This window comes from Colletotrichum acutatum (genome assembly GCF_030867785.1).
Source record: "Colletotrichum acutatum strain CBS 112980 chromosome Unknown BDZ83scaffold_13, whole genome shotgun sequence".
NCBI classification, from domain to species: domain Eukaryota; kingdom Fungi; phylum Ascomycota; class Sordariomycetes; order Glomerellales; family Glomerellaceae; genus Colletotrichum; species Colletotrichum acutatum.
In genome coordinates this window covers 485582-615600 of record NW_026849007.1, presented here as the reverse complement: position 1 = coordinate 615600, position 130019 = coordinate 485582, and the positions used below count along the sequence as shown (strand labels likewise).

The window sequence follows — 130019 nt, the reverse complement described above, 5'->3', positions numbered from 1 at the left end:
CAACAGAAGCTGAATCGTCGACACTCAGCCGGCGAAGCTTCTCGTCGAGCTGGGCGGCGCTGACGGCGTCGAATGAGTCACGGCGCCCTCCATCTGGAACAGATCTTGGAGATGCACTGCCTGTCTCTTCGCGGCGAAGGACGGCGACGCCGTTGGGCTGCTGGCGCGAACAAAAGCCATGCTGGACTGAGGTAGTGATGTCCGGGGGGTTATCTTGTTGATGTTGCGTTTCTGAAGACTCTGTCGGCCAATGTTGCATAAAGCTGTGGAACGGGAGGTCGTGGGCAGGTGGCGGGCGACTGTGCAAGGACAATGTGCACAGTCTTGGGAGATGAAGTTGCTATGTTCGAGAGAACAGATTTGCGCGAAATGTGGAAGGATTGCGAATCGGTTACGGCTTGAGGGTGTGATAACGTGTCTAATTCGTGTATGGTGCTTAAGTGAAGCTTTTCGTGGCCGCGTTTCGTGACGAAATGACCTACCGTCCCGGGAGATTGCGGGCGATGGAACATCCCCGGGCCGGTGCTTATCAGTGGCGGGGTGTAGCGGTTTTTCTTATCAGAATCACTTCAATGCCGTCATCAACACCATCACCAAAACGTTTTGTCAGTCAGGTCCACTTGAACATATTACACGAGCAGTAAACCATTCAATTGGTTGATATTCCTGGCTAATCGATTACACATGTGCCATCATGTCACAAAAGTATTCGCTATTACTGCTACAACTTCAATTCGGTGCAGCAACCGCTGTGTGCCTGGAAAGGCTTTCTGCGCTAAATGGCCTCATTGGCTCAACGAAACAGGAACAATTGCCGTACAGGACGGAACTTACTGTCGAAAGTTGGCAATTCGATACGCCGTAGGGGCGCTTACTCTTACAGCACCGGGCTTAATGCAGCCTAGGCATGGACCAAAAGCTAGATATCACCAATGCGACGATGATTGCGAACGGCAAAAGATGAAGATGCGGCCAGTGTGGATTGAACACACGACCTTCAGATTAAGTGATTGAAGTTGACTTCAGTCTGACGCTCTCCCAACTGAGCTATGTCCGCCACGATCTTCGAGTTGCGATGCCAAGTTCGTCTGCAGAAACGGACTAAGGCCCTGTTCCAAGTGGAGAGTAATCTCGGAGTCTGAGTTGATCTACTGGAGTGGAGCCTCGAGAATTTGCCCTTCCGAAGTTTGGACAGAACAATGAGATGGTGGTGGTCGACTGTACCTAAGGGGAACAGATGGAAATCCAGAAAACACTCAGCAGGTGGCATCTATCAAGAGGGCGAATGGCAGGAAAGAAGGGGGCGGTTGAATGTTGTCTCGTCAGTCAGCTGCTCCTCCAGCTGTCTTGGTTTCTTTCCCTTTTAACTCCCGACCCCTTCAGCACCCCCAAAGTTTCCAAGAAGAATTGATGCGCGAGTGCGGCAGGTTTGACAGGTTTGACAGTTTGCTTGACATGCCGAGACAAGGGACAACAACGGCTGACAACAATCTGACAGATTATTGACGACAAGTTCGCTACCAACGAGCCCACGCTAGCGGCGTCAGTCAGGACCCGCCGCGTTGGTAAGGATGGCAGTTAGTATCGGCCTCATCCTGCTGACTTGCTCTCGTTTATCCTGGTCCACCTCAGCAATCCGGCCCTCTTCTTCTTGAAACAACTTCAACTTTACGATGTTGCTCGACCGAGTTTCTTCTCGAGGTCCTTGTCCGTATGAGAAGGTACTATTACACTAGACAACGGCGTCCGACCTCTGTGCCCCGGAGTGCAAACCGACCATGGCACCACCAAGTGGCCGACGGTCAGCCTGAACCGTGACAGCCACCGACCACAGCCGCCCGAAATGATATCATGAACTTCCGGGACGCCCCCAAAGACGGACCTGTCCCGATCCCAGTACCTCGGTTCGGCCTCGTGTTTTCTCAAAGACTCCAGAGCGGCCTCCCGAGACCCCTTTTTGCGTTTCCGCCAGTCGCGGCACCATAGAGTCAACTTCCAGTGACTCGATTCCCAAGATCAAAGGAGACGTATTTGCACCGCCATCACGGCATCGCCTACCATCACCATCTTAACGAGAAGAAGCACAGACGCCTTGCGACCCCCCCCCCCGGCACACCAAATCTTGGACACCGACTCATCATGCTGCCGCAATTCCGCACAACATGAGTCGCGCGGCCAAGGCAGAGCAATCTGGCAATCTCAGCCCGGCTACCAACACACAGGGTCCCTGGGGCTAGGCCGCGTAACGGTGCCATGAGACCATGGCAGTCCCCTCCCATTTCCCCTTCTCTCTTTCGCACCCCCCTTGGTCCCTGGGCCCTGGCACCTCCATCGTCGGTGAAGCCCTATGAAGAACGAGTGGAACACTGGAAACCCTCCCCTGGAACTTGTGCGTTCGGATGTCAAGGGTCCTCTTCCCACACTCTCCCACGCTGTCGATTCTCGCTGGTCACTTGTTACTCCGTCCATGAGGGCGAACACCAGCAAATTCCATCGGTGCGGTCCAGTTCCGTTTCTTTCGCGCTTCAGCCGTCGCTATAATGACCCATGTGCGGCACAGTAGAGACTTACTCAAACCTACCGGGCTGTTCGATACGACAGACAGCTATTATGCCTCGGCGACTTCATCCCGGGCGTCAAGCGGCTCAAGCCCTCTCTTGATCATCGGATCATGGCACCTGAGGCAGTTTCTTCCACCGCCGAGTCAGGACTCGTCACTGTTTCCCTCGATTCCCAGATTTTCTTGATGATCTCTCATCTATCACAAAGACCGTGCACTGTAGCGCACTGACGGTCAACTGAGCACACACCAAAGATTAAGAATTCCCGACTTCCGGGGGCCAGCCCCGAACCACAAGAGTCGAACATCCCCCATCGCATGGGTGCCCAGAACAACATCCAGGATCCTAGGGTAACCATACTCCGTACAGGTATCCACCTCTCAAGTCAACTTCATTCAAAAACGGCCGAGTCAAATCTGTAAGAGAAAGGAGCCACCTGTGACGTAGGTCTCCGCACAGTCGCCCATTCCCTTGGGCCGCGCTTGGACGGAGAACAGAGCACAGAAAGGCAATTCTTTCGGGGCCAAGAGAACGTCTCCATTATATCTGCGAGTGCGGATATGGATCCCACTGTGAAGTTGTGAACAACACAGGGCCCCATATCACATGCCGCGATATTGACAGCTACCTGAATACGCTCCGCGCTCCTCGCATAACAAGCCCTGGCATCGACTCGCTCGAGAAGGATGAACAGTCACCACGAGCAGAAAAACTTCAGCACAATAAAAATGGGTAATGAGAGCATTCCTCGGCGTTGTCGGCACACATTTTTACACACATACGGATACACACATTTTGCCAAAGACTACGGATATTAGACGTCCCATATATGGTACAGGCCAGAACGGACGGGGGGCCCAGTCTTGCCCGCGGATGTTTCCTTTTCCCATCCGGGTCTAGCGTTGCAGAGCCAGCGTTGAACGGGGGCCCTGTCAAAACGGCTGTCAAAAAGTCAAAATAAAAGTCATCTAAGAAACTTCCCGATACGCCCAGAAGACTGCAGTCTGCGACTCCTTGACCCAGGATTCAGGGTTCTCTCTCCTGGGTTGTCCCTGATGAGAAAGTCTCATGAAGAAGGGATCACGAACCAGGGCCAACTGAACTTACCGTCCCTTCTAGGAAACATTCTGGCATTTCGCGGGCAAAGTAATGTGCCAAGCCCTTCTAACAAGCCAAAAAGACATACACCATGATCGCAAACTATCACCACCAATTAATTCCTTGCAAAGCTGCCTAGATTCGTTCAAGGACAGGCATGCGAGATGAGTTGTCTCCCGCCGATGCCGTCGTCCATCCTCTTTGCTCACGTCTTGGACATCTGCCACAGCCACCGCAACATTCCGTCTTCCCGCGGTCCAAGTCTCTGGAGAGAGCATCCAAGTCCTGAACCTAAGCCCCCAGCTTAATAGGAAGTTAGGAACTCATCCGAAGTTTCCTGACTAGACTTCTCACTCAGCCTTCAGGGGCTTCGTCCGAAGTGGACCCCCGGTCAACACTCAGTAGACTACGAATTACTGCAAGTCTGCAAGTGCACAGAGAGTTACAACGGGGGCAAAAAACATGCAAGGAGACAAAACTCGCAATGCTGATCAGCAGTTGACATCCCCCCATTCAGTCTTCAAAACAGAGGATACATCGACCTCACGCCAGTGTCCCTTGCGAAAGAACGATTCTCCATTTCTCAAAACCCGACCCCCCCCCCCGTCCGCCGCCGCGGGCCCTCCCGCTCGCCTCTCAACGCCCATCCAAACTTCCCTGGGAGGAACCCCGTTGCGAGTTTCAACACCCTCAATGTCCGCCGTCCGGCCGGTCCAATCGACAATGGTGCCCAACATACGAGCTCCATCGAACCCGAAAAAATTAGAGACAACACTGGGGAATCATGTTCTTCATCACACCGGCACGCAGGGAAGAGAAACAAGAATCTGACCCCAACACAGCCCAACTTCGCCCTTGATCGCCAATTTAGACCCCAGGTCGCATATGGTCGTACGCAACGGGTGACGGCGCGGGACATCACAGTCCTCTAGGCAGGGAGACAACATGAGCATGGTTTCTGCAATCAGAGGCTCGGAGCAGAGTCTCCCATCTGCATCCTAGTCACCTAGTGACATTGCTATGCACGGATACAGCGCGTCAATAACCCTCCCTCTGCTCGGTTCTATTTCCATAACCCATGGCCGTAATTCAACGCGTCTACCGGGGAAGCCACGCGGTGCCAGTCGGTCGTCGCCGTCTTCGTCCTCGTCTGCATATGTACGAATACACTACGGTTACGTATAGATGTCGTCGTCGTCGTCGTCGTCGTCGATTGTCGACACACCACAGTAGGTGGAAAGGGTTCCTTTTCCCGTCCAAACAAACGGAGACAGGACGATGCGTTCGCAACCACCCCACCAAAGACGTTGGAAATGAGCCACCTATGCCGCGGCTCGACGGCGCATCTCCCGGCGTGACAGTGCCAAACCCCATTCAACACCCCCGAACTCATGTCCCATTCGGGGCCTCGCAGGACTCCTCAACCGCCGCTGACCTGCCCTCTTGGGCAGAAGCCGTGGAACGACCCCCCGAACCACAGCACTCTTGGCACAGAAATACAAAAAATACACACTGCAGAAAGGGCCAGCTATCATGAAACGGGACATCTTTACTAAAGCGGTGGAACATGCCCCCAAAGCAACGGGGGGATGGTTGAACCCAAGCCCCGACAGCACGCAACTCTCATTGGCCCTCGACCACCCTGAACGGTGAACCTGACTACGGAACACAAGCCGTCGTTGCCTCGTTGGTGGGTGATGACTACCCAGTTCGGCGTTGCCAGCCCGTGTCGAATTCCGCGTTCCTCCCATTGGCGCGCTCTCTCCCTCTCTTTTGCGTCCACGGAGTTCGTTTGAAACTCGTACAATCTCATTACAGTGTATACCAACGAGACGACTTTCGGATATTCTTCGCAAGATTCGCACATGCACACGTCTTCGTGTATGCCTTGCAAAGCGTTCCGCCTCTGAGTCTGCCGCCCATTGCCGCCTGGGCAGAAAAGTCTACCTCACAATCTGCGGACGGAGTACGGAGTACCAAGGCGCCAAGTCAACGAATCTTCGGACACAATGCCGATGGGGGGCGGATGAGGGGGGAAACAAACCCCAAGCTATCGGTGTTTAGAAATGCTGTTGCAAAGTAAATCGGCCCTTTGCAGGGACAAGCGCACGTCGAATTATGAACAACACTATCTGTATGCCTGTACTCCCCCGGCACTTTGACGCAGGTAAGTGATCGATCAGGCACGTTCGGATGATCTTCGCGGCAGTTGTACGCAGTATGGTAGCTGCTGAAATCTGCGAATGCCTTCATTACAAACTCGTGATAAGGGTCTCAAGTGTTCTTCGTGCTTCAGGGGAAACCACTGCGGGTATCGTGTTTGGAGCTTATGTTCAGTACACAGAGCACTATTATTATGGCTACTGCCTTTGATCTGCTGACACGATAATCCTATCAATAAACCATGACCTCCAAATATTTATCATCTCGTTATAGCTATGGAGTTGACGCTGAGGTCTAACTGTTGAAAATCGCCGTGTCCACCCCAAGAACGACCAAGTTCCTGTCAATTTTTTCTCATACATGCTTGTATCAAAGCTATGCGGCATCCAGATACGGTGAGAAGGGCACATGTCCTAGATAGCTGATTCGCGCGTATAAACCTCGATAAGAAAGGGGTCCACGATCGTCAAACCCCAGTCACGATGGTGAGCATGCCTGGCAAAATGTCACCATCGTGGTCCAGGTTCTTGCGCACCGATCGTAATCTTCGCGAGAGCGAGCATTCCCGACTTGTGAACAAAATTCAACATGCAACTCTGCAAATTGTGTCGTCGTCAGCGCCGATAAGTGACAGCAGCAGCTTGTGATGGTGCACGAGCAGCAATCACTACATCACGAGATGGAAGGTGGCGTGCTTTGTTTTCCCCCAGTATGAACCGCACTGACAACTTTGTCAACGGCAATTTCGCTGGCCAAGAGGAAGCCGATTGCGAACTCTGCGCCCCCGGTCTTCTCGTCGAAGCGGTCAACTTGAACGATTTCCGGGGCCGAAGAAAGTCCAATATTGCGCTTTCTCCCCAAACGCCCGTTTGACTGTCAATAGTAATCCACAATCTTCCGACTAGTCCGCCATTGACTACAAAGTTTCCCAACGTGGCCGAGATCCGAACATTTCAGAGCATATTGCATCGCATCCGCCGGATATTCGCCGTGTACAGAGTAGAGTTATCTGGTATCGTGAGCCGGCGAGGGAGAAAGGGACTCAGGAGACAAAGCCCCCTTGCCAAGACCATGGGAGTTTATCAAGTCTTCGATACCAATTAGCCCCCTAAAACATAACAACAGTCACGATAGCTAGCTTGACTTACACCTTGCGACGGTTGCTATCAGAGACAACCACAACTCTAATAGAGTTGCGACATGGAAACTCTAAGCACAACCGCCAAGACCCTTGTTGTGCCACGCAGTCGATATCATGCGTCTGGTGGGCTGCCACGCCGTCTCCAAGTTCAAGCCTTGTGCCCCAGAGCAGCAAGGGTACCAAAAACTTTCCTCAACGTCAAGCCGGACCAGAATTCGGGTCCGGATTCGCGGGGGTGGCGGGCGCCAACGTCTGCAAGCCGATTTACCTCTGTCCCAGCGACGATGACAATCTAACACGGCCCCCAAAAAACAGCAGATTAGAAATACAAAGCTTCTTAACTGGCTTTCCACTGGCAGCGGCCACGGTAATGATTGCCAACAAGGAAACAAGGGGGTGGATATTAGTACCTTACTGTGTAGTTTTTGCCATTTGGGGGCAGCCCTTCTGTGACCGAACGGCGTTGACCTACAAGTCGGGAAAGTCACGCGAAACGGGCCGGCACAAGGACAAGGGCCCCGGGGACGACCTACATTCAAAAACCGGCAAGCGGAATACCCGCCGTGCCGCTCATCTTTTCTGTTTTTCTTTTTCTGCCCACACCCCGACCTTGGTAATTGGCAAACAATAAGAAAATCGACAGGAAACCAACTGGTGGCGAAATTCCAATGCAACCATACCGTAGCAGAGTCAGAAGTCAAATTCCATAGCGGTTAATCGTGTCGGACCCCGCAGAGGAAGGGAGAGGGGCCCGAGGGGAGAATGAGTAGAGATGACGCTTCGTCTCGGCCCGTTCGACAGGGACCGGGGAGGCTGAGAATTCCAGAAGACATGGCGATCAGACGAGACCCGTGCAACAAGTTTGACGACACGGCTGATGAAAGCACAGGTGGTCTTCACGAGAAGAGACGACCTGACAACCTTGTGTATGCTGCTGTGAAGATGAAGTATTCCCGTACTGTATACGCCACAGACGGGGTTCGCGGAAATTATCACTTGCTTGTAACCTTCTGTGTCTGTTAGCAATAAATTCATGGCAGAGGCGTAGGAGACAAGGGAAGAGTACTTTCCAGGACAAACCTGACACGCAGCCGGCAGGTCACAGGAGACGCTCAAAGAAGCATTCATTGACTTATGATTTGGAAGCTCTGATGGAGCCAAATCGACGCGCTCAAGCCCATCGCAGCCACGCAGAGGACGTCATCAATGCAACGAAGCGATGTCCTAAAGTGGAGGGATGAAGAGGTCTCATGACGGACGCCCCCGATGCCAATCACTACCGAACTCGAGCCGCCGCACCGAAACCGTTGAGAGCGGCGCACCGTCTGCTTGGGAATTTGGATTGACATGTGGCGCAAATTGAGGTGGTAAGGTGTTCCGGAAATAACAGCGGGCGGGCGCGAAGGCGCCGCAGATTTGCAAGATCTGTTCATGCCAGGCACTCGTAGCGGCTAACGAGACTGGCGGCTGGGGGAGCTGTCGATACGCCGGCGGCCTGGTTCGGCGTATCCGTAGTTTGCGGCCCTGAAACGCAGGAGGCGACGACGTTTTTGCCCCGCCAAGGTTGCAAGGCTGTAAGTGTTGTTATTGATACGTTCCGTCTATCCCGTGGCATTTGGAATGAAGGGGCTAGCTGCCTGTGAGACTATAGGGTTCGGCCTTGGTCTCCAGAATTACTGGTAGTCGGGTTGGACGGTTGGCAAGACTTTCTTAAACCCCAGGTCTAGATCAGCATTCTTTGTTGATATTGTCGTTCCGTACACCTATTGGTCCCCTTGAAATGAGCTGAGCTGAGCTGAGCTTCCTGATAGTAACAAGTTTGCAGCTGGCTGAGGGATCATCTCCAAATCGAGGTGTTGGCTGTGGCAATAAAACCATAAAAGCCAAAGCCTCTCACGTAAAGGAGCCAATTGGGCAATCCAGAGGTTGAGGTGGATCTTTCCTGCAAATCTGGGCACGCGTATTGAAACCTATCGAGGATGAAGCTGCCTCTTTGGGGTCAACTCCCTCTAATGCCCTGGCTGTAAGAATCCTTCGTCCAAGGTAGTTGAACTCCCAAGACAATGGTTCAGCTGCTGATTGGCTTCGTACAGGCGGTGAGAGAGGAAACAGATCTTCTCTCCTTCGTGGTAGAGAGTTTGTGAAGCTACCGGAAGCCCCAATTGGCAGATCTGAGAGATGAGATTGGAAGAGACGCCGAGAGCAAACAAAGCTTTTGCCGCCCGCACCATCAACCACTTGGCTGGGGTCTCCCGACCCTCTGACTTAGCTGCCCTGGGTTGAACCCGGCACGATGACAACTAGAGTGTAAGACGTCAATTCCGTTGGCAGAATGCAATTCTATATCAATCATCCGAGTTCAAGTACATTCGATGAGTGTTTTTAGGATGCCCAAGACGTGCTCCGCAAATAGAGAAAAGGGTCCGACGGGTAATCAACATATGGAAGCGTCGATCCGAACCAATCTTTCCGTAGCGCCACTCAAACCCGTAGACTTCATTAGTCGGCGGGTATGATCTGCCACCAAAGAGGCCCCATTTGGTGCGACCGAGGTGCCGGTCTATTACTTGGCCCTCAAGGCCCTTCCCGTTAGAGCAAAAACGAAGGAGACGGAGTCCATGAAGTCCGAACCGATTCGAACAGCCTGTAACAGCAATCAACAAAGAGGGGAAGCGGCCGCTTTGCAGAATAATAGAAAAATCTTCCTGGTCAATACATGGGCGAGCATGCACACGAAAGGGTCGAGGAGATGTAGCCGCTGCAAGTCATTCGAGTCGTGCGTGACATGACGACACAGAGTCGAGCTGTTTGAGTCCTCTGTCTGGTTCCTCTGGTAGAGTTGTCGAAGGCTGTCCTTCCGCGGGCCCCGCACCATGCAGAGAAAACCGTTTCCAGTAAAGCTCGGAGCCGGAATTGAGGCCAGTTGCATCGATGCTGTCCACGGGTGGTATTCGAGCGGGGCTCAGGGAACTTCTTGAGAGCTTGGGACCGCTAACTCTAAGAGGGTCGTCCCTCGGCTGGCAAAACTTCGATAGCATTGCTGAAGATTTCATCGACCCGACTGGCCAGATGGGCTTATTTTCTTTGGAGGGTATCATCGCCGTGATCGCCAACCCCGGCGGGTGGGGGGTCATATGCGGCTGCTATGCGGTTGGTTCTAACAGTCACTGCTCGTTGGCCAGAACGATCCCACGTTGCTCCTATTTACCCTGAGTCGGGGGCTGGTTGATGCACATGACGAAAACACCTGTCTGTACCTAATCCAAGGAAGGTCTTTACAGAGTCCTGGTCGTCTGCAACGATGTTTGCACCAATAGTCGCCCGCCTGCAGCGCCGGCGATACGCTTGATTGGGTACAGACAGGTTGGCGGCAACTCGTCCACCAGAACGTATCATCTCTCACCTGCCACTGAAAGACGTTGTTGCAGCCGGTCTGCATCTTGACTTTTGACTTTTGACTTTTGCCTCGCAGTCCGCAATGGGAACAGGGGCAATAGCTAGTATTCCCGTGTCATGTAGCCTTTGCCCCTTTGTCTGGCAAAGGCGCAACTTGAAAGATATAGCTCGTAATCTGTCAGTTGCCGTCGGCCGAGTGGGCATGCTTGAATCGTCCGCCGAGGCGATGGCCGGGTCTGGACTAGGTAAGCTCGTAGACAAGATCCATTGCAAACGCCCCAAGCCCAAGTGTGCCTTTTGATGAGGCAGCCATTTCGAAGTTGGACCCGGCCGCGTGGGTAGAAGAGAGAGGCCGTCTTCGGTTCGTGTGTCGAAGCAAAGTAAATCGGGTGGCGTGGCGTCAGGGTTCCGTCAAATCGTTTACGGCCGATTCAGCCATATCTCCAAGCGAGAATCCCGCCCCCGCAGCGCGGACCCAGAGCAGCTATAGGGTGAATTGCCCGCCTCCCCGAGGCCGGCCCAGGAGAAGTGACCACTGACAACAGTGGGTGTCACCGGTATGCAGCTTGTGGTGTTCCGGACCTGCGATGCGGTGCACCGCTGTGCAGCTGCGGGGTGGCATGATTCTTCTATAGTTATGTAGTGTCAGGCAAGTGGGCGAGTGCCTGACTGGCCCAGAAGTACTTCTGTCTGCCTTTGGCCGGGTCGCTTCATTGTAGACACCGGCTGTCCCTGGGTTACCATCTATGTGTTGTAGGTTCGAGGCAAGGTGTATGATGATCGATCCAAGTACCTAGCTGTAGCTGCACCCGTGTCTGATGTGTCAGTACTCGTGTTTGCGTGGCGCCGAGACCCTAGTTTGACGTCGACGGCGACTATGACATTCGACGTTGACACTGATGGTTAGTGACACAAAGATGAGTCGACATATGGGTACGTCGTTCAACGTGCGCATGTCAATAAGCCAAGGATGGCGTAGAAGCACGCATGGAACATTGTCGTTTCGGTGCAAGAGACCAATGAGGGGTGGGGAGAAACCCATTGCCCCTTCGGCCGAGATGGTACGTGTGAAAGCAAAGAAGTGTCCTGTGTAGCCGTCTGCAGTGGACGTGTGTCTATACTCGTAGTTTTGCACGAATGGGTATCCGCAGTTGGGGGCTGGAATAGAATACAGCAAAGGTATCCGTACTCCGTATTCAAGTATGTATCCATAGGTAGGCATCGGTCAGAGCAGCCCAAATAGGACTTGTTGCGGTTGGCAAAGACAGTCTGGTAGGACTGGCGTTTTTTGGTTGCTAAGACTTTGCGGGCGGTGATGTCTGGCCGCCTCGTGCATTGGCATAGATTGATCGAGCTGTGCCGTTCGCTGCTTTCGTCTCCCGCGGGTGATTATCCCAACGAGCTGGTTCGGCTTTGGCGGTTCCCTGTTTGCCTTGGACCAGATCCTTGGGGACATATTGAAGGGGGCGGGCGACCTTGGTGAGAGACAGATCAGAAAAGGCATTTCTTGGATTCCTCTCTGCGCGTTAGACAACTAAGCGCCCGTGCCAATGCTTCTCGAACAAAAAAGCATTGTCGTGACCGCTGGGCTGGGATTGAAGAGGGCACTGTGTAATGTGCATCCTTGAGACAAACCATGACCAGCTGTGATTGCGGCCGTAAGATGAAAGTGGGGGAGAAGAGCAGGCCTTGTTATTGATCGCGTGGACACCGCCCAAAAGAGAAGGCCTTTCGAGGAGTTGAAGGCTGGAAGCTTGGGAGTCGAAAGGAGTTTGGGATTTTGACGGGAGCATCAGGCTAGATGACCGGGCTGGAAGCGTACGATACTCAAGCCCTGAGAGGCAATGCGGCAGGGGCCCGGCTGTGATTTATCAATTCAACCGTCCGGGGCTCCTTCTGCCTTGCTTATTGCTGGTGGTGGTTCCTACCAATGCTGGCAGTTGCTGCTCTTGCTCTTGCTCTTCCTCTTGCGCCTGTTCTCGAACTCTGACTCCTGCCCCATACATCGTGAGGTGGGCAGGTCCAGCAGGCCGGAGCATCTGGCGAGGAAGCGACAGAGGGTTTCGGGAAGTCGGTCCTCCCAGCGCTGTTTCCACACCCAGGCCTTAGGTACACAGCACAGAGAACATACCTCAAGTAGCCAGGTACACCGTATACGGATACCTCTTGCCTAAGGACTAAGGTAGATGGACGGGTCGGTCCAGATCGCTCCTTACATAATCCCGCGACCGCTCATGTTTGGTTTGTGCTGGAGAAGACGGGATGAAGTGTGCAATGCACATGCCTCGCTCCGGTGCTTGGGCTCTCTGAATCTCTGATGGGGCCCATGGGAAATCTCGAGTTCGTCTCTCGTTCTGTCTCCGCAAAGCGCCTGGACCCCAATGCGCCCAGAGAGCCGTGTCCCGTTTCCCCCGACGAATCTCATGAGAGTTGAGATACAGTATGAGCAGTGTTTCTCCATAGTAAGTGACACTGGAATATCCGTAAAACAGCCCAAAAACACGCGCACACACTGGGAGCTTGAGAAAGAAGTGGCCCATCCGTACCGAATCCCTGGCCCACGTTCAAATCCCTGTCCTATCCGCCCAAACGTGAAATCCACACCAGCCCGTCCATGGGATCCAACAGTGCAAATCCCCTGTTCCGGCGTCGAGAAAACCCAGCCTAAAAGACCAACGCATAAGAAAGTGGCTAGTGCAGGGCACCCAGATACGTGGGACAGTCTATCGGGTAACCATACAGTGGGCAAACGGGTTATTACGGATACCTATCTCAGTGGCTCAGAGATAAGTCTGACAGTAAAACCAACTGTGACGAGAGTGAGACAGACAAGACAGCATGTCAAGGAAAAGAACAAGCAAACAATCCCAACCGCTAGAAGAAGAATAGAGACGTAACCTGAAATGGGCTTTGCCATGAGCAAGGGGAGAACCAGGCTCCGTCTGCGGGCTCATGAGACCGCCCGCTCGTTGGGACACCACACACACACATACGGATACACACCCCAGATCGACTCATATCTGACACGTGCTGGCAATGAGGAAGTAAAGGAGCGGTAAAGGGGAGACACATCTGATCTGATGAACAAACACGAGGGCCGAACAGCAGGCAGGTTTGCGGCTTGCTAGGCTTTTCGCCAACATGGATTCGCGAATCCTTCCTGTTGGTAACGGAAGTTCAATCCCTCTCTCTTTCTTTTCTCACCTAACCCTTACCTTGCTGCTTCGCCTCAGCATTGCTGCCAACCTATCCTTCCCCTCGGGATTTTGGGACGTGAAATTTTCCCCTTTGACGGGGTTTTTTGCGATCCTGGGGTGGTCTCGGGGATGAAGTACTGGGATCGTCGTCGGTCTATGGACGGGAATACCATCCGACCGGGGGTCAGTTGGGATTGGAAGGGGGCGAGGGGGCGAGGGGGCGAGAGGGAGACCTAACGGTTTGGAAGTCACATCGCGGCGCGAGTGAACCTCACTAATAACCTAAAAGACATTTCGTTTGGGTAGAAGATGGGGCCATGTCGTAAAGTCTGGACTCTGAATTTCTGGAGAGAACTTGCCCTGATCAGCAAGGGACGGAGGACAGACGGAGAAAATGCCTAGGTACCTAGTCCAGAAGGAAACAATGGTATTACACTGCAAAGTACGTATCTTTTGCAATTCAACTCTCCGGAATCTCCCAGATATTCAATTGCAGCCTTTGGCGCGCGTATTAAGGGACAGCGGGAAGACGGAGGTGATGATAAGCTACGATATATGCACATTGAAATGAACAAGGTGCAACCACCCGCATTTAGCCACTCTTCGAAAAAAGAGGCGTGTCTACCTCTCCGTACCTGACCGTTTGATCGCTGGACCACGCGCTTGTCCTCCCTGCCCCCTTCCTCACGATACCTAAATGCATGTACAAACAGGTACGGAGGACGGTGTGTTCCTCTTTGGGGGCGCTAGGTCCGACATCTCGTTCCATTGGCCTGGCTCCTAAAGGGAAAGAAGAGGGGGGGCAACGGTACGTAGCTTAGAGGTTGGATTTTCAACGAGGCGAGATGCCGTGATGCCTTACTTTACTTTAATCCTTCCCCCCCCTCCTTTCCCTTGGTCTCCGATGAAGTGTCCAATCCCATTGCTTGATTGATTTTTGCGGATTACTCTTTCCAGCTCGGGCGAGGAGTCGGGACCCAAGCCACGCGAGGCCTGTCGGGCTGTGGCTCACTTCAGGTTTCTTACGCAGGTGTCTCGCCAGATGGTAGCCAAAGGGTTTTGCATTTACTACATGGGTGTCGTTACTAGTTAGGAGCGTGGACGGATACTATCAGCCCAGGCCAGACTCAACCAGGGGGACCAGATGTTGCGAAAAGCTCGGATGGACAACAACAGAAGCGGAGGTTCCTCGGTTCATTCAATTGAACAACCAACGCATACGCTTTTTCTTCCCCTTTCGTTTGGTTATGGGGTGGGGTTTCCCGTATCTCCCTGCGGCCTGCATCTTATATCGCATCGGTCAAACACACCCCATCACGGAGTGGAGGACGCTGCCGTTCCCGGAACCGTACCTCTCTACGTACGGATAACCCTTTCTGAGATTCGAGAACCACAGGAACCACAGAATGGAGATGGGCCGAGGAACGGGGCGCCGGGGAAAGCGCCCTCTTGCATCTACTGCGTATCTGGGCTAGCTCGCTGCGAAAGATTACACTTATATCCGCGACCCGGTGCGGGAAGGTAAAAAAGAAGGGAAAGGGAGGCCCGTCCGACTAAACCATTTCGGGTCCGGCTTGCTATCAACAGATGGCGGGCCCCCCGTCCGTCCCGTTCGAATGATATGTATCCGTACCACGGAGTAAGTGGTGCACAACATACCGCAGGTTGAAGGGACTAGGACTAATAAGGTGGTCGGTGATATTCCGTACGGAGTGCACTTCGTAGCTGGCTGGTTTCTTTTTTGTTTTCTTTTATTTCCTGCTCCCCTTTTTCTGATTGCACAGAGTCGATCTAGATTTCGCAGCCCGCAAATGATATCTCAAATGGTAGTATGTACTATACAAAGTCCCAACATCGCTTGCGGAAAGGAAAAAAAAGGTGTGCAGCCAATTGGCGAATCCGTTTCGACGTTTTTTTCTTTCGATCCGAGGTTCTGGTTGCCGGCTTTTTCTTCAACACCAGCTTTTCGGTCCTCAACCCAACAAACACACAACCCCGTTCTTCCCATTCCTGTCTCCTGGATCCCGTACGCCCGTTCTTTCCTTACATTCCTTGGCCCTTTACCGCCCTTTCCTGTCATCAGTGAGACAGGGAAAACCGACCCAGGACCAGCAGCGGCTGGAATGCTAAGACCCTAAGAAGGGATGTGGACGGGAAGGCTGAAAACTAATAACCTAGCCACAAAGTTGAAGGGGGGTTCTCTCAGAGCTTTAATTACAAACGAATAATCCCATATCCCTATTCGCAGGTCTGGGCTATAGTATTTCAGGGCTTGGTTGGCTTGGTACGGTACTTTTGCATCAGCCACAAAAGCTGTCTCCTCTAGTCTTGCACCGTACCTTTCGTAGGCACTTTCCTCGAAGGTGGGAGGCAGCACGCTACGGAACGCCTGAATATGAGCAATGGCGCGCGCCATCTTTCTAGGCAAGCTAGGCTAGCTGATCGCTTACCGCCCTTCTCAGGATTTCCTTCGAACCTGGGCAACTGGGCGGCCAACAACCATGACCTGGGGGCGTGGGCTGGCTTTAGTTGGAGAGAGCATGTCATTATAGCCTATGCCTGTGCCGAGCCTCTCTCTCTCTCCCTCCCTCTAAAGTTAGCGTTAGCGCACCCGACGATACGGGACTTGTGATGGTGGGTGTTTTTGTTTGTATGAGGCGTCCAAGGCGTGCATAGTAAAGGTGTTTGTTGTTTCTTCTCCGCGGATGCAACAAGCGGTCTTCGAGAGTCGTTATCCTTCAGGCTTCAAAAGTCTCACCTCCTGTGTGTGCCTATGTTGTCTCTGAGCCTCACATGCAATGCAATAAGCCAGGTTCCAGACTCTGCACATCTTGCTTCCTGCTGCTGCAAGTTCACAGAGCGCACAATGTATGTACGATGAGAAAGGGGGGGGGGGGTTCTTAGCTAAGACGTGTATCACGGATGTCAGACTCAGGAACGAACACCACCTTCAAGAGTTTTGGGCTCCTCGGCTTCCCATGGGAGGGAGAGAAACAGAAAGAGAAAGACAAGAGACTTTGGATGGGATTGGACAAGGGAGACAGACATACACCCCTCTCGTCCCCGATGGGCTAAGCTCCGGACATATTCCAGAGCCAGCTCCGTGCGAATCCCCGGGTCTGGGACCCACTTTTAGCAATTCCCACAGTCCCGTCGTGCCTCTTTCCTGGGACAGGGATATCTGCGACCTGGTGGCTCTGGACAGGGTTGCCAGGGTTTTCAGAAAGACTCCACTTTGGGGACACGGTTCCAGTCTTTCAGTCCCCAGTCAGAGGGCCCCCAGAGTTCCCAGTGCCAGAGATTCGCACATCTCAGAAACCAGAAAAGCTCGGACATTCTTCCCAATTGGAAGGTACTAGGGCCCCCCGCTTCTCTGGGCCTCGCCTTCTCCACCTTTTTGTGCCAACCGACCTGATGCCCATGGTTCATTCACCAGTGACCACCTCACAATCATAGATGGTGAGAGGAGAGGTGAGCGCAGACACAGACCGGGACGGGATAGAGTGTTCGTCGTTGTCTTCCAACACGCCCACTCGCCGCCGCCCCTCCCTCGTCTCCCGTCCTCCGGGCAGACTCCTCGTCCAACCCAACTTCCGTGCTTTTCCAATGGAAGAGAACCTGAGCCTCTGAGGTGGAGTGTGGATTGTGGATTGCTGGGATGGGTTTCTGTCGATACGTATCGTCGTCTCCCCACCCGCCACGACCACCCCCATCCACACAGTCCACGATTCCACGCACAGCACACCCCTGTCCCAGTCACAGTCCCAGTCCCAATCCCCGGTCCCAAGTGTCCCAGCGCCTGTGCTGACGCTTGGTATGCTTGGTGCTAGCTGGCTGGAATGTGTCTCTGGGCTGTCGGGTGTCTGTCGCAATTCTGGTGTGTCCTTTCCTCCGGTACGGCCAGGCTAGGTACGTACCTCTCAAACACTTTAGCAGCAGCAGGAGGGGGACCCGCCTCATTTGTGGATCTCGTCTCCGGCATGGGGCCATTCCACTCGTCGAGGAGCCATGGGAGCCACCGTGCTGTGACCAGTCACCACTTTCCCAGCGAGGTGGGTTTTTAGTGTTACCACTGCATTGGAGTCCATGTTTGGTTTGGCCGCCGTCTGGTCTTTTTGTGGTGGGTTTTCTGTCTCTTGCGCCTTGCCCCGTCTCCTGCCCGGTCTCTTTCGTACTGCCCACGCCTCTCTGTTGTGTCTGCACTGCACTACATACATACTTCCCGGATACGCTGCGCTGTGCTGTGCTGTGCTGTGCTGTGCTGCCATATCTGCTTGGTACGGATACAGATACAGATACGTCGCTGCAAATTGCATCAAGTTGCCAAATTGACCGACCGACCGACCGACCGGGCATAGAGCAGCACCTGTATGGAGCATGGGACGTGAACATGAACATGTGGTGCGCACCGGGGGGGTGGATGAGGACAACTGCAAAGTCTGGGACCGAACTGGCATTGGCGTTCGTAGGTGAATGGATTGGATTGGTCGTGTCGTGGAGCTGCAACCCGACGCAAGACGCAACCTGCAAGAGTAGAAAGAGGCAGAGCCACCGGTAATGAGAGAGAGAGAATAGTCTAGGGACACAGTAGAGTAAGGTTGCATGAGGAGTTGAAGAGAGAGAGGAGGTATGTGTATCCGTACCTTAGGCAGTACTGTACACCAAAGGTAGTGTGTCAAGGTACATTTACGAATAGAGAATGGAAGACCAGACTCAGAGTCCAGAAGCCACCACCCCCAATGGAAGTCACCAAGGAAAACCAAACCCAAGCCTGGCACCTGCCTTTCCACCCAGCACTAGCCCTTCTCGACTCTAGCCTCCCTCAACCTTGCCTCTTAGCACGCTGCACCTTGTTTTCCCACTTTTTTCCACACTTCCTTTCAACCACGTCCTCCCCGTCAACTTACTTTGCTTTCCCGTCCTTCTTCTTCCTCGTCTTCCCCCTTCTTACACCACACCCTCTCTCCCAGGCCGACTCATCCCGAACAACTTGAGCAGTTCGTTCGCGATCCGACTCCTGCTCTCTCTCTCTCTCTCCCTCTCTCGTCCGTCCCCCCTCAAAAAAAGGCCACGGCAAGAAGAGGACAAACTACCGTCTTGCGAAGGATCTTGCTTTCGCCAGCACTCACATCTCAACTTTCCCGCTTCGCTGTAACCGCCGACGATCGACGCCCAGTTCATCGCCTCCGGCCTTGGTCCCATCTGTCTAAGACTGCACGAACCAACATCGCCCAACCACACAGCACCATTTCTCCCGCCCATCTTCCCATTACACCTCACCCACGCCACCCGTACACTCGATTCGATACAAAACGACAAACAGACTTCTCGTTTCTCTCAAAAAACAATTGTCCCTCTCGCAAACTTATCTAAACAGCAGCAACCTAGTCCTGTTCGATTGGATTTTAGTGCACTGCAGATCCTACCATCTATCCTCAGAACAGCCCACAATTGACCCAGGGATCCCACGTTTTCGAAATCGATCCGACTAAAACACCAACCTGCAACAACATCGCCAAACATGAGTTCGCCAGCACAGGCCGGGCCTTCGGTCCCGAAGGAGAAGAAGGGTTTGGGCAAGATTCTGTCTCGCGCCAAGACTGTCTTCAAGAGGGGCGATAGCTCCAAGCGCATGTCGACCCTGTCCACCACTGGACAGCAGTCTTCTGCGCAAGCCGCTACTCCTGGGTAAGCAAGACATTTCGCATGCCTTGTCGTCTTTAACTGTTTTTGGTGTCACGGCACCCTGCCTGCGTTACCTGTCTAACGTGCATACAGTCCGTCCACCGCCGCTCCCGCGACCGAGCAACCTGCCGCTGCCGCCACCACCACCAAGGAGACCGCCAAGGATACCACCAAGAAGGAGGCGCCTAAGAGCAAGTACGAGGACCTCGAGGGCGTCACCAGAGTTCCTCGATCCGAGCTCTTTGAGGAGCGCGCCAGGAAGTTGGGCGAGAGGTTCGGTCTCGAGATCAAGCAGAGCGAGTGGATCTCTACCGAGGGTACTGCTCTCCGCGTCGAGAAGCCCATTCGCATGCGCGTCCACCGAACCTGCCACAAGTGCAATGCCACCTTTGCTGCCGCCAAAGAGTGCCCGGGCTGCCAGCACGTTCGTTGCACCAAGTGCGTCCGCCACCCGCCCAAGCGGACCGAGGCCGAGCGCATCGCCAGCCGGGAGAAGCGGGCCGCCATTCTCAAGGCTCAGAAGGAGAACGCACCCATCGTTCCCGACTACTCCTACGACGCCAAGAACGCAAAGGATATTGTCCTCAAGCGCCCCAGCAAGACCGGAGGACAGGATCTCATTTACAAGAAGCCGCGCCAGAGGGTCAGGAGAACTTGCCACGAGTGCCAGACGCTCTTCACTGCTGGCAGCAAGACATGCTCCAAGTGCAGCCACAACCGCTGCACCGACTGTCCCAGAGACCCGTATGTTGCACCATTCTGTGTGTCAAGGAGACTGACAGCTAACATTATATCAGGCCCAAGAAGGACAAGTATCCGTTTGGCTACCCTGGCGATGAATTTGGTCCCAATGCTGTGCCGCATCACGAATGCCACAAGTGCAAGACGATATACCCTGGCGGTGTGGAAGATGGAACCGCATGCAAGAAATGTCAGCATGAGAAGTGTGTCGACTGTTCTCGTCTGAAGCCACGCAAGGTCGAACCCGAGCCAGACCCAGAGATACTCAAGAGCATACAGGCCAAGATCGAGAGTCTAAAACTCAAGTAATGACACAGCCAGCCATGAACTTTTACACCGTCCAACTTGATTGAGTTGGATTGGAGGCTCTTGGACATGGCGGAGTGGTGGACCTCTACTAGCGAGCCTTCGGCATTTACTGGTCAACCTCCATTACAACGCAGCACCACAGGACCTTCATCCGATTTGTTCATGTTGCACATGCATTCAACATCTCTTTTCATTTCTTGCACTACAACGACACTACACGACCATCCATCACCATCATCATCTGCATCACATCATACCTTTTATTCCGCCGCTGCCATGCATACCCCTCTGTCTTGGCCACCAGTCAGAGGGATGACGATGAACAAGAAGCACTGACGCACCACGCGATCACGACCCAGCATTGTCTCGACCACACAAAAGTACCTTTTACTGCCGAGCGAAGCGACCTATACCTACTGCATACAACTAGCCTGTTTCGAAGAGAAAAAGAAAGGAAGAATTGAGGGAGAGAAGACGTACCCTGACGCACCTGGATTGGGAGGAGGGGGTGGATCAGGCCATAATCGCGGAAGACGGGACGAATCGGAGTCTGGCGGCTTGGAATGAAGCAGAGGAGTTGCATTGCAGCGACAAAGAACAGAGCAGTAATGTTAGGCGTACGGACCAGAACCGACAATACGGGTCCAATCAGGGTGGGCGGATTAGCCTACAAGCGGAAAGCGAATTATTCTCCTTTCATCTCATCGTCACCTTCTTCCCATCTCTCACGAACCATCATTTACTCATACTACTACCATTTGGTACTTTTTATCAAAGTATACCCAAAGAACGGGCATTTTTGACCCCAAAACTTGGCTTTTGGATAGGCTATTGTCCCTTTCCGCCCATTGTGTCATTTGAGACCGTGATCGACCTATTACCGTGAAATATCCGAGAACGTATCATCGGCCCGAATGTTCGGGGTGTTTCTTCACTGGGATCATAATCTCATCTGACCTTTCTCTAGTGCTAGGTGACGAAGACTGAGTCGTTCGTTGTGTGTTTTTTCCTCCGACGATGTCACGTAGTGTAACGTAACCTGCGTATGTCTTAATTCCAAAACTGTTAAGACGTGCCGAGGTGCCAAAAAAGCAAGTTTGGACAGAAAACGGGATTTTGGTCATGATTGAGTTGTCGCCTACCATGGTACGAAGCCTACCGGTACAGATAATTTGCCAAGCACAGACCGACGACCCATTAGATACCCGCTTCAAAACCTGGGAAGCCGGTCGGCAACGGTTTTTTCTGGATGGTCAGTCGTGTCGTTGCGTATTTTGGGGGCTTTGCTGGCACTACCTACACGAGCCCGTGAGCCCGGGAGGTGGTGGTGGTGGTGGTTGAAAGGGGGTGGCGGAAGCGGGAATCGGGATCATTGGATGCGGTGTGATGGAGGGGTGTGTGTGTGTGTGGTCTACCGTCTTCCTAAGGTAATGTGTGTGTGGGTGAGCTGGGTGTTGGTGTTCCATTGGGGGCTGGGTTGGCGGGCGGTGTTGTAGTTGGGAGGGCGGATTGGATACGGATTCTCGGGGCTTTCATTTGGTGAAAAGAAATAATAGAAGGTGTTTGAAAGGCTACGGATACAATGACTTATTTCCTTGATGGTCTTGGAGAGGGTTTCCACTGACTTGGTTGGGCTTTCGCCACGGTGGTGGTAGAAGATGTTGGTTGGTTGTCAGTTGCGTCTATCCGTACACTACACACTTAGTTCCCTTGTGTGTGTGGGTAGATGGACCTCAGCCGACCCGCCCCCCCCCCCCTTCCAAAATCCGTAAATCCGTATAACACCTCTTCTAGAAGGCAAGCTAGAAAAGGGGCCGAGAAGAAGGAAGGAGCCTAGACAACGTTGACTTTTCGAAAATTCTAGTTGTTGGATTGGGAAAGGGCGGTTCTCTTGGGACGAATAAGGGTCCCAGGAACAGAGTGTACATACAATCTTGGGCTAGGTTACGGGCCTCTCTGCTGACGTGCGTGCGGTTTGGGGGCCAAAGTTCGTGTCTGCACGTGTACGGGTATAGCGTTGCAGAATTATAGGAAGAGTGAGGTGTGTGTAGGTAACTGTACCAGTAGCAGTGGTAGAGACTAGAGAGTGGTAAAGTTTGGTGTGTGTAGTGAAGTCAAGGTAATCCGGTGGCGTTTTGCTTAGTTTCCCTTCTGACGGGCAGGTTGTTCGGTCGGTCCTATCCGCCGGCCGGGTGTGTGGGTGTGGTGGTGAACCCGTCAGCCCGTGTGTGTTGCGCGTCTGGCCCCGTCCGGCAGTTTGGGTTCTGGTGGATGGTTGGCTGGACACGGAGCTGGGAGACCACGGAACGTTTCTTTTCTCTCTCTCTCTCTCTCTCTCTCTCTCTCTCTCCCTTCCCTCCTCTCATGGATGGTTCCACTGGTTTGGTGGTCTATGTTATGGGACCTAATTTATGAATAGGTAGATTAGCTGACAGCATGTTGATTGGATGAGGTTCATTTAAGATGGTCTTGGGGGAAGGGAGTGGCGGGGCTGAGGAGATGGGGTGTGGCTGGTTTTTCTTGGCTGATTGGATGGTACTGTTGTTTCTTGTTAAGATGATGGCGTTTATGTGTGTGTCTGTGATATACTCGTTGAAGGCTGATGTCTTGCGTCTGAGGTTGTGGATGTTGCAGATCCCAGTTTGGACCTGTGTCACCTACCTATCCCGTCGACTTACTTTTTCGACGTCTATTGTCTCTTGAAGAGGAGTGAAGATGCTACCAACTTGGTCATGTCTTGCCGCTCGGCGTATCCGTCTTGGCTTGTTGTCCAAGTAGTATTGGCCAAAGACTCACATGAAGATGTGCTCTAGTCAGCTACAGCCTACCAGGCTAGATGGCTCACATGGAAAATACTAAGAAATGCAAAGGCACGTTCACGTCCGACTAGTCACTCCAGAGAACCGATTGGTAACATCAAATCCTAACGGCGTCTTCTATGTAGTATTCCTATTCTATACAGGGCTCCAATGCCTGTCTATCCTAACAAGTACGATCTCATATTCTTTCGTCACTAATGAGACACTTCTCTCCTTAACGGCGTCGTAGGCGTCCCGCCTAGGCACCATCCTCACGTACAGATTGCTCAAACTGGATCACGCTGCCAGGAGGCAGAGCAGGCCCGATAGTCTCGACGCGGGTCCGCTTCTGGCCAATGTACGCCGTCTTGAACGTGTCGATGCGCTGGTTGAGTCGCTGCTGCACGTCACGCACAATACCTTTCTGCACTTCAGCAAGAACCTTGGCTTGGCCATCGAGCAGGGGCAGGAGCTTATGCGTGGGGTAGAATCGGCCCTTGAGATCCGGCTCGCGGAGGACGGCGTTCTGCTTGAGCAGCACGCAGCGCCAGCGGTCGTTCGCAGCAAACTTGTTGCGGAACGCAATCTCGTCCCGCAATGGGCGCGGGAGCTTGTCGTCCGGTACTGGAATGCCGCCCACAGGTTGGTTGTCGCCGGTGATGGGCTGGTAAATATCCCCCTTAAAGAATGCGTTACCAGGTGAATCGATGGGCGCGGTGCAGATCTCACGGAGGCCGAGGAGTGCGTCCGGAAGGTTCGCTGCCGCGGGAGGTACACCTTGTTCAGCAGAAAGACGCACGCGCAGGACATCTCCAAGTTCAATCCGCTCGGCGCCCAGGAAAATACCGTGGTAGTCAATCTTCTTGCCTCCATTTGTCTCGGAAAGGCGGCTGAAGACAGAGAACGACACACCCACCTTCTGGGCAGCCATTTTGGAAGAGTCGAGCAGTGCAACCTCACGGCGGTGCGTGTCTTCCGGAGTAATTGTCTGGAAGAAGGCATCCCAGTCGACCTCGTCGTAGGCCTTGTTTTGCAGGTCCGAAATGCTGACGTTAGGCACCGAAAATGCCAGGAACGGACGCGTTGTCGCTTCCAGCGTCTGAATCGGCGACTGATTAAAATTGACGTGTGACATTGGAAGAATCTGAAGCTCGGCTTTGTTGGTATTAGGGTTGATAATGCCTGTAGCAGCCACGATGCCCAAACGCCAACCTGACGATATCTGGAACCAAACCAGTTCTCCAACGCGGAACAGAGCCGGAGCTACAATTCCGCCGTAAGGCTGAGGGTAAGGCAGGAACTGCGGTTGCTGATAGACTGGCGGTGCCGGCGCATGTACCTGAGTTTGAACCTGCTGCTGAGCCTGGGCCGGAGCTGGTGCAGGCTGATGCTGAACTTGCTGTTGCTGTTGGATCGGCTGCTGGATTGGTTGCTGTACCGGTTGCTGGACTTGAGGTTGAACGGGAACCTGTGATGGGGCCTGAGCTTGTGGATGAACAGGAGCTGCCTGGGCCGACTGAGGAGGCTGCTGCTGCTGCTGCTGCTGTACTGGAGGCTTAGACTGAACTGGGGCTTGCGCAGGGGCGGAGGCGGGCACCGCGCGTGAAGGTATCGTTGGTATCGGAACTGGAGTTTCCTTCTTCGCCATTGGGGTGGGCACTGGCACAGGTGTCTCCTTCTTCGCAATTGGAGGCGTTGACGCCGCCGCGGGAACGGGTATCGGAGACGCCGCAACGCCTGGAGGTATTTGAGGTGTAATCTTGCGCATTTTGGACGGTGGCTGAGTGATGTTCGCTGCTGGCAGAGGCCGGGGAACATCCGAGACAGTCAAATCCTCCATATTTGGCATTTCGCGAACGTTGCAGTGAATACAACGGCAGTCAGTTCGGTCCAACGAGCCGGACAGGAGCCATAGGACATGAAGACCAAATTCCTGTGGGCTCTTGTAAAGCTTCGACTTTACTGGATGCCCCGAGACCCAAAGATGCTTGGACTTTTCGTACAGCCAGTAGCCCCGTGGAAAATGTAAGAGCCAGGGGAGACCCTCTATGGAGGGTGTCAGTGAGCGTACTACTTCTCATTTGCGTACGGCGAGCTTACCTGTCGGAGAGAGTTCTTGCTTCAACAAGATTCCCAGCTTTATGCGCCACTCTTGAAATCTTGCGTCGTCTTTGTCTAACCGCACCATTTGAGGCTTCGCTCTCGGTACCTTCTCCAGTGCTGTCTTCTTCGCGTTCTTCGCAGCCGTATCGGCAGGGGTTGGCCAGTACCCCGCTCCATTGTCCTGGCCGTCGCTTCGACACACGTTTACAACCGAGTACTCTACTAAGTCCGACATCCTGGGCTGATGTAGGGCTGCTCAGAAGTCGACGGCAGTGAGGTTCGCGCCAGGGCCGACTGAGAGCTCCGATGAGATGAACGGCCGCCTCAGACAGTCCCTAGGTCTCCAGAGGCAGCTTGCCAGTGATTCCGTGAGTCAAATTGATGAGGACTCAACAGCTAAGATGACCGCGGGATAAGCTGGATGTGCTAGCACATACTGCGCTTTCGTTGATGAAGTCCGTCGCAAGCTATGAAGTGGATCTGGTCTCGTGGTAGGTTCACTTCGTTCGATATTGCTGAGGACAGTAGGCACCTGCCCGAATTAGCCTGTCGATCCAATTCGAATCCTGTATGGTAACAGGAAATATTCGGAGATAGCAAAGTACAAGCAAAGTGCAATTATCCGCTGTCTGTCGCAAGTATTTGTTTGTCGTGAAGTTGAGCTCTTCGAAGTTGAAAGAGGTTGAATGTTCAGGGAGCTCAGATGTGGACGTGCACGCTAATTATCTTAGTCAGCAGACCCTCACCATGCAGAAGGTACCGCGACGGGTCCCTCGCCTAATCTAACCTCCCTTCTTCGGAAAAGGACACGGTCATGGGGGACTCCATTCACCATAGACCGCTCAACTCCTATTGAGCATGTATCCGTACTCCACTCATGGAAGCACGTTTTGAGGGCCTTCATCTTTTTGAAGCAAGGTTGTTATCTTCACGTAGCTCGACGATACTTTGGTTTACACCGTTTGCCGTCTTCCCCCTGACGCCTATACGGCGAACTGCGCGTCACAGGCTAGCCACTGAAGCCATGTGTGCCATCAAGTCACTGCCTTACCTTAAGGCAGCACGGAATCAAAATAACTACAATTGGACCATCAATAGGTGTTTCTTAGAAAGGGAAACATTCCGGATCGGCTCTTCGGCTCTCGGCACCAGGATTGGATCCAATATCAAATTACAGCTATGAAAGTTCCCTCTGATGTTCAGCGCCATAGCATATAGACCAGAGAGTCATAGTCTTCCTCTTGGGGATGAATCTGTGGTACTTCGTACTCTGCGTGGTCTTCCTCCGAAACACCTTTGGGCTTTTCGACACGCTTCCAGTAGAGCTCCTCGGCTTCTTTGAGCAGTCTGTCCGCTTCCAGTTCACGACCAGATATCTGATAGAGAGCCTCCGAAAGCTTGTACAGACAGCGAGCATGCTCCCCTACCTGGATATCCTTTCGCAATGATGTAATTGCCATCGCGTCTTGGAGATATTTCCTGGGTCGTATTAACAAAGGCAACTGTATGTTTCCAGATCTAGACTTACATAGCTCGTTCCACTTCTCCTTCGAGTAGCGCGCAACATCCCATCCGGTAAATTGTAGCCGCGTAGAAGTCCGACGTTCTGGAACTGTTGCCCGTGAGCCATATGCTTTGCGCCCTTTGGAACAAGAGCTCAGCAAGCTTGAAGTCTCCTTCAAACATGGCTAGTCTAGCACGAGCGAACTGACACCTGGGCAAAACAACGAGACATTAGCCGGAGCTGTCCAAAATACTTGAGATAGAGTTCATTTCGGGGGTTCAGAACTTACGGTCCCGCCGTCCCCCAAATGACCGGCTTGGTTGTCATCATGTCCTCTAGGGATTCGTCGATGTCGGTTCTAGCTTCGTCGTACCTCTTCATGTAAGCCAAAGTTCTTCCCTGACCGTATCTTTGGTTCGGGTGCCAATGGAAGTCAACATTCTCAGACTTGGCCCATCGCTCCCAAGAAACCCTGCTGGTTTCCTGCCATTCCAGAGCGGTCTTATACTCGCCTAGGCAGGAGTAAAATGCAGATATGTTGTTCGCCATCCAGCTCAAGTTTTGGTGATCTTCTTGAGGAGCCTTCAGCTTCATGTTGCGTGCGCTCACCATCACTTCTATGGCCAGACGGTAGTGACCTCGGCGCGCCCACATCTGTGCAATATACGTGTCCGGCGAGGTTAGGTTGTACAGCTCAGGGTCCTGTTCAGGAAGAGTTGCCAAGGCCAGTTTGCCTACTTCGACAAGGTCTTCGAGCTCAGGCCAGGTTTGCTGCTCTAGTAGAAACCTAGAGGAGAAGTTAGCTAGCATGAACGGTATCTTGGATAAATGTATGCCGACCGTCCGCATTGAGCCCACATCGCGCAGGTCTTCGTGCAAGCGTAGAAACCGGGATCACGTCTCCTTTCCAACCTGAAACAATTCTTGAGTTGCAATACGTGCTGAACCCACAGCTGGCATTGCTCCCACATATTGTACATCGTTGCCGTTTTGCCGTCGGGCCTCTTGGGGAACACGTTTTCCATCAGATGCGATGCCTCTATGAACGACCTTTGCCGGTCTTTTGACGTCATATAACGTAGGAAATGAGTCTGGATGAGCCGATGGATGGAGTAAGTTCGGGTCTGCCTATCTCTTTTTACGAGTGCTAGAGTCAATAGCTCTTCCATTGCCTCCTCAAATCTGCCAGGCACCTGATTAGCGACCACAATGCTTGCATTCCATAAGGGCGTTGTCACCTGTCCACATCAAGGAACCAGAGTAAGCTATCAGGAAGGTCCTCGGCTTCCTTCAACTCAAAGAGTGAATGAGGAATGCTGTCAGGGGCGCAGTAGCTGAATGCAGCTAGCAAAGCAGCGCTGTCAGGCTTCAGATTCTCGAATGAAACCTTCCACACCGCCTCTAAGCCGTCCTTGAAGTTTAAATTGCTTCCGTAATTGTCGAGGAGTTGTGAAATGGACCATGACCGACGTTGAATGAGTCCGCTCATGTTTGAGATTGCCAGCGCATGACCACTGAGTCTTTCGGACAGACTATATGCAGACTTCGCTTCGTTCGCTAGAAGATCTGCACTAATATGCCCGGATAGGAGGTGCAAGAGAAACTTGGTGCCATTCTCTGTATTCCATGAGGGGACTTCGAGGCCTCCACTGGCTGGGTCGAAAGCTAGCGAGTGATTTCGTGTTGTGATCAAAGCTAAGCCGTGGCTACCTGGCAAGGGCCAGTTGGCCCGCAGAAGATCAAAACTCTCCACGTTGTCGTACACTATGAGCCATTTGCATTCTATTCACGTCAGTCAACCCCCATGACCTTAAGTTGCTTTGATGACCGACCCGTCTGCGAAAGCCAGTCCCTCACAATTAGTCGATTTTCATCATGCAACGTTCGTTGGGCTCCAGGGAGATCTAGTTTCAGGGCAATATCGGTAAAGCTCTGCTGAAACGAGATTATGTTCTCAGCGTGGACCCAGAATATCGCAGTGAGCCCTTTCTCTGCCTTCTTTTTTTCGATGTACTTCAAAGCGACATGACTCTTGCCGACGCCGCCCATGCCATAGAGCGCAATTGATCGCAGGCCATCGATTCTCTGCCCCCCGAGTTGGCGGTCCATCTCCTCAATGACTTCGTCACGGTTGAAGAACCGATTCGTACTGGCAGTGGGTAGGACATAGCAAGGCAATTTGGCCTTATCAGTGAAGGAGCGAGGGGAAAGAGCTAGAAACGACAACATCGTGGCCTGCCTCTGGGCAATTTCTGCCATCTTTTCAATCTCTTTCAACCACTCATCGATATCGGCCTGGACACTGTCGTACATGATCGTCAACTTAGTCCACGATGCATGCGCGTGACCTGGAAGGTATTATTCAGCGGAACACTCAGATGTGCGTACTCTTAGATCCTACCGTGTGGAGATGAGAGGCTGGCAATGTCTCCAGAATCCCGCAGAAACCTGATGGCATCTGATAGAAACCTTGTCATCGAAACGAATATCTCGAAGCACGCCTCCTTCTCAACCTTCGATGGAGTAGAACTCTGATCCGCATGGAATTGGAAGGTCTGACAGGCTCGACTCAGCTTCTTGAGCATCTGAGTGATGCGCCGCATGGCTTCTTCGTCGGGTAGAGCAATCTACGTTGTCATTAGTCCGCTAGTGGCTTCGACGGCCTGAGGATATGTTGGCTTGCCGTCAGGATTAGCCCAACTAGGCCCCAGAAAATCTTTGGGTCAAGCTCAGGACCGATTTTGGTGGAAAAGTAATCACTGAAGCTTCTCAGGTATACAAGTCGTGGCTCGAGCATGCCAAGATCTGGATGAGTGTCATCCAGCCCCTCAAGAAAGTCCTCTTTGATATCGTCATAATTCCTGAAAATCTTGATTGTCCGACGATCGTTTGGTTCCATGCGCTCGGTTCCTGATTTCGAGGTAGATGACCATTGCCGGGCAAAGTGTGCTTCCCTAGAATGTAGTCAGAGTCTAAAACATCGACAGATACCGTATAGAAACTAACATACATCTCTGATTGCTCCATGTTGAATGATGGCTCCGTAGCTTCTCAATGAGTTTTAGGTTACTTCCCCAGGAATGGGGCTAACAAATGGAAACAAGGGACAAAAAGCTCTCGCTCATGTGTGGGTTACAGTTCTACATATGCTCCTTTACAATTTCTCGAATGCGGCGCATCCACGTCGACATGCAAAGGCCCGGCAAGAATTTGATTTGTGATACACTACAGACCTCTATTTATCTCATGTAACCATGTATCCTCAGTCAACGGCTGCAAAACCTAGCTAGCCACTTGCACCAGTATGTTGGAACCCATAGTCAAGCTCCTTACACCCTACAGCTCTGTGCCCAACGAGTCTCCAAATGCTCTCGGTGCGTCAGTGTGTTCTCCATATAACCAAGAAAAAAACGAAAAAGCCTCTGAGCCCAGAATTCTATTGTCAATACGCCTGAGATGAAGCCTTGATGTTGTAGGTACGAACGGACAGGTGCGACTTTGGTCGCTGCCGAAGAAAGAGTGCGGGGCTTACGTCCTGCGGATGCAGGCTGTCGTGCATTGCCAAGGTTGGCGCCAAATGACATTCCTCTTTCAGCCAAGGGAGATTTTGATAGGATAGCTTGATCTCGTCTACAACAGCTCATGCTACTTCAGTTGTAGGGTGGTGTAGAGCTCGTTGCCCGGTGTGAGCGCTCTCGCACAGCCTGCTTCTGATGTGCTGTATCGGAGCAACCTTGCGAGGATAAAGTCTGACGCATATTGAGCATTGGTATACAGTCGATCAAACATATCATAGTTTTCATTGTCTCATGACCACATTATGTACGCTCATTTGTAGGATTGAGCGCCACAGTTGTTGCCTCGATGACTGAATGATGAGCGAGTGCCCAAGATGCCTTGGGAATTCTTGGCACTGAGGTCGATGAAAATTGATTGGAATACTTAAGATTCTGTGACACCCTGAGTTCATACTTCATAAGCCTCAGAGGCAAGGAAGTTTCATATGCTCGTTGCTGTCTGCTGCTCTCTATCCAGCTGCGGCTGCCTGTGTCGCGTGGACGGCTGAGATCGCCCGGCTACCCGAGTAAAGTAAGCGCCCACTTCTTGGCACATGTAATCCAGTTCTCGGGGCAGAATCAACGCTTAGATTATGTTGGAATTGGTCGAATAACTGGCTTGTTTCCCTCGTCTCCAGACTTCTCGGTCTTAGCCGGTCAGAAGGAAGTGGTATATAATCATAGGTATGGAGTGACGTCTTAAATCACGTCTTCGGGCCATGGTACCTGAATTATACATCACTTTAAACCAAAGATGCAATAATCGACAAGGCTAGAAGTCCTCTGCAGCGCGTGACGCAATTTTCCAGTTGTATCACAGGTGGACACCGCGGCAAGGAACAAGATGTATGCATTAGCCTTGGACTTTGTTTGGTGCGCGAGTAACTGATAACAAATAGGAAGAAGCTGGGGAAGAAATCTTTTCTCCGGAGGATACTACCAAACACTGGACCGAAAACAGAAGTCGACTTGGAGACACAGGTCCAAGATCCCAACGGACCGGAAGCATCGCCCTCGTCAACATTTCGTTCCCAAACCTTACAGGCCATCTTTGGCCTTTCAGGGGAAGAAATTAAGAGGTTTCCCAGTATTCAGGCTTACTGCGATCACATCGAGTCCCAAGTCATACCCCTTACGAACTCCGGATTCTCGCCCATATGGCCGTCTTTATCCAATTCAACTGCAGGCACAATAACAGACTGTTGGAAGTTTCTGCATGCAGTAGCTTATAACTTCAAGTCAGCAGAGAAGGACGCCAGCATTGAGGATCTAAAAAACCATGTGTTATCTTCAGGAGAGAATGTGAGAGAGTCTTCGGACCCTCTCCTTCTGGCGGCCGTCTTCGCTGCCGTATGCTTGTTGACCATGACTCTTCAGCCGTCGTTGGATTTCGAACTTTTTGGGGGCCAGATCTGCCTCGCTTGTAGATTTCCAAGCCTTACTGACGAGTCGAGTCCGCATGGTCAAATCGCCAGGCAGAACTTGAGGGAGGCAAAGCGGCCGATCAAACGAGTTTTTGAGTTATTCGAACACAGCGCGTGGGATGATCAACCGACAAACATAGATCATTCGACAGGGGAACATGATAGTCTATACGAAGGGAGTCTGAATCTTGAGGTTCTGTTATTCGGACGTATTAGAATCCAGTGGGTGGACACGCTGAGTGAACATCTCAAGTTCGACCTGGTCAGCCGGCGTCTTTCAATTTTCCGCCTCCCGACATTCTGCGTCTTGTCTGCACTGCGAAAGGAGGGGAAAGAGACAACTCCCCTACTCGACAGGTAAGTAATCCTTGATGGATTCAAGTATCTAATTGCCTTTCTGATAAGGTGATGTACAGCATCAATGAAGGCTTCATGCCGACTGCTCCAGAAAATCGATACCAAAACTACGTCACCTTGGAACAAGAAATCCTGGTCTCCTACCGCATCCTCTTCGGACAGAGCGCTCGCTCGAGGAAGCTCATCAGGTCGGATCTCCAAAAGCTCGAGAAGAGCGGCCAACCGTTCGACAACCTGCTCTATACCCTCTGCGGTCCCAAGAAGGAGGTCGACAAACTGCCGCGCAGGATCTGGCCGGTGGGATGTAGGGACTTTGAGCAGGAGAAGCTCCTGGAGAGCGACGTCTACAGCGCCCAGAGCGACTTCCCGCGGCTGGGCTATCGCCTGATCAACCTCCAGAGATTCAGCTTGCGCCAAAAGCCTCGCCGGTTGACGGACCTGTGGAGGGACCGCAGGAATCCGCTGCAGTGGTATACGTTTTGGGCGGTCCTGTGGGTTGGGGGAGCTGGGATTATATTGGCCATCATACAAACGGTCCTTGCGGGGGTTCAAGTTGCCAGGTCATGAAGGGCTGCATGTCACGATCCTTGGGCTAGGAAAGTGATTGCGCCCTTGATATTACTCGATGGAAGTTTTTCAGGCAACGATGGGGAGGATGAATTAAACGAGAAGAATTTCCTGATCTGGACTATGTTGCTCAGCCTGGGAAACAAATCTTCGCAAGGAGCTTGGAAATCAGGATGACTTATGGGCAAAGTTTTGAAAAGCCTCGTGTGGCTTTATCGACCATTGGGTGTTCACTGGTCAGATGACTTCGAAACTCGGACCATCAAAATCAGAATTGGAGTCAGACATCCCTCCATTCCTCGGCACTTCTCAGACTTCAAACCACCGCGATAATGTGAATGTCTCTCGTAGTAGGTAGGCACTGCCGACTCAAGGGAGTCTAATGAAGCTTATTCTGACTCGCGCTGGCCACCCCCTTTGCCTAACAGCCACTTGGGTACAGCACCCAGAGATCTGGGTCAAGGACCGTGACGCCCACCACCACGTTTATTCCTACAAGATTTGCGGGCAATTTCTGAAAGCTACGTATGTAACCAACACGCGTGCACACACACACACACACACACACACACACACACACACACACACATGCCTATATTGACAGAATGTGGAAGGCGGCGGCGGGAGGATGAAATGATGAGACTCTTGACTCGTGAGTAAATCGACTGTTCTGGCCCATGAGCTGGCTGGCTCTGAACAATATCACCAAAGTCGCCTCAACATACACGGTACGGAAGGGGGTTCTATTGACTGATTTGTTTCCTATGGCACGGCTTGGCTGCTAGATTGTAGTGAATGAATCCCCTAAAAAGTACGTGTCGTGATGGCCCTTTGAATCTCCGTGTCATGTAAGACACTGGGAAATTCGTCATATCCCTGTGTAACCGTGGCAAGGGGGGCTGTATCGAATCCGGCGTCTTGCTTGAGCAAGAACAGCTGAAGATGTGACCCTGATCGTCAATGATGTCTCTGGCGCTCTCTCACCCCAGATCTAGATAGACACCCCCAGATCTTGATGATTCAGAACGCGGAGGTTCAAGCCCCGCACCACTGGTCAGTCATCCGGGTTACTATGTCGGCTCGTGAGGAGGGGTTGGCGTGGAGGACACCCCTCCTCCCAACTTGACCCAGTCATCAGCACGCATGGTCTACAGGCAGATCTTTCGCAGTAAGTCGAATCATTACGGGCCTTCGACCCTAAGTGGTATCATTTCGATCATAACTCGTAAAACTATTGCTTCGGGTACAAATACACATTTACAGGTTTCGCAGGCCCCTCGGACGTATCCGACGCATCAGAACCAACGAGCGGCCACTCGTCGTCCTCGGCGACCTTTCTCGACCCGTCCATATTCAACTCTCTCAGCTGAATGCCGTTCCCGTCGGCCGTGGGCGTGTACAAGCCGGCGTCGTCCGCGACGTACGGCGTCAAGGAGATCCGCGGCGGATACGTCAGGCTCCTGCCCCTTCCCCCCATCCTCGAAGAAGAAAACGCTTGCGACATTCGGGTGCGGGTGTTGCGTCGCTGTTGATTGCTGCTCATCCTCCTGCTATTCCTCTCGCGGAGCCGCCTCGGAACGAGCCGTGCCACCAGGTAATCTCGAAACGTCTTGGTCGTGCCAAAAACGACAAACGTCAGCAGGCTAGCGGACACGCCGGGCAGAAAAAGTATGAGGTCCAGATGCAGTCGTTCCGTGCTGAGGTCCGGGCTCTCGCTCAACGAGTCGCGAGAATTTTGTTTCGCGGATGAAACTTGAAACATAATGGTCACCACCTGAAAGATGCTTTTCGAAGAAGAACGAAAAACCACCCGGTTAGCTTCGTTGGCCCATACTACAGACTTTGAGGCTTGGGGGAAAGTCCCCATTTGAGGCTGTACTCACGCTAACGCAACGAAGGCTATGCTGAATCGCACAACAAGCCATCGATCATAGATACTTCGGCGGCGTGTTTCGCTTCCGCTGTCGAAGACGAGCGTGTCGCTGCTTTTCGTGCTGTTGGAGCGTTGACCATATCGAACGTTCCAAGAAAGAAGGTTTCGGCGGGTGTGGATGTATTTGACCAATATGACAATGAGGAGAACTCCGCTGCCACTCAGACAGAAACCCACTAGGAAAGGGGTTAGATGAAGTGAATGTACAACGGGGCATGGGAACTTACTGATACCATCAGCCAACACTAGAAAGGGCACTGTCTGCTTCTGAACAGCCTCGAGTCGTAGGATCCCCATCAAAATTGCGGGTAGCAAGATAGCAATAGCTTTTGCGACGTAATTGACTCGTTTGCGTGTGGATCTTACAGGTTCCAATTGGAAGATCGATTGCGTGAGAGCGACAGCCCAAAAGAAAGTCAGGGCTGCCTCAACATTGTAGCTGTAAAATTCTGCGCGAGATTGTCAGAGAAAGACTTGGAATGCGTTGACGGGTTGGGTCTTACGGATATAGAAAAGCACTAGGTCCAAGCCAGTTGACTGGCCGGCGATGGCAAGCTCAGGATTGCCGACGTTGGCGTTTGAATGCTTGAATTGTGCAAGCTTGATGTCTCTCCATCGTACAATTGTGTGAATCTGCTGGGCTACAGAAGCAGCCGTCGACAAACCAGTGAAGTATGATACTAGGGCGACATCTGTTCACAAGAACGCACGTAAGTATTCTGAATCACCTCCTGAATCCAAAAACCATAGCTACTCACAGCTAAGACCTTCACGATGGGCATACACCAGCCATGCCATGAGAACACTGCATGCTAGGCAGAACAAGGAGTAAGAGAGTACTCCTATAGCTGTGCCCAGCTCTTCTTGAGGCAGCTGAATGGCCATATCACCCCTTTGGATGTTGACCCAGCAGGCCAGACATGAATACGGAGCTGTTGACCGCAGGCAGGGAACAAGGTGACGGGGGACGAGGAGAAAGAAGAAATTAAGAACTGGGGAGCAAGCAACGGCATGGCCATGTTTATCATGCGGCCCTGAGATCGATCCGCCCCCTGCGATCGACGCAAGGTTGTCTCCCCGGACCCGACTGAAGAGTAATGGAAAGGGAACCCAAGATCGGTCGGTTTGGACAGAGGCGCCGACGAACCTTGTTCGGTGCTCGCAACAATATGAGGTGTGCTACGCAGGCGCAGGCGGTAAAATGACGAGATGGGACTTCCCAGCATTCCAGAGACAGGGCAAGGGAGTTTGGGCCGACTTGAGAACCGCAAGCCCCCCCCTACAGCGTATAGCCGGCAGACTAGAGATGTCTTGGCTGGGGATCCTACGAGGGGGTGGTGGCGGGGCCGCTCGGGATGGCAATGAAGAGTTTTACCTTGTTGTAGGGTGGATAATAAAGGTTGAAACACGATAGTGTACGAAGACGATCTCCAGAACAATATTACACCCAGGCATTGCCAGGTCGAAATGGCTTCGGAGGCTGTCCATCTGGATATGTCATGGCGAGACAGATTGACATTGTGACGGCATTCTAGCTGGCTTCTGGGTGCGATTCTGGCGGCATCTGCCGACCACAGACTCGGTGGCTGCTTGACCCGAGATGAAAACGTTGGACGCCACGCTCCGTCTAATAGAAGACATCACTAGTTTGCGTGGGTTAGGCCGAAGCAGCAGTGCGCAAGCGTCGTCGCAACTGCTGCGGAATACAAGTCCATAGGCCGACCAAGTGTCAAACTAAAGGCTGCTAGAGGGTAAGTGGCATGGCAACGTACGAGTTCGACCGAACTCTCCGCCTCCCACGTTGAGACCAACCACGATTGTCGCTGGGGTTTGAGGCAACGATGGCTCGAAACATGTCTGGTAAGTGGAGGCGCGTCCTCGAGGCAAGATTCGTTGCCAACTGAGGGTGTGTGGACGGACGGACGTTGCGGAGGGGTCTCCCGGACCAGCCTCAACCCGGCAGAGGCGACCGGGCCGATGGGAGGCAACACACTGCATATGGCAACCTCGAATAATGCGATGTCATTGGGATTGATTGAAGGCTGCGCTGTTGGCGACAACACATTCGAGTCAGTCGGTGGCTGAGAATACATTTTCCATCTTCTGGAAGACGATTCCCCCTTAACGAAAGGTCCGAACATGTCAGAGTTTCGACCAGTTCGATACGATGCTCATCATATCATCTCATTGTTGAGCTGAGTTCGATGGCAGGGGAGCATGCCGCCTACCGAGTGCTCGGTGCTTGGGCTCAAAAAGGGACAGGGTGAATCCATGAAGTTGATTGGGGCTAGTGGTTTTGTATTAACCTTGGTCCTCCTGAGTCAGAAATGGACACGAAATAGGCCTTACACCACTGCCCAATCTAGCCCGAGCGACGGACGTGGCTTCGGGTGTTGGACCCAAGAAGGCAAGCAGCGAAATCCTAGTGCTAGACCAAAAAGCAGGTTTAGTCGCGGAGGCGCAGATTGTTGAGATGAAAGGCCGACGGCGTGTGGTGTCAATCCTGCCATTCCTGCTAGATGGAAGGTTGCTGAACGTCTGCCGCGCGATGCAATCTTGGATCTAAGGCATATCGAGTCTGCGTAACGGTCGGACCACTCCCACGTGCTGATGAGTGAGCCGGCTCCAATAAAGAGCGAGTACGAGGTCGTCGAGATTGTATTAAAGCTGAACCTTGGAGGGAGCCCGGCGGGTGTGAGTATGATCGGCAGTCACAGCAAAGTGCCGTGTCGTCGGCATGTGGCGTCTTCGTCTTGTAAGCTTGTGAGAGAGAACAAGGTTCGTTCGCTGGAATGAACTTCAGCTGCTGCCCAAGTGAGCCATGCACACCATGCACTCTCCTGCCTGCTGCCCAGCAAGAAGGTTGGTGTTCAGGGGTTGAAGGATCTGGAACTCCACTCGGAGCGAGGATCCCGTTCAGAATGGATCCAGAGCCACGGAGAGGCCCTGCCCGCTGGCCGATGCGCAGTGCAGTTTGGGAAAGGAAGATCTCATTCCAAGAAGATGGAAATTCTCCGGCGAAGTAGGTACCGCTGCCTTTTCCCAGCCACTTTGTGGCTCACCAACAGTCTCCACTTTCTTTCACCCAAGCACTGTCTCCACTTCCATCCGTGGTGGAAGGCATGGTGGGGATCCCAGAAGCTCTGGCTTTCAATTAATTCTTCGCCAGCGAAGCGCGTCCAAATCGCGTCTAGAGGCATCCCCCGCGAAAACCTTAGCGACTCGCAAAAGCCTCTAGGACAACCCAACTACGGCCGTTATGCTACTGTGTCAACCCCCCAGATACACGATTCAGTCTTAAGCCTTACCTCGCCGAAATGAACATCGTCCGAGAACACTACAATGATGGCAATCGTGCCTTTCTCCAAGCCTTCCTGGCTCGGGGCACACTCACATACGAAGACGCACAGCCTATCCTAGCAGGAATCTTCACCATCGAAGCCCAAGATGGCGAGCCAGTCGCCCCCGAACAGGTCACGATGGAGGACTTCGACTCTTACCTGCGAGCCGCAGCCGAAGGCGTCTCTTTCTTCGACTACGAAATACGAAGCACGATCCATCAAGTTACCAAAAAGCGCATCTACGCTCTCGTGAATACCGCCTCTGACCCTATGACACAACTGGCGACCACGTTCAACGCAGAGCAGATTTCGTTTACAAAGAGGTTACTAGACGCCATGTTCGAGACGTACAACTCCCCGCGCATGGAGCTCATGTGCATCACGGAGATGCAGGCTATTAAGCTGGCCCGCCCTCCTCGACAGAATAACAATAATAACGACGAGAACGGAGAACCCACACAGACGCAGTCGTCCTCAGACAAGGGACTTAAGCACAGCGAAGTGGAAGACATGCTGGCGAATCTAGTGAACCAGGGCTGGTTAGAGAAGTCCAAGGATGGGTTCTACAGCCTCAGCCCGCGAGCACTGCTTGAGCTCAGAGCATGGCTGATCGACTCATTCAACGACCCCGACGCGGCCGCGCAGGATTGGCAGCGCATCAAGTTCTGCGAGGCGTGTAGGGAAATCGTCACAGTCGGACAACGGTGTGCGGAACGAGACTGCAACGCGCGCCTGCACAATACATGTCAAGAAGGGTATTGGCGCACTCAGCGGAGCCACAAGTGCCCCAAGTGCTCAAAGGACTGGGATGGGGAACATTATGTGGGAGAGCAGGCCATGACTAGCACAGAGGCATATCAAAGGGGCCGTCGGAGGAGTGGAGGTGGCAGGAAGAGTAATGCGGCAGACGAGGCCATGCACGAGAATGGGGAGCATGAGGAAGAAGAAGACGAGGATGAGACATGATGAAGCATAGAAAGATGTGGAAGCTCTGCCCGCGGGATGCGATGGGCAGTTTCCACGAAAGATACCCCACGATGGTGGCTAACTCAGCCGTATCACTCAATATTTGCCAATGACATGCATACCTTACATAACGCCCAGACAGCTGTCAAAGGAGACTGGATGAGCCGCAATGTTCTCAAAGGTTCTTCATTTCTCCATACCAGCCCCAACAAAAGAGGCGAATTTTGAACGGGTGATCATTCATGCTGTTCCATTGGATGCCTCCGGCGCAACCTCAAACAAATGGACCGCTCCTAAGCGAACCGGCAGCTAGATCCGGGTCCCCACATTTTCCGCACCGCCACACAGGAGGCCGCTCCAAGGGTGACATCACATGTGGATGTGTAAGCTACCCCAGCTTGCCTGCTCAACCAATCTAACACATGAACTTGGACGACGTGACGCCGCATGATAGAGTGCAGGGCCCTGGCCCAGACCCAGACCACATGTGATTCAGAACAAGCGCTTGGCCGTTGCAATAAAATAAGCCTGTTCCGACCGCCTTATTACGGCGCTCTTGCATCTTCTTCTAGGAAACTACAACTTCTTCGTCGTGAATCTTTATTGAAAACACATCGGATCACAACGCTCATCAACCAGTACGCCAACCTTCGACTCTCCTGGTTTCTTCCCAGAGAAACCTAAACTTCGTCGCCCAAGATGTTGGAATACCTGAGCTACAAGAAGTTCAAAAAGTACAAGACGGAGAAGGAGGCAAAGGAGGCGGCAGCGGCAGAAGGCGAGGTGGAACACAACAGCGTATCGCCAGCACCATCAACAGGCAAGCTTCACCCAGACTCGCGACCATCAGCCACAAGACGCCAAACGAGCTCGCAGTCCGTCTCGACAACAGCAAGCGCAGCAACAGGAGGCGGAGGCCCCGCGCCCCTCCTCAACCGCAAAGATGAGGCCTTCTTCAGACGCATCCTCGCCGACGCCAACGACGTCGACTCGGACGACGAGAGCGTCCGGCCCGCCCTGCCCCCGCGCAGCAAGACGCCAGAGTACATCTGGGAGGACTCTGACGGTTCCCGGCGCACCGCCGCCGCCGCCGAAAAGCAGACGCCCAAGAAGGCCGCGACGGTAGCGGTAGACCCCAAAGACGCAAATGCCTCGGGCAGCAGTTCCAAAATCCCTAGCAAGATCGCCTTCCTCTTCAACAAGGCCAAAGGAACCCTCAACGACAAGGACAAGCAGCTTGCCCCGACAAAGTCAAACGTCCCACCCAAAGAAGCCGCCCGCGAAGAAGACGACCTCTCCCGCGTCCTCGACGACCTCAACCTCTCGGCGCGCAACAACAAGGCCGTGCCCTTATCCGCCGAATCCTCCGAGCTCGTCTCCAAATTCACCCTCGTCCTAAAGGACCTCGTCAACGGCGTGCCCACCGCCGCAGATGACCTTAAAGCTCTCGTCGAGGACCGCGACGGCACCCTCGCAAAGACGTTTGACAAGCTTCCCAATAGCATGAAGAAGCTCGTCACCCAGCTCCCGGACAAGTTCACCGCCAGCCTGGGCCCGGAGGTCCTTGCGGCCGCGGCGAAGGCGCAGGGCGTCAACCACGCGGAGTTCACCGCCGAGGAAGGGATCAAGGGCGCCGCGAAGAAGATGTTCACGCCCACGAGCCTCGCGGACCTCGTTACCAAACCGGGCGCCGTCGTGGGCATGCTCAAGGCCATCGTCAATGCTCTCAAGCTGCGCTGGCCAGCCTTTATTGGCGCCAATGTCATCTGGAGCGTTTCCATATTCCGTAAGTCTTTTTTCTTAAGCTTTGATCTTTCAGTACCGGGAGTAGTATGCTGACATGACAAAAAGTCCTCCTCTTTGTCCTGTGGTACTGCCACAAGCGCGGCCGCGAAGAACGCATCAAGCGCGAAAACGCGCCCGAAATCATTGACGGCTCCGGCCGCATCGAGGAACTCCCCGATGACCCGGCCCTCATGGCGGGGCCCTCGCGCTCCCGCACCGAGCCAGTGGTGCGGTCATCAGATCGCCCGCGCAGCCAGCGCAGCGAACGGAGCCGGCGGAGCGGGCGACACAGCTCCGGACGGACGACCCCTCAGCGACGAGCGTCGCCGGGCCCCGATTCCCCGAGACGGAGGTCGACAAGGAAGTAAACAGGTGGTTGTGGCGTGCTCTGGAAAGTTGACCGACCTCTGTTTCTTTACGATTCCTCTTTTTAATGACCCTTACGGCTTGCGTCTCCTTTACTAGGTATGCGACGAATGATTGGAACGACATATGAAAGAAATGGACAGGCAAGGATGAGAATTACATGATGAGAGGGGTGAAATACATTCATTCTCGTACTTCGATGATCCTTTATCCTCTGGAAAATTAGAATTCTGTACGTAGAGAGGGCATTTTCCCACTCATGTTCCTCACCCAGTGATAGTTTTAATGAACAGCTATGAATTGGAATGCAAAAGACCTGCATAATCGCAAAGTTCTGTCTGGGTATCTTCCGGCAGCGAAACAAAAAAAAAGAAATGCCACTATGTCTCACAACATTGCCTCCTCCATCGTGAGGGGCATCCCCTCTAGTCGTCCTGAACCAGCTCCTTAATCTCCTCGCGTCCACCAGCCGCAAGACTGCCCGTCTGACCGGCCTTCTCGCCCCCCTGACCGAAACGATCAATGACTTTGCAGCCATCCTGGACCCAAAAGTCAACCTCGTCAATGATGTCGTAGACGATATCTTCAACAATCTGCTCCGTGTACCGCTCCGAGACGGGCCGCACCTGATCCAGGCCAGGGTACGCGGGCAGCGACGACGGCGGCGCTGCCTTCTTGGATTCTTCCTGTCCGGCGTCGATCATGGACACCTCATTGTCGTCGGGGCCCTCTTCGAGCCCGGGAGGCGGGAACCAAAAGTCGGGGCCAAAGTTGACCTCGGCAGCACCGCCTCTAAAGACGCTCACGGCGGGATAGTAGCCGAGCATGCCGTTGTCGAGGCCCTCGCGAGCGCCGATTTGTCCCTGCGGCTTGGAGGCCGGGGGCAGGAAGGCGAGGAGGTCGGTGAACGGGGTGCCCATGAGCACGCCGTTCTTGTACACCTTGATGAAGGATCCGGGAAGCGTGCGGAGGGCGGGGACGACGTGGTTAGGGTTGGGCGCTTCAACTGAGTTGGCGGGGCCGGACGAGACGGGTGAGGGGTTCATGAGGTCCTCGAGCTCCTTGGTTGTGTGGTAGTCAATCTTCTCAAAGTAGATGTGCGACTTGAAGCGGATGGGAATGCGGTCGCGGACAATGTTAGGCGCATCAAAGTTTGTGCTGTCATCGTCCAAGCCGGTATCAACGGCTGGATTGTACTGGCCAGCCAGGACCTTGCGCTGTAGACGTTCCGAAGGCAACTGGATCTCCAGGCCAATGACATCGCCCTCTCGGATGCCCTCTCCTTCGGGGAAGAAGGACTTGGGTCGTGACATGTACACCTTCTCACCACCAACGTCGCGCAAGCCGTAACTGTATGCGTCGAAGCCAACCGGCGCATCCAAAGTCGCCTCTCTTCTCGCGAAACCCATGCGCACGTGGCCATGCGACTCGGACTTCTCGTCTCCGCTTGTCTTGTCGACAATTCCTCTTGTAATCTTGGTCTCCCAGTAGAACCGTCCCTCCCGGATAGCGACATTCGCGCGCGTCATGCGGAAACCCTTGTTGGTCGTAATATGAAGGCCCGTCTGGTCAAAGAACAGATGAGTTGCGCTGTCTTCGAAGCTGAGATGAGGCCCTGTGGGCTCTGCTTCGGTGCCGCGGTAGTATAGCGCTGAGGGAAATCCGGGGTCCGCTATACAGTGAGTGTAGTGGTAGCTTTTCTTATTGTGAACACTTTGGTCTCGTTAGCATCTTCAGTCAGGCGCATAGAGCTATCGGTAAACTCACTGCTCCGACGTCTCGTAGAACTGGATCTCGCTTCCATCCAAAGCAGGGACGTTGTGGTGATGAGTGAAGCTGGCTCCGCGAGCGGGCTCAAAGTCGGAAGGCTTGGGAGGCGCCAGCTTGTAGCGCATCGGACTGTAGTCGGACTGCTTAGGTTCGCGATGCTTGGGGTCCGGTGTGCCACGGTTGCTGTCGCCGCCAAAGGCGCCCTTGGACTCGCGCTTCTTCAGCGACTCCTTCTTATTGCGCTTTGCTGGCATTTCATCGGCACCTGAAGGTTTTGGTGTAGACCTGACGTCGGGATTGAGTGGCGAAGGTACAGAAGGAGTAAAGTCTTCTTCGAGAGCAGGTCTCTTCAAGGGGATGGCAGTCGAAGATGGAAGGGAGCCGCCCGGGGTCGGCTCCCGTGGAGGAGGGGGTGTGCCTGAGTCAGAGGCCATTGGAACGTCTATTGAATTCGAACGTGAAGCTCCTTGTATGTTCAATCCGTGAAAGCGGTTGCGTGGTTGGATCGGTGATGTGGTGGGTGGAAGAGTGGTGAACAATGGAAGCGTTCCAAGGTCTTGGGTCCTGTCGCGAGGCGCGTGTTTCAAAGGTCGAAATTTTGGGAGCTGCACCAGGGAAGCTTCAGCACACCCCGCGTCAGCCATGGAAGCTCGGTCTGTCGTCACGCAAGGGGGGTCTTAGCGGGTAGCCAGGGGTCTAGTCCCTCCCCAGGCCATTGATTAGGAACTCGGGCTAGAACCTGGCGGGGCAGGCAGGTACTGCAGGTTGCTGCATTTGACAGCTGGAGTACGGTCATCCCAGGGAGTCAACCTGGAAAGCTTACCTTATTGCAGCATCTCTCACATGTCTTTCACACGAGATTTGTTTGGTGCTTTATGAGGTATAATCCTATAGCTATTATACCTTATTATGACATTTGCCTCAAGTGAGCCTTGTGATGATTCACTCTCTTTGAAAACAACTATTTTAGGCCACCATATCGCACACAGTGACTTTGGCTCTTTGTAAATCAGACCAGCACTTGAAGTGAGACTTGTCTTTCGCTCTATCAGCTCTCTATCGGACACCATGTCCCTTCTACTAAGGTATGCCGTCAAACGCCAGTCCCATGTTTATCCTTACAAAGTGTACAGAGGGGGTTGTTTGTACAATGTTTTGTTTTTTCTCCATCCAACCCTGGTATCACCCATTTCCAGCCCAACCTCCAAAACCTCCTTAGATGGCGCGCTCCTGCTCTTCCACTGGTGGATCCCAAGTCTCTAATGACTTGAGAATGCGTTGGTACAAGAACAGCATGGTGCCACTCTGAATAAAAGTCCATACGCCACGGGGACCCACGCCCCTGAACCATCCACTGACCCCTTCCGTCTGGTAAATGACCTTGAGACCTTCAATGACGGACGAAGTCTGCAAGTTGACCGCGCCTGGTCGCGGGGTATGCGTCGAGGGCGAAGACGTTGAAATGTTGCGCGTCTGAGACTTTGATGTTGAAGCGTGCGCAGCGCCCTTGGCCACCGGCTTCATCTCTTTGGGCAACAGATCAGGGTGTACCTGCGTCTGCAAGCGCGTCTTGACGACATCCAGAGGACATGTCATAATGCCAGCCAAGCTGCCGGCGAGACCGCCGGTAAGGAGCTCCAGCGGCACACCAACATCTCTGCTCTGCTTGTAGGTGCGTGCCCAGGCGTGGAATTGCTCCCAAAACATGAACTGAAGTGCTGAAAATGGGAGATCACGGGCCAGTGTTGCCTGGTAACCGTGGAAGAGCGCAGCCGGTCCTTCGTGACGGACAATCGTCCGCGCCGCATCAACGGTTCCTCTGTAGTTATAACCCGATTTGAAATATGGATTGTTATACCGTCCTTGCAACTGCAAGCGGGTCTTCAATACCTCGGATGGAACGTAGACGATGGAGCCGGCCAAGTCTCCGAGAAAGCCTAGGCAATAGTCAGTCAATTAGTGCCTCTCAACAGCAAAGCGCAAGAATCGACGAACCAGCTGAGAGGTAGGCCAGGTGCTGTTGCACACCATGGTCAATGAGAAACCGTTTGCTCCATTCGTACGTCCCAAAAAACAGCATCGTGCCTGGAAGGGAACCACCCAGAGCCGGTATCCATCCGCCATAAAGACCTCGCCGGACGCCCTCTTGCCGCAATATTTTGTAGTATGACGAGCCCAAGGACGTATATTTTGGCGGTATATGCGGGTCGCCCTGTTGCCGCGTCTTGACCGTGTCCAGGGAGTGCATGAGCATGTCGCCCGTCGAACCTCCGACACCTCCAGCAATCATGGCGTGGAGGTAAGGCGGACGGCCTTCCTCTTCGAAAGAGTCATCTTGGAGACTCATATCCTCCTGTCTAAAAGATTGTCCGACTGTTCTGATATCCGGCAATAGTCCTCCCGTCTGTACCGCATGTCTATCCTCCTCGAACGAGGCCGCCGCCGCCGGGGTCGAAGCCGAGATGCCCCCCTGAATCGTTTGCGCGTGGTTATCGGCAGGAGCTAGGGAGCTGACGATGCGGTCAGCGACGGACATTTGCGAGTGGTGCCTGTCGTTGATTGACCAGGCACTCTCCGGTCTGCGTCAAGGGTCGGTCCCTCTCGGTCCTGAAATGCTGACGTCGGTCGGTTTTCGATGTCGAAGGGGGGAAAGAGATTCGCGGTTGGGCACTGGTGAGTTCCCGCTGCGGGACGACAGAAGAAATAACGCGGCAAATTGGTTTCGAGGGGAAATTGAAGGAGAGGCCTCCTCGTCGTTGATTGTTGCGTGGGTTAATTGGCGCAGTCAAAAACTTGGCGGCGGCGAGGAGGAGCAGCAGCTGCAGATAATGATATCGAAATTTCAATGCAGGGTTCCCGACTCTGGGAATTTTTGTTGGTGGTGCACAGACCACATTCAATACTGCACTCCCGCTGCGTCACCGTCGGGTGAGCTCCCGTCTCTTTCTTTCATCAGCTGCCAGCGTCGACTAAATCAGCCGGACCTAAGGCCCTGAGCTGAAAGCCCGGTCCCGAGAGCTCCGAGCTGCAACGCGGGACAGCCCGCGCCGCTTCGAATATGGGCGGGATTTTGAATTGCCCGCACCTAAGAAACCAGATATTCCAATCGTCATTGAAAACAATCTGGAGTACTCAAATGGGAGTTGAAGTTGAAAGTACCCAGTCATTGACTAGTACCTCATGGTATACATAAACTTTCAAAGACCCTGTATCCCGAATCCGGGACTTTCTACATATCCCGCCCACATGCTTATTCATACACGAAGCCATTCGCGCTTCAGTATCTATCCTTGAATTTGTGTTCTTCCCATTTCACGCGCCCAAACTTGCGCCAAGGCCAGATATTCCATATGCATTTCCCTGTCACCAGCGCCATGGATATCGGGCCGTACGTATTACTGTCCAGCGTCTGATCCTGTGGCCCATCCCCCTCCACCCAAATATGGCCCTGCGGCACCCTGACCACTCTCTCCGGATACGGTGCTCTCGTCGTGACATATTCGCCTTCCAGCGCGACGACTCTCTTGATCGCTACGGTCTCGGGATGAAAAGGGCTCCTGCGAAAAGCAAGCACAACGGTTAGCTCGCCGCCCGGCTTTCCAACCTTCATGAGAGGTGGGGGGTACGGAGGGCCAGTGAAAACGTACCTAAATGTGACAATCATGCCTCTCTGGAGCCCGTAGGAGGGTTTCCACCTCCAATTGAGCACCATATCATTTGCAGTCGTCATATTGCGATCCTCGTTGTAGTAGGGGTACATGGAGCCGCCGCTGATGCTCGTGATGGTTGCAACATGGTCGTTGAAGGTAATCACGACCGGAATCCAGGTCGCAAGCCCAAGCAGACGGAGTGTGGTGTCACCGAGGAAACTGCCTCGTGCGCGCGCCCATAGCGAACGGGAAGCCATGGGCGCAAGATATTGTCAGGTTGTCGCGGAGATTTGCCGCGCTGTGCCTTGGGAACAGCGCCTTCTCTCCTGTTGCCGGTAGAATTGTCGCGAGGAAGGTTTCGAGCTCTCCATCATCTCATGTTGTTATCTTATCTCTTATCTTATCAACTTTATCACAGGAAGCAACCTAAGGTACCTGACGGAGCTTTGGGGACAACAACCGCGCCTCACAACTTCACACTAACTACGGGACTTTCGAGATTCCATCATACAATCCGACATCTCTTTCTTTCACAATTGTGTAGAAAGCATCATTTTTCTGTATTCCACTTAGTGAGAAGGGAACACTTAAAGATGAGTAATGAACCGCAAAATTGAGTTGAAGTGTACCGATCATACAACACTCTATTGCCTCTGCTCGATTCGTCTCCTTTGGTTCCACTACTTGGGCCCAATCTTCGAGTTGTAGATGCCTTCAATTAATCAACATTGTATCTATCTTATTCTAAATCCTCGAGGGTGAGACCGAAATCGTGAAATTTCTAGTACATATAATACATAGGTACTTTGAACGAAGAGCAACACAATCTAAACCAAAAAAGAGTTCACCCCCTCGGTGCTGAATTGGGGGTTACATCTCTTGGTGCTCATGCTGGGAATCGAACTCGAACTCGTAGCCTGTCGTCGAGTAGGCTATGGGCGTAATTGAATTTTTTGATTATTGACCTTAAACCACTCCACCACCCAGCCAGTTTGACCTGACCCGTCGACCTAGACGGGCGCCTCCTGGCTGGTGACTGGAATGGAATTGGAGGGACCTATATGGGCTTCCTGTGCATATTCAGGTGTAGTCAGGTGATGGGAAACTTATCGGATGAAGGTTCGGTGAGGCAGGACCTAGGATAGGTAGGACTAGCTGCCAGTCGTTCTCGCCCTACAGCATCTCGTCTCGGGAACTGCGCACTTGGGAACCTCCAGTCATACCGTTGGGAGCATCCTTCTTCATGCGGGAGATTAGACAGCTCCATCATCGCAACATTACTGACGCCTGCGCCGACGAGATGGCAAACCCACGATCGTCCGTCCTATAAGTGGACTATGCGAATGTGGCCATCGGAGGACGACTTTACTTAGGGGGAAATCACTGACATTTGTGCTTTGATGAGCCGTCATGTTGCGTGCGGGGAAAGCTGTTGTCGTCAATTGGGTTGATTATGGTGGACATATTCGTCTTCTCGCTAAGTGCCCCAGCTTGTGGTAAGACCGGCCATACATCGTATTAATAGGTACGGGTCATTCCTTTCATAGCATCATCAGTCCGTCGCTCACTCACAATCAGCCAGGGAACAATTTTGAAATGTTTAGACTCTTTTTTGGTCGTCTCATTAGAATCACTCTGGATTCCCAGCCTGCCAGTACGCTCATTCTACCAGCCGCCCCTTTTTTGTTGTGATGACGTTGACTCCAAAGGAAAAATCTAAACCTCCGGGTTGTCGTCGCTCTCAGAGACACTCTCGTCACCGCTGACCTCGGCGTTCTCGCGCTCCCTCTTCTCCATGAGAGCCTGTAGCTCGGCGTCATCGCTCTCCGTAACGGCCTTGGGCTCCATCTTCACCACCAACGAACCGCCGGCAGCCTCGATGCTGTTGCGGATCTCGACAATGGCCTCCTCGAGGCGAGTAATACCGAGGTTCTTGTCCAGGCACGTGCTGGTCAGGACGTACAGAGGGGGGGACACGAGTCTGACCTTGACCTGGGTCTGGTCGTCGTTGCGCGCCTCGGCAGTGCGCAGGGCGTTCTTGACGGCGTCGATACCCTCGTATCCGAAGCAGGTGACCTCAACGTCGGCACGGACCTTTGTGGGTTGAGGGGTGAGACGCTTCGCGATATATGACTTCAACTCCTCGGAGACGGCCTCGCTGGGGAAGGTGGCGTCGTTCCAGACCTCGGCGTTCCTATCCTTACGCATCAGTATCCTCGATCTCTCTTGCTATAGCGGCATATAGTCCTCAACTCACGTGATAGACAGCTTGAAGGCGTCAATCGCGTGACCGTACTTCTTGTTGAGGGGCCATGCGATGGTCTCGTAGAGCTGCTCGATCGGGGTAAGGGTCTTCTCGGCGACGTGGCGCATGATGGAGTGGACCATCTTGCCCTTGTTGTACCGCTCCTCGCACTTGATAATATCCTCTGGCGACACACGACGCTTGGAAAGATCGATATAACCCTTCTCCTTGTCGACACGTAGGACGACGACAACCTCGTTGCGGCCCACACGGATGAGCTTCTGGATACTTCTGATACGACGTCTCGAAAGTTCGGAAAGCAGAATCATGCCGTCAATGTTGTCGTACTCGAGAAGCTTGACGTAGGCACCCATCTCGGCAATCTATATCACCAGTCAGACCTGGATGTTCCCTCTGTCTCTCCTCTGTACCCTTCATATCCACGGCGACCGGGTGGGTTTGGGCGGTTCGGCTCGCCGTGTGCGTTGGGCCGGCGGGGCACAAACCTGCTTGACGTTGACCATGACGAACTCATCGATCTCGGGGTACTTGTTTTCGAAGTATCGAAAGTGACTGTAGTTCGGTTCCGCCATCTTGGCTACTGGTGCTCGAAGTCGTCGAGTACGAAGGGTGGTGGTGGCGGTTGTGTGGTGTTGTTGAAGGTGGTCGGCCAACAGGTGTGGAGGGGCGGGGTGCGAAAGAAGGCGCGCGGGCTTTTTACACGTCCTTCCGGTCTTTGGATAGCTTGTTTCCTCTGTGCTCGGTGGAGAATCGGCCTACTCGTCGGTCCTGATATCGCTTGCGGAGGGATCGGTTGCTCGGGGGCGACGTCGAAAAGCGAAAGAAGCAGCCTTTTGGGTGTGAGCGGCGTTACGTTGGTGATTGGGCGATCGAGTCACAATTTTGCTACTGCGGTTCACAAATCGCAGAAATCCGAACAGTGGTGGGGGTTGCTTTTGGGGCGGTAGTCCATGGCAGAATCGGTGCTGATTCGGCCGATAAGCTCTGCTTCGCTTATCGCCACGTGAGCGCCCCTCCAACCAAATTGTTCAGGTAAACAGACCCCAGAAGCTAACATCCAGGTACACCCAGAGCTGCTTGTTGTTAGAGGCGCATAGAGCTACTTCACCGTAAGAGCTTCGACAACATCAGAACAATAACCCCAAAAATGGCACCTGGTGAGTTCTTGGAAGGCTTCGACCTCCAATATCGTTCGAACAACTTTGGCCAACTACTGACACCTCAACAGCTTCCCAATTCGAGCTGGCGCAACCGCCTAGCGACGCCATCTCCTCGCTTTCGTATGCGCCCGAATCGCCTACTAGACTCCTGGTATCCTGCTGGGACAAGAAGATCTACCTCTACGACACACACAGCGGAGGTGAAGATTCGCCAGGCGTTCTCATCAAAGCCATTGAGTTCCGAGCGCCTGTCCTAGACGTGACTTTTGGCGCGACAGACAACGAGGCCTACGCGGCGTGTTTAGACCACTGCGTCTACAAGTATGGCGAACTATGAAGCCACCACTGGCCATTGGACGAAGCTGATGCCTTGAATCTAGGATCGACCTTGAGACAGAAGAGAAGCAAGCCGTTGCGCAACACGGCGCGCCTGCACGATGTGTAGTCTACAGCCCGGAGCACTGTTAGTGATGTTACAGCTATGCCACTCCTTAGCCACGCCGTCTAATTAGCCTCACAGCTCTCCTCATCTCCGCCTCTTGGGACCTCACCCTCCAGATCCACAACGCAAAGTCGCCCTCTGACACGAACATCACCGTACAGCTGCCCGGAAAGCCACATGCCCTGGCAGCCAGCCCCTCAAAGGTCGTCGTCGCCATGACCGCGCGCCTCGTCAACATCTACGACCTGACCAACATCCCCGCCCTCTTCGCCGAGCCCGGCCCCCACGACATCAAGCCCTGGCAACAGCGCGAGTCATCCCTCAAGTTCCTCACCCGTGCCATCTCTTGCATGCCCAATGACGCCGGCTACGCCACTAGCAGTATCGAGGGTCGCGTCGCCGTCGAGTGGTTCGAGGACTCGGCCGAGTCCCAGGCTCGCAAGTACGCCTTCAAGTGCCATCGCGCGGCTGCGCCTGACGGTGAGGGCGATATCGTGTACCCGGTCAACGCCATGACGTTCCACCCCGTCTACGGCACCTTTGCCTCGGGTGGTGGTGATGGGACGGTCGCCTTGTGGGACGCCGAGGCCAAGCGCAGGATGAAGCAGTACCAGAAGTTCCCCGATAGCGTCGCGGCCCTGGCATTCTCCAAGGATGGCAAGTACCTTGCCGTTGGTGTATGCCCGGGTTTTGAAACAGGCATGGAGGACTATAGCGCTGAGGGCAAGGCAAGCGTGTTCATCCGTGAGCTTGGCGAAACGGAAGCCAAGGGCAAGGGTGCGAAGTGATCGACTACGGCCTTTAGGAACCTGTGATGGAATCTTACAAGACTTGTGGGCGCACGGCGTTTGAGGTGGTTTACATATGCAAGCATTTCATTTTAATGGACTGGGAGGGTTACGGAAAAGCCTGATATCTATTATATCAGATGACACCCATTGTATTGGGTGAGAGGCGTGGCTGTTGATAAATCTTGGTAGTCTCCATCAAGCTGATTCTCCCAATAGTCTCCCAGCAAGGAAGCCTTGTACACAATTACGATATCAAGCATGCTGCTATATCCTCCGCACTCCTGAAATTCGCCTGCATACCCATATCCCCATTGTGTTGCTATTTCGCACCCAGTTGCGCCTTGTTCTTGCTTTCCACATTTCTGCTCTCGCTGGAAAAGGTTCCGTAGGGACGTGGTCTAAGGTCTGCGAACGCGCCAGCCCAAGTGGCCGATCCTCCCTGCAACCCAGCCAGTGGCAAAGCCTTTTGGGTTCCCCCGCTTAGATCTGTTTCCCTAGTGCTCATGAGACCAAAGGAGGTCTTGCGTCCAGCATCTGGCTTCATCTTAGTCATGGTGTCGGCCGGTGTTGTACTGTCTGTTGCCGCCAGTTCATTCAAATCCAACTGATCGTCAAAAACGTCGCCAACCAGCGCTGTGGCTGAGGCCTCCCGCGAGGTGCTTGATATGCCTACGTGAGAAGCGTCACGAGAGCCTGCGTTCGCTCGGTCCGACTGTAGAACGGCGTGTCTTGTGAAATCGGTCTCTTCAGCATGATCAGATAAAATGAACAAGTTATCAGAACGGTGTCTCGATCTTCTATACATGGGCAATACTTCGATGGTGCGGAGGGATGGTAAGACTCCGGGACTTCCCGAATTCTCGTTGACATTGCTCCTCTCGGTGTGCTGGAATTTATTCGAAGTGGCCTCTCCTGGAGACTCTGGCGTCGCCAGCAGATCGACGGCTTCAGATGAAGCCTTGACTCTAGTATTTCTTTGAAGATCAGGATCGATGACAAATCTTTCGCGCATCCTGGTACTCTTCGTATTGCTTCGAAATGATGCAGGTTTAATGCCGCAAGATACAGAAAGGGAGCTTATTCCAGGCAGGGCGGGAGATCTCTTTCGCCGCTTCGCACTTCGTAGTTTGCTGGATCCGATGATTTCCCTTGTGTCAAAACCATCCCTGAGACTCTGATACCCCGGCACCTGGGATCTTTCCGGTACCGGTAACATCTTGTAATTATCAATGGTCATCTTCGTGTGGTATCTCAAAGATGGCCTTCCGCGCTGTCTCTTGAGGGGGCTTGATATCTTTGGCGCAGATAAATGATATCGTCTTTGAACCGGCACATCTTCTGTGGGATTCCACGCTGGTAAAGCTGTTAGAAAACTTCGGCTTTTATGACATGAGACTTGCCTTCGTTTCGATCAAATCGACTACTCGATTTTGGAAAAGGCGAAAAACTATAATCAGAGCCGAGGAGCGTGGTGGGCATGGTGCTCCCCATTCTCTGGGACGGTGACTCGCTAATCGAAAAGCTTTCCTCGATGCTTGGGAGCGGAGAGCTTTGGTCGTGAGTGATGAACTCCCACTTGTCGAAGTTCTGGTCTGACTCCTCGACCTTCACGGATAACCCGACAAGAATGTTTGGATTGGTGTCTTGTGGAAAGCCCGGCAGGCTTCGTCTGTGGTCGTTGACTGCATCCAATGTTCCAGGGGGCTCGGATGTTTGCCTTCCGATGAATGTGAAAATATCGTTCGAAGCCAAGACAGCCTCCTGAAGCCTGTCACTTGAATTAGCTAGCTCTGAGAGGTAGGCTTCTAGACTCACTGCGACATAGTTGAACAAGAATCAAACAATTTACGGCCTGGAATCAAGACAAGTGGAAGGAAGTCTGCTGAAAGTTAGCAGTGTAGCATTGAAAGGGGGGTGTAAATATGGCAGGAAATTCCCAGGAGTTCTTCACAGTGGAGGTAGGTGCCGGCTTGAGTTATTCGCCGGAGGAAAGAACGAGCGATGGAGCTACTACTTCTGCTTCCAAGTGAAGCGAAGTAGGTAGGGAAGTTACCACCTGCAGTACTCCACGTCACGCCTTCCTTGTGCCAGGGATAAGAACAGACACCAAAGTCACCCCTTTCTCACATGGCGAAATCCTCCCGGTGAGTACGAATCAATCGTAATGATTGTATGGGAAGCAGATTCATGAAAGCATTATAGTTTTATCTGATCAAACTGAATGGATGAGAACTCACTTTGTCTTTTCTTCACATAGCCTCAATATACAACTGTTTACCTGATTCCAGAGAATTTACCATGTGTTGTTTGGAGTCTGTTGTCCTGTGCTGCCTCTGGCGGGTTCTAGGGGATGTTGCAAACAACCCAAGCATCATAAGAATGGGCACAACATTTCGAGTTTTCAGACACCAGTCTTGACCAATTTCATTTGTTACTAAAATGCCGAAGGCCAACAGCTCCAGTCAAGGATATCCTTCCTGCCTGCGTAAGCGATGCGGAAAGAATGGATGGTGATTGGCTTCCAGGCCAAGTAAGCTGCATGATACATTGCAGAGCCTCGAACAGACTAATGACAGTCTCAGGAGCAATGGGTCTGCGAATTTTGACTACGTTCAGCATCGCAGACTGGATCGGTGCCTGGCCAGAGATGTGTATGAAATTGTACTTGAAAGGCAGCTAAGCAGCGGCTACGGGACACCATGTCGCTTTTCAACAGCCTCTCAGTAATCCATCGGCCGCCACCTTTTGTACTGGTTCCGCACTCGATAGTACTACTTTCCGCCTTCCTTGGGTGCAATAGCCTTGGGCTCTGGAACATAGTCGAAAGTTCCTCCCATGTTCAACAACCAGACTTCGCCAGGGTTCGCCGGGACCTTCTCTCCCCATAAAAAGTTATGGGGGAAGCCCATATCGAACGGGACAGCTCCTTCGATCTCCTGGATTTCTTCATCAGAGAGATCGAGGGCTAAAGCCTCGATGTTTTGCTTCAGATGATCGACAGTGCGGCCGCCGACGATGGGGAAGACGTAAGGCGTCTTTTGCATGACATAAGCTAAAGCAACACTCGTGATGATTGTGCCTTTGCTGCTGGCGATCTTTTCCAGCACCTGACTGATCTTGATCTGCGCTTCGCTAGCCTGAACTTTGCGGCCCTCCTGGGACTTGCGTTGCTCTTCCGTCTTGAAAGCCTGTTCTTTCAAAGTTAGTCATTCTTCTCTAATCAGCTAAGACTGAGTTGGGAGCACTCACGCCACCGCCGAGCGCGCCCCAGGGTGCCAAGCTCATTCCTAGTATGGTGTGAGAGAGTGTTTTTCAGTCTCGCTTTGAAGGCGCTGCAAACCTTCAGCCTTGGTCATTGGAATGATCTCTCGCTCAAAGTCTCGCGAGGCAGCAGACCATCGCCCTTGATAGACTGAGAATTGGCGTAGTCCGTGATTTCTGGCGTATTCATTGGCCTTGCTAATGGGGAAGTTAGCCCAGCTCCGTTGATGGGGATGATTTCTGACGGAATTTACCTGACGATCCATGCGGGGGTGTCACTGATGCCGAGAAAGAGGACCTTGCCGGTGATGACGAGGTTGTTGAGGGACTGCATCAGCTCCGGAATAGAAGTAGAATAGTCCCACCAGTGAACATAGAGCTACTCTGTGTAAGTGACGTCGCTTGAAAGATGAGAGACTAAGCTGCTTACCAGGTCAATGTAGTCGGTCTTCAGCTTGCGCAAGCTTGCCTCTACAGAAGTGTGCAAGCTCTTGGATCCGTTGCCGGTGAAGTTGGCCATGATGCCCGGTGCGTCGGGACCCGCTTGGAAGTTCGTGGTGTACTTAGTTGCAATGACTGTCTCCATTTCAGATACAGCTCCTACTGGGATAGATGCACAAACTTACCCATTTGGTCACGAACACCTCTTTTCTTCATCCATTCGCCAATCCACTCTTCGGACTCTTCGAATTGGTAGTTGTTGGCGGTGTCAATGAAGTTGCCCCCTTGTTCATGGAAGAAGTCGAGGATCTCTTCGACGGTCTTTTGATCGCAAGTTCCCATGTATCCCTTCCTGTGAAACTCATTAGAACAGGATGTCTGAGACAGGTCTCATCAAAGTGATCTTACCAGGCGTCGCCAAAGTTCATGGCGCCCAAACACAGAGGACTCACTCGAACGGAAGCCGTCGGGGAGAGAATGCGGTAACGAGCCAAGGGGCTCTTGGGCGGAGCTGCCATAGGTAGGGCCGACATGATGATAGGTATTGTGAGATGTATGAGGAAGTAAGTCGAATGCAGCCCAGAATGAGAGGAACTTAGGATAAAGTCAGGTCGTTCGGTTGACCAGTGTATGAATTTGCGAGCTGACTGAGGTGGAATTTATGTTTTTCCAAGAGAGAGACTTAGAGCAGGAAGGCGGGGGATCAACTAATACCGACCGCTCTTTCCCCTCTGGACGAAACTGGACGTACGACAGGCAACATGACAGGACGGCAGGCAGGCCCCCCTCAGTTGGCAGGGCAAGCTGTAAGGTAGATCAAGGTACAGATGATCTCATGGTAAGGTAGCTCGTCCAGTCTGGTAGACACTGTCAGTCCAATTGGATATGTGGACATTTAGAGTTAGCTCCTGCGCCAGTCTCCAAGTCCGTGATGCTCCAGCCGAAGTGCCATGCATTAGGACCCTGCGCGAGTCCTGCATCCCACCTTAGCTCACCCTGGAGATGCTTTGTGCCTAATCACCGGTCTTAACCCCGACGATTCGCACTACCGGTTGCGGGCTGCAGGCGCCAGGCGAGCTGATGTTAAGCAATCGGATCAAATGAACTCTCCGGTGACGTGCAGGTCTGCACTGCGGGCTTACAGGATGACTGAGAGCTGATGATACATTTTCTTCGCCGAGGGGAGACGGTGATTGAAAACCGAACCCTTCCTTCCTGTCTTCACTCTACCTCACCTCAAGGCTGTCCGCAAGTTCAAAGCATCGCACAAGGCAGCCTGTCTATGAGCCTAGTTCTTATTCATTGGGTCATGATTTGCTCCAGGCTTGCTGCATGAGGTAGAACAACTTATCAGTGGCAGACAAAAAGACAACACAGCTTCTGAGATCACTCGCATTGGAAAAATTCTAGAAACAGGAGTGGATGTGTTTCACGATGTGGGCGATTAGAGCTGCTTCATGTCAAATGAATGCTGCTGTTCGGGTTCGGGTTTGGTTCTTTTGCATGTCTGTTCAAATGATGACTAAGACGCCATTGAGCGGAACGGATCAACTCCCGTTCCTCTTCATCCCAATCCAGCCCGCCGGGACAGCAGTCAGCGGGCAAAAAGCATCTGCATGAGGTACCTTAGCAAAGGCCGAGGGTGGTACGACAGTGGGCGTAAATGTGACAAGGGTCCTTCAACTTTTGACTAGCAGTCTCAACGACCCATTGGCAACCGCGCCCAACATTGCGATAGCCCCCCTTCGAGCGATTGACCTCTTGCGACTACGAAATGATCCGATAATCAAGTCGCGAACGATCATGGCAATTGTCGAGCTTGCACGATGTCTGCCCCCGCCCCCGTTCCCTCGAAAGCCGCGATTCATGCACTTCGAGGTCTTCTCTTCGGGACTTCTTGCTCTCTCGTCCTCTTAGCAGAAGAGCGTCGCCAGCGAATCAAAATAGCACGATCAGCAGTCGAAAATGGCAGGCGATTGAAGTCTTTGAAACGATACAGCACCAGCGGCGTCGCTGCTCTCGAGGCTCTCCAGGAAGAGGTCGCTACCGATCCAAATTTCGTTAGCTGGCCAACACGGTCTCGGAGCCGCGATTCCTCACACGAACACGGTAGATTGGTGTTCGATAGCTCATATTTGGATCAACACGTCAATGAAACCGGTCCAGATGCACGACGCCCAACAAGGGCAGCAAGCGAACGAGATCTTCCACAAAAGACGATAGACAAGCGAGAGACAACGCAGAAAAGTGGCCGGTCGACCTTGAACGCTACGCAGAGACAGAGGCCTGAACTCTTCGTGTCCCGTTTCTCGTCCGCAACCCCTGCGATACAGGACTTGTCTGCTCGAGATAGCGTTTTAAGGTCGTATGGAAAGCAACCAAATGGAGGGCCAGGACAAAGAAACGCCATTGATCTGGCAGTAGAACGTGTAATAAGCAACCACCCTGGTGCTATTGCTCAAACTGCTGGGCTAGAGGAACTGCTTCGCAATTCAACGTCTATACGGCGCGAAAATGACATACCGCCTGCAGCTCTGAATCTCGTTGCTCGAGCCTACAGGTTTGTGGACCAGTCGAAAGCGCTGCCTGAATGGTTTTCGGAATTGTCTTCGCTACTATCAAAGGCTTGCCACCGGTGGAAAGATTTTGGGATTGCCGGAAAGATTCTGGAATTTGCGGTTCACCATAAGGTGGCCACCGAGAACGACGTGCTGGCGGAGTGTGTTCTTGAGTTTGCCACATCCCTGGTCCCTTCAACGACGCAACAGCCTCAGAAAGACGAATCTGCCCCCGAACGTTTACAAGTAGCGGCAAGGCTGTATGTGGGCAATTTGCTGTTGCCACCGCTAGAGAAATCAAAAATACGATCTGGCTACGTGAAAGTGGGCAAGGACCTGATCAGTCAAGCCTTGGCGGAGGAGGACGAACGCCCTATTGACGTTCTTCAAATCTTTCAACAAGTTTCTACTTGGAGTTTTGACAAGCTTGGAACCATGGTCTGGTTCATGAGGCAACTCTTCGAGCATCAGCAGCATGCACTGGCCATCGATACGTTTATCGGAATCTTCGCCGAGTTGAGAAAGACCTCTACATACTCTAAGCGTCTCTGCATGGACGTCGTCAACTCAGTCGTCGCAACTGGAGGCTACCAGTGTCGCGAAGTTCTCCAGACATTCAACCTGCTGAGGGAGCGCGATGGATGGGATATGCCATGGAAATGGTTGGAAGACTTAATCTGGGTGCGTTGGAAGTCGACACGCAGTTTCACGGAGACCCTTCAGCTTTTCGAAGATGCAAGGGACAACGATTTTTACGGTATCCAAGACACTCTCGAGATTCGATCGAGGATGGTGCGAGTCTGCATCGAGGCTAAACAAGCCGAGAGAGCAGATTTGCTCATGGAGGAACTTATATCTATATACCCAAAAGCTCAAACTGATATCAAGATCCTCGGCCAATTCACCCTCCAAAACGCCAAGCAGGGGAACTGGGCCGGAGTCTTCAGCGAATTTGAGGCGATGAGGACGGTGCAAACGGCCAACCCTCACAACGAACGGCACTTTAGTCGCGTATTTGCGGCCGTACTAGAGACTTATGCGAAGACTCACACGTGGGGCGAGGTTGAGACTTTCATGGAAACGTACATCTCGGAATTCGGATTAGGCCTTGACCGCCACCTGGTCACATTCATTGCCGACAGACATGCAAAATGTCGCGACACGCTGGCGCTGAAGCGATGGCTGGTATTCTGTATGGATTCCGGGTACACCGCCGATAGCAAATTCTGGACCGCAATGTTGGTCAGTTGCCGCAGAAACTGGAAGTATAACGACAAACAGCTGTCCGACCTATACCATGCCATGAAAGGTGCTGGCATCAGCACCGCCTTCCCTGGCCTCGACCAATGTTACAAGAACCTTACGAATACAACAATTCCACGAGCCAAACAAGTCCGGTTGAGAGCTTACATGGCAAGCCCTGCCCACGAGGTGGGTGCCTTCGAATCCATGAGAGCGGATGCACAGATTGGGAGGTGGAATAGTGTGCTGGCCCTTTACAAGCGTGCGTTGCACAACGGCATGGGACACACGAGTCGTTGTCTCAAGTTGGCAGTCAGAGCTGTCGTTGAAACCGAAGGCCCTCGTAGTAGGCAGGCAGTGGCACTCCTGAGTAGTGCGCAGTCCGAAGGTTGCGACACCAACGAGGCCATGTATCCCATCGTTCACGGCCAACTCGCCGAAATCGAGGAGCGCCGCGCCGGAATGGCGGGTGAAGACGGTCGAAGTATGGTCTATCCTGAGATGAAGGCCGTCTTTGACGACCTCCGCCTCAAAGACATCCACATCGATGACGGCCTGTTCAACCGCGCCGCCCGCATCTGCGAGAAATTCCGCAACTACCGGGAGATGATTCGATTCTGCATCATCGCGGCCGAAGTCAACGGTCGCGGCGACCTCTGCTACAGCGCCCACAACTTCAATAACCTCCTCGCCGCCTACGTGATCCGGCACGAATATGACAAGGTGCGCTGGCTGCTCGCCGAGCTCATGACGCGCCCGTACCGCACCTCTAAGGAGGTCAGGTATCGCCTCTACTGGGCGGTGCAGTACCTCCGGAGGAGCGCCGAGGCTGACAAGGACGAGGCGCTCATCCAGTCTGATATCGAGATCCTGGCTCTCGTCCAGGAGGTCCGCACGGTCTTGAGAAAAGAGAACCTCGACCAAAAGGCAGAGGTCAAGGAGGCCCTCGTTGACGCCATGTCTCATGCCTCTTCTAAACCCAAGAGCACCAACAAGGCTGATAGTCTCGCACCGGCGGCCTTTGGACAAGAGCAAGAGTTGTCCACGATGAGCGAGGACGAAGACAATTTTGCCGGTGCGCCTGTGCCTGCGCCTGCTTCCACGCAGCCGACCCTGGTTAGGAGGGTTCAAAGTAAGCGCGAGGTGCCTGTGAATTCCGCGACAAGGCCTCGGGATTCGAACGGGGCCGAGTCGCAGCCAGGCAAGAAAGCGTACTCGTGGAGATCGACTACACTTAGATAAAAGCGGCGGATTGGTGACGAGGGGTGGTTCAGAATGATGTGAGCCTCCCGTGTACTATGCCACGCAACGTTGGATTTCATCAACACCAAGTGGCAAATGAAATATGTATTCATACAAATGTAAGCTTCACGGCGTCGATAGATATACATGTACAAAACTAGCCAACATAGAATGCATATTCAACCATAGACCAACGGGGCCAGTGACGACATAATTTTGTGCTGCGTATATGTTGCGCAAAAGTGTATCCCCAGAGGCGAGAACAGATGATGCTGAATCTGCGCCGCATGAAAACAATGGGCATTCCGGAATCTAGACCTATGCTAATAGTCCCCTACCCAATCTCCTGGTCATGCGGTTCTGGCAAAATTCTTTCGATACAGCTCCCTACAGAGACCGAGCTAAAGTATGTCGTTATTGGATGTAATCCCATCTATCACAAGTTTGCTTCTGGCATTCTTGCTTGTACACAAGCGCCACATCAAATCACAACGGCAGAGACCTCGAAAAAATTGGTTAAATCCAAATTGGTATTTGCTCAGAGATGGGTTTGGAACGGTACGCGCCCGAGTGCAAGATAAAGCCTTGTAGAAACAGGCTCACCGGCCCGCAAAGAGGCCCGGCGTCGAAGCAAGAAAACTTCAACAGGATATGGTACACGATGCTACTTTGGCAATTCCAGCCCGCAGAGCCCAATATACCACGATGGGACTTGTCCTCTTTTCTTCTTTCTCCCTCCGTACTCGCGTTCTCTCCCATCACCACCAATGGCGCCGCCACAAGAGGTGGAGGAAGGGAGGTCCTTTCTGCTGTCGGCGCACTCTCTGGCTCTAGCTAGTTCTGGTTACTCTTCTCGATTTCCCATGTCGTGAACTGTGATAATAACGCCTCACCGCCCCCAAACTCGCCGATCCTTAATTAAAGCATGATGGAAACAGTCATCGCCAATCGTACCTGCAATCTGCTTTGCAGTGAATGCCAGGGTAAACGCTCAGGATTCATCATCCGACCTCGCCGCCCCACCAGTCTTCACTGAAGGTGATATGCTGATAGCAATCTTTTTCGGCGCTGCTGTGTTTGACCGATCCGCAAAGGTCTTCTTCCTCCTGACCATACTTGATGTCATTGACGCATTCGACCCTGCAGAACTACTGTTTCTGCGCTTGTTCTGCATCAGCTTCCCAAGCTCGTCGTCATCATCTTCTTCGCGTCGTCTTTTCTCAGATAGGCGTTCTGGCGGTGCCACCGAGGATGATTCACTGCTCGTATCGGAAGCGCCATCCGTTCCGTCTTGCTTCTCGCCAGACGTTGGCAGGACCTCAGGATCAGCGTTCTCATCCACCTCTTCGTCCGAAGGATAGTCGACCAGCGGTCTTGAGGCTGGCGTTGACGCTGCTGAGCCATTTGTGGGCTGCACCTTGTCAAAAGCCCTACTCTCAGGCCCATCTTCGTCATCCGAGGTGTTGAAGTAATCCTCCTCGGCTTGGTCTACGGCGATGTGTTCCATCATCCTCTGATTGGTGTTGGCAGCCGTCCGTCTCGCCAGATCCTCTTCTGATTCCGTGTAGAACTCAGCGGTGTGGCCTTGGGTCTGGTCGTAGAGCACTAGAACATTACGGAAAGTTTCCATGTAACTCAAATCGACTAGTCGTTCCCGATAGTTTTGGACGAGGAATTTGTTCATGGCCTTTCTGTGCTCTTGCCCGGTAACGAATACGAAAAACTCGACGCAGGCGGAGCTGAGTAGATTGTCCCGATGCATAGATTGAGATACCATGTCAAGCAAGGGTTCCAAGATGCCATGTTCCATGATGAGCCGATCGTAAAACTCATCTTGCATTCCTGCTAGGTTACGGAAGAAGCGAATGGCAACTGGCATCCACGGTTAGCAAAGCACGAAATCGGTTGGGAAGCTAATCACTAACCTAGTCGGAGATACTTCTCCGGGCAGGCAAATAGCTGGGCAATTCGCCGGAGTAGATCTTGTTGGTGTACGAAGGGTCTGCATTTCCCTTGGTGTTGTCTGATGAAGAAGCAAAGTATTTCGATGAGATATGTGAACATTGAGGCTTGTTGCAATGGGAATGCCATGTTGGTGCGGCCTCGAAGGTCTGTGAGGGGCCTAAAGAGCCTTATTGCTGATGAAGCGTAGAAGTTGTCAAGTAGGTTGGCGTGCTGAGGATCTTGCATTGCCTGGGGCCGTCGGCCTGGGAACTCCCCGTTCGCTTTTGCGAAAGCCTCCTGCGACTGAAGCGGAGGGCCCTGGTCAAGGAGGACCTTCAAGGCATCTGAAATCTGTGCCTTGACGCCAAGATCGACTTCCACCAAGAGCAGATCAATGAGCGAATCTGTCAAGGGCGGTTGCCTTTCATGGAGTTGACGATAGATAGTGCCTCTAATCATGTGCGGGTCGTGGTCTATCAGGGATACGAGAACGTCGGTAGCGCCCACCCGAACACTCACATCAGGGTGACGCAGGCCAAAGTTTATGACCTGAAGCAAGCCGTGACCGATGAAGTTGTTGTAAAGAGTTTGGCGAGCCGGCGGCTGCAAATTCTTCGCAATGGCGCAACATTGCTGAATGAACAGAACGGCCTCCTTCTTCCGTCTCTGATCTGTTTGCGTTATCTTGAAGATGCCAAAAAGGTCACCAAGAAATTCTCCGTTTCCTTGCAGATGCTGCACAATATCCACCTGGTTGAAGAAAATCAGAGAGTTGAGAACGGAAAAGGTGGGATCGTCCAATATGCGTGCCAGTACAACGTCCTTCAAGTACTGAAGTCGGTAGGTCTGGTGGATTTTCCTCCTGATCTGGTCGTCCTGGATCGGTACAACCTCTTTGTATCGTCCTTGGTTATCGAGCCAGTGGCGATGGTTGGCTTTGTGGCTCGGGAAATCGGGGTCGTATTCGAGAGCGCCTACGACGCCTAGAACGCAGTCGTCGGATACGGCATGTTCTATTATGGCGGTGTCGTTGAGAAGAATGACGGTCTTCATGATGTTGCAAAGTCGGTGCAAATCTGATAGGCTCTCGAGATCTTCGGCCATTTCGACCAAAGGAATCAGTTTGCCGATGTAGTCCTCGCCCATGATGCACTTAGCCAGTGCGTCTCGTCCATTGACTGTCTGACTCATGATGCGCATGCTAGTCTCAATTTCCTGAAGATTCCCGATTTCGGCTGGTGGAAGGCTGATGGTAGTAGGCATTTCCATGGCCAGATCGTCGGAAAGACTGTCGTCTGAATGGAAAACGTTAGATTGGGGTCGTCCAAAACGGTCCCCGTTAGCACGCGACTTACCGGCGGCGGCCATGCCACCCTGGAAAGTCTGTTGCACGCTGTTGACGAATTTCCTATTGGAAAGAATAACGATGAGCGATGAACATCAATGGCAGATACACGAAGCCAGCGCTTACCATATCAGTGCACAGCCATCCGCCTCCTGGAAGGAGAGGGCCATATCGATGCCATTGCTGGGTTCTGTCCAGACAATGAGAGTCTCTGTTGGTGGGAGTCAGTCTATCTGCGCCGTACACTGAGGTGCCATGAGACCTGCCTTGTTGCTTCTGGAAGCCATCCTCTTTGCAAATCTTAGTTTCCAATAGAAGCCTATCAGGGTGATCTTCTGATTCAACTATGACTCTAGGGTCGCGAGGCTGATCATCTGCCGTCTGACGAGTACCATTAGGTTAGCATCAGGCTTTTGATATACTTGATAGAGGAGGCATCAACGGCGGAGAATGCGAGGTCGCGATGGTGTAGAGGCGCGTGACAAGACATACCTGCATGAAGGCAGCGGTACAGAAGCCGGTGCCGCGATCGAACCAGTCATTGTTGCGCAGCTCGTAGACCTTGACGCGTTTCTTGTCCGTCGCATGATGAGGCACGGGTTGTGCCATCATCAATGGTTCGGTGCCCCCCTCGGTAGTGAGACGGGGGTAGCTAAGAATATCGGGAGCGAGGTCGAGGTGTTGTTGAAGGGAAAGCTCAGCGTCGGTCTGGGTGAGGATGGTGAGCGCCACTTTCCCGTCGGTCGGTCGCGCCTGAAATGGGGCGCGGCTCTCTAGCGAGAGGTCGGTCGGTCGGGGACGAGGAGTCTTGAGCTCGATTGTGCGAGAAGACGTTTGTCGTCGTCGATGAATGCGTGGCCACGAGATGTGCCCGGGTGACGTAGGGTCGAGATGATCAGGGAGCCATCAAAATGAGAGGGGGCGGTCGGGTCGCGCGATTGGCGGGTGCCGGGGGATTTGAGCGACGCAAGGCACGGTATATGCGTAGGGGAGAAAGAAGGACGCTGCGGCTGACACGACAGCGATAGCGGAGTGCAGGCGACGATGATAAGCAACGCGCTTGCACGGATGGAAGGCGGCGAAACTGAAGTTTGGATGTCGTCGACTGCGGCGTCGCGGCGCAAAATTTTTGGGTTGCGTGGGATGGCAGATGATGATGAGATGGAAGAACTTTGAGGCTGTATTCGGTCGGTCGGTCGGTCGGTTGGTCGGACAGAGGAGGCAAACTGGGGACTGTGACTGGGACTGGGACTGGGACTGTGACTGGGTGATTGGGTACGGGACTTGACTGGGCTGGGCTGGCGGGCACCTCTCACGCTGGGACGGAAACTGCGCGGACTGCTGTCGCTGGCACTGGGTGCAGGTGGGTAGCACCTCTGCGTACTCCGTACTGCGTATGTACTGCGTGCTGCGTGGCCGTGGATGGTGGGACGGGATAGTCCAATGCGCGTGATTCCTTGGGCTGGCAGCTTTGCTGGTTGCTCAACGAGGCCCCACAAGTATCCACCCACCGCACTGTGACCCTACCGCTCATCGCTCCCACTCGCCGCTTTCTGGTTCGGTACCCGCATCGCACTAGCCGATTGTGGACTCAATGCACAGACCACCTCGCACCCGCGAAAACCACTGGGGGACACCAGGTGGGAGGTGGGAGGCTTGCGTCAACGTGCGGCTACTCGTCTAATTATCTGCTTTTGGTAGGCGCTCGCCTGCCGTTTATCGATTGGCGGGGTCAAATGACTAAGCATTCCGTTGGGCATCAAGCGACAGTCCACCTGGTGTTTTGAAGGTTTCCATGGAAGGAACCGTCTATCGTGAATCATCTTATCAAACTAGTGTCTATACCTCATCCGTACTTTAAATACTTTGCGGACAGCTTACCGCCTTACCTAAGGTATCTCAAGATGCAAATTCAAAGATACTGGCACGCATGTCTTTCTGATCCGAGGTACCTAAATCAAGGTAGGAAAGAAAGACTCAAGGTTTGGCGGCACCGTGAGGTCCCTGCAGAAGCGCGGAAAAGCAAGCGCGCCCAAGGTATCTTCCTTCCGTTAGGTAGTGTAAGGTTTTGTTAGGCATGCGTGCTCGTGGGACACACCTTTATTTAACCTTATCCCATTCATAGATCAACCTCGTCATTATACGTTTTTGCTTCGATACCAGACGTTGGGCCAAGGCCGTTCCGTGGAACCAGCGTTCGTTGGACCTAGGACAAAGAGGCCCTACCTCGAACCACTACGTCAGGTAGAGACTTATTCCCCACATCTCATCCGTTCGATGATCAATGCCTAGGGAGCCCAACTGCCCGGAATGTCGGAATGGAGATGGGGACAACATTCCACATCACCAGCTTTCACGACCAGAGTACCTATCTACTCAACTTTGACTGGCCCTGCTGGGCTTGTCAGCTATTTCGCTGTCGCAAACCCGTTGAGTCCACGTGCCGCTCATACCAACAAGCACTCCCATTAACCCATCTTCAATAGCCGGCAGCAGAATACCAATTCCAAAATCAGACGTTTCAAAACATCGCCGTTCCAAGTCATGATAGACAAGCATCCGTCGCTTCTGATATAGCGCGTGTCCGCATATAGCAATGGACCCAAGGCCCCATTTCTTGCTTGGGTGCTCCCGTGCAGATCACACCAAGAGCTCGTGCCACATCACTGGGGCATTGGGGCATCGCCGCATCGGAACAATGGCCCTTGGGCTTTCTGGGTATTAAAGATTAAAATTCCTGCAGGGATTCAGGGCTCCATCTCCACGATATCACATTTTCGACCCCCACTTCCGGCATTTTTCATATTCGTTTTCTCTCCGGTTGTCAATGCTGCATGTCCATTCCTCGGGCAAGAATTGACGAAGTCTAATTGAGCACTGTAGGGATGCTACTTACAGAGTGAAGGAGCATTAATGTCATATCAAAAGCCGGCAAAGCGGACTTTCAATCCCCAATCGATACGTCCGAGCGATGCACAACGGGCTCTTGAGCAACAACAGCACAGCCGCGGTTTACCCAACAACCCAAGTGCGAAAGTCGCTTGGGCCATCACGCATTGGAGATATTCCCTCTCAAATGCAAGTGTCAGGCAAGCCAACGACCTAGGCGTGATCCACGTCCATCTTTCAGTATGACGGCGCAAACAACGAGCCGCCCCTCACGATCAGCTGCAATGCCCCAGCCTGGACGAAATGGTCTCTCGCCATCGTCACTGCGATGAAGGAAAATCCGAACTTCGGCCCTCGCTAACTTCTTTCAATGTCGTCAGAAGAGGCGACAGTGGCCTGAAATCGCTTAGCCGCAATTCCCTTGCACTGACGATCTTGACGATTCGGGGTTTTCAAGTCCGGCCTCCATGGGTCAACCGGCGCATTGCGATGCACATGTTGACTCCCGATATGGACATTGTCACTCAGGCCAGTCCGATCCTTTCAAAGGTTATCGAAGCAGCCCCTCCAGGAATTGGTCCCATTCTGACAACTACGAGCTTGTGATGCCACAGTCACGAGTACGTGAGGTCGATCAGCTCCGGTGGAGATGGTGCGGTGGCGCAGAAGAGAACAAAGAAAAGACAGACGACTCGGGTCTATTCCAACGGCAGCCTACAGTTTCACGATTTAGGCTCAGCCGATACTCCCGGATCGGCGTGCTTGATGGTACGCGAGCTACGGACCTTACGAAACTCTTCCAAATCTGTCAGCTGTCAACCCCTCGAAATCTGGTCCGCCGCAATCCAGGGGACCTCGAGCAAATTAAGCCACGGATAGCAAGTACCGCTTGACGCGTACTCCTGATCGTCAGGATTCGCAGAGCGAAAGTTGTGGGAATTGAGACAACTATCAGTCTGCGTCAAGAATTTAGACAGCATCGAGAGGAAACGGAACAGTCGCAGAGGCTGGGATCGTGTTGCAGCACTTCACCTTTGCATCTCTTTGCAGTTCTCCGTCCTGCCACTGCATCAGTACACGCAGGGTAATCTCGACAAGGCCTCTCTTGCAGCGAGATCTAGTGCTTTGTACTTAGTCCACAACTCGAAGGCTGGAGCAGGGTTCTCTGCAGCCTGAACCAACTCGGAAACCTGGAAATAATGATTTAACGACCGGCGTCGGAGCCTAGGAACAATCATTGAATGCCCTAGCAGGGGGTTGGGAACCGCAACCCGGGCGGGCCGGGAACTGTCTGCTGGCGTCCCTCTGGCTGGCGAAAAGGCTCGCCGAACGGAGAAAATTCCACCTTTCGGGGGGGGGGGGGGCGCGAAAAAACCAGGGTCCTTGTCAACTTACATGGGAATAGGTACCTAGCGCGGCGCCTTGTTTATTCCCAACAATCTTGATGATGCAGGACAAACAAGTTTTTTCTATTCCTTTCCCTCTGGAAGAGGAGGAGGAGGAAGGCAAAAAAGGAGATTAGATTCGAAGGTCCTTCGACTCAGCATCTTATCTACGTCGCTCTCCAGAGGCGCTTGTCCTATGCTGATAGGTGTGAAGGAGGGCGTTTTGCTACCTATGCATGTCAGACAGGACGAAATTACCTCGTTTTTCCAAAACTCGATACGGCCGTTTCCATGTCGCGGAAGCACGTGTGACAAGAACGCTTCGAACGTAGCAGCGGCAGACGGGTCTGACTTTGACGGAAGTGATCTCATCTTTTTAGAATGCGAGGTGACCTACTTCTCGCGTACTATTGCCGATGAAAGTGGTTTACGACTTGCCTTTCCCATACACTACACTCGCTACCTGACATGATTACGGCTCGGTGAAGGGAAAGGCCCAGCCAGGGCATGAATGCAACGGAACATTATCCCATGGCAGGGTTGTATTGGATGGCGCAGATATTGATACGCACCACCACCACCCACCCATGCGTTGATCGGGACGGTCCAGCCACGAACTTGAAATAGACCCCCGCAGCCGTGGCCGACGGAGACTCTCTCTGAGAGATACACACACCCAGTCACCCACGGTCAGTCGTCGGACTCGTGCCACGCACCCTTGGGAGAGACACGATAGCTAGGCCAAGGTTGGATGGCTTCGACGCGGCTGAGTGCCAACTGAGTGCGTGGCAGCGTGCGAGTTGTGGGGGTATTCCCTTTTTTTTCGGTCGCCTGTCCGGCATTATCACGGCAGCTCCATAGTAGAGCTTTCCCAAAGCTAGCCTCATCAATGATCAAACCCCCTTCACCAATTTTCGAAACTTTACCAAGATGGCTAAGCTAGGCCTTTTCCAAGCTTGGGTGCGGCTGCGGCTGGCTGAGGATATCAGTCCCTTCGCCGACCAGTTTGTCGGTACCCAGCCACATAGGTATATAGCTTTTAGTTGTACACGGGCAACGAAGGATGTCGGTAGCACAGATTCTGCGCTCACGATCACACTTCTTTGGACGTGAGGCTGAAAAGCCACTCTTCGACGGCCCAAACCGAGAGACTTCTAGAGTCCAGCTGACTGGATATGTTTTCGACGTCGGGATTCCAAGCCTACGTACGCTGTGGCTTTTCCCCTTACCCCCCCGTGACAGCAGGGATTCCAGAGATAAGGAAGAAGTAGTGTAAGCCAGAGGGTTGAATCCGGCGCCCGGTGATGCGACAGTAGTCTGTCTGCATGGCGAGTCTATCTCGTGACTCTGGCGGCGATAGCCAAGGCAGCGCGGGATGTTTCCAGCCTGGCTTGGAGGGCAGCGATTCCCACCTAGACAAGGCTAAGAACTCTGAAAAATCAATATTCCTAGGGCCAGGCTGCTGGGGGGGGGGGGGTGTTCAAGATAGGGAAATAGGTAGGTGAGCTGAAAAGCTCCATATTCCCAAACCGAACTGCGCATGGCCCCAAACGGGCGCGCTGCACGTACTTTGACAACGACTGCTGCTGCTTTCAGGTGACCGAAGGTTGAGCACACCCCCGGCTCAGCGTGCGGTCTCTCCGTATCGTCTGCTTTTGGTCCAAGCAACCGGGTCGGGCTAGGTATCATGCAAGAGCATGTGCGTCGGAAACGCGAACGAGGATAATGACGACGGTCGGGGATTTTTTTTTTTTTCTTCTTCTACCTCTTTCCATGTTGCGGTGTGTATGTACGTGGCGTGCCGGTGCCGAGTGAGAGGGATAGAGAGAGCACGCAATGCGGGCTTGCTTGGGCGTTTATACAGATTGTGCGGTAAGAAAGGCTGGTGTTATCTGCACTTCCGTAGGTGAAATGAAAGGGCTTGATATGCGAGCTCGGAATTATTGAGTCATCCTGGTCGATTGTGATGAGCTGGGCTTGGGACTTGCGTCAAGGATTGTGAAAGTGTCCGAGTGAATGACAGCGATAATCCAGGTGAGTTTGAGGCGGTTTACTTGGCATCAGGAACCAGGCACCATCCGCTGTTAGTTCTTGATAGTCAAGACGGCTGGCACATGAGGCGCGTTGATAGGTAGTCGCGACTCACCAGGCTGAATTGAGCTCGACATGGACAGTCGAGAAAAGGATATGGAATCCTCGCATCGCCCGGCTGTCAGTTCCGCTTTGGCGAGTTATGCCCTGCAGTTGAGAGACACACTGACTCTCGGTGCAGGACGAACCAATTGCTGGAGCAGAGATGTATCCATACATATGCAGATGTACGTTTGTCCGAACTTACTAGATGAAGACTGGATTCAAGATGAGGGAAAGATAAGATGAGTCGAACACCTGAGCGTTCCACGACAAAAGGCACCTTGAATAAGACAGGCAAGGTAAGCACGATGAATGAATCGCAATGATGCATAATACCTTATCTTACCTTAAGGTACCTTCCTTCCATCCATCGACTTGGGTGAGGAGGTAAGTACGTACCTTACCATGAAATGCACCACATGGAAGGAGGCCAGATTGCTATTCGATAATTCCTTCCTTCGCGAGGTCAAGTCCGGTTCGCTTGCCTTTCGTGCCTTCACGCTCTGGCAGGCTTACCTACTACAAAGTACGAAGGTACAAGCAGCTGGGACGTTACCTTTCGTAGGCAGTCCGTGACGGCAGATGGATCCCGCCATCCGACCCCCAACAGGTTGACAACTTACAATCGTCGATATGCCTCTTCGCCGTGTGGCCGTACCGCCAACCCGTCTCACATCTTAATGCAATCCATGTTCATACCAGCTGCCTAGCCCTGCTAGCTATCCACCGGCACGAGCAAGCTTCGGGCAGGGGTATAATCTTACATACATTGTACCCTCACACCCCATGCCACGCCAAAACACTTTCAACGATTACGATGTCCACAAAAAAGCAAGAAATGGCAAACCGCCGTCGAACGAGAGGAATTTGCGATATCCAGCCGCTCCATGGGCTCGTTTGCGACCTGCCCGCCCTGGGGTGAGACCTGTGGGCCTTGCTCCGGCATGGGGCCGAACCTTTTTCAAAGGAGCACTTCGTTGCCGCCGGGACGTTGTCGCTGACTGCTTCAATGCCTTTTTCAGCCGCCAGCGGTCTTTATTGAACAAAAGATGACTGATGACATTGGATGATGACGAGGACGACGACGAAGAAGAACAACGCAGAAACAGAGAACGCAAAACGGCCCCAAGATCGTCACGTCCAGTCAAAGTTTCGGTCTCGTGTAACAAACAAGAGTATTGTCATTGATGTAATGGGAAGACATGCCGAGTGGCGTACTGGACGCCTACAATGGAAGCCCAAAGATAGACAACGCTGCAGTAGCTTTCTGCTTCCCCCGCCCGTTGCCATGGTCGGCATTGAGAACAAAAGACCCGTTGACAAAACGTCAGACAGTCGACCGCTGGTCTTACTTGACCTAGCCTAGTCGACGGCGGCGACGACGAGGGCGATGCGTGGTGGTGGTCAGGCACACACTCATGGTAGCGGTATTGGTGGTGGGAGGACGAGACTTACGGGACGGACGGGGGGAGGGGCACATTGGCACACCACCAGCAATTCGCCAATTCATCATCGGCATCATCCACCCTCACAGAGTATCCATCACCGGGCCCTGATTCCCCTGAAGCGGACCAGCGACTTTAGCTCGACATGCCCCTGTCCAGTGCGGCTGGGCTGGGTCCTCCGCTCATGGGGAACAACCTAAACGTGAAGCCAACGCCGACACCAACGCCATCAATCGGGGCCCTGGAATGTCCGCGCGAGTTTCCGTGCTGATGATCTGGTACTGGGTACCTGGGCGTCGTCTAGCGGCTTGTCTCCCACCGACGCTATCGAATTCCAACCAAGGACTTTCTTTTACTGCCACGATCACAACGCTCGTGCTGGAGACGGCGCATCCCTGCAACAAGGTACCGCTACTTGTCTCTCGAATACGAGGGCCGTTTGGTCAAGCAAAAAAAGAAGAAGGCACAGAAAGCCAAACGTTTCTCTGCTGCACAAATCTACACGTATTACGGGCCCAATCAACCAAGCAGAATAGACAGCCGCCAATCTTTTCCGGGCGACCAGTCCTTGCTGAGCCGCTGCAGCTATGATTTGCTGTGCGGCGCCGGGAATAGGCATTAGGAAACTTGAATCCAACTTTGGTCATGACACGAAACGAGGCGAGGCCAATATAAGCCTGAGTAGGTTGTCACCATGGTTCGGGGACGATATTCACAGGTCCCATGCCAGTCCAGTCCTACACAACCTCAGTAGCCGGTGCCAAGCGTTGGTTCCAAATCTGTCAAAAGCTTTGGCTAGTGACCTTCTTGTCGGTTCATTCGCATCCTACCTTGAACCCCCAGCCGCGAGTCGTCGAAGAACGCTATCTCAGTCAGCTTCTGGACCTGGACCTGACCGTGCGACTCAGGGGTATCGACAGATGGACCGGGACGAACGAAGACGTAGTGAAGTCTGACGGCAGCCCGGCGACACCATTGACACTATCGTACGGGATCCTCTACCCAAGAAGCGGGACTGACGGCGGCACCATCTTCCAGCGTCTTAGTCGGGATCGTCCTGAAGGCTGGACTCGCCTTGGTTGCCAAGAAGAGACACGCATTGGAGCCCTCGGGAGCCAGAAGCTGCAGAGAAAACGAGCGAGCTGCACGTCGTCTGGGACCCCCGCTTGGGAATTGTCCCAATCCACGTCGACCATGCACCCATCCCATCTCTTTCTGCCACCACCCCCATGCATATCCCATGTCCAACCCCAAGACACACACCACCGCCACGCCTTAAAGGAACCTGGGCTCCCGACCTAACCCAGCTTCCGTTCTGGGCTGCCTGGTGTTCCTCCCAACTCTCGCTCATCTATCCATATTACTTTGGCATTTGCAATCCGCTTTCCCGGGCAAGCATTACCTAAAGCTGTTTATCGTTATTTGCTTATATCCCTCCCCAAACCTGCCCTACCTGTGGTACAATACTCGTCCAACTCTCGCTTCAACCTCCCAACATTCATCCGTCACCTGCCAGAGAGGCACGAGCCATCTCCCACAACGACCGCTACTAGTGAAAGTGAACGGACGACTTTTCGCCAAGCCGACACCTTTCCCATATCGCCAAGTCAGAGAGTCATTCGAGCTGGGATTTGGTCTGTGGTACCGCCCGAGTTTCACCTGTGCGGCCTGAGTATAGCCCAAACCAGCTGCCCGGGCTCGACTTATACGAAATCCTGCCAGTCATAGAACAACAGTATCCCGGCCGTGGCCTTTATTATTACTTCATCTCCCACCACACAGAGCCGTAGCGGTTGCTGTTTCTTCTCTTCCAACAGAGATACTATCGGTTTACTGGTATAAGTGTGGTTCAACGTTGACGGTTCACACCGTCTCTACCAAGCAACCTTATCATCGTTGGTCTAACGGCACCAAAGAAAGACCAAGATGGCTGTCTTCTCTCTTTTCAAGAAGTCTAGGCAACAGGCCAAGGAGCACAAGCAAAAGCAGGCAGAGAAGGCCGCAGAGGCACCGAAACAGCCGTACAAGCACATTCCTACTCATGCCGCCATTGACGCGCTTGCAGGAGCACCATCAGCATTTAAGCATGAGGACCGACCCAGGATCATGGAACAGAACCGGCGGCGAAGTGCAATGGCCGCCAGCGGCTTGAGCAGAATGCCCGGCCCAAGTCTGCCTCGCGTCTCAAGCAGTCTCTCGCACGTCACCTATCCTTCCGCTCACGCCAGCCCGATGGGCAACATGCCGAGAGCATACAGCTACAGCGGCGGTCCGCCCCCGATGCCTTACTGGCAGGAACGCAACACTAACTCCATCTATGGAGTCCCCGACGGCAGTCGCATCTCACTCAAGGGTTCACTCAAGGGGAAGGAGGTTGATAGGTCGTATGCTTCGGGGCGCAACAGTCCGTCATCCGTCAAAGGTAGGTTGCACTAAATGGTCTCGCCAATCTGAAAGAGAGCCAGAGACTAATACATAGCAGCCGAATCTCCCACGGGTAGCTCAAGCCGCTCGACCAGCTCACAGGAGGACCTGGAGATGAAGCCCGCTCGTCATGTTTCCATGCCACCTACTGCCTCACAGGTACCTCGAAACCCAGCCACTGCTGTTCACACCCACCGTCTTCACCCGAGTTCTCGCCGGGCATCGGATGCATCGGAGCGTGCTGATGGCTCCCCGAAAGCCGAGCACTCCTCGCCTTCTACAGACCGAAGCAAGCCGCCGCCGTCGATGCGCGGGTTCAATGCAATCCCGGCAATGACGTCTCTTCCCCCGATGCAGTGCAACAACTCTCCGGCAACCCAGCAAAACATGGTTGCCTCGTCAGCCGCCTCGACTGCCAGCGTTCGCTCTTCCTCAGGATTCTCTTCATTCAACTTCAACATCAACACCGGCGCCCCCTTTTCGGCGCCCATGTCCGGAAGATCGTCGGCTGCCACTACACCGGCAGCTTGTGTAACGCCCGAGCCAGTGTATGAGTCCGTCGAAGAAGAGGAAGAAGGCGGTTCCTACACCTACGCCCCGCACCCTGTTGCCGCTGCGCCATCCGCCTTGAAGCAGAAGGACCGCCGCAGCACCTCGAAGTCCAAGGTCACGCGTTTCACTGAATTGGAGACCATCGACTCTCACACGGAGAAAGCAGTCAGCGTAGCCAGCATCCCCTACGAGAATACTCGCCGCGACACCACACCGCCGCATGTCATCAACAACGCAGTCGCCATCGAAATGGTCAGCGCCGCGCCGTCTGAGGTCGTTTCCAGCACCAAGCCCGGAAAACGCCTTTCTAAGCAAGCCGGCTCTAAGCTTACTAAGAAGAGCCGTTGGTCAACAAAGAGCTCATCCGCCGTTGCCGTTTAAACGGTACTAAGACGTCACCATTTACACCACACAAACACATTTTTCCTACGTCAACATTTGCTCATGGCTTCGGGTGCCAAAGTATAGCCTCTTTCTAAAACTTGCGCGGGCGTTCGAGAATAATGTCTTACTACACTGACGCCATGAGACTCGGGGTCTCTTGGCTTGTTACCATGCAACACTTTGGGATCGAAAAAAATCGACAGGGGGCACCTTTCAGAGTTGCTGCCGCTGGACTTCAGCAACACTGGATACTTACAGGGACTTGAACATCTTCAGGGTCGGATCCGGGACGGGTCCAATTATTTTCTTACTTGATGACCATATCATGACCACAACTTATACCGATAACATAGACACTTTCCTTACCTCTCATATTACTACCATTACTACAATGTTGGCAGAATAGCGACCAACGAGATGAAATACCGAAGTCTACATCCACCGATTTCCAATGTATCTGCCTTTTTTTTTCGCACTTTGCATGGCCTGATGTTGAGCATTATTTCGACTCGAGACAAATATCCGCAATCACGTGGGGAAAGTCTCGAAATGAGAGACCTTCGATCATCGATGAGACGGGAGGGGAAAAGAAATGAAAAGAGACAGAAATAAGCTCATAATCGTTCACTTTCCCTCACCCCCTTCTAGTTCAAGTGACGTCCCCAGTACAACATTACAGCGAAGTCTTACATCATGTTTAGGCTATGGGCGAGACATTGGTGGAAAACACATCAATGTATTCGTACCCTGTAGAGAGGCTGGCTTGCCCTTGCACCTTCGGCGTGCTTTGCGTGCCTGGCAAGGTTGAAATCCTACCTCTGTAAATGAGACAATCTGAATGTCTCGGGGGCACGGCACGGCAGAGAGAAGGAGAGACACAAGGCTCAGAGACCTGACTTTCCACGCTTGCCAACTTTGTCTACCAGCCTAGTAAGGCTTGGTCTTCAGGAGAGAAAACAGATCGTGATGGACATTCTTCTCCATCAGTTGCCAGGCTTTTGCAAAACCTTGATTCAGGTGGCGTCAGCTTAGCCATCTCCCTCTCTCTGTGTGTTCCTGGCTAATAATGAAGCTACCTCCCAAAAGCCGCCGTCCGTCAGGACCGGACTAAAAGAGGGAAAGGTTTAGTGTGTTTAGTGTGTTTCCGTAGATGGTAAGGTTAGCACAGCAAACGAACAGCTGGACCATGGAAGTTCTTGCCAATCTAGATCACGATGCCGGGTGCGAATTGCGATCGTCAGTGCTATTGATGATTCGGCCGATGTGAATGACAAGAAATAGCCAAAGGTGTCACTTCCCGTCCGGGCCGGACTGCTTGATCCGAGCGGCCAGGACCCAGTACCACGGGCACGCCGATTGTCAGTGATGTACGGATACCACTGTCCGAATAGTCTCGCGTAAAAGGGCAAAAGATCGCCAGGGTCCACGCGAGGTTTCGCGTCGATGAACATGGCCGGCAGGCACCGTCTAGGGATCGTCAGGGACGAATAGCTTTGGTGTACGAAGTATGGGTCTAGTGCAGATGACGAAGACGAGTTTGGCGCGTCCAGCCGTCTTGCTGAAGTTGTCGATGCAATAGGCGACACTCTCTTCTAACCCCCACACGCGTGGATTTGGACGATGGCGGTGGAGACTGATGGCAACGCCAACACACGCGTTATCGAGTACTTGCATGTGCTCCAGAGGCAGCTTAAGCCTTGAGGGTAGGTTCCCCTCCGCAGATGTGACGGGTCAGGTTTGGCGAAGCAGGCTGAGCAAGCCTCATGGTCATGCTTAGGCGGATTCTTGTTGTCTCGGGGCCGACAACCAGCCAATTTGTCACTGAAATCAAGGGCAAGGTCCTGTAAAGACACGGAACTGCACGATGCCGTTATACTCGTCTGATGCTCGGGTTCCTCGAAGCTGTAAACTGGGCAAGGGCAGCGGCCATAATCGCGCTGAGTCAACCAGTCTGTCAGCCAGTCTTCGGCCGAACACACGTATGCAGGGTTCGATGAAATATTGAGTGGTGGCAGAGGATTGTGCGCCGCATGGCATATGCGGTGCAACTCGGGCGCTTTTGCCCTGCCTCGGTGGCTTCAAACCTGTCTCCCCTTTCCATTGATTAGGCACTCCTCAGTGCCCAGATAGCGATAGCAATGCTGGGCAAATGCAGCCTGGTCTATTGGCTCCGTTGGGATGGGTTGCATGCAGGTTCTCGGACGTTTCGTTTGGTACAGACCGGCCTAGCTCACGTTGGCAGTCTTGGCTACCTGTCTGACTTGCATCGAAGAGGGGAAAACTCAGGCGGAGCGTTCGGGGTCCGAGTGAGTGCTGGCACGGATGTGTTTCTCTCTTCTCTCCTCGCTTACAACCGTATCAAGCAGTTGACCGGATCTGGATAACCCTGGACTCGAGAGGCGCCGGGGAAGAGCACGGGAAAGGCTTGGGATGCAATTTCCACAGGAAGACCAACTTGCGCTCAGCTCTGGTAAGCCGTGGCTTGAGGGAACCGTCTGGGCGGCTCTGGATGACCCTTAGTTGATTGTGCGCTCCTCGCGGGGCTGGGGTTCCGTGGTTCCTCAATTTTAAAGTTGACGATGGTCCTTTGGCGCTCGTTTGGAGGCTTGTCAGACGTAGTGCCATTGGACAGTATTCGACCCATTGATGGCTGGCCACATTTATGTTCTTGTATGGGCGGCACGGGAGGTGATGGCGGTGTAAGACGGGATAAGGTACCGGATACACCTCTCCTCATGGCAAGCGGCTTTCCACTCCCATGCCCGAGCTTATGTGGCGTCGCGTGGCTTTGGGGTTGTATGGCATTTACCGGTAGTGACGGCGGCTTGGTGCGAGCGGCTCAGGTGCCGCTGGTGACAACGCGCTTAACGTCTGGTTATCTTGTACGTGGTCTAGGGAGAGAAGTTGGGAACTAGACAAAGAACGACTGCCGCCATTTATCTGCGGAGGTATGGCGATTTGAGGCTTTCATCGCAGCGTGGGGTAAGGGTTGAGCTGCGGTCCTGGAATGTGGGTTGGCTCGGACCGCAACGGGTCTATTCATGGTACAGCATTGCGATGTCTTGGGTCGGAAACTGACGCAGCATGTTCGTTGACTGTGGTTCGGCTCGAAGCATGTCGTTGCCAGTCTCCATTGACCCCACACGCAATACTTGGGTCAAGGTATCCGTCCAGAAAAGAGATGTTGTTCAGCGACTCGAAGAATATGTTAGAGATGCATCGGCTGCCAGTCGTGTGCAGAAGAATCCGAATGAGTAGGGTTACGCTGATGAAATGCGAGAGTAGTGTAGACCCTCTCGGGTGGTGCCGAACGAACACGATGTTGCTCCCAAAAATAGGTATCCGTAGGTGAAGAATGCGATTCATGCCAAAGTCACATTTGCATTGAACATGCTGCCCGGACCCCGGGCCCATCTGAACTTGCAATGGAAGGTGCTAATGCGAGGCTACAGTGTACCTTATCCCCCACAAGCCGAAAATAGCGGGCAAGAGCATCCCCTCAGGGGACCTAGGTATCTGCCTGACAGCTTGAGGAAGGCACCTGGAGAGGCACGCTAGGCAAGGCAGGTACCTACCCCTCCATGCCAATTGGCTCTTGCCATTGGGAGGTGCCCCCAAGGGTCCGACCCAATTGGCCAGCCTCGTTAAGCCACAAAAGAGGGGCTCCCGCGAGCTGCCGCGTTCCGCATTACGTATCCCAGAACCCCAGAAACGGTGGTGCCGAAGTTGCTACATACTCGTCAATTCAGTCGATGCGTTCGTCTCATTGTCATTGAATTCAAGCTGCAGCTGCGGCAGTCGCAGCAATTTTCTTTCTCCTTCTGTTCTTGTGCGTGCAACAGATACCTCTTTCTTTTTCATTGTAATTCTCGCAACATTCGCTCTCTCCCCCTCGTCGGGATTCACCAAAGGCGATTCTGACACCAGCCAGCGCTCATGGTCACCATCGCAACTACACAATGGATCAAGTAACCCAGGCATCGTGGCCGGCCCTTGGCGTCGCGCTGCTCAGTCTTGCCGCTTTCGGTCTTCTTACTGTAAGCTACCTCCCCAATGTACAAAGACAGCTCGAATTTTCAACTAGATACCTCTATTTGAACCAAATTGAAGCTGACAATCTACTCTCGACAGATCTTCATCACCCTCCACCTCGTCGCTCCGAAGCCCCGCGCCGCACTCCCCTCCGAGAAAGTCTACCTCACCTCTTCTGCCTCCGGAAAGCCAGTCCAGGTCGCAGCCCCTTCTTGGTTTGACCGCTGGTTCGCCGAGCGCAGCGTCTCCGAGGCGCGCGCACACCTGACCGATCCTCGCGATGTCCCCGACTCGGGTGCGACAATCGACCCCGCGGACGTGCGCCTGACCGTCGTGCTCCCCGCCTACAATGAAGCAACCCGCATTCTCCCAACCCTCGAGGAAGCCGTTGAATATCTCGACGAGAACTTTGGCCGCCCCTCCTCCCCGACCAAGCCCCTTCTCAGTCCTACCGCTCCGCGCCGACGCTACCAAAATCCGCCCTCCGAGGCCCTCACCGGCTACGAGATCCTGATTGTGGACGACGGATCTAGGGACAGCACCGTCAATGTCTGCCTTGACTTTGCGCAGAAAAAGGGCCTCCACGATGTCATCCGCGTCATCAAGCTGGAGCGCAACCGCGGAAAGGGCGGCGCCGTCACTCATGGCTTCCGCCACGCCCGTGGCGAGTATGTGCTCTTTGCCGACGCTGACGGCGCTACAAAGTTCAGCGACCTGGGACGTCTGATTCAGGGTTGCGAGGAGGTTGTCGACGGCTCGCATCGCGGTGTTGCTATTGGCAGTCGCGCTCACCTCGTGGGCAGCGAGGCTGTTGTAAAGGTATACCCCCTCTCGCAAGACACCTAAATCCCATCTCAAAATGCTAATATGGTCTAGCGATCTGCCTTGCGCAACTTCCTCATGCGATCTTTCCACCTCGTACTAATGATCCTCACTCCGCCCGCCACCTCCCGCCTCCGCGACACCCAGTGCGGCTTCAAGCTCTTCACGCGCGCCGCCCTCCCACACATTGTCCCATACATGCATGCCGAGGGCTGGATTTTCGACATTGAGATGCTTCTTCTGGCCGAATCAGCCCCGCCAGCGCCCGTTCTCGGAGACGATGGCAGTGTTATTGGCACCAGCCCCGGTATTCGCGTGGCTGAGGTGCCCGTCGACTGGCACGAGGTCCCCGGAAGCAAGCTCAGCGTCATCTCGGACAGCATCAAGATGGCCCTCGGCCTGGCGATTCTCAGGGGTAGCTGGATGATGGGTGTCTACCGTCGGAGATTGACATGATACGTGTTTGTGCGGGCTTCGCTTCTTTGTGTTCTTATTCTCAACCCTTCTTGATCGTCTTGTCCAGAGTAAACCGAAGGGTGTTCATGGTTCCCCCTTATTCTAGATCGGGGTTGAAAATGCTGGTAGAAAAAGTTGTGATGCAGACTTTGGAATCTGCGCATATAGACAGGGCAAGGGTGGTTTGCCCACCTTTCATCACATTGGCAGGTAGAGAATCTAGCTAGGTCAATGGAATCCAGACATGAACCTTGGTTACTTGGTCATGCGCATGTGAGATGGCTCAACTACGTCCCAAGTAAAGGTGGTGAGTGCCCCAGTCTTCTGGTTCTGTCAGACAAGGTTCCCCATTATGCTACAAAGTCCTAGGACTAAACCCTGGCTCCATTGTTACGCATTGTCGTCCTCCACCCATGATAGTTCGTGCCTGGCCATGGGGAAATGAGTATGAGATTCCTGAAGGACCGACTAAGCCTTAAGTCTGACACACGTTTTCTACTTATCATCATTCATGGCAGTGTCATTGCAACTGGTGACCTTGACAGATCGTTAGTGGTATTTGTAAGGGGGGTGAGAGTCTTGGCCAAAGACTGAAAGCGAAACTACGATGACCGTTCTCCTGAGCCAATAGGCTATCACTCCTTAACCTTAAGCTCATGACATCTACCGCTACGCATCCTCGTCCGCAGTTTCACTATTGCGGTCCGGATTACGTTTCTTAATTGTTGCTCGTGTTTGTGACTTTCTTTGCTCAAGACACAAGTCGAACTAGATACGATAAAGCTTCTCCTTACTCTTGTCCTTATCGTACAGAGCATCGGTAAAAGATTTGAGGTCCGCTATAGTATTGCTAACAGCAATATCCTGAGCAACGAGTATCCTGGAGCTCGTCGTCCTCGTAGAGTGCATGCCAGGCCTGGACGTTGTTGCTCCAGTGGCGTATAAAGGAGTTCTAGTAGACGATGAGGTGACGGATGACCTCAGTCAAGTAGTTGCTAGAATATATGTGTTACGTATTATTAGTTCAAACCGTGTATAGTTGTCTTTAAATAATGGTATGAGAATGTGGTAATGTCCAGTAGCCGTGTTTGCTTGAGAGTGTTCATGGGTTATCTAGTAAGGAGATCCGGAAGAAGATCTGCGAGCTCAAGGACTATTATAAAGAGAGACCTTGGTCTTCTTCGTCACACCCAGGTTGGCCGTGTCCGGAAGAATACCGATCCTTTCCATGCGCGCCATGCTTGAGGTGGAAAGTCGCGGGCAGGGAAGGGTAGGGGGGGAACCTACGATATGCGGGCATCAAAAGCTACATGGACGGCACTCTATTCAACCAAGGCATGGAGGGCAAACTCGTACAGTCGTATCCGTATGTACGGAGCAGTGCCAGGAAATCCCTCTAGCTTTTACTTGGATGATGATCGCCCTAGCCACTTGGCCACCTCTATCACGGTCGCAACGAGCTCCGCCCGCGTCAACTCTCCCGTTCGGAGCCTTTCAAAGTTAGGATATCTCCCCCCCCCCTATTGCCGTACGCTGCCTCGGTCCTGTCTCATCCACAATAATAACGAAACTTCGCCCGCCACATTAGCAACAATGTTCCATCCTGCAACGAGCATATATGCACCGACCAGCACCTAGTAATTATTAAATTCTCACGCCGTATTCGAAGACGAATGTACATACAGCGAACGACGACTAACGACCAAGGACAAACAAAAGCCCAGCAGAACAAACAAAGGACATTCAGACATACCAGCAGCCCATGCCTCGCAACTATCCCTCACGCAATGAATAGCGAACAGAGCAGCCCGACTGGCGACCACTGAGGAGCACAATGATATCGATCACCACAGTCAAATTCCTACTATAGACTGACCAAAGGATTTTGTCAACGATGTGGATGCCTGCTGTACACAACGGAAGAGTAGAACAGAAGACAGACGTATTCGAACGTGATAATTAAAATTATGATATGGTCTGATACACCTGTATCTACACTCAAGGTGATCCAATGATCCGCTTCCATCCCAAATATGGTTTATCGTAACTGAGTATATATACAGCCCCGGGACGAGTAGGGGGGAGAATTGCCCCCTTTTTTGTTTCCTCTTTTCGTTGGCTCATCACTCATTCCGCCAACGTTCTCTTTGCTCATGTCTAATAACTCTGATGACAATGATGATCTTCATGGTCTAGTCGTTTCTTTAATTCAGCTCACGCCACATGACGGGCAAGAACACGACACTCGCCCTCCAGAGAATGAGAATGCCGTCAATGAGCGCCAGCGGCGCCTTCAAGAAACCGAAAACGCTACCGCTCATGAGGTTGAGAGCGTTGAGCCAGATAGCGAGGAAGGCGACGCTGAAGAAGTGGTACGCGAGCTTGCCTGGCTGGTGCATGAGGCCGCCCATGAGGGCCATGGGCTCGGAGGCGTGGCCGCGCTGGAAGTAGGAGAAGCATCCCATCTGCAGAGCGCGCAGCTGGCGGTCGTTTGCGGCGAAGAGGGCGTATAGAGCCATGGCCAGCACGTTGATGATGGACGTGAGGCTCTTGCGGCGCCAGTGGAATTCGCGCAGGACTCCCTTCAGGGCCACGGGGTCGGCGAGGTCGCTCACGCGCGAGGGATGGAGCAGGTCGGAGAGAATGACACAGTCGTTGAAGGCGACGGTCATGCCGCCGCCAGTGAGGGGGTGACGCATGTTGAGGGCGTCGCCCAGGAGGAGCATGCCGTTCGCTGTCTGGCGGGACGGAGGAAGATAGGAGTTGGGCATGGATCGGGGGATCTTGCCGTCGGCGAGAGCAGCCTCGAAGCATGGCCGCATCTGGGGGGGCAATGTGGGCATGACGACGTTCTTGATGTAGCCACGAACACCACCAGCAGCGGGCGAGGCTTCGGGGATATTGGCGGGCACGTCGATGAGCGCGCGGGTCTCGTGGGTGCCGATCTGGTACAGAAGGACGGGGAAGGCATTACCGATGCAGACGTGGCCGTAGCCGGGCGAGAGCATGGGGGCGTCGATGAGCTCGAGGGCGTAGAACTTTGACTTGACGACGGGTTCTTGCGGCAAGTACTCCTTGCGGAACTTGGAGGCGTAACCGTCGGCGATGATGGTCAGCTGGCCAAAGAAGTAGTCGTCCTTCTTCTGGCCCGTGGCGTCTGTCGTCTTGGACCTTACACCAAGCACCGTGTCCTTATCGTCGCCTTGTATCGTGGCCGTCACTTCGGTCTCGACAACGGTGATGTTCTCCTGTCTCATGCATGCCTGGCGCAGGTTGTTGATGAAGCGACCGTGGTGGAAGCATCTGCCCTCCTTCTGCTTCGCGCTCGCGGATGCGGCTTCGCTCTCTGAAGCATGGATCATACGACCGCTCTCGTCAAAAGAAGGGTAGGGGATGTCGATTCCGTCTCCATGAAAGCTGACTTTGTAGCCGTAGCAGGGAATTGCGTCAATGCCCTCGAGGCAGTCGGCCAGGCCTAGCTGACGCAGGGCGACGATGCCGCCGGGTTGCAGCAGCTCGCCGACAATGCGATCGGGCTCCTTCATCCATCTCTCGAGTAGGAGTACACTTCTTCCCTGCTGACCCAATGCGTATGCAATGGCGCACCCAAAGACGCCGGCGCCGACGACAACGACATCGGCCTCGTGGTACTTTGTGCGGCGCTCGGCGCGGGCGTCGGCCGCTGCTGTTGAACTTTCGATCATTTCAATTCGGCTCTCAGGGGTTCGTCTAGCTGGGTTTGAGTGTTGCTGTTGAAGCGTATGGTGGCGGGGGAAGGTGGTGGTGTTGCTGATTGTCGTGAATAGGCCTGTGCGAAAGAACGCTTTGATAGGAAAGGCAGCAAAAGGGGATGTTGAATGTCACCTTTGAGGGGAGCCTCGGATTCGGTCGTTGGGAGTTGCGCTTGGAAACGTTGGGGGGAAGCGTTTGGCTTTGGATAATGGGAAGAACGGGAGGGGAGGGGAATCAGAAAGTGAGACTGGTTGCCGCTATCGGGTTTTATGAGAGACCAGGCGAGATTGGAAGAGGTCGAGGGGTGGGAGGTGGTTAGACTTGTCGTTCATGTCCCGCCTCGAACGATATGGTGGCAGATGAAATCCAAACAAGAAAAAGAAGCGTGATGAGTGGACGATTCAGTTTAGCTGGGGCCCCTGCACTATAGCCTTTTGCCAGGGGGGAAGTAAAATGTTTCTTTCCGCGTTGGTTTTGTTTCCTCGCTGGCTTTTGTCACTACGGGCACACGTCTGGTAGATAAATTCTTGTGTAGAGCTACTTAAGCTATGGTACATGAGACGGTACATCAAGTTGTGATTGCGCTCAGTTCGTTTACGCAGTAGTAGTCGGGCCACCCAGTAATCCTCCTCTGTTCGAAGACACAAAGACCATAGACCCCTGGGACATCAAGACAAAAAGCGAAGCTCTCGGAGGATCCAGAAAAATTACAGAAGGCGATCTCAACGACAAGTCGTTCCATGGCGGCTCACGCCGTTGCAATCGAACCAATTGCCACGCTCCAATTAGTGCCCACACACCGCCCATTTCACGTGTCGAACCACGGTCATGCGTAATCGATTTCTGCTCGGCCCAAACATCAGGCACTTTCAGACTCCACCCTCTGGTCTCTTTGTTAAGCTGTTCCTGATTATTGCTCTCTTCTGCTGCTGCTCTGTGCTTCTGTGACACTGACAGGACCCCACATCTGCGAAGGGTACCTTGCATCTTCAAGCCCTCGTAGATTTCAGCCGGGCCGGTTGGGAAGGGTTGGCAGTTTTGGGTATCAGTGAGCTGACGCACCCTGATATTCCTCTACCCAAATGGTACAACATCGTCTCCAAGACCTAGAACTTACAGTGACCGTCACCAGATGTTGGTCGACATGATCCATTGATACTCCGCCGTGCGTGGGTTCCAGAGACTAACGCGAAAAAAGGGGGCGCTGCGTCGCCCCATCTCAATGCAATCCGTCGGTAGCCAATCACGGCTCTGACACACCTGTTCAATAAGTTGCACCACCAACCCTTCAAAAAGTTTCAGTTCCACTGGTCTCGATTGGGCGAGTATATCGTGGCATGTGAAAGTCTTCGCAGGCGAGTGTCTTGCGAAAACATACCTGTGCCTGACTTCATGCCTCACAGCACAGATAGAACATGGTCTGATGTCACGGCTGCTTCAACATCGGGGGCCTGCATGTACAATGTATAATACCAGATGCGTCCCGTCTTGCAAACGGGAACCAACAAACCTGGCAGGTGCAGTGTGAGTTCATCAGTTCTGCGGAGCCGCAATGTTGAGACTACTCAATGGTTAATGCAAAAGGGAAATTCGGGTCCGAAATCAGAACCTCGGCGCGATTTTCCGTGAAAACACAGTGGCGTATTAGATTGAGTCGTAAAAGAGCATTTGAAGCAGTTCGGATGCGAGATGATGGGCCAGGATCATCTAGCTTTGCAGTTACGTAGAACCTGCCAGTCGATTAACTATCTCAGAAACCTCTATGACTTTTCACAGGAGTGGCCTCTTGGAAAGTAGCATCCCTCCTAAGCTGCATGCATCCATTCTCTCGTATGACCGTAGAGAACACTTACACAAGCTATGCGATTACTGAAGGGCTACATAATCTATGCCTTGAGAGTATCAAACTCATTAGGAGGATTAACACCAGCGATGCCAACCCGCAAATTATGCCCAATCACGACTCTCTATTTCTGATTCTGGTGCTTCATAAACTGCTTCGACCACCTCTCGTAGCCGTCCAGCATCTGGTGCGTGATACCCTTGGGAACAGACTTGATGGCGTCCACAATATCCTCCATGCAAACCTTGACCTGCTCCGCCTCCCCATCCAACCTGACGCCGCCGCCACTACCTTCTTCCGTAGCCCCAATGTGCGTCCTGCTCAGCGTCTTGCTCAACGCCGGCTCCGTCGCCACGTTGACAATCTGCTTAATCTCGGCACCCGAGAACCCTTCCGCCAGCCTCGATAGCTCCGCCACGTCCACATCCGCCGCGAGGGGAAGCTTGCGCAGATACAAGTTAAACACAGCCTCCCGACCCGCGGCGTCCGGCGGACCAACGTACACGATCCGGTCGAAGCGGCCGGGCCGGAGGAGAGCCGGGTCCATGGCCTCGGGCCGATTCGTCGCGGCCAGAATAAGCACGCCCGAGAGCGCTTCGAAGCCGTCCATCTCGGTCAACAGTGTCGTGAGCATATTCACGGCACCCTGGCTCTTTGCGGCACCGGCACCGCCGCCATTGCCGGCGCGCTGGCCGCCGATAGAGTCGATCTCGTCAAAGAAGATGATACTCGGGCTCGCGGCGCGCGCGCGCTCAAAGAGCTGCCGGACGGCGCGCTCCGACTCGCCCACGTACATGTTGAGCAGCTCCGCGCCCTTGACAGCAAAGAAGTTGAAGCCGGACTCGGTGGCCATGGCCTGCGCCGACAGCGTCTTTGAGCATCCCGGCGGGCCGTAGAGGAGGAGACCCTTTGGCGGGGTAAGGATGAGCTTCTGGACCGTCGGATCGTTTGTCGTGGTGAGGGTGATCATGTTGCGCAGGGCGTTCTTGAGGCTCTCCTGCCCGCCGACGTCCTGCCAGTGGATGGTGGGCGGCTTGAGGTTCACGTCGTGCATGGCCGTCGGCCTGGTGGAGCGGAGGGCGTGCTCGAGGTCCTCGCTGGAGAGGTACGGGGTGCCCAGCGCCTCCTCGTCGTAGCCGGCTTCGTCTGGGTCGAGACGCTCTGCCGAGATGATCATTGCGTTTTCGATGAGTCTGTCGAGGTCGCTTGCGTTGTAAGCATGTGTTTGCTGTGACAGCTTGGCCAGCATCACGTCCTTGACCTCTGGCTGGATGGGTATTTCAAAGGATTTGAGAATCTCGAGTCGGCCCTCTGCGTTGGGTATCGAGAGGGGGATGTTCCGCTCGAATCTCGTTCTCTTTTGTAGCTCGGGAGGGACGTCCGTCATGTAGTCTAGACAGGTGGCGATGACCACGACCTTTGGTAGTGTGCCGTTCTTGAGGGCGTCCTCGGCCAGCTGGTCAAGCTGCTGGCCTAACCGTTGGGTGATGGCCGTGGAGTTTGCCCGGTCTTTCCCAATCAGAGCTTGGAGGCCATCGATGAGGATGATGCTGGGCTGCATCGTCCGCGCTTGCTTAAAGACCTCCTCGACGGTCGACGACTTGTCGTTCTCTTCGATCCGGAAGACTCGGCCCCAGCCCGTACTCGCTATCCGGTTCAGGATATACGACTTGCCTGTACCCCGTCCGCCGTGGATGACGATTCCGCATGATTTCTGTTGGCCCTTGTAGACGAACTTTGCGTTGAAGCCACGGAGGAAGCTTCGCAGCTTCTTCTCTTCCGCATGTAAACCAGGGATATCCGGAACCACTAGTTTCGTCACGTCGCGGACTTCCTCGACTGGCTCCTTCTCCTCGCCTGAGACGATGGTGGGTACTGTTGAGACGACATAGCGGGCTACATTATGTGTCTGGCCGTCTACGGATGTGATTCTGAATATTTGTTTTGACCCAGGTGCCACACACTCAAACTTCATGCCCGGAAAAACTTGTTCAGCCCGGCCTGAAAATAGTCAGCACCAGTTCTACAGCAAGTCTGAAGTGAAGAGAGGCTATCTCAGATATGAGCATGAGATGTAAATGTGTTATTGCGCATAGAGGCCATATTAGAATATCACAGGAAGACTGGCGGCAGCCAGGTTTGGTTGAAATGAGGAAGAACTGCGCAACTCACCAAGATAGAATCGGATGACTCCCACCCAAGCCCCCTCCCACGCTTTAATCTCGGCCTTTTCCCTCTCAGACGTCGTCACAGGCAGAATACTAACCGACTCAGCGTCAAGCACCGCAGAAGTCTCCGTCATCGTAATCGTAATCTGGTCACCCAGCTCGAACCCGCAGGCCTCGCGGTACGCCTCGCTCATGAGGATGATGTTGGGGCTGATGTTCTTATCCGCGAGCGTCCAGAGCGCGGCCTCTCGGCGCAACGGCTCCGTTGACGTCGTCGTCGCCGCAGATTTGGCCGCATCCTGAGCGGCGGTCCTCGTAACGACGCAGCGCCTGCCGTTGTCGACGCTCCCCGTAAGCTGGATCAGGGAGTCCCGGTTGACGTAGATTCTCGAGGCACCTTTGAGCGTCGACTTTTCGAGCGTCTTGTCGAAAGGCGCCAGGGGGCGGACCTTTCCGTCGATGGTCTTGGCCATAGTCTGTGATAGCCGGAGGCAGGGTTGATATCGTGTCCCTGGTGGCCGTCGTCTTGACCCCGGCGAGTCTCTCACTGAGTGCGCAGCTCAGCCCACCGGACAAACAAGTCGCGGATTGCCTGAGTGTAATCCGATGAGAGGCTGGAAAAACGTCAGATCTAGAAGAAGGTAAACCGAAAGCCTCCCGTTCCTGAATCTTTCGTCTCTTGTGACCTGTCGGAAGAGCCTGTGTTGTTCAGACGACGTTTATTCTTCATCCGTCACTGCCCACATGAGTTGACAATGGTGTAGGGCCCAGACCGGGGTATGGCATCGAGAAAACCCTGCGACAAGAAGATCCGGCAACGATGGATTTTTCAACGAAGCAACTGTGACAGCCACAGTCCCGACTTCTATTCCAGCAGGTATTGTGAGGGTATCAACGTCTCTATGAAATTCCCTAGGTATTTTGTTGGATTTTATCTACTTTCTTGAGCTCGTGCCATGTAGATATGTTTCCTCAGTGAATCGTCCGGGATTTCGTGTAAGTGAGCCATGAAAAATTCAGAGACCCCTCCCTCCCCTCCACCAGGTCCCGACTCCCGACTAATTTTCCTCCAGACATCGGCCCCACACCAGCTCAAGTCGAGGGTACGTACCTACCCTGCCACGCCCTGTTCAACGTCGCAGCAAGCAAGAAAGTTAGGTCCAGCCTTTAAACTTCTTTCTTTACTTACAACAGCCTCCTCCACCTCTACCACGGAAGCCTCAAAGACGCACGCGAACCGATATACGAGAAGCCTTTCTCTCCCAACCCTTGTCCTCCGACTCGACGAAGCCCAAGTCCCTCCGGGCCCATGCAATGGGCTGACCTCCGAGGGCTGCGCAGCTCGACCCTCAGAGTTGCCCGGATGACCACAATCGCAGCCCGACGACGGCTCCCGCTGTTGCAGCAGCTGCCGTTACCACAGACGCCAGCATCTACACTCCGACGATTCTTTCGCGCAGATCACGACTCTGGCACACGACTCTTCTCGACCCAACCCCAGCGCAGCTCACCCGACGACAAATGGGGCAAGAAGAAACCGTCACGGAAAGAAGAGCCAAAGGCAAATCCGCCTTCGCTTTTCGAGGAGCTGTTTCCAAACGATGACATTTACTCTCACTCAAGTCGTCGCAACAATGAACAGGATGATGGAGAAGGCAAAGGCAAGGTCAAGGTCCGGTTCCTGACCTCCACCGACCCGGAAAAGTCCGAGGCGACAGAGTACAGACTGAGGCAACTGGAGCGCAAGAACAAATCCAGCAAGGCAGGAGGCGAAGCGGCCGGCAAGATTGCAGACTTTTTTGAGTCGAGCGCACGTGAAAAGGAGAAAAGGGACAAGGCCGCCGACGGAGAGAGCTCCTCCATCTTCAACGAGCTCTTCTCGTCCCCGGGATCGGGAGGAGCAGAGTCGGCGGCGGGAGCAGTGCTGGGCAAAGGAGGCGTCGAGGCCTTGTTGAGGAACTCTCAGGCCGGTCAGAACCTATCCGAAGAGAGATCCGTAGATCACAACGACCTCCAATCCTGGATCGACTCCCTCCCGAAAGACGACGCCGCCAACACCGACTCTTCGGAATCAGCGTCCCCAGAGGAGAAGGAGGAGGCGGCGGCGGCCAAGGCCGAGCGCTCCGCCATGCTCATCCTCTCCAACGCCAGTCCGAATCTCATGGAGACCGACTTTTACCGTATCGGGCCCCAGGGCCAGCACCTCGACGGCTGGAGCGCCTCCATCACCAAGGTGATGCAGGCATACGACTACGGCACCCTGGCACCCATGGACCGCTACTTCATCCTCTTTGACTCCCACGCCGCAGCAGCAGCATACCAGCGTGAAGCACAACGCCTCCACGCCCTCGCCGGCCGCGCCCTCACGTCCCCCGCCGCCGGCCTGGCGTCCGCAGAAACCTCCTCCACATCCTCCCAAACATCAGTCTTTAGCCTCGCGCCCCCCTCCAAGACGCCCCTCAACCTCCACCTATACAAACTCAACCGCGCCACCGAGGCCCGCCTCGAGACTTTCAGCATCCAAGGCCTCCTCAGCATGACCCCCGAACCGCCCCCGCGCGCAAACGCTCACGTCGTCCTCTCCCTCGACGGCGGCACCCTCGACCAGCGGAGCCTCTCCCACTGGATCCGCCGCGACGCCCGCGACCGCAACCTGGGCTGGCCGGTGCAGCACTTGCGTCCGTACTTTGCGCCCAAGGTGCACCAAAGAACGGCGACGAAGGCGCAACAGCCTACGGAGACAGAGGAGGGCCTCGTCTACGACGAAGATGATGCGGCTCCGGCGGTGACGGAGGCCGACTCCGGACGCAGAAGCACCCCCAACGCGCTGGACGAGACGGCCCCGTCCGGCCGGTTCGTGGTGTCGTTCCCAGACGTGCATGAAGCGAGGCGTTTTGTTCGTGCGTGGCATAAAAAGGAGCTTATCCTGACGAATGACCAGAGCGTAATTGTAAACACGCATGTAGTGTGGTAAATGTCACAGGTAGCAGCGACCGTCGATAAAGAAGTGTATAGTAACACGTTGTAAGATATACCCGGGAGTATGTTTAGGGAGCATGTGTATATCAAAAAGGCCAAAGCCCCTCAAATGTAAAACTTCATCAAGCATATTGGGAGCACCCAAGGGGGGGAAAAAAGGATGTATTATAAAAACCCAGAAATAAAAACCCGAAACTCCAGACCAGATATTTACTCTCTAGGAGGGTTCGATGAAAAGGCGCTATCGGCAAGAAACCACATGACAAATAACCACACAGTGCTTTCTCCTCGTAGGAAGGGGAGGCCTGAGGGCAGGCTGGTGAGCGAGAGCGCCCGCCGTGTTTCTCGTCGTCGAGCACATACACAACGCACGCCCAGCCGGTCGGGCCCATCATCAAGTTTTTCCCTTTCTCGGCCAATTGCCTCGCCGGAAGCCCCGGCCCTGCCTCTCGGTTGGCCCCTGTTATGTCCTCTTCTCTCTCACCGAGTTTCTCTGCGTGTCCTTTCCGGCGGGCAGACCCGCTGTGAAGCCCCATATGCCCATGTCTCTCTCTCCTTTCATGCTCGTCTTCAAGTGCCTCTGTAGGACGTCGCTGTCCCCGGCGGCAGCGCGGAATCGACACAAAGTACTCAAATCTTGCTTTCGGAAATACACACAGCATCGAAATCGAGCGGTCCCGTGCCCAAGCCCCGTTCCGTTACTTTAGCAGCACTTTCCGCCGGCTCCACTTGACTCGCCGACGTTTACGCCCGAGGCGGCGGGTTGCTCGTTCTTCTGGTTGTCGATCAGACGCTTCTTGATATCGGCGGCGAGGGAGTAAAAGGCCTTGTCGATGTTGATGTTGCTCTTGGCCGAGACCTCGAGGAAGGGAATGCCGAGCTCGTCGGCGAGCTGCTGACCGCGCTCGGTCGAAACGACACGCTTCTCTTCCCAATCGCACTTGTTGCCGATGAGAATCTTGTTGACGCCCTCAGTGGCATGTTGCTCGACGTTGGCGAACCAGGTGCGGATGTCTGCGTGGAAGGAGTATCGTTAGTCTTTTGTTCACGTATGTCTATCCTATCATGTAGGGTTCCTTTTGCAATGGCAATTGTAGTACTACACGGTTCGAGATAGAACCGCCAGCAGTCGTGCAAGTGAATCGCAATGCATGGGAAGGGGAACGACGTACTGTTGAAGGAGCGCTCGTCGGTGACATCGTAGACAAGCAGAATGCCCATGGCGCCACGGTAGTAGGCGGTGGTGATTGTGCGGAAGCGCTCTTGGCCGGCGGTATCCCAAATCTGGAGCTTGACACGCTTGCCGTCCAACTCGATGGTGCGGATCTTGAAATCAATACCGATGGTCGTGATGAAGGACGGCGTGAACGAGTCTTCGCTGAAGCGCAACAGGCAGCAGGACTTGCCTACGCCCGAGTCGCCGATCAGCAGAAGCTTGATCTGAGGTGCTGGTCAGCCACATGTGAACACGATGTCATGTTTGCCCTGCCGTAATGTTTCGCACGGCGGAAGAGGAAATGGGATGATGCTCTAAAGGACTGTGTTCGAGGGTAGGTGACGGTATCTTGAGCGAAAAGGGCGGGACGATGGTAAGGAGGGGCAGCGGCATTCGACACATACAAGGAAGTCGTAGTTGCGGTTGCTCGACATTTTGGCGGCGGATGTTGATGGGGACTAGACCGAGGGGGCCGATCTAAAGGGGACGGTATTGCTGCTCCGAGCGACGTACGTGCCAGGCAAGTTGAGATCGGGAGAATGCGAATGAGAGGGTGATTGTCGTGATCTTGTCGTCGGATTCGGGCAGCGGTTGGGGGAGAGGCGATTGAGATGTTGGTAGGAGACGGGTCTAGGTAGTTTGTCGTAGTTAGGTAGGTGGTAATAGTAGTAGTATGTACGAATAGTGAAGGTAGGCACGTAAAGTGCTGGGCTGCGGACGAGGCGAGGCGCTGCAATGTACAGTCCACCACACTGTGAAGAGGTACGTATCCCCGTACGTGGGTAGGTAGCGTCGAATCGCTTGGTCTTTTTTGGGGGGGTCAAGTGTGGCGCCTGCCGTCTGGGGTAAGATACTGGACCCGGCCTCTTGCTTGACCGATCCGACTTGACCTGTGCTTGTGCTGGGACAGGGCCTGAGGGATTTGGTGACTTGGCGGTGCTACCTAAGGTAACAGCGGTCTTGGGTTGAGAAGTCGGTACCTACTGCAATGTGAATCCCGCCGCGGAAAGTGAGATGTTCTAATCAAGTCCGCTGTTGAATATCCGCAGTGACAAAATTCAACTGCTTCCGGCACTAGGTATGGTAGGCCTCGGTGAAATCAGATAGCTAAGGTAGCCACGACTCACTACCGTGAGTTGGTCAAGGCACAGTGTCCGCCAAGGAGAGTAGACGCGACGACGTCGGATCTGCGTCGGAGGGGAGCGAAAGGTTAAAAGAAGCAGAACTTCCCTGGTCGATCCAAGCACCCTGTTGCAGAACACCGAGCAAGTGAATTTTTGGGGAACAATATACAGCATTTCAGCGTACGGACACTTCCATGATGGCAACCATCCAAGGACGGTTCTGGCTGGGTCTTGCAAGGCTCGCTCACCAAAAAGAAGCGATATGACAACAACACCTCAGCCACCAGGCATTAAAATGTCCAACAACCTAGTCGTTATCTGAAAACTCGATGCGTTGTCTCTGCCATGGCACTACACCCCTTTTGCTACCAGATGTGCTCGGTCTCCCGCCTTCGCCAGACTTGTCGGGAATCAGGAGGCTACCAGCGAAGCCACACCAAACGTCATCGCACTGTCTCGCCTCATGGTCCAGGTCCAGCCAGATCCAGCCAGAACTGGGTCACGCGTCCGTCGCCTGAGCATCTTGGGTGGCGGTCGTTCCATGGTCACAAGAGACGTTGTTGAGCCTCCGTCACGTTCACTCGTTGGCCAATACGTAACCCGTTCAATTGCACTTCAATTCAACTTTTGGTCTAAACACCTTTCCTAGTGACAAATGCCGCCTGCTAAGCTCCGGTACCAATGTGCGATGCTCCGTTGACAATTCATGAAGGCCTCCAGTGGTGTACAGATGTGGTACAGGTCCACCGAAAAAGGCCGTTCCCGCTGTGCGTAGTAAAATAACCTGAATGCTGAAGCTCAAATCCGTAAGACCGTGTATCCATGCGAATCACTATTGCGCCTGAGGTTCTCCATCCTTCGTTGTTTTACTGTAGCCACTTGGCGTACGCCCAGCGAATGCGATCCAAAGCTCTAACTTGCACCTGAATCCCCTTCAGGTTGGCAAGATCATCCAAATCCTCGAGGAACTCTCGCTGCCTGTCGCGAGGCAGCGCTCTCTGCATCAAGTTGCGCAGCACGTGGACTTCGCACAACAGGAGGCCGTGGTCCTTGTAGGAGAGGAGGTTGTTCTGAGAAGGCGTCGCCTCTGAAAAGATCCGGTCGATGTTGCGCAGCACTCTGATGCTCTGTCCAGTCTTGCGGCTTTGCCGGGCTCCCTTGCGAGCACCAAAGATGCCGCGAAGATACTGAACAATGCCAATAGAGACAAGCACACCAGGCGTCAGACCCACAAACCCAAACACCAGTTCCTGGCTCTTGAGGAGAGAGTCGATGCCGCTGATGGCCACCTCCAGGTCGACCTTGGTCTTCTGCACCTGGATGAGTAGTGATCGGACGAGGTCGCCCTTCACCGCCCCGACAAAGGGGGTCCGCAAATCCTTCTCGTATGCACGCAAAACCGGCGTGACGTCTCCCTCGCTGACCTTGGTGCGGATTATCTCGATCTGGGCGTCGGTGAGGGAAGACCCGTCGCCTGCAAAATGAGGCTTGTCCAAAGCAAAGTCCACAACCATGCGCTCCAGGCTTTCTCGATCGGCTTTCAAGCTGTCTCGGCTCATGATGGCGATCTCGCTGCTCGAGTCGTGTCGAATAGTCCCAACAATCTTGCGTGTCGGTTCGATAACCCAGTTGAACCAAAAGTCTCGTACCGTGGATCCAATATCCCGAATCCAGCTGATGATTTCTGCGCGTCTGTTGGCAAGAAGTCGAAGGACAGTCGTCGAGGAAAGGAGTGCTGCTGTTGCAGGCAACCAGTATCGGATGAATCTCGACGGGCGGCCGTTCTCTCGAACAAGCAGCTGCGCAGACATGACGTGGTTGGGGAGGCCGTTATCCAGAAGGTTAAGAAGACGTCTAGCGAGCACAGAGGGCTTTTCCAGAGCGTTGGCGTCCTCGATATGAATGCTAAGCTCGGGGTCTTCCTCGACTCCAGCGAACACCTTGTCCTCGAAATCGTTGACGCCAGACTCGAGAGTCAAGGCCTCCTTGAGAACCATGTCCATAAGAGCCACGCTTCGCTCAACCACGCCCTTCCAGTCATGGCTGTTGACGCCGGCTTCGCTCTTATCGTCGTCTTCGTCTCCTCCAAAAGTTAAACCTTCGTCGACGAGCACACCAAGACCGCTTGCAATCATGTCCCGCAAGCGCCTGAGATGTGCCAATTTCCTCCGAGCCTCGCCGCGGCTAAGGGCCACAGGTGATAGGACCTTGCGCTGAAGGGTCGTGATCGATGAGTCCCGAATGCTGTCCCGTACGATGCCGTAAAACTGTTTCCATTGCTGCGATAATCCTGTACGGGTGGATGCGACAATATCGCCCGGCGTTTGGCTGAGATTCCGAATTCGGTGCTTGCTCTCGTGATAGACGTCCTTGGTCAAGGACCACAAACGCAACGGTGACGTCTGGACAGTGTATAGACTGCTGTAAGTATACGAGCTCAATACCTCGTCCCAGTACCACATCTCATCACTGAGAGGGATAATCTGATCCAGAAGTGTGTTCAAAATGATACCGTAAGTCTGAACGGTAGCCTTGCTGACGAGTAGCCACTCGATCTCCGACTGGTACGGGCCTCGTCTAGCCTCGTCATCCTGCTCCGCTTGGAAGTCCCACTCGGCAAGTTTGGATTCTTGCAGTAGAGAACGAATCCTCTGGGCGGGGAGTAGAGATGACGAAGTTGAGGTGGTGGACAGAGCCCTAACAATATGTAGGAGCTCCTCAATTCTCGGCGACGACAGGGCGTCTACGGTGGCCGAGTGAAAAATGCCATGCTCTTCTGCAGACAGCTCGCCATCTTCTTGGGATAGACTCAGACCTAGTGGAATCCGATCCAGCTGCGCATCTAAGCGGCGGACTTGGCTAGGTGCAGGGAAGGGTTGATGTCAACATTCAAATATTTTGTTTGGGATGACGGGAAGTCAAGGAAAGATGGGACGGAATACTGACTCGGCAACAACAGACATTATAGCTTCTCACTCAGAGAGCACTCCTCCTCCACTTTCATGGATCGGTTGTGATCGAACTCTCGAGACTGTGAGGATTGTAGTCGTGTGAGGATGGATTTGATGGAAGAATGCAGTAGTAGAAGTTTGGGTTAGACGTCATCAGGTAAGCGAATGCCCCGGGCAACTTGGGCGAGCCTGCAGCTGACAACGCGGTGAGCGGCGACTGGAGAGAACCTACGTGGGATGACAGGTGGGGCCTCCTGGGTCACTTAGTCAGCCAGCGCCGCTGACGGAGCTGGACTGTAAGAATAGGTGCCTTTCGTTGAGGATGAGCTAATCATCCTGCGTTTGCTTTTACCTATGAAAAGGCTCGGTTTGGATTTATAGCAAAAGAGTTTCGTTTACCTCAGCTATTCGAGCTCCTCAAAGGCATCTCCATTCTTTGAGGTCCTTTCATCATGTTCAGACAGTTCCAACCCGACTGTAGGCCTACCATGCCATGCAGATCAGATACATCATTTAATAACCAAAGAGGCGTTGCCATTGGTTTTGCTAGAGCATATGAGTTCCAAATCTGAAGATACCTTTACTGACATAGGGTACTTGACGAATCCCACTCAGCGATAGGAATCTGCAATTGCGCCGTCCGAGGCCAGCTCGCTTGTCACTCGCACGTGAAATACCTCGCTGACGCTGAGATTAGAATGTCAAGTCATGAGGGGCCGCGACTCACCTTTTGCTCATGAAAGCCAACGTCCACTTTGACGTGTAGACGCAAAGAGCTGTGCAACATGCCCATAGATTTGGCTCTTGATTTGCTTCAAGAACCGTGAAGACCGATTTTTGATCTTAGTTCTTTGAGGTCACCGGCCATGTTGCGCTTTGGGTGCGTTTATGGTATGTGACTGCAAGGGACTTTCCGGCATCAGATACAATAGATCTAGTCGCGTTTAGATGTTCAACATGGGAGCAAGTTGGACTGGTCTTATCATTATTAAGAATGACAGGTTAGTGGCAACCACAGGCTTGTTTGACACAAGAGCTCGGGCTTGTCAGTCTGGCTTCATCATTCATGCAGGACTAGGAGACCTCATGAGCTCCTAGCCTCAACTTGTGCTTGACAAACAATGATAATGAGGACTTTTGAATTGTTGCTGACTGGAAATATACGAAAGTAGACAGTGCCGGTCAATTCCAAGCTAGGCTTTTCGAGGTAGACATGGAATATCGGATCAAGTTTGACCGGAACACGCCATTTTGACATGAGCATCCACGGCACCCCATGCTTCGCCCTGCCGGAGCGTACCAGCCGTGGGTACGGCCGGGTCTCTTGACAGCTGGGTCAGGGCTACGCCGCAGAGGAGGTCAGATGGATCTCATCGGCAATTGGATGTGGTAGATTCGGAGACGTGGAGCATGTCACTGTCATTGAAGATTGTTCTGGCTTGTGTTTTTGAGCAGCTATATTGGAGCTAATGGGGGCGAAACGGGTAGCGTTAGGCCATAGCGAATTCCTTTGGCAAGACGTGCGACGCGCAACCTGGAAACATGCCCCTCCTTCATCGTATTCGGGTTGAGGGAGGGTACGTACTCGTGCAAAGATGAGCGCGCCAAAAAGTCGAGGTGCGAGGTGCAAGGCGTTCCATGCATGGCGATAAGACAGCCCTGCCCACCTGGAAGGGTAACAGATATCGGCCTCCTTCGATTGCTCGCGACGGGGCGCGATGCTCATGCACCAGTGCTTCTTCTGAGAAGATGATGCCAACATTGAACACAGCTCAAACCTTCCATTGAGAGCTGATCGATGAAGAAGGTTGACATTGAATTAGACTGCCGCCACCTGATTTCAACTACTTGGCTTCGTTAGGAGCTTTACCTCTACGTACCTTATTTCAGGTGTCTGGCTTTGCTGGAAGCTCAGAAACAGCATAAGAGAGAAATGAGCTTTGTCCCATCCCTGAAATGTTTCCTTGCCCCGTGCCTCCCGCCTGTTCGGCCTTTCCCTCCCCTCGGCCCCCCTACGATTGGCAGAATGGCAGAGCCAACAACGCCTGGCGCAGCTGTCACACACCCTTTTGCCTCCCGAAATCTCGCACACCGCCCGACCCAGTCGCCAGGGCACGCCTGCTTCCTACTGGCCAAAGCCCACCACGGAAGACGGAAGGACCCACGAGCTGCATGGTTCGATGTTCAGATGCAGCTTCCCATTGGCTCATGGCACAAGAATGGGCAAATCCCAACTCGCGTCCCCACGCTGTCGCTCAGAAAGGGTGAGAGATGCACAGGGGCGTTTTCAAAAGGTACCTAGCACAATTCCAGAATTAACCTAATATTAAGTCACCTCGAGTAGGTAAGGTAAGTATTTTTTTTATTTTTTCTTTCTCTCTCTGCGGTGACAAGCACCAGAGACGCAGGTGCCATTTCCTTTCCCCGTCAACCGAAATGATCCATGGATAAAACCTCAACAAGACCCGGCCCTGGACCCTTGACCTTGCCGCCCGCCGTCCTTTTTTCCCTTAAACCTCCCATCGCCACCTAAACACCACCCTCGGCGCATTGTTGAAGGAGTTGCGACTGTCTTTCCTTTCCCTCTCAGCTTCCTCTTCGCCAACTTTGGCTTTTCCCATACACATCCATAATTCCGCACTTGTTGAAGCACACAAAGTCGCAAACTTGCGCTCCGCCATCATGGCCGCTTTCATGTGAGTTTCGCCCCGTTTCTTCCCCCGATCCACGGCGCGCCCCTTTTATAGCCCTCGAACACAATCTTGAAGCGAACAGTCACTGATCTGGTTTTGTGCGAAACAGCAACTCGACCGTCATCAACACCGCCTTCAACCACACGCAGCCGTACTTCAGTGTCCTCGAGGAGGTCTCCAAGTACAATGTCCAGCTCAACTATTTTGAGCGCCTCTGGGCCGTATGTTCTCACCTCATCGCCTGCCTGTGCCAACCAACGTCATGACAATGCGACTGACACCTTCCATATAGGCTTGGTATCTCTGGATGCAAAACGACACCCTCGCCACTGGCATCATGAGCTTCGTCATGCACGAGACGGTCTACTTTGGCCGCAGTTTGCCCTTCATCATCTTCGACCTCATCCCCTGGTTCCACAAGTACAAGATCCAGCCTGTAAGCAACCCTCCGAATTTTATCATCACAATACTCCGGATATCTCCGCTGACGCTGAAGTAGCAAAAAATGCCGACACTCAAGGAGCAATGGGACTGCGCCATGGTCGTCCTCATCAGCCATTTCACCGTCGAACTGCCCCAGATCTGGCTCTTCCACCCTCTCGCCACGTGGTGCGGCATGGAGTACAACGTCCCCTTCCCGCCTCTCTGGAAGATGGCCATGCAAATCTCCATCTTCTTCGTCATGGAGGATACCTGGCACTACTGGTTCCACCGCGCCCTGCACTACGGCCCTCTCTACAAGGCGATCCACAAGCTTCACCACTACTACTCTGCGCCTTTTGGTCTCGCCGCCGAGTACGCCTCACCCATTGAGGTCATGCTCCTCGGCATTGGTATCGTCGGCTCGCCCATCTTCTGGGTCACCCTCACCGGCGACCTCCACCTCCTGACCATGTATGCTTGGATCGTCCTCCGTCTCTTCCAGGCCATCGACGCCCACAGCGGCTACGACTTCCCCTGGAGCTTGCGCCACTTCTTGCCTTTCTGGGCCGGTGCCGACCACCACGATCTTCACCACGAAAAGTTCATCGGCAACTACGCCTCCAGCTTCCGCTGGTGGGACTACTGCCTCGACACCGAGGCCGGTCTCGAGGCCCACAAGAAGCGCCGCGAGAAGAAGATTCAGGCCATCAAGGCGCAAAAGTCTCAGTAAATTTACTCTTGCTGCGGCTGCAAAGCCCTTTTGCGACATAAAGTACGCACATCACCAACCAGCATGGCCATGCGTGTATGCATTGAGGGAAGAGAATGACGGACGCGCTCATGAATGTGGTTGAGAGCGCGTTGCTGGACACACCGGCCGCGGGGTGGTGTCTCATGATACGATGTATAGAACGCGGCAGGAAAGGAATACCGCAAGGGAAAGCGACACGACACGGGCCCGGACAACCGAGGCCATACCATCAAAGTCACGTAATTATCATTGGGGCGGCGTTTGAAAGAGGTATTGACGGTTGTGCGAAAAAAGACGAAACCACGTATGCGAATTCTGTCGTATATATTGGGAAGGCCGCCCATATAACTGGCATTGTAGTAGATTACTTAATCATAACACAACATTCGTTCTTCTTATACTCCAGTTTATATGGCTTGCATGTTCTCTTTGTGTATTCACAGTGTTGTACAGGACTTTTGTACAGTGACTTGGTGATCAGGAGAGTAGCTGAACCCCCCCCCCCCCCCGAGACCTCGGATCCGAAGTGAGGCTGACTATCCGGGGCCGCTTCACTTCTTTGGCGTGCAGCAGTCCCCAGCCGTGCCCGCCGCCTTGTCAGCTAAACCACGGATGCCGCAGCTCACGACCTCTGTGTCAGTGGTGGCCTCGGAAGCCGGCACCTCGACCTCGCCAAAGTCCTTTGCTAGGGCGTCGCAGATGAGAGCGAGCTTGAGGTCCTTGTCAGACAGACCCTTCGGGCTATGTGTCGTCCACCGGATAAAAGTGGTGTTATAAACCTGCCTCGGTTTTTAGTCTTTATGATTTGGAGACTCCTTGCTCGATTATCTTGAGAAGGACAGGGCGCTGGGGCTTACGTTTGACCACTCTGGATGATGGTTGTGGATTTTACATTGTAGGCTAACGGCCGTCATGAAGTCCTTTTTACTCGTCAGCAGTCGTTTTCACATTTTCTTGGACGGAGTGTCATTGAACATGACGACATGATGTTTGGCCACACGGAGACATATAAGTACAGAAAAGAGATAGGATAAAAATACGCACCCACGTCTTTGCAAAGTTCTTGAACTTGAAGCTCCGCTCCACGGCCTCGCCGTCGTTGACAAGCGCCCAGCCCCGTCCCTGTCCCAGCAGCGTCTCGAGCGTCGAGGAGAGGGAAGGCTCGTCGGAGCCCTTGGAGAAGCGCGGCGTGGGCACGGGAGCGGCGGTGGCGGGTGTGGTTGACATTGTTCTCTGGTGTCGCGGTGCGGACAGCTGGGTGAAGTTTTGTAAGGGTGATGGGGATGTTGCTGCTTTTGAGAGCCGGGATGGTGTCGAGGTGAGAGGTCGCGGGGTACAGTGTGCGATGCGGCGGACGAGGGTACGGGCTGGAGTGCTCATCTCTGAGGGTGTGTCTGTTGCGATGGACTTGGGTAACGTTTTTCTTGTAGTTGAATTGCAGATGTAGGATTATGATGTGTGGTTGAAGCTTGAGGTGTTGTTAGAGGTGTACCCCTGTCGTAGGCACTTGCGGTTGAGCTTATGTGGAGACGCATGAGATGGACGAGGTTGCCTCATAACAGTTGGATTTTGCTCGACATCTGCAATCATGTGTAAACTCCATCCCTAATGCCCTTCAATATGCTTAGGCCAAGATGATTGACTTCATGTATTTCTCAAGAAGTCCGGAAACTGTTTAGGGGCCCTGGGTCACTCAACGAACTAGATGTACTTTCCAGACCTAGTATTTAATTCCCACGGAGGTGTGCTAGTCGGAGTTCAAGACAGAGTAGCTTCAGAGTCCAACTTCGATTACTGAGATCAATAGACCAATCTACTAGTCAAGCACCCTGAACTCTGCATTCGAGACGAAGCCGCAATTGATAAATCATGATTGAAAGCCAGAGGCATTGACCTCCGATATGCGTTCTATCACTGTCTTGCATCCTGCTTGCCACAAGGTACTCCATATTTAGCGAGAATCACAGAGACAATGTCGGCCATGAAGATCACGAGGCCGAAACTGACGATAATCAGAATAGAGGTGGAGGGAATGGCTTTATAGTATCCAAAGCTCGCGCAAAAGGGCATACATCGGCTTCGAGTTGAGCTTACCTATAATTACGCTCCTACATTTGGAAGGTCGATTATCAGACCGCGCCGCTCTATCGCATCCCCCTGCACGTATCTGCAGCGACAATCCATTGACCAGCTCAAGTGCCAATATAGGGAAACGTTGCCTGTTTCCCGGATACCGGGGTGGAGGAGGTTGGTAACATGGTAAGGTAGATTGCAGAGTGGTCAAGATTCGTTACCCCGCGCTCACCAAACCACACACTTTCAGACTTGACTAAATGATGACGCCCCGAACATAGATTTTCATGATGTAAGAAACACAACTTTCAAAGTTCATCTCAAGTGGCTTTAACTTGGCTAATTGCTTGCAGCTTCAGCTCAATTGTGTGCGCCTGCTAGTACCTTTCCATTGAGAAGAAATCTACTCAGGACCTAGACAGCCATAGTCCTTGGACGCCGTGCAAGTCGTGCAAGATGCGTGTACCACATCAACCTCATGGGATGCAACAGTCCGTATCAAACCCGAAACCAATGGATACGACGCCGCCAGACACCCAACAAACCCAGGCAATGGCCTCACAACAAGAACAGAATGAGCCAGAAGCAGGAACGGCCATCACCCTGATCACGGCTGACCTCCTAATCCCAGGCCGCGGCACCCCAGTCCACGACGCCGCCGTCGCCATCTCAGACGACAAGATCATCCACGTCGGCCCGCGCGATAGCCTCCCCTCCAAATACCGCTCCCTCACGCCCCTCCACGTTCCCGTCCTCATGCCGGGCCTCTGGGACGTCCACGTCCACTTCCTCGGCATCGACGTCGTCACCGGCTTCAGCGACGGAATCTTCAACGTCCTACCCGGTTCCAACGCACTCATCGGCGCCGTCATCGTCCAGGATCTCGAGGCCACCCTCATGGCGGGGTACACCTCGGTCCGCGAACTGGGCGGCTACGCCGGCGACCTCCGCCCAGGTATCGACTCGGGCCGCCTCGTGGGACCCAACGTCTACTCCTCCATCGCCGCCATGTCCATCAGCGGCGGGCACGGCGACCAGCACACCCTCCCCATGCAGACGGTCCTCGACTTTGCAAAGTGCGGCGGCGGCGCCTGCTCCATCGCCGACGGGCCGGAGGACTGCACGAAGCAGGTGCGCCTCCTCGTCCGGCGCGGCGCGCGCTGCATCAAGATCTGCTCCAGCGGCGGCGTGCTCAGCTTGCTAGACGACCCAGAGGACAGGCAATTCTCCGACGAGGAGCTGAAGGCCATCGTCGAGGAAGCGGGCCGTAGCCGGCGCGCCGTGGGCGCCCACGCCATCGGCAAAGCGGGCATCATGGCTGCGCTGCGCGCGGGCGTGAAGAGCATCGAGCACGGGTGCTACCTAGACGACGAGGCCGTCGACCTCATGCTAGAGCGGGACGCTGTGTTTGTGCCGACGCAGCACGCCATCATGACGCTGGCCGCGGACCCGTCGCAGCTGCCGCCGCCGCTGGCGCGGAAGCTGGTGAAGCTCGTGCAGAGAGCGACGGACTCGTATCAACTTGCCATCGGGAGAGGCGTCAAGGTCGCGCTCGGGACGGACACGTGGAGCAGCGACCGGACGAAGCCGCTGGCGCACGGGAAGAATGCGCGAGAGCTGTACTGGGCGGTGAAGAATGGCATGACGCCGCTGGAGGCCATCGAGGCTGGCACGGCGAACGCGCCCGAGGTCTTGGGCGGGATGGCGCCGCTGAGCGGTCAGCTTAGGGAAGGGTATGATGCGGATTTGATTGCTGTTGCAAGGAATCCGCTCGAGGATATTGAGATTTTGACGGACAAGGAGAATATCACCCATGTCTGGAAAGGGGGCAAGTTGTTCAAGTCTTCATGATAATCGGGATATGCCTGTAGCATAAGGTATCAGACTACAAGGGTCGGCCACTGACCAGTGATGAGTATATAATTCGATCGTCAGCCCAACTGATGGCTCCTTGAACAACACCGTACAAGTACAAGTTTTGTTTCTTCATTGACTGTATCGATACGCTGGTTTTACTTCAGTGAAAGATTTGCTCGCCCAGATACAACCGGATCAAGTGTATTATCACAGCCACACACCGCCCGTTCTCCGTTTCCGTATATACTCTATAGAGTACGGATATGATGGATGATCTGTAGGAGCCGCCTAAGAAGCCGTGACTTTGGAGGCCTGTTCGGCTAGGTGCCATTCGGTAGCATATCGGTGTTGACTGCAATGTGATGGTACTAGTCCACGGAGTACACTTTCTAAGTCGCACTCCATTGCCTCATTCCATCAACACAGACCTGTGGAGGGACGTGAGGTTGGGGTGTAGGTTGATCGTGATATGCCTAATGTTTTATTAAAATTGTATTCTCGTACTTGTGGCTCACAAAGAATCCATTCTCATCGACAACGAGGTACTTAGATCGTAGCATGTCGATAGCTTCGCAAATTTCATTAGATGCTTTCCGAAGGGTCGAGCTGCACGGAGCCGCACTGGGCACTCGCAAATGCAAGCTCGATGTCGAAGAAGAGAGACTGGGCAACGTTACAGTCAATTCAGTGGTGCTGACTGAAGGGCGCGCGGACTACCGCTCCATCATGCGATATTGACAGACGCCTAGTTAACCGGGAACCCTACCTTGCGTTAGTCAAATAAGAACATATTTGCAACATTGAATGAGCCTCTTCTGAATTCCAAATTTCGATTCGCCGGTGACAAGCCAGCAGCACATCCGAACGGGACGGCAGCAGATGGAACGCATCACCCTACGTGTAATATGTCATTGGTTGATCAAAAAAGGGCCGTGTGAGTGAACCTTGAAGCGTTTGTGTTGTCACGGTCGTCTTCCAGAACCGCGCACGGACTCCGCCAAAGCTGCAGCACAGGGCACCTGGCGCCGCATGCCAGACGCGCCAAGCCATCGGGCTTATGTAAGTCAAACACCGGGAGTCGCGGTACGTGTAGACCGAGGAAAGCCCGCATACCGTAAGCACCCCCATCCCTTCCCGCCGCTTTCCACCTCAGCATGACACGCATGGGAAGGAAAAGAGGGATTTCCTGGCAGTACTCCGTACCTACGTACGGATACGACTGTTCGAGTTGCCTTCCATGCCTGGGTTAAACATCCGTACCCTTCAGGTAGCTTTTGATGCCCGGCGCAAGCCACGAGTGCTTCGGCGGGATATTTCCTACTCAAGCTTGGTACTTCCGTTGAGGGGTCGGTTAATTATTTGACTGTCAACGTTCCCTCAGTCTACTTCTGCACTCACTCACCTCTCACACCTCGCAGTCGGATTTGCGGGAATAAGGTACTCGGCAAAGGCAAAGTTCTTCCACGATTGTTCTGGTCTGTTGTCTGCGGCCTGCAAGGGTGCCGAGTGGCTCCGGCGACTTTTCCAGTCGTCTCGCCCTGCCTGTCATCGACCCATCGGCCATTTTGTAAAGTCCGTCGCGTCGCCCTTCCAATCACGAGCAGCCTTTACTGTCGGGTTAGTCCCTATGGAGAAACCTGCTGGATGATGTAAGTACCAGTAGACCTCAGGTAGGCCAGTTTGGCCCGCAATTAGTCTTCCTCCCTGTGGTCTGTGGATGAATTGTCGCAACTCGGAACGTGCCATTCCCTGGATGCTGACAAACCAGGCTTGCTGACTATTCGGATTCATGAACGACATGGATTTGAACATGCAAAGAATCCTCTGGGGAATAAATTATCGTTGTTCCGCTGCTGACAACAAGCTCCGGAGATCTAAGTGTAACGTGTTCCCATAATCTTGTTCCTGCCGCCCCTGTTTCTCCTATCTCCGTATCTTGCGCTGTTTACCTACTGGTAGGTAACTAGGGGGGATGACTACCTCCTTCTTGTAGGATCGAAGTACGAAGAGAAACGATGATAGGGATGTTGAGTACAGCAACAGAAGACCATAACTGACGAGGCACACCGGTTGTAATCACGTGGCAGAGTCGTGCTGCCTGACACAGCATCTTCACCAACGCTGCCCGAATGAGAAAGTGAGGCTACACCGCAGATGTAAGTGAGCTGTCGCGGTGCGAGCACACATGCTTTCAGCTCAGAGTTTGGGCTTTCAGCTGCAAGCCAGGTACATGAGCACGTAGGGAAGGTAGATTCAGAGTCCATATGCGCAGACTGGCAGGCACACAAGCAGCTCTAGCCTGCTTGGTCGCCTATGGCTCGAAGCAAAGCTCTTTCGTCTCTTCGTCGGGCGAGAGCTTGACTTACAACCTAGATGATCTGTCTGCATCCTTACCTCATCTCCAAAGTACAGCCACCTGCTCACGTGGGACCTTCCTGTGTTGACTAAGGTGGCCGGGTGTTTCCTGACCTGACCTGACCGCGTCGGCTCCGGGGAGCGCTTTCAGTCACCTTCCTCATCCCGCTTGACGGCACACTGGAAGGTACCTCACATCGGGTCGGGGCAGGACTTGCAGGAGTGAGGTCAGGTACGTACCGAGGAAAGGTACATGGCAAGCTCAAAGCAGGTACACACGCCAAAGCACCTTGCCTTCCCCCGACAACCTGGAAGCAACGAGCTGCCTGCACCTGCCTGCCTCCGCCCTACCGAGATTCCTCCTCGTCGCGTCCCTCTTCTTTCTTTCCCAATCAATCAATCAAACAACCAACAAATCCTCCATTCCCAGCCACGCGGTTTTTTTTTCCGTCTCTGCTCTCTTCCCACTCGGCCAACACCTTGGATCCTTTCTTCATTTGCAATTCCTTGGACAGAAAGACTGGCAGGCAAGCAACAAAAACAGGACAACTCGATACACTCAACGCGTCGAACGTGCTTCTCCAACCACCTCTTCTCGGAAAGCTTCTCCCACACGGTACACCTGGCAACACCTGGGGAAGCGGACCAGTCACCAACCCAAGCAGCAGATCAGACCCGACGCAGATTGCATGCTTCTGCCGCGGATTACACACCAAAAAAAAAAAAAGAGGTCCAAGCTGCGCGACCCGACCTTTCTCTTACCTCCCATTACCTCCGCCTCACCTCATACTTTGGGTCTTTACCTCACCGGAACAGGTACGGTACCTACGGAATACCTTACGTTACCGCGTACAAATTACCCACACCCTCGTCAGGTTTCCCCTCCTCTACGACGCGCTAAGGTCGCAGACGATTACCTAAACATTCGTTGAACTGCCGCATCGGTACTCCGTCTCATCCAGTCTCATCATCCGGGCCCTCTTTATAAGTCCTGGTCGGGTGCCTGTAGTAATCAATCCTCCGTTCCCTTCATGCTGAGTCAGAACCGGAGCTTGAAGATGCAGAGCGCTTCACCCTCGTCCTCTGCGAATACCACCACTAACACAGGTAAGCTACCACTCACCTTTCTCCTTTCTCATTTCTCTGTTTTCCGATTCCTATCCTCATGTCCTGATCTATTCATCCCACCAACTTGCCGCTTCGCCTGACCAGCGAGCGTTCTACCAAACCCCGTCGATCCCGTACCGTTCCTCTCTGACCATTGCCCTCTCTCCCTTCTCCATCTCTTTCGCAAATCCGCCCTCCGGCAGCTGCCCTAGCCTTTTGCCTTACCTCATCTTTCATTCACTACTCAGTACATTGTACTTGGCTCGGATCTCATGTACTTTGAGTGAGACGAACCCTCTTTCTCACTTTAAACTACGTTACAATCATCATTACCTGCCATATCCCAGGAGAGGCCTGGCTACCTCTCGCCAGCGTTGATATGTAATCATTTCCCTTCCCCCCATCAGCTTCCCGTCCATCAGCGACTACTGCAGGCCAGAAGCTGTCTGAGATACATGATTGCTCTCGTTTCTTTCTGTGTGGACAGAAGCTTGAAACAGGCAGATCGAATCAAAGACAGAAACCCGGCTTATGCGGCTGTCGAGTGGACCATCTTCAAACCTTCTCCCATCGTCTCACGGCGCATCTTCCATCCCCACATATCCCTGCTGCTCCGGCGACAACGCCAAAATCTCAAGTCTTTGGAGCCTTGATTGATCTTACCTTTTCAAGCCAAAACGGTCCCTGAATCTCACTGGTCCTTGATGACGAGTTCTGATTTTATACCGAACCTGGACACTGCTTGCTGACATGATATGTGCTGTCCATAGACGCCCACTTGCGCGCGCAGCTTGAGCTACTAAGCAAGCACACCGTGCCCGGCTCGACAGACAACGCGACCGGCCCAGCTCGCGGAGCTCGCCCTCAAGCTCCCAACCCTTTGACCGCGTCACCACCGCCGCCCGCACATGGCTATAGTAACGGCTCGACCTCGCCCACTGACGTCTTGCCGCCGATAGTTAATAACCAGGCCGACCCGGAAGCGCATATCCACCCTGATCTCCGAGCTCGAATCACGCACGCTTCAGCCGTCAACATGATGCCCGCCGGTGTACCACCTCAACCGCAGCAGCAAATCGCGCCTCCCGTGACGACTGCCGGTCCTTCCACTGCGCCTCCTACCCATTCTCCTACAGAAATGGACTTGGACGACGGCGCGGAGGGTCGCAAAGCTAAGCGCGAACTGTCACAATCCAAGCGCGCCGCGCAAAACCGAGCTGCCCAGGTACGATGATAACCATTGGGAAGATTTGCGCTGGGTCAATGGCGCGTGATATGCCTCACGCGTGTTGCAGACAACTGTCGCAGTGCTCTTGATACATGGGATACTATTACTGGCTCGTCAACCAATCACTGCGACAGTGCCGATTGCATCCAGCGCGCCCACCACAAATGTCCAATGCGACCTGATGATGAACTTAAGCTAACTTGAATGCGCCGCAGAGAGCTTTCCGTCAGCGAAAGGAGGGGTACATCAAGAAGCTTGAGCAGCAAGTAAGAGACTATATGGAAATGGAGGGTCAGTACAAGACGATGCAGTCAGAGAACTACGCGTTGCGCGAGTACGTGATTCACCTCCAGTCGCGCTTGCTCGATCTTCAGACCGAGATCCCTCAGCCGCCGCCCAACGTCAACCTCCAGCAACCTGCACTTCCGCCTCCTTCGGTTCCGACAAGTGGCCCTGAAGCCCCGCCTAGTAGTGCGGGTGCTGGCCCTCTCGAGGCCGTTGCGCAGGCAGTGGCCGGTCTGCAGGCCCAGGAGCAGCTTGCGCAGAGAGACCAGTTCACAAGGCCCGAGGTTGCGACCAAGGAGGAGCCGCAACGTGAGCCTGATGGACCCGTCGACCCGTCGCTGCCGGATGGCCTTCCGGCTCCGACTGCGTCCATGTGAGCGCGCCGAGAAAACGAGGGCGCGCCGCATTTGAATCATGGTTTTCACGTCGCTGGCGTTGCGGTACAATGGTTTGTCAAGATATTACTAGTGGACTGGCGTTACCGGCATGGTTTCTATCCACCCGTTGTGGGTGTTTTGTTTGCAATGCCCTCGGGTTTGAGTTCTTCAAAAGAGAGACGATGTAGGGATTCGTGCTTGTAACATTGACACGAGAGGTGAAGAGTGTCAAAGGGTGGAAGTTGAAGGACCTGGTTGGAACCTGATGGGAACCTCGAGGTGAGCTCCTGCTTTGTCTCGAGTTCTGTCATTCGTTCCCCCTCGCTTCTACACGCAAATGTACATCGAGAAAGGGGCCCAATGGCCATCGCCTCGGACCATGTTTCATTGCCTGGTAGCCAAGGAACACCCAGGCATCGTTCGAACGTCTCATTACAGATTAGTCTCCGCAGAAATTCTGTTTTGCATGGCCTTGTAATGGATGTCATATTTCTGATCATCTTCGTCCTTCCCCATCTACGCGGCGCGACGTGACAAGAAACCCGTCAAATTTTGCACTCGGGGGGAAATACGAACGGACGTGGAACCAAATATGTCGAGGTCGTGAAGGGATCGCAAAGCTTGGCTTTTTTTTTCATCAATAAAACTGGTGGCAGACTGGTAAGGACGTGTAAAATGTAAAGATAAGTTGACATAAAAAGCCCGGCATTTGAATTTCTCCCATCCTTTCTTTCCCTCACCCCTAAAGACGTCCCGTTCCCTAGCCGTAAAAAGTCGCCACTGCTGCAAAGCGCCAACCCCTCTGTGACCTCTTTCTTCTTTTGTTAAAGTAATCATACATACGAAGTATTGCCCAGGTCATGCTCCTATGATTGAATGTTGTTAGCCTGTCGTTCTAGTTCCGAAAATGGAGAGGGGGAATGGTTTGGGTAAAACGCACCTTGAGATACTCGGAGCCCTTCTCCTGATACTCCTCCCGCGTAATAGTAGCAGCCTTCCAGGCATCCGACCCAGCCCACCCGGCAGCGCCCTTCCACGCGTCGAGGAGAGCGTCCTCGGCGCGGCGGATGGCGAGCGGCGCGCCGGCGGGGAGAAGGGGCCTCAGCCCCTCGCGGAGACGCTCGTCGAAGCCCTGGAAGAGCGTGTTGCCGCCCGTGAGGAAGACGTCCTTTAGGAAATCGTCACGGTTCGACACGCCGCCCAGGCGCTGGTTGAGTATGTCGCCGACAATCTCGATAAGGCCACCCTGGTCGACGCCGGCGATGGACGGCTGGAAGACGACCTCGGGCACGCGGATGCGCTCGACGTTGAGGTGGATCTGGTTCAGCTCGGCCTGGGAGCCGGCGTCAAAGGGCCGCGGGCCGCGCGCGAACGCGTGGAGCATCGATGTCGACCAGTCCGTCTTGGCCTCGTGGGTGTCCTCGTAACCGAAGTCCGGGTCGTAGCGTAGGAGGTCCTCCTCGTACGTCTTGAGGTTCGCCTCGAGGTTCTCCTCCTCCTGCTCGTCATCGCTGTTGTCGCCGACGGTAATCTGGCGGTACACGCCCCAGTCGTCGTCGTTTTGTCCAAAATTGTCGTCGTCGCCGCCGCGGCGCCGTTTCTTGACCGGGTTGTCGGACGCGAGGTTGGCGATGCTCTTCATGCGGATCTGCGAGGCGAGCGACTTGCGGTTGCCCAGGTCCTGCTTGAGGCGCTCACGCTCCTTCATCTTTTGCAGCGTCACCTCGCGCGCCTGGCGCCTCTCCTCGAGCCAGCCCTCGAGGTCGTTCTCGCGGCGCTCCACGTCCAGGCGCTTCTCCTCCTCGACGCGGGCCTTCTCGGCCTCCTTTTCGGCCTTGGCGCGCGCGCGCGCGTCGTGGTTGGACTTCATCAGCTTCTGCTGGCGCTTGGCCTTGATGCCAGCGTCGTCGAGCTCCTCGTCTGGTACGTCGAGGAGGTCGAATACCGGCTCTTGCTGCTCCTCTGCAGGGTCACCGCCAACGTCTTTTGTGCGCGCCTTTTTGACTGCCTTGTCGAGGGTGGCGATCGCTCTCTCGAGTGCAGCTTCATCCTTAAGGTCGTTGCTATCGAGCAGCCGCCTAACCTCCTTCTTGTTGGTCTGCTGCTCCAGCTTGACCTGAAGCTTCTTGTACTGTTCGAGCTCGTTCTCCTTGCGCATGAGCTTCTCAAGGCGCATCTTCGCAGCTTGTTCCTGTAACCGCCTACCGCTCTCCTTCTTCCGCTCAGCAATGCGAGCCAACTCCTCTTCCGTCTTTTGCACAATAACCTCCTCTGTAAAGGGGTACTGGATGACAATATCCCGGTCTTCGAGGCCGGTCCAGTCCAAGTAGCCTCCCAACTCGGTATTGTAGTCTTTTGAAACGTAGGCATGGTCGCGGAGCATGTGTTCGGCCTGGGACACATTGAGCTTGCCATTGAAAGCAGGGTACTTGAGCCTAATCAGCTTCAGCAGATACTCTGCCGCATGCCATCCTCCCCAGTTCAATCTTGTGGCTTGGCTCAGCAGGGCCTTGTGGTTGTAAACGGGTATCACGTGTGTCGAGGTGTAGGATGACGAGACTACGATGCCAGTGTTTCCCTTGTTGTGTGTGTAGGAGAAGAGCGAGTCGATGCCGTATGCTAGGGAGGGCGCGCCGTAGCATTCGAAGATGATTTCTGTCATAGCTTTACAGATGCGTCAGCTGTTAATCTTCAAATGCTGCGAGAAACCAGCTTACATTTCCGGGAGTAAGGCAAGTTGGCTACCGCCTCCGTCATGACAATGGGCATGTCGATGGATGCATCATCTCCGTTCAAGCCGAGCTTGAGAAAGATGTAGTCAAGAACATGCTCCATGACATCCCAATTGCTCACGATACCCGTCCCTTGCTCGTGCGCATAACGTGTGTGGCTCCTCGCAGTCGTGTCGGCATAGCAGTCGCTGCCTGCAAAGGAATACGTCTTTCCGGCTTTTCGGTCGCGGTATTTGGCCATGATCGGTGGGATGTTGAGCCTCGGCTTCTCTTCAAACGACCATCCTGCGCGGACGGCCGAAGATCCTATCGACAGTCAGTCAGACAGCCGCTCCGCCATGTGCGTTTTCGGAAACTCCTGCAAGCTTACCATTGTCGATTACAATGGCCGCGCCTCGGGAGGACTGCGCCAATGCCTTCTCCCGTCCATCCTGCTGTACCGGAATCGGCTTCTCGAACTTGGCTTCCTTGACCTGGAAGATCTTGGCTGGCGGGTACGTTCTCTCGGGAGGTCCTGGCAGAGGAGGGAGCTCGCCCGTAGCTGAGGGCGCCATCGCGATGTTCGTGTGTTGGGAAAGGTCTAGGGTGTCGCAGTGCGACGGACCATGCTTCGGTGATTTACGGGCAGTGGATGATGAAGTTTGAAGCCTCCCAGCTGGCGGCGTCTTCAACGGGAAGGTTCGTTAAGGTAGGGAGCGTCTACGTCACGTGCGTCGCGTTCAATGCGTCTACTTGATTACGGTTGATGAAGTTATGATGCGCCGTTGTTGCGAGGCTGCGAGGCTGTAAATTTCAGTGGACCCCTACCGGCTTGTGCTGCTCGGGTTGCAGCGCAGCTACGCGATCTTAGCGTAGCAAAGGTAGTAGTAATAGGTGGGTGAATCAAGTGCAACCAACGTCTCGCCCCTCGGTGTGGTGTTCAAAATGGGAACGATCACATTCTATCTCAGATCTGCCAAACTTGTGACTGCCTTTATTCATGGTCATTTGAGGAAGGGTGGGAAATGCGGTCAATTCAGGATTCCGAAGCTATCCTCCAGTGGTGGCTTCTCAGTGGGTATCTGCTCTACGGCTCGTGAAGTGCGCCGGAAATGTCATCAGTCTTGTCTCATTCCTCATCCATACACCCAGCACCTAACGACGAGTTTCGCCATGTTCAGGCAGGCGGCTTCAGGTTGTCCGTAGCTGCTCCAGTGTTAAAATTGCTTCACCAAGGTCTGCGTAATGACAAGAAACGTACCCTCGAGATGGAACAAGACATTAGACTGGTAGTTCTTGAACATCTGAGCGACGAGCTCGACATTCATGTTCTCAATGTTGATCTCCTAAACCTGACATCAGCCACGCAAAATTGGCAAGAATAGAGAAAAAGCGACTTACCTGCAGTGACCTGTTCATGACCATGACGGCCTCGTTGAGTTTCTCCTAGAACTGTGTAAGCCGTGGTGACCCATGGTTGTTAGAGAACGACATACCACATTGGTAATGATGCGAGAAAGCAGCAGGTTCTGTTGGTGCTCGTGTGGACTCTCCTATTCTATGCATTAATATGTCTATCCACCTGCACTGCGAGCGACCACGATTGGTATCATACCATTTTGTTGCGCACGTATTTGTGGTTGTGGTGTGTTTGTTTACTCAGTAACAAGTACCCCGCCGCAATCGTTGATGACTTAAGTCGAACGGCGCTCTAGGTACATCTCACCGATCACACCGAGCTCCCGCTCTGCGGTGAGAGACGGCAGAATAAGCTACCCGGTCACTGCTTCCCTCATGTTGCGCAACCAGCCATCCGCCTCCAATTGATACAGCAAAGCCGTATCATCGCAGTTCGAAACCCCCAAACCGCACGATACCACATTCCAACTAAAATGGCGGCCCCTAAAGAAGCTACAGAGGCGCAACTAGCCCACCAAGCCCTCCTCGACGAGCTCGACATCCACTCCATCCATAAGAGCTTCCGCAACCCGTCCTGGAAACCTAATCAGCGCCGCAACAAGAACATCAAGACCATCCTCGGCGATGCCTCCCGCCGCGAGGCCTCGGCTCTGGCGACCCCGCAACAAGAGGAGGCCAGCGCCGCAGCCACGCCAGCGCGGACGACGCGAGGCGGCCGCGGCGGCAACGACGACGACGGCCTTTCCACCAGCGGCGCCTCGACGCCCGCCGCCGGCAACGGCAGCGGCAGCAACGACAATAACCCGAACCTCGCGCAGGCCTCGCGCAGTCTGTCGAAGCTCGTTCTCGAGAAGAGCCTGCGCCCCAACGGTGGTGGTGCCGCCGGCGGCTCGGGCCCGAGTGTTACGTATACCAACGTCGAGTCGGCGCCGTCGCTGGCGCACACGAAGCGGTATTGCGATATCACGGGTTTGCCGGCGCCGTACATCGATCCCAAGACGCGACTGAGGTATCACGACAAGGAGGTGTTTGGGCTGATTCGGACTCTGCCGCAGGGCGCGGCTGAGCAGTATCTCGAAGCGCGTGGTGCGCATACTGTTCTCAAATAAGGAGTGTCTACTGCTTCACATCGTACGGATACCATCTTATGGGTCGGTCGGACATCGACGGCGGCGGCGTGAGGCACGATGCTGCAGCTTTCATAGTTCAGGCGTTAAAGGGGTTTAAGACTATGGTCATGAACCAAGGTTCGGAGTCACCGGGGGTTTCAAGCGGAACAAGCCTTTTTTCCAAGTCAATACGATGGTTATATTTGTTATGAATCAGCCACTGGGTTGCGGCAATCTATGTATGTGCGACCAACAAAGTCAAATCTCAACTATGCAGCCCTGCGCCTTTCAGCATAGGGTGTTAGATGACACTCCGGCTTAATCGTGATAAACTGTTGTTCTTCGCCTGTGAATCGACAGATTACCGAGAACGTATTGAGAGACGATACTCAGTTGCCATAGCTTGGAGCTACAGCCGCCGCGGCGGAACTGCTATGCAGTTATGTTTTCCTTACCGTTTTGATGTAGAGCTTCCCGACTTGCTCGAATCCGGAACCATGGCCGGGGGACGATCCTGCTCGTCTATATCGGAGCTGGTGATATAGATGCTACCGTCTTGTGTCCACGAAGAGGAACGCGCATGCATCTCCTTGGTAGAGCTCAAATGCTCCGTCATGAGGTGTTCCCAAATCTTACACCGCAACAGGTGCTCAGGTGGATAACCTCACGAAGAGCATTTGAGATACCAGTTGCGCCATGTATCAATAAACGCCACATAGGAAAGGCTGAACAGTATCTCCTGACTGTATTGTTGATGATAGTAGACTCGCCAACGGGCCGGTCCTGATGCTCGTGTCGTCGACTTCTTCAAGGCGAACTCAACACTAAGTTGATGTTGAAGAAGCAGGTTGATTTTTTCCAACTGCAGCGCGGGTTAAATCCATCGCGGGAAAATTGAAGCCACGATGTAATTGGCTGGCCTACCTGGAGGAACCCACATAATCTTAGTGCCTTTTGGTGCACTGCACACCACCCCAAAACCCCCAAGAGTTAGGTTCGTTCTGTGACGGCGCGGCCAAGCACCAGGAACTGCAGCAAAGACCCCTGCTCGCATGCCAGCGGCCGGCACCTTTCCCCCTGGTGATCTGTTCTTTGCCTAATCTAAAAAATTACGGCAGCTCACTTCAGTCCTACGATACGCCAATCCTCTCTCGCGTATCTCCCATCCTCCTTTTTCGCGATTGCAGCGCCCTTTTCCGACCCTTCTGTTTATACAGCTACCTTCCTACTAAGACAAGAAGAAACGTTGCCCTCGAACGATCCGATCGAATCGAAGCTCCCTTCTCATCCCACCACCCCAACTCGACCGAAGCTAGGAGCATATACCCAAGATGGCGTCAATGTGGATGTCCGACTCTCAAAGTACGTCTCTTTGCGCTGCCAAGCCGTCACAGGCAATACCGCACCGAAATCACGTTGCGCAGCTTCTACACCACCCGTCAAAGACCGTAGCTGACCTTTGTTCTTACAGAAATTGGAGTAATCTTTTGCTCCGGAGGTACGTTTGCGCCGTCGCCAGTAGCTTTCTGGCGCATCGTGTAGCATACACAACATGTAGGACTCACCGAGGCTAACTTCTCTGCGCTTTTGACAGGAGGTTTCTTCCTTATCGGTGGAGTGATGCTGTTCTTTGACCGAGCAATGTAAGTCGTCTCTCGCGAACTCGTTCCCTTTGGCTTTCGCGACAGAGCTAACACGATCCTTTCTCAGGCTGGCCATGGGAAACGTACGAAACCCTCTCCTCCCTCCTCCCTGACCACAGGACATCTTAAGAAACGACAGACCGAATATCCTGCTACGCACCTGCGAAACCAAAAAGCTGACTGTTACACCGCAATAGATCCTCTTCCTCATCGGCCTGACAATCATCATCGGACCCCAAAAGACGCTTCTCTTCTTCGCGCGGAAACAAAAGGCAAAGGGCACCGCCGCCTTCTTTGGCGGGCTCACCCTGATCCTGCTACGGTGGCCCCTAATCGGCTTCTGCGTCGAGCTCTACGGTATCATGGTCCTCTTTGGCGATTTCCTCGGCACGATTGCCGCATTCGCGCGCAATATCCCCGTCATTGGACCGTATATCGGCACCGCGGTCGATCGGTCTGGCGTCGGTCGCCGGAACGCAGAGTTGCCCGTGTAATTATTCCATTGGAAGGCAGGCAGGCGGGGGATGTATCAACGTATCAATGATTTTCGGGGGAGCCACTGGAATGAGGAGGATAACGTATAGACGGGATTGTATACCATAACGGCGCAGATTGGGTCCTGAACCTATGATTTGATAAGACTTGTAATTATACGCCGATTTGCTTTCGGTTCTTAGAGCAAGGGCGAGACCTCTGTCTGGGACGACGGAATTCGCTCAAAGATAATGAATGAACGGAAAGACACACTCGAAAACCATCTGGCACACACGTAGGACGGAAATACACGTCATTGACATAGGGTTGACGCATTTCGGACTCGAACGTAGCCGCGGCTAAGCAAAGATTCCGCCATTGGTAAACTCTTGCTAATCTAGTGTTCGTCGATTCGTATTGTCAACATCCTCGTGTGTACGCGGGAGCGAGATGCCCAGCCTGCCTCGCACACAGTAAACTCTAGGGGTTTATTTCCTAGAGCTGCAAAAATCCCCCCGCGTGCCCCCTCCTCTACGCCGTCATCTCCTCCATCCGGGCTGGTATTCTTAGTAGCTCACACTGACGAGGTAGTCTGCCAGCTTCTCCACCGCCAGAGTAGCGCTGCCGGCCTGCGCGTTCTCGCCGTGGTGGCCGAGAAGGATGGCCTGGGTCGACTTGGCGACGGCGATACCCTCCTTGCCCTATTCAAACGATTTCAAGTCAGCCCTTCTGCGGATGATGCCAGGTTTTTCTCGTGCTTTCAAAATGTGTATGCGTGTCCAACCTTTCGTGCGTAAATGGCACCCTCCTCGGCACGGGCCATGACGTATCTCTCGCCGCCGATGAACAGACCATCGGCAAAGGCCTTGTCCTTGACGTCCGACTTTCCGGTAACAATGTCGGCAACGACCTTCATCTCCGTGGCGGAGAGCTATATTGCGCAAGACAGATTGTCAGTAACGGTGCTGAGGCTAGAGATTCATTGGCGATTGGAGGCGGGATCACATACGGTGAAACCGGCACTCGACGCCCACGTGCTGTCACCGGCGATGCTGATGATGGCGGCCTTGTCAATGTGGCCGGTGCCGACCAAGCTACAGATCCCACGTCAGTTCTCCATTGCCCATTCTATAGCTCAACAATCCCTCGCGATGCGAAAGCCGCGAAAACAAAAAGCTGGTGCAAAGCTACCTGGTGTCAACGTAAGCTGTAGAGAGAGATTGTCAGCTCATCCTGATGATGCTCGAGGTGGGGGGGTTTTCCCCTCGGAGTTGGCTTCTCCCTCCCCATCCGTCTCTCCTGGGAGAGAGCTGCCAACGCCCGCATCGGCCCTCGTGGGGGTGGGAGATTGCGAAGTGAGTGAGCTTACCTTGCCACGACATGATGAAGGAAGGAAGACGGGAAGAAATAAGAGACTAGTGCTCGCTGGTGCAAATTAACAAGAAAAGAGACAAGAAAGCTTCTCTGTGTCGAAAGGGGGTGTGCAAAAAGCTCAAGCTTTGACGCGGTGTGGGATATGGAGGGGAGGAATTTCGGTTTGTGACTGTTGATGTTTCTTGTTCCTCTTCCTGCCTGACGTTTGCCCCTCTCTCCTCCGAGGAATACCTCAGCAAACCAATTTTTAGGTCCAGCGGGCCGGGCGGGGTATCACGCTACCTGCTGAGAGGTCATTGCTGGCGCCAAAGTAGCGGTGCGGGGTACTTTCTTCAGCATCGCGGCCGTCGTAGGCGAATACCTATGTTTCTCGTTGCTTCCACCCCCCGGCAACTGTAGGTGCTTTGGTTCAGGAAAGTCCAGCAATGTCATGCAGCTACCACAGTAGGTAGGAACTGCAAAGAGTTGCTGTACCTTATCCGAACATTTCTCATCATTTCTTCTGAATCTTCTTCCTTTTCGACAGCCACGGCTTATCCTTGTCTGACGAATTCGATCCCCTATCTATCTACCTACCTGTACCCGAGGTAGCTAATCCACTCGAGAGAGCTCAACGAGTCCACAAGATCCGCCGGGTATTCCCATCACCGCCTTTGTAGCCATTACCTTGCTTTAAGTACCTTACCTTACCGCCTTACGTATCTTTCCACCTGGGTGCCACTTCCGGAAGCTGCCCCGCCAAACGCATTGTTTAGTCACGTGATGGCGGGGTGACTGTGCGAGTATGACAGAAGGAGGCACAGTACCGACACGGCATTGTTGGCCCCCACCCATTTGAGGGCCGTCACCGCCTCAGCTCGCCACACTCAATGCGCCACGGCAGCGACCCCCGTTTCCCATCTTCGCCAAGCCCAACACATCTCCGCCGGCGGCCCGGCAAAGCTCTATGCCGCCTTCCATCTCTATCGTCGTCTTCGTCGACGTCGCTATCAACGGCTTTTCGTTTCCAGAAGGATCGAAAGATTGAAACAGACGATCAGTTGACGGGAAGTGAGAACGGACGTGCATGATGGCAACATCAAGCGGAAAGAGTTTCTTTCTAAACATGTTTGGATCGTCCATGCAAGAAGGAGCGCATATTCCAAGTTAGTCACGCAACTACTTCAGCCCGACTTGCGCTCGACGTCTTCTGTCTTTATTCTATCCACCTGCATGCGGTCAACAAGGGCAGCCTACAAGCGGCAACATCGAGCACGCCTGGTCGACGGAAGTCCGTCCGCAACGCAGCTCGGAGTCGAAAGACAGGACGTTTCCGTCTTCAGCTTGGTCCTGCACAGTCGTAGTCGTCTATTCAACCGATCGGCTCTTTGAACTTCTTGTCCCCATCACGCTGGGATCCAGGCTGTACAGCATCTTTCCCAGGCTTTGGCCTGTCTCATCAGATGGAATTACGCTCGCCAGCGTATACGTCCGATCATCTGGATAAACTATCAGAGTTGTTTCCACTCAACGCCTCTCACGGGATACTACACTGTCAACGGATCGTCACCCGGGGCACCGCCTACGTTACGCTTGATCCGCCGCTGTCTCACACCTTAATTGGTCGCCCTGGTAGTCTTGTCATCCCAACAACATTTCCAGGCTTCCGAATCCTGATTTTGCACGGGTTCACAAAACCATCGACGGGCTATGGAAGAAAATCGAAACAGGGGCTAGATTTTATCGAAGAGATACGGACACCGGCGCCTAACCTTATCCTATTCGTAGAATGTCCAGCCGGGAGGAACTAATTGCTTAGTCTGGGATCGGCTGCCGCAAACTTACTTGCAGCGGAGGACTCGGCTTACACGACGATTTGGTAAACTCAACCCATGGGAGGAGCCAGCTGCATCTGCATGGCATTATTCGTGGACATCACATGAGCAAGAGAGAACACGAAAATGGGTTCCAGCCATCCCTTCAGACGAACTTTGAGTATACGGATGCTGCTCATCAAACCAGTTTTACTTTTTGACAGCAATGCGATCACCTCCTGGCAACATGGTTATCGTTCAGAAGACAAGGGCATATTTCGCGACGATTTCTTCAGGGGCGTCTTCGTGGCATCTCTTGACTGACGATATCTCTTGGAACCGACCAGAACGACAGGGTGTCTTCATGATGGCCAGTAAAGTCTTAACTTGCGCTCTGGCCACCTGACGATACACTGGCTGGCGGATTTGCAATCTTGAGACGATCATTCGGCTTTCAACCCTGGACGAGACAGTTCAAACCCCGTCGCTGGATAGCCTTGCCGCATCCTCCCATCATCTCTTAGCTCCTGATCTGCCCTGATACCTGGTCAGCCTTGTCACACAGGGCTCCTCGATAGCCTGCGATTCTTTGGAGCCATTTTCCGGACCTGGGGGGATGATCTGACTGTGGGCCTATCGTGGACTGAGAAGAACAAGAGGTGCTTGTCAGCGCCTAGGCCCACGCGCACAGCACGTCGCATGCGGTCAACGCCAAAAAAAAAAAAAAAAAAAAATCGAGAACAACAAACTTTCCAACGCTCGACGACGCCCACCTCAGCAACAGCGCTCCGTGTCCCAGGAAGTATGTTTCAATACGACACCTTCTAAGATGGAGGGTGTTTGATACTTTGATTTCTCCCGGCTGACAGGACAACCTGTAAGCTCCAACAGCAGACGCATACGAGGCACTAGGGCGTGTCGTCTACCAGATCCCCCCGAACGATGACACCTCGAGCGGCAGACTTATTCAGCGTCGGCCCTAAGTAAGCTGCCAATTTCGTGGTACTTGGCGCGTCCTCCATCAACCGACTTCCCAGCGATGTGAGCGGCTTGCATTGTCTTCGCAATGTCATTGCATGGTTGTATCGGGGAACACAATTGGTGTTTATGCCCGTGGGCGTACGAAGTTGCGAGACGAACGTATCCGTACGGAAACCTGTGCGGGAATTGGGCCAAACAAGCGGTGGGAAAATGGACCAGGAAATAACCAAGATTTGATCAAATTACACCGACCAGCGCTGGCGTCACGCTGGATAAGCAGACCTAGTGTGAGAAGGTTATTTCCTTGATTGTGGACCATGGTTGGTGGGAAGCCGGATGAGCAACGATGTCTCTGATCCTTTCATTTAAAACGAGAGACCCGTTTGATGTCAGAGTGGGGGATCGGTACATGCGTGGGCAGGGCGTTGTTAGCCCAGCGGTGCGGAGAGGATCCGCGACTGTAACGTCGTGTAACTCTCATTCGCTGACCGCATCGGCTGGGAGATTGAACTTCAAATGAAGCAATTTTCAGCCTGGTGACCGTTGGGCAAATCTTGGGGCGGCACTGGGGACGTCCTCGTGTTACTCATCTTGAGTCTGGGCCAGTCCCATCTTTCAGAGGCGATTCGGATTCCGGCTGCCCCAGTTTCTTGCAATTGGGATCAGTCCAGTTCTTCGACGACTTCCACGGCCACTTACAAGTAACCGTAGCGCAGTGACGGCTTCTCGGATTATGAGCGAATCGATCATTACATACATCGACGGACGAGGCTTGGGCCTCGGGGGGCCGACGACAACGAAGGCGAGAGGACGTGCGGTATGACAGGGACGACCCTGAGGCTTGTTGCCCCCGGGCTGGGGTAACCCAACCTTTCCAGGATGTCCCGCAGACCAAGCACGGATGCGACCCTCCCTCTTCTCTCATCCTTCTCGAATCTCTCCCCTCTTTAGCTCTCTCTAGCGGCAAGGTACGGCACGATACGACGGGGGCACAACAAGGCATGTGGGCGTAGTCAATTTGAAGTCAAATTGCTTCTTATGAGCTTTCTGACAAGAAGCTCCAGAAGGATAATACCGGAAGCTGCCGCGGCTTGACGATGGAGTCATCCGAGGCTTCTCACTCAGCTCTCGACTCTCAGCCCCCCCAAGCCAGCCTTGACCGCCACGCCGCACGGCAGTGTCAAAACAAAAATCAGACTACCCAGAGTCTCTGGACCTCTCGGCCACCCTGCAGATGACGACTCCGTTAATCATGCTTCGCCGCTGTGCTTCCCTACAGTTCTCGCTAGTCTGACACACGAAACCGCAAGACCTCCACTCGACCGCAGAAGATACGCGACTTATCGTTCACAAACGACCGGGACCCTCGATCCACAGACTGGCCCAAGGACAGGATGTCGAAGTTCGTCATCCTTGTGTTGATCAGCCCCCCCTAAAATATCCGTCCTATCAATCTCAAACAGGCGACGAAGTTGCGAGTCGCGTGCTGGGGACCAAGAACGAGGGCTTCTGGGCTCTGGGTCGACCCTGCAGAGGCGAAATCAGAGGGGATGATATCAAAGTAGAGTTAAGTCAGAGTGTCCCCCCCGTCTGCGGTCTGGGTCCCCTCCTGTTCTCTGCATATTGGCTTCGGGGGATTCTCTGTCATCGGGTCTTTGGTCTTTCTTTCCAGCAACTGCCTTTCTACTAGCAGCCACATTTCTCATTTTCTCTTCTTTTGCCTCCACATTTGGCGCAACTTTGCAAGACGGCCTTCTAGTCCTCCGATTCTACTAGTTCCTGCGACCGCTTCCCATCATCTCCTTTTTCGAAACCGATCACCCCGCTCCACGTTCTGGGCATCCCGCCTGGTTCTTGCTCTTATAGCCCTGTCAACAAGGATCCGCCAAGCGCTAGCATTGCAAAGTCCTGTTCCGGGCCATTAGAGGAGCATGTTCAAATTGGTTAACCGTTCCAGATCTATGAAGAGCATGAGGACTGGTGGAGGGGCCCCCGGTGGTGTGCAGACGCACGGCCCAGAGTCCCCCGTCCTGGGGTCGCCGGGTCTTGTGTCAAGTTTCCAACAGACCAAGGAAGACTCGAGCGCTTCTCAAAACGAGGGCGTGCCCTTCTTCGCAAAGGACGCTGCCGCCGACGCTGCCGCCGCTGCTGCCGTTGCCGTTGAAACTCGCAACACATACCGCCATCGCCCGCTGCCTACACCTCCTCCATCCAAGGCGTCTTCGACCATGGCTGAGCGGCCCAGCACTAGCGGAGGTCTTTCACCTCATAACTACAGCACCACCAGCTTCAGATCCTTTGCTGATAGACGTATGTCCAAGGATGACCTGTACATCAGGCCTCAGTCTTCAGCACGTGGTGGTTACAAGTCGTATCACATCCCGATACGGGACAACCCAGCATCTCCGGTAGAGAGTCCTGGCGACTTCTCACACGACTTCTCGCCGGCGCGCACCTTTACAGTCAGGACACAGACGCCAGATTCGATGGATAGCAACATGGGAACGATAGCAATAGGCATGGCCATAGGGAGCCCGACACATCCACCTCCGGACTTTACAGCGTCGCGCGAATTCCTCCCATCGCCGATGCCCGCCCCAAGAGATGAGTGGCAACCGCAGGCATCCAGCCTCAGCACGACCATGATGAGGGCTTCACCGACACCAGAACCGCCACAGGAGATACCGGAACCCGTGCCAGCACCGAAGCAGAAATCAGGAAGGTGGAAACTGTTTGGCCGCTCAAAGAGCAAGAGACTTGCTTCATCCCCAGTCGCCATCTCACAACCAATGAATCTTCAGCATCCAGCACCCACGAGGAAGGACTTTGATATCTCACCGACGACAAACCAGGCCACCGACTTGGGAAGACGTAACACGGAGAAGAGGACAGCGGATAGCAAACCTGCCATGAAGCGCTCACAAACCGCTGGCCCGGTGGCCCCGCCGAGCCCGAAAGACTCAAAGCCCCCTAAGCTACTAAGCAGAATGGCGTCCACACGATCGACCAAGAGTGTCAAGAAATCAGACATATCTGCGCCGGTTCACGTGTCCATGGGAGTACCGGCTTTGCCGCCTAAGCCATCGGGTGGGTTCTTGGACGTGGAGATTCCCAGCATCACGATGGAGAGGTACAGTGTAATGTTTGGTAACGTCCTTGGACAACAACCATATGGATCACAAGATTCGGCATCGGGACCACAAGGGTTACAACCTTCATCTTCGCTTCTGGCAAGGCGGCAAGCTACTCTCGACAGACTGAAGACGATCAACGATCAGGTCACGAGGGAAGAGGAGGAGAGGGAACGTATGAGGGGTCGGAGAGCAACATCGCCGCAGCCGCTCAAATCGCCAGCGTTTTCGCTCTCACTGTTCCCGGCCACGCCCTCGGAATCGGCCAACAACCCGCCTCAGTCACCCCGATTCCGCTCAAATACCTCACCCGCTTTCTTGTCATCCCCGCAGAGAGCAAGCTTCGGGCCAGCCGCAGAGGAAAGGAGTCCAGAATCTGTTAAGCGGAAGACCCCATCGCCCGAGACGATCGCCCGGTCCCATCCCACGGAGCCCTCCGATGTACACGACTTCGTCTTCGGGCCCGAGCAGTCCGGCCTAATGCTCGACTCGCCAACAGACGACAACGAATCCGAGGAGATCCACCTGACAGAGCAACTGAAGCCAACCATCTACGAACCCGCATGGCAGATGATCTCAACACCAGGCGAGTCCACCGCCCCGTCGAGCGTTGCGCCCAGCGCCAAAGACCGTTCCCCAGCATCGGTATCCTCCGTCCATACGCACGTCACAAAGCCATCCCTTGACGAGTCTGAGCCGGACGACGCGCTCCGCGCTGCGGTAGAAATTTCGATTGCCCGGCAGATCAGCATCTCCCGGCAGCAGCGCCGAATGTTGCGTCCCTTGAAGACGAATGCTGTTCGCACTGGCGGCAGCCCCAATGTCAGAAGCCCGGTAACGACCATCACAGTGGGCAAGAATGAGCGGCTATCAACGACGAAGAGCTCCACGCCGACGCTCATCAGCCACGGCGAGACATTTGAGCAGCAAATCGCACAAAACCGCAAGAGCTCGCGGATCATCGTCGAGGATGACTTGGCGTAAACTCACACGAAACTTCATGGAGCCCAGACACATCCCTCACCATGTCATCGTTTTGGACATTCTTCTTCTAATTCCCTTCGTCCACATACACTGATGGTGCTCGGGCTCGCCATCAGATTTCTACCAAATCACTTTTGTTACTCAACCACCTTCTCACCCACCGATTTTTGTTCCTTTACTCCACCTTTTTTTGTCGACACTTTTCCCCTCATTATTCTGGAGGACCATTTTGGACTATGATTGTAGCGGGATTTCATACGCCTGGTGAAATGGGGGTTTCTTCACTTTGGTTTCAGGTTTGATGAGTTCATTGTCTTGTGTGGGGGTTGTGGATGTGTGTGTGTGGTGGCCTTATCAGAAAAGCAAAGTTCAAACGGTCTTTTTTTGTCACTTGCAAGCGAGTTTCCCGAGAAGCTAAACACAGAGAAGGATTTCCGATGGAGTAACTGATCTTCCTGTAATACGACCTCGAAGGTTCGTTTTCTTTTGCGCGCAATCGATACCACTGTGGGAGGAGGGGAGATATTCTTTTTTTGTCTGGTGTAAGAAGGGAGAAGGACGGCGGCGGGCGAGGGCCAGGGCATTTTCAAACCTGTCACCCCCTTAGGTTCACCTTTATGAAGAAAGCTTTCTTGGAAAATCTTCCTTTTTTTTTCTTGGATAATTCCTAAAGCTTAAAAATAAACATGCCGTTTTCAGGTTCAAACATATTGAGAACGCCATTAAAACCCTGGGCTGTGGTGTGTCTTTGTTATGTCCGTAGTCCGGAACTACCTCACATAGATTTCAGGTCCACTCGAGTCTCAAGGTCAGCGATGAGCCCGGGTCTCAGTCAGTGACCGGCTGCGCAGCAGACGCAGCCGCGTGGGCTCTGCGTGGCTTTTGTAGGACCGTCTGTAAGAACGATCCTCAAGTTGAAGCTGTAGCCCTCGTTGTCTCGCAAGAGAATCACCACACTGGCTAGAGAGACCTCGGTGTTTGTAGCTAGAACACAGGAGGGACCACAAGGACATGATGATAAGAACCTTGCCGTGTCCTTCTAGGGATTTGAAATCAACGCTTTCTTCGACTCGATAAGGACTCAGCTATATAGGTATATTTTTTTGAATAAGAATCGATAACACTACTTCTCCGTGAGAACCCATGCTCAACTCATCAACTACCTACAATATGCCTCGCTGGTGCAAATCGAAGTTTCCGCGTGAAAGAGACCGTCATGCGGCGAACGGCAATAGACTAGGTAGCCGTCAGAAGCAGACGACTGGGGCGCCCAGCACAACATTCCTTTGTCTCACACCATGAAGAAATCAAGCAAAAAATGTCTCGGCTGACTGCCGCCCTTTGCTCACTTCTTTTTCTGCATGCAGTATCCATACAATGACATTTTCTGCAACAAAAGATGATTTGTATTAATCCTAAAACTCTAGCCGTCAATTTGTCTCGCTACTGAAAATTGGTTTGGCGGCCCGGTCCGAGGAGAGAAATATGAACACTGGGGCCTTGCTACCTGCCTGCCCATCGTCCTGCTGGGAGTGTAGGTAGTGCAAGAACTCCCTGCTACCCTGACGTTATTGCAAAAGAGAAGAAAGCAAAAACAAAAGGCAGTCGTTCTTGCTTGCGAGGTCTAGCGAACGTTGCACACGGAGCGAGTGTTTATGCTGAGACAGAGTTCCAAGGGGATCCAACGCCAGACGGTTCAGAAGACGATTAAATCAGGCGAGTGAAGCACAAGGCGGACGGGGGGCGTTGAAAAGGGGTTGTGATTTCTTTTTTTTTTTTTTTTACATGACGATGCAGCACGAGTTTTGCTTCTTGGCCTGCTGATAAAACATCTTGCTCTGGGAGCTCAGGCCGTCGCTCTTGGCCACCAGGTCGTCAATTTTTTCTCCGCGCTCCAGGACGCTCTGGATGGTCTTGTGGAGCACAATCTTGGTCTCGTCGAGCTCCTTTTGGATCTTGAGGATGGAGTCGGCCTGCTGCGGGTCTTGGTACCGCGTGAGATACTCCTTGAGCTCGGGAAGGACGAGCTTGGGTTCGCCCGTCGCCCATGTGGAGCGCGGGTGCTTGGTGAGGAACTCGTCGACGCTGTTGTCATCGTTGTTAGCATAGTCTTGGGGACCTGATAAGGGGAGCGGGGGCTTGGCAGGCCCTCGGGGTGAATGGTGGACGTACATCTTGGAGAGAAGCTGGTGAGCGACGAGACTCGGGTATTGGTGGTCGGAAATGATACTGCGCAGTGGAATATCAGCACCGCTCCTTGGTGTGTGTATGGCTACTTTGCAGAAAGGCATCTTTGAAGAGTTGCCCACTTACACGCCACAGATACCCTCGCTTCTTCCCACGCAGTGGAATGTGTTGTCGCCCTCCTCGATATCTTGCCTCTGGCCAGGGCGCGTCGACTCGGCCACCTTCTTAGAGAATAGGCTCATGAACTCGGCATAGCTGTCTGTTTTTCAAGAATCATCAGCCCAGGTTCAGGCATGGGAGGGCGCGATAGGCTCGAGGCCAAGTCGTCCGGCTCGTAGCTGGGGCGACCAGTTCTTGTGCGCAATCGTGGATGGCTTACTTCTAGTGAACCGGGAGTATGCGGACAGCTCCATCTCGCTGCAGAGCTCGACAGCGGGCTTGCTGTCATTGCGGAGGATCTATTGCGACGCAGGCGTTAGTTGCGATGTGATTGAATTGCTGGGTCGCGGGCCAGTGTTTCTTAGGATCGCTCGAGGTGCCGGATAGCAGCTATGGAAGAGAGACGTACTCCGATGTAGTGCAACTTCATTTTCTGGAGTTGTGGTGTTAGTCGTCGATCACAGATGTCGCCGTTGAAGGCGGTCTAGGCGACGAGAGGGGAGATCCGGCCTTGACTTACGGCGGAGTTTGAGGGGCGAGAGGGGTAGCGAAAGGTGTAGTCGCAGAGTCTAGTTGGCGTCGGTTCGTAGGTAATTCGTGAATGAATCGAGGGACGTCGAGTTCGGGAGCAGCGAATGGGCTGATTCGTGGAAGGGTGAGAAAGTCAGGTAATCGTAGGGGGAATTGGGAATGGAGATAATGGAGAAAGGAGGCGATCCGAGTTGTAGAACGATGGAGAAAGCGTCTCCGCGTCGGTTCAAGGTTTACAGAGGGCACCGCAGGCACCTTGGGGAACGATTGGCTTAGAGGGGCGGTACATCACATGCACCACCCACTATTAGGAAACTTGGCTCAGCGGACTGCCCCTCTAGGCTGCAGAGTAATTAAGGCATTGATGTACCTGCGTACCTTGCTTAGCACCCAACACACCAGATCCGCTAAGCATTGCGGTGACAGCCTGCCTGCCTGCCGCCTGCGGAGGCTCGGGCGCTCCCCTCTTCCGTCCTCAGTGTGGCGGTCAGCCCGTACCAAAGTACCTGTTTAGGTACCATACAAAGAACAAGGTGTGTGACGTGACCTGAGGTGAGCAAAAGTCTAGAACCCCCACCAACCACGGACGTCATTGGGTGCGGGAGCAAATCGATGGAACTCTGCTAATTCGAGTGCCACGGTGGCCGACAATGAAGGTCAAGGTTGATCCGGCGGGGGAGTTGGCAGCTGCAGGTACTTCCCGTCACCTTTCTCTCTTCCAGTCGCCCCACTATGCACCACGGCGGGCGGCGACTCGGTGAATGACTCCTCCAAGACCGGGCCCGGCTTACTTACCACCGCTAGCCATCATAGACATTTTCGACCTCACAGGTGTTTAATATGAGGAATGGGGAGAAGCTGCACCACTCAATTTCCATCCATCACTCTCTCACACAAAAAAACGTAAAATTGAGAGTTACAAGCACAATACCTCCTCGACTACCCAACGATGGCGTCTGCAAATCTCGACAATGCAGAGACCCAGTGGCGAGCCCAGTTCGAGGCCATGAAAACGGCTTTGGCTGGTCTTAAACTCCCCTCAGAACCCCCCTCCGATGTGGATTTCGACGATGAATACGAAGGTTACTCCTCGGGCAGCGGCGCACAGGACGTTTGGGACTTCATCTCAGACAACGAAGATGATGAGTACAGCAGCGACCAGTTAGACGGTCACGACGCCACCAACGGCGACGCTGCTTACGGCGCCGCCTGGTTTGTGAGCAAGTGCTCATCCATCGCCTCCAAAAACGGTTTGGCCGAAGACGTCTTCCAAAACCAGATCATTAGCATCCTTACATCCGGTCAAGGCGACGAGGAGCTCCAGTCCCAGCTCGCTGATCTTGTCGGATTCGACGACTTTGACTTCATTATCGAACTGCTCGGCCACCGCAACGAGATTGTCACGGCCGTCACCTCTCAGGGATCCCAGGAGCCCAAGGGAAAACTCTTGAGCAAGGCACAGCGTGAGGAGGCCTTGAGACGACAGGACTTTGAGCACAAGAATGCGACACTCGCGCCTGCCATGACCAGGGAAGTGCAGTACCCTCATGTGTACAAGTCATACAACGCCGGAAACTCCCTTAGCCACTCAGGCCAGAAGTACGGTCTCCCAAGCGGCAGCGAGAGGTTGCTATTCGACAAGTATGAGGAGTATGCCATTCCTGCAGGGAAGAAGGGGGTTCTGGGTCCCGGCCAGAGACTGGTCAAGATTTCAGATATGGACGGCCTGTGTCGCGGCACCTTCAAGGGTTACAAAGCTCTCAACCGTATGCAGAGTCTGGTTCACCCAGTCGCGTATAAGACAAACGAGAATATGCTCATCTGTGCCCCTACTGGTGCTGTAAGTCACCCCAAATCTGTTGCGATATATGCAGGTCACTAACCGGACACAGGGTAAAACGGATGCTGCGATGCTCACAATCCTTCAGACCATTGGTCACTACTGCACACCTAACCCCATCGAAGACAGTACTGCCACAGACTTCGCAGTCGACCTCCAGGATTTCAAGATTGTCTATGTCGCCCCGATGAAGGCTTTGGCTGCGGAAATCACCGAAAAGCTCGGCAAGCGACTGGCGTGGTTGGGCATCAAGTGCCGTGAATTCACCGGAGATATGCACCTGACCAAGGCAGAGATTGTGCAAACCCAAATCATCGTCACCACCCCCGAGAAGTGGGATGTCGTGACGAGAAAGGGAACTGGTGATACCGAGCTGGTGCAGAAAGTCCGTCTCCTCATCATTGACGAGGTTCACATGCTTCACGATGAGCGTGGTGCTGTCCTGGAATCTCTCGTCGCCAGAACCGAGCGCCAAGTTGAAAGCACACAGTCGTTGATTCGTATAGTTGGTCTCAGTGCCACGCTTCCGAATTACGTGGACGTTGCCGACTTCCTCAAGGTAAACCGGCACGCCGGTATGTTCTACTTTGACGCCTCGTTCCGTCCGGTGCCTTTGGAGCAGCACTTTATTGGTGTGAAGGGCAAAGCTGGTTCCAAGGCGTCCAGAGAGAACTTGGACACCGTTGCCTTTGAAAAGGTCAGGGACATGCTCCAGAAAGGTCACCAAGTCATGGTATTTGTCCATTCGCGGCGAGACACTCTCTTGACGGCCAAGATGCTGTACGAGAAGGCCATAGAAGATTTCTGCGTGGACCTGTTCGACCCCACCGACCACCCGAATTACGAGAACGCCGTACGAGACATGAAGCAATCCAAGGCGCGAGACCTGCGAGAA

At 53.6% G+C, this 130019-nt stretch overlaps 40 protein-coding genes and 1 non-coding gene across 41 annotated transcripts in view; 17 read left to right on the top strand and 24 right to left on the bottom strand.

Annotated features, from left to right (window-relative positions):
- Positions 1–259, bottom strand: part of BDZ83DRAFT_569044 (F-box domain-containing protein) — a gene marked incomplete at both ends in the record, with an annotated part of 3598 nt that extends 3339 nt beyond the window's left edge. The window contains one exon of the mRNA XM_060504143.1: positions 1–259. This exon is cut by the window's left edge and continues 147 nt beyond it. Within this exon, the coding sequence (XP_060369273.1) occupies positions 1–259 (259 nt within the window).
- Positions 260–967: 708 nt separating this feature from the next.
- Positions 968–1057, bottom strand: BDZ83DRAFT_t59. Its single transcript has one exon. It is a non-coding gene; the product is annotated as a tRNA-Phe (tRNA).
- A 7784-nt stretch (positions 1058–8841) lies between these two features.
- On the bottom strand, positions 8842–9285 carry BDZ83DRAFT_607170 (uncharacterized protein). Its single transcript, XM_060507412.1, has one exon. The coding sequence runs from the start codon at positions 9192–9194 to the stop codon at positions 8973–8975; it is 222 nt and encodes a 73-aa protein (XP_060369272.1). The 5' UTR covers positions 9195–9285; the 3' UTR covers positions 8842–8972.
- Positions 9286–12740: 3455 nt separating this feature from the next.
- Positions 12741–13436, top strand: BDZ83DRAFT_727578 (uncharacterized protein; the record flags this gene model as incomplete). Its single annotated transcript, XM_060512788.1, has 2 exons — positions 12741–12821; positions 12852–13436. 2 exons carry the CDS (start codon positions 12741–12743, stop codon positions 13254–13256), a joined length of 486 nt encoding a protein of 161 aa, XP_060369271.1. The 3' UTR covers positions 13257–13436.
- A 5641-nt stretch (positions 13437–19077) lies between these two features.
- BDZ83DRAFT_748653 (uncharacterized protein) lies at positions 19078–20291 on the top strand (the record flags this gene model as incomplete). Its single annotated transcript, XM_060513649.1, has 3 exons — positions 19078–19244; positions 19335–19985; positions 20039–20291. The coding sequence occupies 3 exons, from the start codon at positions 19078–19080 to the stop codon at positions 20289–20291; spliced, it is 1071 nt and encodes a 356-aa protein (XP_060369270.1).
- Positions 20292–22037: 1746 nt separating this feature from the next.
- BDZ83DRAFT_607159 (uncharacterized protein) lies at positions 22038–22693 on the bottom strand. Its single transcript, XM_060507411.1, has one exon. It carries the CDS (start codon positions 22655–22657, stop codon positions 22469–22471), a length of 189 nt encoding a protein of 62 aa, XP_060369269.1. The 5' UTR covers positions 22658–22693; the 3' UTR covers positions 22038–22468.
- Positions 22694–23213: 520 nt separating this feature from the next.
- BDZ83DRAFT_738398 (uncharacterized protein) lies at positions 23214–25865 on the bottom strand. The gene is made up of 2 exons (XM_060513023.1): positions 25190–25865; positions 23214–25135 (listed from the first exon to the last, which is right to left on the bottom strand). The coding sequence occupies exons 1-2, from the start codon at positions 25425–25427 to the stop codon at positions 23349–23351; spliced, it is 2025 nt and encodes a 674-aa protein (XP_060369268.1). The 5' UTR covers positions 25428–25865; the 3' UTR covers positions 23214–23348.
- Positions 25866–26001: 136 nt separating this feature from the next.
- On the bottom strand, positions 26002–29009 carry BDZ83DRAFT_727575 (P-loop containing nucleoside triphosphate hydrolase protein; the record flags this gene model as incomplete). Its single annotated transcript, XM_060512787.1, has 5 exons — positions 26002–26671; positions 26721–26906; positions 26986–27483; positions 27935–28460; positions 28529–29009. The coding sequence occupies 5 exons, from the start codon at positions 29007–29009 to the stop codon at positions 26392–26394; spliced, it is 1971 nt and encodes a 656-aa protein (XP_060369267.1). The 3' UTR covers positions 26002–26391.
- A 3100-nt stretch (positions 29010–32109) lies between these two features.
- On the top strand, positions 32110–32601 carry BDZ83DRAFT_748650 (uncharacterized protein; the record flags this gene model as incomplete). Its single annotated transcript, XM_060513648.1, has 1 exon — positions 32110–32601. The coding sequence occupies one exon, from the start codon at positions 32110–32112 to the stop codon at positions 32599–32601; it is 492 nt and encodes a 163-aa protein (XP_060369266.1).
- Positions 32602–34364: 1763 nt separating this feature from the next.
- On the bottom strand, positions 34365–35577 carry BDZ83DRAFT_72615 (uncharacterized protein). Its single transcript, XM_060512753.1, has 4 exons — positions 35293–35577; positions 35038–35226; positions 34762–34983; positions 34365–34710 (listed from the first exon to the last, which is right to left on the bottom strand). Exons 1-4 carry the CDS (start codon positions 35417–35419, stop codon positions 34481–34483), a joined length of 768 nt encoding a protein of 255 aa, XP_060369265.1. The 5' UTR covers positions 35420–35577; the 3' UTR covers positions 34365–34480.
- Positions 35578–37851: 2274 nt separating this feature from the next.
- Positions 37852–40994, top strand: BDZ83DRAFT_569272 (Nse1 non-SMC component of SMC5-6 complex-domain-containing protein; the record flags this gene model as incomplete). Its single annotated transcript, XM_060504173.1, has 4 exons — positions 37852–38752; positions 38891–38985; positions 39541–40627; positions 40693–40994. The coding sequence occupies 4 exons, from the start codon at positions 37852–37854 to the stop codon at positions 40992–40994; spliced, it is 2385 nt and encodes a 794-aa protein (XP_060369264.1).
- Positions 40995–41417: 423 nt separating this feature from the next.
- Positions 41418–43196, bottom strand: BDZ83DRAFT_569058 (SPRY domain-containing protein; the record flags this gene model as incomplete). Its single annotated transcript, XM_060504146.1, has 2 exons — positions 41418–42705; positions 42760–43196. The coding sequence occupies 2 exons, from the start codon at positions 43194–43196 to the stop codon at positions 41418–41420; spliced, it is 1725 nt and encodes a 574-aa protein (XP_060369263.1).
- A 432-nt stretch (positions 43197–43628) lies between these two features.
- BDZ83DRAFT_72576 (mitochondrial carrier domain-containing protein) lies at positions 43629–45506 on the bottom strand. The gene is made up of 2 exons (XM_060512741.1): positions 44758–45506; positions 43629–44699 (listed from the first exon to the last, which is right to left on the bottom strand). Exons 1-2 carry the CDS (start codon positions 45296–45298, stop codon positions 43978–43980), a joined length of 1263 nt encoding a protein of 420 aa, XP_060369262.1. The 5' UTR covers positions 45299–45506; the 3' UTR covers positions 43629–43977.
- Positions 45507–45807: 301 nt separating this feature from the next.
- BDZ83DRAFT_607134 (peptidase S24/S26A/S26B/S26C) lies at positions 45808–46865 on the bottom strand. The gene is made up of 2 exons (XM_060507410.1): positions 46410–46865; positions 45808–46319 (listed from the first exon to the last, which is right to left on the bottom strand). Exons 1-2 carry the CDS (start codon positions 46667–46669, stop codon positions 46040–46042), a joined length of 540 nt encoding a protein of 179 aa, XP_060369261.1. The 5' UTR covers positions 46670–46865; the 3' UTR covers positions 45808–46039.
- Positions 46866–48128: 1263 nt separating this feature from the next.
- On the bottom strand, positions 48129–49250 carry BDZ83DRAFT_748644 (eukaryotic translation initiation factor 2 alpha subunit; the record flags this gene model as incomplete). The annotated part of the gene is made up of 3 exons (XM_060513647.1): positions 48129–48606; positions 48670–49040; positions 49164–49250. 3 exons carry the CDS (start codon positions 49248–49250, stop codon positions 48129–48131), a joined length of 936 nt encoding a protein of 311 aa, XP_060369260.1.
- A 244-nt stretch (positions 49251–49494) lies between these two features.
- On the top strand, positions 49495–51229 carry BDZ83DRAFT_72451 (WD domain-containing protein). The gene is made up of 5 exons (XM_060512662.1): positions 49495–49681; positions 49750–49835; positions 49907–50159; positions 50219–50301; positions 50359–51229. The coding sequence occupies exons 2-5, from the start codon at positions 49826–49828 to the stop codon at positions 51066–51068; spliced, it is 1056 nt and encodes a 351-aa protein (XP_060369259.1). The 5' UTR covers positions 49495–49681; positions 49750–49825; the 3' UTR covers positions 51069–51229.
- BDZ83DRAFT_72557 (uncharacterized protein) lies at positions 51230–53165 on the bottom strand. The gene is made up of 4 exons (XM_060512737.1): positions 53128–53165; positions 52887–52950; positions 52472–52839; positions 51230–52424 (listed from the first exon to the last, which is right to left on the bottom strand). Exons 2-4 carry the CDS (start codon positions 52892–52894, stop codon positions 51391–51393), a joined length of 1410 nt encoding a protein of 469 aa, XP_060369258.1. The 5' UTR covers positions 52895–52950; positions 53128–53165; the 3' UTR covers positions 51230–51390.
- A 396-nt stretch (positions 53166–53561) lies between these two features.
- BDZ83DRAFT_72562 (aldo/keto reductase) lies at positions 53562–55767 on the bottom strand. Its single transcript, XM_060512738.1, has 7 exons — positions 55182–55767; positions 54959–55125; positions 54763–54908; positions 54587–54711; positions 54412–54530; positions 54321–54358; positions 53562–54259 (listed from the first exon to the last, which is right to left on the bottom strand). The coding sequence occupies exons 1-7, from the start codon at positions 55304–55306 to the stop codon at positions 53843–53845; spliced, it is 1137 nt and encodes a 378-aa protein (XP_060369257.1). The 5' UTR covers positions 55307–55767; the 3' UTR covers positions 53562–53842.
- Positions 55768–56409: 642 nt separating this feature from the next.
- Positions 56410–60095, top strand: BDZ83DRAFT_691772 (uncharacterized protein). Its single transcript, XM_060511319.1, has one exon. The coding sequence runs from the start codon at positions 56600–56602 to the stop codon at positions 59813–59815; it is 3216 nt and encodes a 1071-aa protein (XP_060369256.1). The 5' UTR covers positions 56410–56599; the 3' UTR covers positions 59816–60095.
- A 506-nt stretch (positions 60096–60601) lies between these two features.
- Positions 60602–63290, bottom strand: BDZ83DRAFT_72437 (component of IIS longevity pathway SMK-1-domain-containing protein). Its single transcript, XM_060512648.1, has 2 exons — positions 61741–63290; positions 60602–61687 (listed from the first exon to the last, which is right to left on the bottom strand). The coding sequence occupies exons 1-2, from the start codon at positions 63125–63127 to the stop codon at positions 60807–60809; spliced, it is 2268 nt and encodes a 755-aa protein (XP_060369255.1). The 5' UTR covers positions 63128–63290; the 3' UTR covers positions 60602–60806.
- Positions 63291–72570: 9280 nt separating this feature from the next.
- Positions 72571–74611, top strand: BDZ83DRAFT_72290 (uncharacterized protein). The gene is made up of 2 exons (XM_060512517.1): positions 72571–73378; positions 73439–74611. The coding sequence occupies exons 1-2, from the start codon at positions 72883–72885 to the stop codon at positions 74311–74313; spliced, it is 1371 nt and encodes a 456-aa protein (XP_060369254.1). The 5' UTR covers positions 72571–72882; the 3' UTR covers positions 74314–74611.
- A 3441-nt stretch (positions 74612–78052) lies between these two features.
- On the top strand, positions 78053–79962 carry BDZ83DRAFT_727562 (family 2 glycosyltransferase). Its single transcript, XM_060512786.1, has 3 exons — positions 78053–78353; positions 78448–79167; positions 79225–79962. The coding sequence occupies exons 1-3, from the start codon at positions 78276–78278 to the stop codon at positions 79624–79626; spliced, it is 1200 nt and encodes a 399-aa protein (XP_060369253.1). The 5' UTR covers positions 78053–78275; the 3' UTR covers positions 79627–79962.
- A 1868-nt stretch (positions 79963–81830) lies between these two features.
- Positions 81831–83330, bottom strand: BDZ83DRAFT_569160 (squalene epoxidase-domain-containing protein; the record flags this gene model as incomplete). Its single annotated transcript, XM_060504159.1, has 1 exon — positions 81831–83330. The coding sequence occupies one exon, from the start codon at positions 83328–83330 to the stop codon at positions 81831–81833; it is 1500 nt and encodes a 499-aa protein (XP_060369252.1).
- A 528-nt stretch (positions 83331–83858) lies between these two features.
- On the bottom strand, positions 83859–84332 carry BDZ83DRAFT_607067 (uncharacterized protein). The gene has a single exon (XM_060507409.1). The coding sequence runs from the start codon at positions 84163–84165 to the stop codon at positions 83953–83955; it is 213 nt and encodes a 70-aa protein (XP_060369251.1). The 5' UTR covers positions 84166–84332; the 3' UTR covers positions 83859–83952.
- Positions 84333–85187: 855 nt separating this feature from the next.
- On the bottom strand, positions 85188–87995 carry BDZ83DRAFT_72228 (ATPase). The gene is made up of 2 exons (XM_060512461.1): positions 87374–87995; positions 85188–87202 (listed from the first exon to the last, which is right to left on the bottom strand). Exons 1-2 carry the CDS (start codon positions 87840–87842, stop codon positions 85326–85328), a joined length of 2346 nt encoding a protein of 781 aa, XP_060369250.1. The 5' UTR covers positions 87843–87995; the 3' UTR covers positions 85188–85325.
- Positions 87996–88348: 353 nt separating this feature from the next.
- BDZ83DRAFT_607063 (uncharacterized protein) lies at positions 88349–90492 on the top strand. Its single transcript, XM_060507408.1, has 2 exons — positions 88349–88365; positions 88443–90492. Exon 2 carries the CDS (start codon positions 88679–88681, stop codon positions 90341–90343), a length of 1665 nt encoding a protein of 554 aa, XP_060369249.1. The 5' UTR covers positions 88349–88365; positions 88443–88678; the 3' UTR covers positions 90344–90492.
- A 559-nt stretch (positions 90493–91051) lies between these two features.
- Positions 91052–91998, bottom strand: BDZ83DRAFT_648174 (putative Rab/GTPase; the record flags this gene model as incomplete). The annotated part of the gene is made up of 3 exons (XM_060510158.1): positions 91052–91362; positions 91521–91788; positions 91969–91998. 3 exons carry the CDS (start codon positions 91996–91998, stop codon positions 91052–91054), a joined length of 609 nt encoding a protein of 202 aa, XP_060369248.1.
- A 1279-nt stretch (positions 91999–93277) lies between these two features.
- On the bottom strand, positions 93278–95821 carry BDZ83DRAFT_607059 (ATP synthase regulation protein NCA2). The gene is made up of 2 exons (XM_060507407.1): positions 95635–95821; positions 93278–95547 (listed from the first exon to the last, which is right to left on the bottom strand). Exons 1-2 carry the CDS (start codon positions 95649–95651, stop codon positions 93555–93557), a joined length of 2010 nt encoding a protein of 669 aa, XP_060369247.1. The 5' UTR covers positions 95652–95821; the 3' UTR covers positions 93278–93554.
- Positions 95822–97553: 1732 nt separating this feature from the next.
- BDZ83DRAFT_72058 (uncharacterized protein) lies at positions 97554–98008 on the top strand. The gene has a single exon (XM_060512288.1). The coding sequence runs from the start codon at positions 97596–97598 to the stop codon at positions 97905–97907; it is 312 nt and encodes a 103-aa protein (XP_060369246.1). The 5' UTR covers positions 97554–97595; the 3' UTR covers positions 97908–98008.
- Positions 98009–98321: 313 nt separating this feature from the next.
- BDZ83DRAFT_648172 (fatty acid hydroxylase) lies at positions 98322–99485 on the top strand (the record flags this gene model as incomplete). Its single annotated transcript, XM_060510157.1, has 4 exons — positions 98322–98335; positions 98442–98553; positions 98625–98768; positions 98832–99485. The coding sequence occupies 4 exons, from the start codon at positions 98322–98324 to the stop codon at positions 99483–99485; spliced, it is 924 nt and encodes a 307-aa protein (XP_060369245.1).
- Positions 99486–100003: 518 nt separating this feature from the next.
- BDZ83DRAFT_607050 (pterin 4 alpha carbinolamine dehydratase-domain-containing protein) lies at positions 100004–100962 on the bottom strand. Its single transcript, XM_060507406.1, has 3 exons — positions 100551–100962; positions 100364–100426; positions 100004–100285 (listed from the first exon to the last, which is right to left on the bottom strand). The coding sequence occupies exons 1-3, from the start codon at positions 100884–100886 to the stop codon at positions 100058–100060; spliced, it is 627 nt and encodes a 208-aa protein (XP_060369244.1). The 5' UTR covers positions 100887–100962; the 3' UTR covers positions 100004–100057.
- An 834-nt stretch (positions 100963–101796) lies between these two features.
- Positions 101797–103513, top strand: BDZ83DRAFT_72044 (amidohydrolase). The gene is made up of 2 exons (XM_060512273.1): positions 101797–101871; positions 101933–103513. Exon 2 carries the CDS (start codon positions 102036–102038, stop codon positions 103428–103430), a length of 1395 nt encoding a protein of 464 aa, XP_060369243.1. The 5' UTR covers positions 101797–101871; positions 101933–102035; the 3' UTR covers positions 103431–103513.
- A 3336-nt stretch (positions 103514–106849) lies between these two features.
- Positions 106850–108788, top strand: BDZ83DRAFT_748628 (uncharacterized protein; the record flags this gene model as incomplete). The annotated part of the gene is made up of 3 exons (XM_060513646.1): positions 106850–106898; positions 107669–108123; positions 108342–108788. The coding sequence occupies 3 exons, from the start codon at positions 106850–106852 to the stop codon at positions 108786–108788; spliced, it is 951 nt and encodes a 316-aa protein (XP_060369242.1).
- An 895-nt stretch (positions 108789–109683) lies between these two features.
- BDZ83DRAFT_569138 (uncharacterized protein) lies at positions 109684–112074 on the bottom strand (the record flags this gene model as incomplete). The annotated part of the gene is made up of 3 exons (XM_060504156.1): positions 109684–111452; positions 111506–111826; positions 111891–112074. 3 exons carry the CDS (start codon positions 112072–112074, stop codon positions 109684–109686), a joined length of 2274 nt encoding a protein of 757 aa, XP_060369241.1.
- A 379-nt stretch (positions 112075–112453) lies between these two features.
- BDZ83DRAFT_607036 (DASH complex subunit Dad4) lies at positions 112454–113251 on the bottom strand. Its single transcript, XM_060507405.1, has 5 exons — positions 113115–113251; positions 112996–113052; positions 112901–112945; positions 112761–112845; positions 112454–112705 (listed from the first exon to the last, which is right to left on the bottom strand). The coding sequence occupies exons 1-5, from the start codon at positions 113115–113117 to the stop codon at positions 112677–112679; spliced, it is 219 nt and encodes a 72-aa protein (XP_060369240.1). The 5' UTR covers positions 113118–113251; the 3' UTR covers positions 112454–112676.
- On the top strand, positions 113194–114179 carry BDZ83DRAFT_71847 (uncharacterized protein). Its single transcript, XM_060512078.1, has one exon. The coding sequence runs from the start codon at positions 113392–113394 to the stop codon at positions 114025–114027; it is 636 nt and encodes a 211-aa protein (XP_060369239.1). The 5' UTR covers positions 113194–113391; the 3' UTR covers positions 114028–114179.
- Positions 114180–115052: 873 nt separating this feature from the next.
- On the top strand, positions 115053–116241 carry BDZ83DRAFT_71358 (Got1-like family protein). Its single transcript, XM_060511638.1, has 5 exons — positions 115053–115389; positions 115499–115525; positions 115622–115670; positions 115738–115753; positions 115868–116241. Exons 1-5 carry the CDS (start codon positions 115359–115361, stop codon positions 116162–116164), a joined length of 420 nt encoding a protein of 139 aa, XP_060369238.1. The 5' UTR covers positions 115053–115358; the 3' UTR covers positions 116165–116241.
- Positions 116242–116710: 469 nt separating this feature from the next.
- Positions 116711–117526, bottom strand: BDZ83DRAFT_748623 (profilin; the record flags this gene model as incomplete). The annotated part of the gene is made up of 5 exons (XM_060513645.1): positions 116711–116845; positions 116929–117075; positions 117154–117238; positions 117336–117351; positions 117514–117526. The coding sequence occupies 5 exons, from the start codon at positions 117524–117526 to the stop codon at positions 116711–116713; spliced, it is 396 nt and encodes a 131-aa protein (XP_060369237.1).
- A 4697-nt stretch (positions 117527–122223) lies between these two features.
- Positions 122224–124407, top strand: BDZ83DRAFT_568934 (uncharacterized protein; the record flags this gene model as incomplete). Its single annotated transcript, XM_060504134.1, has 1 exon — positions 122224–124407. The coding sequence occupies one exon, from the start codon at positions 122224–122226 to the stop codon at positions 124405–124407; it is 2184 nt and encodes a 727-aa protein (XP_060369236.1).
- Positions 124408–126188: 1781 nt separating this feature from the next.
- On the bottom strand, positions 126189–127183 carry BDZ83DRAFT_716607 (synaptobrevin; the record flags this gene model as incomplete). Its single annotated transcript, XM_060511864.1, has 5 exons — positions 126189–126492; positions 126580–126636; positions 126721–126853; positions 126974–127052; positions 127163–127183. The coding sequence occupies 5 exons, from the start codon at positions 127181–127183 to the stop codon at positions 126189–126191; spliced, it is 594 nt and encodes a 197-aa protein (XP_060369235.1).
- Positions 127184–128233: 1050 nt separating this feature from the next.
- BDZ83DRAFT_748620 (Sec63 Brl domain-containing protein) overlaps positions 128234–130019 on the top strand; it is a gene marked incomplete at both ends in the record, with an annotated part of 6089 nt that continues 4303 nt past the window's right edge. Inside the window, 2 exons of the mRNA XM_060513644.1 lie at positions 128234–129124; positions 129177–130019. The exon at positions 129177–130019 is cut by the window's right edge and continues 1903 nt beyond it. Of these exons, the coding sequence (XP_060369234.1) occupies positions 128234–129124; positions 129177–130019 (1734 nt within the window). The remainder of the gene's footprint in view (positions 129125–129176) is intronic.

Coding starts and splice junctions, on each gene's coding strand:
- BDZ83DRAFT_607170 (XM_060507412.1), bottom strand. CDS start 9,194: ATGGTGCGGGCGGCAAAAGCTTTGTTTGCTCTCGGCGTCTCTTCCAAT.
- BDZ83DRAFT_607159 (XM_060507411.1), bottom strand. CDS start 22,657: ATGAGAGGAGGGAAGGGAGAGAGAGAGAGAGAGAGAGAGAGAGAGAGA.
- BDZ83DRAFT_738398 (XM_060513023.1), bottom strand. CDS start 25,427: ATGTCGGACTTAGTAGAGTACTCGGTTGTAAACGTGTGTCGAAGCGAC. Junction 25,136..25,189: donor GCAAGAACTCTCTCCGACAG/GTAAGCTCGCCG, acceptor CACCCTCCATAG/AGGGTCTCCCCTGGCTCTTA.
- BDZ83DRAFT_72615 (XM_060512753.1), bottom strand. CDS start 35,419: ATGGCCATTCAGCTGCCTCAAGAAGAGCTGGGCACAGCTATAGGAGTA. Junction 35,227..35,292: donor CCATCGTGAAGGTCTTAGCT/GTGAGTAGCTAT, acceptor TCTTGTGAACAG/ATGTCGCCCTAGTATCATAC. Junction 34,984..35,037: donor CCTAGTGCTTTTCTATATCC/GTAAGACCCAAC, acceptor AATCTCGCGCAG/AATTTTACAGCTACAATGTT.
- BDZ83DRAFT_72576 (XM_060512741.1), bottom strand. CDS start 45,298: ATGTCCGTCGCTGACCGCATCGTCAGCTCCCTAGCTCCTGCCGATAAC. Junction 44,700..44,757: donor CCTGGCCTACCTCTCAGCTG/GTTCGTCGATTC, acceptor ACTATTGCCTAG/GCTTTCTCGGAGACTTGGCC.
- BDZ83DRAFT_607134 (XM_060507410.1), bottom strand. CDS start 46,669: ATGGCTTCCCGTTCGCTATGGGCGCGCGCACGAGGCAGTTTCCTCGGT. Junction 46,320..46,409: donor GGCATGATTGTCACATTTAG/GTACGTTTTCAC, acceptor TGCTTTTCGCAG/GAGCCCTTTTCATCCCGAGA.
- BDZ83DRAFT_72451 (XM_060512662.1), top strand. Junction 50,160..50,218: donor TTAGACCACTGCGTCTACAA/GTATGGCGAACT, acceptor CCTTGAATCTAG/GATCGACCTTGAGACAGAAG. Junction 50,302..50,358: donor AGTCTACAGCCCGGAGCACT/GTTAGTGATGTT, acceptor TTAGCCTCACAG/CTCTCCTCATCTCCGCCTCT.
- BDZ83DRAFT_72557 (XM_060512737.1), bottom strand. Junction 52,425..52,471: donor TCGATTTGATCGAAACGAAG/GCAAGTCTCATG, acceptor CAGCTTTACCAG/CGTGGAATCCCACAGAAGAT.
- BDZ83DRAFT_72562 (XM_060512738.1), bottom strand. CDS start 55,306: ATGTCGGCCCTACCTATGGCAGCTCCGCCCAAGAGCCCCTTGGCTCGT. Junction 54,531..54,586: donor ACCCCCGCATGGATCGTCAG/GTAAATTCCGTC, acceptor CTTCCCCATTAG/CAAGGCCAATGAATACGCCA. Junction 54,359..54,411: donor TCCAATGACCAAGGCTGAAG/GTTTGCAGCGCC, acceptor ACACCATACTAG/GAATGAGCTTGGCACCCTGG.
- BDZ83DRAFT_691772 (XM_060511319.1), top strand. CDS start 56,600: ATGTCTGCCCCCGCCCCCGTTCCCTCGAAAGCCGCGATTCATGCACTT.
- BDZ83DRAFT_72437 (XM_060512648.1), bottom strand. CDS start 63,127: ATGGCCGCCGCCGGTAAGTCGCGTGCTAACGGGGACCGTTTTGGACGA. Junction 61,688..61,740: donor GGAGAAGTATCTCCGACTAG/GTTAGTGATTAG, acceptor CGTGGATGCCAG/TTGCCATTCGCTTCTTCCGT.
- BDZ83DRAFT_72290 (XM_060512517.1), top strand. CDS start 72,883: ATGGCTGTCTTCTCTCTTTTCAAGAAGTCTAGGCAACAGGCCAAGGAG. Junction 73,379..73,438: donor CAGTCCGTCATCCGTCAAAG/GTAGGTTGCACT, acceptor AATACATAGCAG/CCGAATCTCCCACGGGTAGC.
- BDZ83DRAFT_727562 (XM_060512786.1), top strand. CDS start 78,276: ATGGATCAAGTAACCCAGGCATCGTGGCCGGCCCTTGGCGTCGCGCTG. Junction 78,354..78,447: donor CCGCTTTCGGTCTTCTTACT/GTAAGCTACCTC, acceptor TACTCTCGACAG/ATCTTCATCACCCTCCACCT. Junction 79,168..79,224: donor GCAGCGAGGCTGTTGTAAAG/GTATACCCCCTC, acceptor AATATGGTCTAG/CGATCTGCCTTGCGCAACTT.
- BDZ83DRAFT_607067 (XM_060507409.1), bottom strand. CDS start 84,165: ATGGGCGGTGTGTGGGCACTAATTGGAGCGTGGCAATTGGTTCGATTG.
- BDZ83DRAFT_72228 (XM_060512461.1), bottom strand. CDS start 87,842: ATGGCCAAGACCATCGACGGAAAGGTCCGCCCCCTGGCGCCTTTCGAC. Junction 87,203..87,373: donor AGTCATCCGATTCTATCTTG/GTGAGTTGCGCA, acceptor GACTATTTTCAG/GCCGGGCTGAACAAGTTTTT.
- BDZ83DRAFT_607063 (XM_060507408.1), top strand. CDS start 88,679: ATGCAATGGGCTGACCTCCGAGGGCTGCGCAGCTCGACCCTCAGAGTT.
- BDZ83DRAFT_72058 (XM_060512288.1), top strand. CDS start 97,596: ATGTTTCCTTGCCCCGTGCCTCCCGCCTGTTCGGCCTTTCCCTCCCCT.
- BDZ83DRAFT_607050 (XM_060507406.1), bottom strand. CDS start 100,886: ATGAGCACTCCAGCCCGTACCCTCGTCCGCCGCATCGCACACTGTACC. Junction 100,427..100,550: donor AGAACTTTGCAAAGACGTGG/GTGCGTATTTTT, acceptor ACGAGTAAAAAG/GACTTCATGACGGCCGTTAG. Junction 100,286..100,363: donor ATCATCCAGAGTGGTCAAAC/GTAAGCCCCAGC, acceptor AAACCGAGGCAG/GTTTATAACACCACTTTTAT.
- BDZ83DRAFT_72044 (XM_060512273.1), top strand. CDS start 102,036: ATGCGTGTACCACATCAACCTCATGGGATGCAACAGTCCGTATCAAAC.
- BDZ83DRAFT_607036 (XM_060507405.1), bottom strand. Junction 112,946..112,995: donor CTCGCATCATTACCAATGTG/GTATGTCGTTCT, acceptor ACACAGTTCTAG/GAGAAACTCAACGAGGCCGT. Junction 112,846..112,900: donor TCATGAACAGGTCACTGCAG/GTAAGTCGCTTT, acceptor TGTCAGGTTTAG/GAGATCAACATTGAGAACAT.
- BDZ83DRAFT_71847 (XM_060512078.1), top strand. CDS start 113,392: ATGGCGGCCCCTAAAGAAGCTACAGAGGCGCAACTAGCCCACCAAGCC.
- BDZ83DRAFT_71358 (XM_060511638.1), top strand. CDS start 115,359: ATGGCGTCAATGTGGATGTCCGACTCTCAAA. Junction 115,390..115,498: donor GTGGATGTCCGACTCTCAAA/GTACGTCTCTTT, acceptor TTGTTCTTACAG/AAATTGGAGTAATCTTTTGC. Junction 115,526..115,621: donor AGTAATCTTTTGCTCCGGAG/GTACGTTTGCGC, acceptor CGCTTTTGACAG/GAGGTTTCTTCCTTATCGGT.